The 144,179-nt window shown below is 41.7% G+C and overlaps 5 protein-coding genes across 12 annotated transcripts; 3 read left to right on the top strand and 2 right to left on the bottom strand.

The window, feature by feature from the left end:
* The first annotated feature begins 27,292 nt into the window (after positions 1-27,292).
* Positions 27,293-34,081, top strand: LOC112560668. The gene is made up of 4 exons (XM_025232677.1): positions 27,293-28,840; positions 30,671-30,872; positions 31,626-31,844; positions 32,295-34,081. The coding sequence occupies exons 1-4, from the start codon at positions 28,014-28,016 to the stop codon at positions 33,039-33,041; spliced, it is 1,995 nt and encodes a 664-aa protein (XP_025088462.1). The 5' UTR covers positions 27,293-28,013; the 3' UTR covers positions 33,042-34,081.
* A 936-nt stretch (positions 34,082-35,017) lies between these two features.
* On the bottom strand, positions 35,018-92,953 carry LOC112560667 (cytoplasmic dynein 2 heavy chain 1-like). 5 transcript variants are annotated; one of them, XM_025232671.1, is made up of 78 exons: positions 92,829-92,953; positions 92,089-92,355; positions 90,802-90,948; positions 90,174-90,333; positions 88,651-88,769; positions 88,412-88,553; positions 87,382-87,614; positions 86,925-87,173; positions 86,509-86,582; positions 86,143-86,299; positions 85,827-86,002; positions 85,327-85,522; positions 84,741-84,849; positions 84,371-84,519; positions 84,158-84,256; positions 83,807-83,946; positions 82,299-82,527; positions 81,713-81,840; positions 81,194-81,437; positions 80,507-80,656; positions 80,019-80,221; positions 79,384-79,539; positions 78,765-78,876; positions 78,388-78,558; positions 78,057-78,215; positions 77,374-77,597; positions 76,780-76,912; positions 76,302-76,532; positions 75,988-76,107; positions 75,410-75,684; positions 74,412-74,551; positions 73,928-74,229; positions 73,134-73,357; positions 72,680-72,789; positions 70,672-70,886; positions 70,116-70,292; positions 69,697-69,784; positions 69,156-69,363; positions 68,393-68,522; positions 67,917-68,072; positions 67,524-67,622; positions 67,209-67,235; positions 62,967-63,127; positions 62,010-62,256; positions 61,431-61,582; positions 60,991-61,135; positions 60,280-60,550; positions 59,327-59,476; positions 58,813-59,045; positions 58,230-58,452; positions 57,880-58,022; positions 56,955-57,194; positions 56,676-56,813; positions 56,064-56,338; positions 55,722-55,845; positions 55,041-55,162; positions 52,997-53,210; positions 52,420-52,671; positions 50,339-50,359; positions 48,846-48,944; positions 46,262-46,385; positions 45,704-45,867; positions 45,215-45,334; positions 44,181-44,459; positions 43,689-43,844; positions 42,534-42,638; positions 41,921-42,125; positions 41,385-41,545; positions 40,391-40,516; positions 40,092-40,202; positions 39,647-39,802; positions 39,391-39,469; positions 39,046-39,239; positions 38,231-38,452; positions 37,410-37,625; positions 37,032-37,231; positions 36,680-36,878; positions 35,018-35,985 (listed from the first exon to the last, which is right to left on the bottom strand). In XM_025232671.1, exons 2-78 carry the CDS (start codon positions 92,281-92,283, stop codon positions 35,827-35,829), a joined length of 12,942 nt encoding a protein of 4,313 aa, XP_025088456.1. In that variant the 5' UTR covers positions 92,284-92,355; positions 92,829-92,953; the 3' UTR covers positions 35,018-35,826. The 5 variants fall into 5 exon arrangements, with proteins under 5 accessions (XP_025088456.1, XP_025088457.1, XP_025088458.1 ...); XM_025232672.1 differs by lacking the exon at positions 67,209-67,235 and adding an exon at positions 63,801-63,821; XM_025232673.1 differs by lacking the exon at positions 50,339-50,359.
* Positions 92,954-93,017: 64 nt separating this feature from the next.
* On the top strand, positions 93,018-108,291 carry LOC112560671 (DCN1-like protein 5). 2 transcript variants are annotated; one of them, XM_025232682.1, is made up of 10 exons: positions 93,018-93,127; positions 95,350-95,437; positions 95,738-95,886; positions 96,118-96,185; positions 96,423-96,496; positions 97,791-97,882; positions 100,928-101,036; positions 101,146-101,256; positions 101,460-101,565; positions 102,198-108,291. In XM_025232682.1, exons 3-10 carry the CDS (start codon positions 95,816-95,818, stop codon positions 102,257-102,259), a joined length of 693 nt encoding a protein of 230 aa, XP_025088467.1. In that variant the 5' UTR covers positions 93,018-93,127; positions 95,350-95,437; positions 95,738-95,815; the 3' UTR covers positions 102,260-108,291. The 2 variants fall into 2 exon arrangements, with proteins under 2 accessions (XP_025088467.1, XP_025088468.1); XM_025232683.1 differs by having other exon boundaries at positions 93,023-93,127; positions 95,353-95,437.
* LOC112560670 (protein FRG1-like) lies at positions 106,758-114,759 on the bottom strand. Of its 3 annotated transcripts, none has more exons than XM_025232680.1 (9): positions 114,593-114,759; positions 113,898-113,995; positions 112,985-113,110; positions 112,324-112,493; positions 111,892-111,996; positions 111,078-111,169; positions 109,902-110,012; positions 109,042-109,116; positions 106,758-107,328 (listed from the first exon to the last, which is right to left on the bottom strand). In XM_025232680.1, exons 1-8 carry the CDS (start codon positions 114,655-114,657, stop codon positions 109,080-109,082), a joined length of 804 nt encoding a protein of 267 aa, XP_025088465.1. In that variant the 5' UTR covers positions 114,658-114,759; the 3' UTR covers positions 106,758-107,328; positions 109,042-109,079. The 3 variants fall into 3 exon arrangements, with proteins under 3 accessions (XP_025088465.1, XP_025088466.1, XP_025088464.1); XM_025232681.1 differs by having other exon boundaries at positions 106,758-106,889; XM_025232679.1 differs by lacking the exon at positions 106,758-107,328 and having other exon boundaries at positions 108,584-109,116; positions 114,593-114,758.
* Positions 114,760-120,482: 5,723 nt separating this feature from the next.
* LOC112560669 (BTB/POZ domain-containing protein 17-like) lies at positions 120,483-127,861 on the top strand. Its single transcript, XM_025232678.1, is given in 4 exon segments — positions 120,483-120,954; positions 122,607-123,045; positions 123,048-123,361; positions 123,937-127,861. Coding segments are annotated over 4 exon segments (1,377 nt in total). The 5' UTR covers positions 120,483-120,846; the 3' UTR covers positions 124,453-127,861.
* Positions 127,862-144,179: the final 16,318 nt, after the last annotated feature.

Raw genomic sequence — 144,179 nt, 5'->3', positions numbered from 1 at the left:
AAGCTGGCAAGTGATGAATGTAACAGTCAGTGACAAATGACAAAACAATCAGTGTGATTGAGTCTTGCAGTCAGTGACAATGACTGTCCGTCAAAGGGGTGGTGAATGGCGGTGAATGGTGTCACTCACTCACTCACTCACTCACTCACTTTTATTATTTGTCACTGTCAGATTTGAACACACCACCTTTCAGTCTTCAGACCTCGTCTCTAACCACCAGGCTATTCAGCCGTTACCACTAACGTGTCTAAATTTCGTGAAGAAAGTCAAGTTCGCCGTTTACAACAATGAACAATCCGCTGAACCGAGACGCACACGCCCAGAACCGGTGACGTCATCGACAACGAGGCTGCTGTTAACGAAGATGACTAGTGCACGACGGACCACAAACACCTGCTACTGTACCCCTAGGTACCTCCAACTGCCAGGAACACACACGTCATACCTCAATGGAGTGAACAAGATCGGAGTGACAGCGGCAACAACTACCCGATCCTCTCCCTCCAGACATCATTGTACGCGTGGTCAGAGTTGTTCTGCCCAGTCAATGGAGGACATCGAAAACGGACAACAGTACCTACAAAGAACACCAACAAGAATAGTGACAAGATGGCCGGCCTCCACAGTTCATGACAATTGCTATCCCATAATGTCGAGGGACTTTGTGTGGACGGCAAGACACAAGCAAGACAAGGGAGAGAATAAGTTCCACTGACCCCCCAGTGACTACGCGACACGAGGTGTCCGTGCTAACGGTCACCAGGACACAGCACGGGACTCACCCGTGAAAAATATTTCACATCTTCAACTGCGACATCGACGGTTTGCTCGTGAAAACACACGATCCTGGCTTTGTACAGCATTAACGTGTTTGTTATTGTGTCTTACAGACAATTTTGCTTGACGTCAGCAGTACAATGCAATGTTCTCTGACTTCCAACGATCCTTCAGTCCTGCTTCTACACTTAATCGCAAGGAAGAGCTGCCGGCCGATATCCTTGTCTTTAGCTAAAAATGTATTTTTATAAGTTTTTTGCATAGACTGCAGTGTATCTATTCGGTTGACAATTTGATTTTATTGCAATTGACAAACCGAGTTTAACGAGACAAGTTCTGGACTTAAACCACAGATTGAAATGCAGGGGCGGAGACAGACCAGGAGGAGATCGATCCTCGCCCAGAACTGGATCCGCTGGGGTGGTAATGGTTGCGGCACTAGGAGGACAAAGAAACTAAAAAGATAAGTGGGTTTGTGTGTGTGTGTCTGCTTCCACCATTTTGTAAGTCTATGATCATGTTGAAAGCACAGTAATACATCTGGACTTACAGGCCTACCACAGAGACGTTAATATTCGAATACCACTTCTACCTACCGCATGCGTTCTCATGCAACCTACTATTTTACCCTACGCAATATGGTTATTTTTGTAACCATCATTTCTCATCTCCATCTCTTCCAGAAGCACATTTGCCCGAGTTTCCCATCGACCATCTCACCGGAAACATAGGAGAGATGAAAGCTGAGTTTGTACGTGGGCCAGTGACAAAATCACTGTCCATGTTGACCCAGCTTTCATGCTCGTTGACCAACGGTGACCTCGCCACCAGTTCTGTCCATTTTTTCACGTTCCCTCAAAGCCCATGGGAGTTTAATCAACACCAGCGCTGTCCACACTTTCCATGTTCCGCCTCCCTGTATTCTTTCCTCTTCTTCTGTCTTCTCTTCTCCACTTTCCTTATTGTTTGGGGCATCGTGGTGTTGATTCCCTCTCCGATTTAATAACAAATGAATATCAGATTGGTTGGCCTCTTCGAAAGTGAGACGTTTGCGATTTGTTTGTGGCCGTCGAACCTTTTGCAGTCAGATGTTCTCGAAATGTGTTGTAAAGGAGACATGCAGGACATATAAGTCACAGGGCAGAGACATTCATTTTCGTCCTTTTCAGTTCGGAAAATATAGAATTACCTGCAGCTGATATATAATTGCATCAAGCCTTATGAAACTGATATAAAGCCTTGTGGTATACTCATAGCAGCTCTCACTTCCACTTCGCTTGGCCCAGTGACAAGAAAAAGCTCTTCTAGGAGCCTAGAGCCAGTAAACCAGCTCCAGTTAGCCACTCAATGTATCATCATCGTTATTTATAAGCTAGCAGTGTCATAATCGCACTTACCGGAAATTCGGCCGGCTGGTCATGAAGCCTTTGTTGAAGCGAGACATTCGATGAGATAAATCTGAGAAGAAGGGGAATGCCAGGGTCAAGAACTGGGGAAAAAAAACAACTTGGGGGGGTTTTCCCGTCAGACAATGTTTCAAAGTACAGCACCCTTTTCTTTCTTTATGCAACCCAGTAGGTGAGACAAACACAATGTTTAGCTTAGTCTCGGGATTTTTTCTAACCGAGTATAATTTGACGGCGCCATCGTTAGGACAAACAAGGAAAAGGACTTTCTTTGAAGTTATAAGTTGTCGGTAGCCGTGAGATCAGATCCCTGTCCCAACACAAAAAGCCCTTTTTTTTTTTTTTTTTTATACTTTCTTTTCCGTACTCCCACCCGGCTAGCCTCTTGGTGACAAATTTGGGTAATGATCAGTAATGCAGTCGCGTAGGAAGATGTTCGGCGTTGTGGGGCAACTCCCTGCTGACAGTGAACGGCGTTCGCACTCGCACGGTGATGACCGTTCTCCTCTCTACGTTCCCCTACTTTCCTTTCAGTTCTTTGCTCTTTGTGAGGAATTACGTCTCAAATATTGGGGGGGCAAAAGGATATTTCCTGCCCCCTCCCTGTATTTTTCCTTGGGGGGGGGGGCCTGCCCCCGCTGACCCCCTGGTTCCTACGCCACTGCTGACCCAGGACTGAACACGATGTCACAAGACAGTAAGACCACACTAGACACAACTGTAGACATGAGGCTGAAAGGCTGCAAGATGTCAAGGTATGTAGATTATATCTTCCAGATAAGCAAGCTCTTCTCCCTACATCTTCACGCTGTTTACACGTTAGAGGGAGGAAAAGTAGCGGTGGTGGGGGGGATGTCAAAGGTCACTTTCCAGGCTCCTTGATGACGAAAGCTCAGCCATCAAGCTGGTCTCAGGGGTCAAAACTTTCTTCACAAACCTCGCGCTCTCTCATGCACGTGTCCGGCATCTCGCATGCTCACACTCATGCTCATAGATTCACATCTCGTCAGCAGCATCGCCCTCTGGTGTCAGCAGCAGATAACTCTTGCTGGGCACGGCGATGTGCTGACGTTGGTAATCAGCCCGCACGTTACATTGGTCTGCACTTAGCACGTGACAGCACGTGACGGCACGTGACAGCCAAACACATTTACGTGATGGCGTTAGAAATGTTCCCCGCACGTACGGCGGACTTTTTGTCTTCATATCGCTGAGACTCGAACCTGTCTTAGGCTTTTAGATGTGTTGTGATGGAGAGTAGTGAGGCGATGAGATGCTCAGTGATGACGTATGTGGCGGCCATTAGCCTGCTGACATGTTGTGAGAGGATGCTTAGCACACTCGTTATAAGTCACCTAGCAACGTGAAGAGATCGCGAAAGAAGCAAAAATGTTCACGAGGTTGGGTGAGATTCAAATACATTAGAGACAGCATCGTCGTCCTGGGATGTGAGTGCCTTGGGATGACTGGCCACAAATAGTAGTGTTCTGATGGAAGAGGCGACCTGATCTTGTCATGAGACCGATGAACAGCAGCAGGAACAAAGTGGTTGACCTCCTGACCCTGAATATTAAATGGGTAAAATGTGGTGTTTGAAAGAAGTGGGGAGGGGGTATTGGTGTTTTACGCCGAGTCAGCAGCTGAGACTACATGACAACAAGTCAGTCAGTCCTGTAAACACATGCCACATGCAAAGAAAGAACACCGTGCCCAACACGAGAGCTGAACCCAGGACAACCAGCCTTCACCGTGTTGATCACAGATGCCAGCCGTTGCACCACCAGACCCCTACCCTCCTCTAGTGGAGGTGTTGGTCGCCAAAATGAAAATTTCAAAGTGATGAGACAGGACAGGCGTCCTCATGTTAGGACATTAAAATCTGTCAACTTCTGCTCTAGCAACTCACCATCCTCAGGCTACTCACCACTACCTGACAAAGGTGCAGAGCTCTCATTACATTTCAGTTCTGTTCACAAGATTCTTCATTATTTCTCCTGCTGCTGTACTTCCAGCTGGGGTAGGTGTGTTTGAACCAACTTTGACCTTTAGTTAAGGCGATAATAACGATAGTAATAAATAATAATAACAAGGTTTTGTCGTTGTTTGTTACAAGCATTATACCGTGGTCTAATTACAGAACACAATTATTTGTTTGTCGCAATGGAATTGAAAAGTATTGATGATTGTCACAGTTCAATACCATTGCCGTTCACCAGGTACCCGTCTTCGTCTCGCGATATCAGTGTTCAGCGAAAATGGTGAGCAGGTCTGTCGTCATCGACAGCCACCGACATCAGTGTTGTCGTTGAGGAGGTCCTTCATGCAACTGTCAAGGAACCTCATCTGTAGGAGGACATGTCTCCACTCCGTCTCTTTATTTCAGGCAGCAGCGGGGTCCGCACGTGTCTTGAAGTCCAGCCCCAAGTCTCCCACACTCGTCAGTGATGATGAAAAGTAAGTCGATCGTCTGACTTGTGGATATCCTCACTGTCACTTCAAGTTCCATTGGAAGCCCCCTCCCCTGAACAAAGTTTCACGTTGCTTAGTAACCCTTCCTTGGAGGTCACAAGGCATCTGACGGCTGCCACTGCCCGCGATGATGTCGTTTGGCTCGCTAACCTCATCGATTTTCACTTGCGATCAGTTTTATTGGGGAAAGAGAGAGCGGGGAATGAAGGTTACCGACAGACAGCAGCTAAGTGACAGGTTGGAAGAAGAGCCCACGCTTGACTGGACTGTAGTTTCCGGCTGTACCACGTGATCAATGCAGATGTCGCTCCATTCCGTCTGCTGAGGCACAGCTCATGACCACTGGGGTCAGACCCCGGATTCGTGTGAGGTCTGGGATAGAGAGCAGGGGTCAGCACTAACCTGCGGGTACTTGAGTCTGACTGGTGATGCCACACACACTGCTCACCACTTCACCAGCGCCCTCTGGTGTGTCTCCGCCTCCCGTGCAATCCTATTAGAACGCCATCCGCGCCAGGGGCACGATACCCTATCAGCAGGAGCATGTGGCGCGATTAACTCCCTTGACCTCAGACCTCGCCCGGTGGTCTTGATTCCTCCATCAAGGCAGGGGCCTGGACTCCACCCGTTGTCTAGGCGACGGCAGCTACAGTGGAAACGCACGTAACCAGCTGAAACTGGGTGTGTGACGTGACTACTAAACTACAGTCTCTGTCTCGCGCTATACCCGGCTAGTACACTAGTGTACACTCTAGTGTACGGCTTGTACACATACTCTGACGTCTTGACGTAGCTAGTAAAGACACTCTCGGTGAGTGTGACGTCTCACGTGACTACTGAAGACTATGAGTGTGACGTCTCACGTGACTACTACAACACTCTACGTTTCTGCTGTTGCTTTACCCGGCTACTGACGGAGCTGCCATGTTTCCTGCTGCCAGTAAAGATGCTGACACTGACCCTGACTACGCAGGTCCCTCCGGTCTTTGTGACGTTCTTCCTGCAGGTGACGTGATGCGTGAAGCTACACTCATCAGTCGGTTCTGGTTGGCACGTGCAGTTATTTGAAAACGTATGAGAAACGTTTGTGTACAGTAACGGTCACAAGACACTGACCGATGCACCATTCCGGCTGTTGCTGTTCAGATGGCGCTGTTTGTACAAGACGCTGCTTGTGACTGACTTCTGCACACACACATCCCTGTACCCGTTACAACGTACGTCACCGCCCGCTTCACAGCCCACACGGGAACCAACCAGTCACCACTGCCCACATCACAGCCCACACGTCACGGGAAGCAACATACAGGTTACACTACTCACTGCACTCACAAGTAGATGGCAGCACCGTCGCTAGTGTTGAAGAGACAAAGACAGGAGCTACAGGAAGTCACTCAAGCTCTTCGTGTTCTACACGTTGATGTCTTGCGCTGCTGTATGTGTATCTTGCCCACAGATCTGAGGGCCAGCGAGCTCAAACAAATCAGTGGTGACGTGTGCCCCTTGTGTTCGTAACCCATGTGAGCGAGGAGGAGGGCGTCAGGTTGATGTGTTGGTCCGCTGGCATCCTGTCCAGGCTGCTGGGCCTGACTGTGCCCACGTGACGTCTACAAAACACAGATGGCGAGAAGATACAACCTCCTCGCACGCAAACGAGAAACGATTTCAACTTCTCCTAAATAGAAACCGTCCGAGATAACCAGAGGACAGTTATCAGATGCTTCAGTCAATATCGTGTGACAGTTGCAGATAAAGTTAGTTGTAGATGACTTGACATTTGTCTCTACAAACTGTAGCAACCTTTGGTCTCCTCTGACAACCTTGAACTACAACTTTATCTATCATTTATTTTCCCTTGGTAATTGTCCACCGGAGAAAATGGTCCTGTGGCCACAGGTTGAACAAGTGGTCCAGGTTCCTGACAATGTCTACAGTCTGCGGGGGATAACTCGCGGTGCCATCTGAGGAGAGATAACAACTGGCAGCAGCTAAGTTCCTCCAGTCACAAGGCTGCGTGTAGACAGGTTCACAAACGCACAGTTTAGGGTGTTGGGTACACAGTCAGAAAGAAGTCCTCTCGACTATCAGGCTGAGTGGGAAACTCTCTCTGTTTGTCTGTGTTGACCATCTGTTCCGGTTTTGTCATCATCCATCTACAATTTTCAATTTGAATGGACTGGCAAGATCGACTTTTTCGTTGCCTAACGATCTCCATGTCCTGCCACTTCGTGGTACATATATATATATCGAGAGAGAGAGAGGGACAGCTTTTCCTGTCGTTAATCTCATCCTCCACTCCTCTCACACTATGCACAATCTTTTTCGGCCACACTACATTTGGTCAGCTGTGGGGTTATTTTCTCTTTCTGATTTATATTATACATCGGCGTGGCGGCCCCTGGGATTTGGCGGCCCTGTGCAGGTGCACAGTTTGCACGTGACTAAGGCGGCCCCTGGGGCCAGTAGTCCATCAACACCATCACACTCCTCGTCACACTTGCCTAACTTGTGATGATGTGCTTATCACGTGTCTAACCTGACGTGTTACATGTAATATTCTGTGTCAACAGACTGGTATCCGGTGTCAGCAGCACAGTGTGTGGCGGTGAGATTTCACAAACAAGTCAATACAAACAAGTCAATACAAACAAGTCAATACAAACAAGTCAATACAAACAACTCCCAGCAGAAACGCGCTCCCTGACATCGCGGCCTGAAATCTCAGAGCGGGCTAATAAGATTCCCTCCCCCCTTCTCCTCCTCCTTCTCCTCCTAATGTGTTTCCAGCTGTGAGTCACGAGGGCGGCCTACACGGGGGGACTCCGCTCACTGCCCCGAGGTTTAAACGCTTGCCTCCAAGACGCGCGCACCGCCCCCTGTAGGTCTGAACACGGGTGGACGTCACACATGTTGACAGTTAGCAACCAGTGCTCGTCCTTCTACTTTCCCTCCACGTGATTGCAGGTCCGAGGTGCAAATGAGGTGTTTGTATGCAGGCGTTGAGTGCGCTGGCTGGTGGGGGAGGGGGTCCATTGTTAGGGAGGTGCCAGTGAGCTCTTCCTTTGTGAAACCAATTTTACCCAGTCACGCACGCACCTCACCTGTGCGCACGGCCTCGAGACGCAGCGAAGTGTTAGGATATGAATAAAACATCAGGCACGAGGGCAGACGTGGGTAGATACTCGGGTGGATTGAGGGTAAGGAGCAAAATGAAAAGCTTGTGCGGCGGTTTGATGATGACGGCTGTGGTGATGGCGTAGTTAGCTGGCTCACCTTGTCTTGTCGCCATTGTGTTCTGTCATCGTGATCAGATGTCTACATTGGTGGTGTGCAGTCTGGGCCAGGGTGGCTGTTCTGTGGCTGTCACTGCAGCTGACTGTATCCCAGTGGGGCTCACACGAAGCTTCCTTTCGTCTCAATATTGCCACGAACTGGAATAATAAAACATTAGAAAATACTATTAACGAATATTACAACCAAGTAGATAAAAATAAATGTGTGATTTTATATACGTGTGTGTTAGAGAGAGAGAGCGTGTTGCTGACGTCGTTGTGCAGGTCCTGCAGTGGGTCAGGCCAGCACTTTCGTCGCTGCAATCATCGAGGTTTCAATGTGAATATCTTTGTCTTCAAGCCGCCGGTGAGAGGAAGGGTCACCTGTAGCCTAGTGGGCGTCTGGGCCAACAGAGCTGGTGGTCTGGACATACAAACTGACCAGTCAAACTCTGGTCATGTCGGGTGTGTACCTAAGGCACCACTCACTGCGGACAGACAGAAAGAGGGAGGATGACTGGGACTGTCACAACTGCTCACCTCAGACAGCTACCTTCGTCATCGCGTGTTCTAGAAAGCTTGTTGTGTCACTTGTTCATGTAATAGTGGAATTTGTAAAGTAAATATTTCCCTGATGGGAATATTAATTTTTTCTTCTTTCGTTTTCTGCTTCTTTGTCTGCAGAATTGTGTTCTTACTGTGCTTTCACGTGCATGTGGCAGCTCGTGACGTGAGCACTGTGCGTGGTGACGTGTACACAGCTGGGCCTCCTGCGAAAGGCGCGTGACACTCGCAAACCTCAAAAGCCAGTAACCTGATAGACAGAAGATCTGCTACTGTCTGCAGTTTGATGGAATACGCAGAGCGAAACAATGAAACACGATCTTGGAGGTGAGTAATGACTTTGTCTATCAATAGCAACACGGGGTCAGCAGGTCAGCGCCTCACTTTGGACAGCAACAGTTTGTTGTCAGGACGACACGAACGACAGAGAGAGAACAGGGTGTTCACAGATGCTGCTCGGAAAAGGCTTATTCGTGACAAGTGCCCGTGCGTTCACAGACGGCAGGTCTGAACGTGACGTTGTTCACACGTGACGTGTACACGGACATTGTCAGCTGCTCCCCCCGTCACAGACCCTGACCCTCACGTCGTCTGCAAAACATGCGCACCAGTTTATTTGTGACAGTAAAAGCAACACACACAGATTGAATGTTTGTAAATGGCGACAAAGGAATATCCTCAGATGCTAGATTAGTTTGCTTAAGGTCACTTCAAGGCTCCTCCGGGGCTGTTGCCAGAAAACCCAGCAGGGAAGCGGGGGCAAGTGGTTGTCCCGAGGGTTAATCAGGGGCAAATGTGTCTTCGTAGCTGTTAAGCGGTGTTTAGACTTTGCCACCCTGTCCCTCCCTCCTCCCCCTGATACAATTCTGTTGTAAATAACAACAAAACCTGCGATGGGGTTGTGTTGATGATGAGAAGTCGTTACTGCACGTGACACCCTGCACTGGGGTCAAGGCCCTGTCGGCGACGATCCATCACCTCCATTCAGCCCGCCAGGCCTCTTCACACCGTTTTTGAGGGAGTTAATGATGTCTGTCCCTGGGTCTTGAACTCACAACAATCGGCCTCCGTGCTGCTGCTGCTGCTGCACAATGAAAACGTAACTGCGACGCCTTGGAGTTACCGCCCTTGTGACATCAGCAGCCTGATTGGCGGCTGGCGGCTGACCTTTGAGGAGTGTGTTCAGACTTGATCACCTGTCACTTTCCACCAACAGGCTCCAAGCAATTAAAAAAAATTGATTAGACTCCATTTCTAAGGAGTGATTGAGATACAATTTTTAAGAATTCATGCGACGCCAAATTGTAAGAATTGATTTCACTCCACTTTCACGGATTAACTGCGAGCCGGGCTTGAAGCCTGATTTCTCCCGCAATTCCACCAATCGATGTATGCCACAGGAAACCTCATACATGATGGATGCCCGCACTGCAAATTGGGGGAGAGGCCAGGAGTAAAAAAAGGCAGTTTGATAGTTGAAAAAGTTAATCCTGCTCACAGAATGCCCCCTGCGACCCCGCCATCACCGGGAGACAGAGGCCTGTAGTCCAGTGATTGATTCACAGACTTTATGACACTTGCAAGTCACGGTCTGTGACACATCTCATGTCTGTTATGACACATTTCGCTCTCTTCATCTGTTATGACACATCTGGGTGTCGGTTGTGACACTCAAGCTGCGACACAAAACAGTGGAGTAGGACGCTGCTGGACTTTATCAGGCTACTACATTGATAAACCCTTGTATCAATCTGTTGTCAGACAATGATCATTATGATAATAAATATGCAACACAATTATTATACGTATTACACACAACACAACACAACACGACGAGCCCCCGTAGATGACGATGATGAAGAAGAGATGTGTAGGTGAATCGAATCAAAGAGGAACAAGGTCAGAGGAATGTCACTGAGAGTCACAAAGAAGATGGCGGAATAAGACCGTTGTTTTCCCGCTCACTTGGCTATTTTTAGAGCGACTGCATTTCTCTTATATATGACGTCATTTTCTGCTTCAAGTGACGTGGAACAATTGACGCACGCATGACGTCAGACCTTTGTCACAGGTTTCATCACAGACGTACTGGATATTAGTTCGTGCTTTTATCTCTGTTCCCTGATGATGATGACATTGACCGATGACAGACACGTGACTGACAGCAGACGACAAATGACTGTGACTGACACAAGACAGACATTACTGACGTCAGACAACAGTGTGATGCCCAACAACAACGCCTGGCTGGCTGACCTGCCGTGCGGACGGTCGTGTCATCAGCTGCTGTTTGTCCATCGTTGCTGGCATTGATGGAGATGGCGCCTTGACTCGTGCAGCCACCGCCACTGCACGTGACCAGCCTCCCATGGTGTTCACTGAGCGTTGCGACCTCCCGGTGTCTCGTGTCAACCGACTCTACCACTTCCTCCACCCCCCTAGTGTGACTGCCACCACCCCGAGTGGAACTCTACCTCCCATCCTGCCTGATGTTATAGCCGTTGGCTTTGTGCACCTGACGGTTGACAAACTTATTCTCCACACGCAGGCCGATGGTTCACACGCAGGAGGTGTCCACGGCATTCAGGGTAATTATGATTAACGTGTTTTAGAAATTAATGAAGTCCTGATAATTGTGACCCGTGGCTGGTCCCGTTGCGAAATATTATGAAGCCTAATGGGCTTTGGATCATTAACAACTGTAACGACCTCTGACTCATTAAAAACGGCGTTAGAGGGATTGTTATTGTTTACACAGGGAGGCTTGTCCTCATCACTGCAGTTCAGTGAGGATCTCGGAAAGTTGATGTTAATAGTTGACCAGTCAATAGTTCATGTCATAACGAGTCGTTAACAACAAATGTGTAAACAGCAGCCCGAGTCATGTCACTGGCAATGAAATGTCCTCTTGTGGAAAACCCGAGCAGACAAGTTGATCATCTTCGTGTCCAAGCCAGAATATTGCACGCAATCTCTACAAACCTTGCTCCTGTAGGTGGCTCATCGTGACTAGTGGTGGGCCTGAGTAAAGGGGAGACAATCTCTGCTGGTTTTATGTGGCAACCGCACATGCCTCATAGCCACGTCTACCGAGAATTCCTAAATGCTGTTATTCCAGAATGGTCAAGACCCTGATGTCATACAAGAGCCAACGAGCCGTCAGGAACCACAACTCCCCTTCCCCTCTCGCTGCCAGACGAGGTTGTCCATGACGACAGTGAGGATGAGTCGGTTGAGAAGCATCATCTCTCCTTGTCACTGTGAGGGTTGGCTCCCTGATGGGTAGCGAGAAATCCTGTTGCCGCCCCAATCCATCTTCCAGAGGTCGGACCACCGCACACGCCGACCACCCCGAGTACAACAGCGCAGCTGACGTCCACCCGCCACGTCTGACGCGCTCTTCGTGCAGGGCAACCGCCGCTAGCTGCGAGAGGCACTGTTCATTAATTGAAGGTGTTGGAAATCTGGCCAATACAGGCTGCCAAGTGCCCGGATCTGATTGGACATGATCGATATGTGGAATGCTTTACGCAATTAAGTCTGCAAATCACTCTCCCCCCCTTACCCCTAAAAGAGGGCGAAATGGGCGAAAATTGCGGGTTGATTTACACCCCGCGCTCACCCTCCCTGGCCTGTAGATGGCGCATCCCTTGCCCTCCTCTAGTCGCCGTCCGTCTTTTTTGTTGTCTGCGTTTCTTTGCTGCACCAAGAGGGAATCCTTATGATGCAAACAAGTTCTTTTCGCGTGATGAATATGCTTTCTGACCCTTTCCCCGTTAACCATCCACAGGTCAAAGGTCAGTACATTACGCTTCCTCGGTGGGAGGGATGAAGCGGTCGCAATATTTGCTGAGGAGAAATTAAATGTTTTCATCGGAGGATTTCCATTTCGAAGAGATTGCCAGCAGATAAATATTTGATTAGCGCACTAAGCTGCCGACAAAGAGGCTGCAAGACAAGGAGGAGAGTTGAGCATCACTGAGCAGAAGTGAGTTAGCAGGCGATGAAGCACTCGACTAACATGGACACCGTGACGCCACCGCAGCTCCATAGAAATGGAGTTAAAATAACAACTTCAATGCCAAGTTTTTCTAAACTTTTCTTCAACTCTTTTGATGTTTGGTCTTTCTAATAATAGAAGTGATTAGTGATTTATTTATTTATTGGAGTACTAGCGCGAGCGTCACACTTGTCGTCTGTAAACATTAGGACAATTATTTTAATCACATGCAGTTCACGAGAAAGCAGAAAAAGCCACCAAGAAAATAATTAACTTTTCCAGTGTATGAACTTCGTCATTTTAAAGTAAAATCTCGCTAGTGAACCCCGCCATGACTGACAATGATGTCTGCTGTGTGTGGGGGACAATGATGACACCATGGTGTCCAACACATCTAGATGTTCCAGTTGTTTACACTAAAGACAAGAAGGTAAGGCAGTATCTCCGCAGTTTTGCCGATCTTCAACAAGCGAGTAGTTTTAGTTTAAAAGCGTGGTGTGACTCACACAAGACGACCCGTGCATGAAAAAATATAATGTTGTTGTTTAAATATTGCTTGTCATAAACTTCCTTGAAGCTGGACATTATTTTTACGTTCAAAGAATACTTTATTTCTGTGTTTTTGTCTGCGCAATTTATTCTCATAATCGACGATGCGAAGAGAATTTTCAAAAAAATAAAAAAAAGTGAGAGTAGGGCTGGAAGCAGTTGACAAACACCTTCTGCCTCTCACAGCCACATAACATTCTCTCTGCCATGTACCCTCCTGCCACCCGCCACATACACACTACATCCACACACACAGACTAGCAGTCCACCCAACGCTTCAACGCCTTGACTAGTCCAGGATAGCGGCCTGTCTACTCGGGTACATGTACAGCCCCGTCCTTCGTCATCGCCAGTAAGTACAGCGACTACATCCAGCAAGTTCAGGGTACAGTGAGTACACCCAGCAGGTACAGCAAGTACAGTGAGTACACCCAGCAGGTTGGCACCAATGTGTACTGTAAGTAAGGTCCCCTCAGTCAGGACACCCGTGTAGCGACAGGGGACATGTCTGTGACAGCAGAGAACAAGTCGGGTGTGATACAGCAGTCAATACTCGCAGACAAGTTGCCGGCGATCAAAAGACACATTATCCTGGCAGCCAATGTAAGGAACTTGTACAAAATGAAACACACCCACACACTCGTGCACGCACGCACTCACAGAAGCACACACACACACACAGAAAAGAATGTAAAGTTTATTTTTAGAAACAATTTCTGTACTTGAAGTATCTATCTGCAGTCTGCGCGTTCGTGTGTGTGTGTGTAAAGGATGGGTATGTGTACTGATGTATGCGTGTACGTGTTTGATTGTATATGTGTTTGTGTCTGTGGAGAGGGGGTAGGGTAGGGGTCTAACTCTTATCGCCTCCATTATCTGTGTCCCTGCAGTCAGCAGACAGCGAAGTCGTTTCGTGTCTCAAGCGCCAGCCGCAGGTCTCACCACCTCCCGTCAGCTCCCGCTCACTTTTCTCCATTTTGTGGCACCACTAGGAATTGACACAAAAACAAAACAAAGAAACAAACAAAACATAAAGAATCCTTCCTCTTGTGCGCTATGCAAACGAAAATCGCTTAAAAAGTGGCTACATACCCGAGGAGAGAGGAGATAACTGTAACGATTTTGTAATAACTTGCCGTCAGACAGGCAATATCGCTGACGCCGCCCTCGATGGGGTTGGTGGCTTGGGGGAGGGTGGAAGGCAGGGGAGAGGGGTGGACTACATTTCATTCATTTCCCATGTTTGCGGTGAAGTGGATCTGTGATCAAGACAGTCAAGTTGCGGGCAATGCGCAGGTCGGGTGCCGGCTGATAACAGGGTGCCAGACAGGAAGAAAGGGGCGATAAATACCCGTTTTGTTTGGGGAAGTCGCCTAAATTCTGACTGGCGAATGCCGCGAAAAGCTGGCTTTGAGATAACAAGCTCTTGTGTCAAGAGGCCATCAGGTGCACCCATCTACATGCACCCGGAACGCGACATCATTACTGGCGCTCGCGCGCACTCCACTCACTGACTCAACTCTACTCACCGGATTCCTCACCTCACTGGCACCGTGACTTAAGGCAGTTCACACAGGCGACAAAATATTAAATCAGCTGTTTCTCTGATATTGCTGCTGATAATTCTTTATTTACGTGTTTGGCGAGGGCGTGTTAAACGACAGAGAAATCGAAATAAATTCTATTGTGGGGGGAAACAGGACCCTGCCTCTTCAGCTCCTCCACACGCCAAACCGCGCCGACAGCCATGTTGTTACCTTACCACAGGACACTCTCCCCCCCACACACACACCACACACCCACCTACCCCTCACCCCACACCCCAAACAAGCCTCCCTCTTGCTACAACTCTGCTTTCTCAAAGCGCTGCAGACAAAGTGAGGATGACTAGCACTTGTCTGACTGCTTAAATGGAAAGAAAATTGAATCTTGGGGCTCAAGGAATGTCTTGCAGAAAAACGGCTGGCAACTGGTGGAGGACACGGGGGATTGCCATGATGCCTTGCCAAACACTTAGCTTTTAAAGTGCGCGTGTGTCCGTGCGCGCGCCTACCCGCACATTTCACATTCCCCTCCTCCATCGCTAGCATCCTCTGTGTACCCTCCCTCAGTGTGTGAGCATCTTTCATCGAGTCTCCAGTGAACCTCAGCGGGCGAGGAGAGAAAGGCAAGCAGTAGTCACTCATGCAGACTGTAAAGCTTGAGTCTACCCGCTGCAGGCGAGGTCGGAGGGTACATTAAAGACACATAAAGAGCTCTGTAAAATTAGGCCAGGCTTTTAAAAGGTTATAAAGACTCAGAGCTCTTCCGTGGTTGAAATCGATCCCCGGCACTAGAAACACCGGCGACAAGCAGAGACTCCAAGACCCTGACACGTGACACGAGGTCATGGCACTGAGGCACACAGACTGGCATCCTCTGTCTCGTGATGCCAACAGGTGAGCAGAAGTAACTGTATTTACTTCAGTTACAGATGGATTGTTGTTCTTCTTCTTATTATTATTGCTGCTGCTATGGTAACGCTGACAATATTTTCAGAAAAAACAGCAACAGACAATGTGTTTACCTGCAGTCGTTGGCAGACCGACACCTGTCACAGGTGGATGGAATGAAGGCAGAGAGGACAACAAAAAAATGTTGCGATATTCCTGGCCTGTCAGCAGCATACCCGGGGTGTATCTTGTCTTGTCCACCCGTCTTATCGCTCGCGACTGGGGGGACAAACTCAAACACCACACAACTCGAGACGAATCTGTTTCCGATAAGTTTAATTGGTCCCTGGTTACACACGCCCTCAATGTCGTCTTGATTGTTGTTCACGGAGAGACTGCACTGGCAAACACGAGGCCGTGACTGGGTGTCGACCTGCTGGGGGAACACCCCATTAATGTCTCGCAAAATGACCTTTCACCTCAGGACCAGTCTCCTCGCAGCTGTCGTCCGGCAATTTATTCTGAGAGAATTGCGGGGCGAGTCGCCCCCTCACAGGACGTGAACACTTTCTACTTTCTTTCCTTTTTGTCCCCCACCTTTTTATTTTATAGCGCGGCGCTAGTGTCTACACCACCGCCACCACCACCACTACCATCACCACCACCACCACACCACCACCACCACCACCACCACATGATAACGACTAAGGGAGGCAATTAGTCTCAGACTTTGCCCGCAGTGCTCAGGGGAGGCAAACAGAAGGTGTGTAGTCGTGGTGTGTAGTCGTGGTGTGTAGTTACCAAGGATGCACCTCGCACACAGTCATGGCTTCTGTCCCCCATCCACCCTTCACCGATAAACTAATTTTCTCAAGCACAAGTTTATCCCGTAGAAGAAGTCCAGCTACAAATCTGTTATCTGAGTTTCGGAAAATAATTTCAGCGTAAAGACGATTTAGTAGACACTCGGGTAGATATCACCGGCGCTGGTAATAACTTGTCTTAGAGCTCGAGCAATATTTTAATCATTTTCTTTATGCATCGATCTCACTTAATTATTTGCTTAATTATGGCTGACGTCATCGACTTAGGGCTGTCAGTGAAATTAAATCAGGTTTTGGCCATGGGATGGTCATTTAAAAACTGCCTGTCACTTTAAACACTAGACATATAGCGACTAGCTGCTACACCGGTGATTAACAGCCAGTTGACCCATGACCTCACTGTAACTCTATAATGATCTCTATAACTAGTGTCACAGGACACCAGGAGACGTGGCGGCCACGTGAACACCACTGACCCTCAGGCCCAAGTCCTCTTCATTCATCAAGTTTGTCATTTGTCGGTTTGAAACATTTTTATTACATGGAGCACATCCTTCCCTTGCGCTCCCTTGGGTGAACCTTGACCTGTGAACCGTGACAGTAAGGTCAAGTGGTGTGACAGCCTCAGGAACTGTACTGTGTCACGGTTTCAAACACCAGTCTACTCAGAGAAGCGAGCTGGTCATCGGAATGAAAGATATATTTTTTAAAAAGCTGGAGAAGGTGAAAAAACAACAAACAATGATAGTAGAAATAAACACTTGCCGCTACACGTGATTGTGATGCTTGTGATGCTTGTTGTGTCGCTGCACGTCTGCCTCTCAGCAGTTCTGACGTGTGATTGTGGAAATGTTGTTTGATGATGAAATTATGATGACGATGAATGCTGTATGACGATGATGATGATGAATGTTGTGTGATGATGAAATGCATGATGATGAAGGACTGCGTAGATAAGAAGTTGAAGAGATATTGTGTAACACCTCACACAGTGTGAACACAATAATCACAGCGGCCTCTAACACGACCAACAGGTCACAACGGACAGCAGAGGGCAGAGGTCACCAGTCCGCCAAAGGGAGGCCATCGTACTGACGTCATCAACCCACTCATTCCCTTCATTTCCCTCAGGAGAGCGTGCAACTGACGTCACAGGTGGACACCCACGTGCACGACAAGTGATGACGGAGGGCAGTAGGGTTGTGTGTGTGGGGGAGAGTATGGGGGCGTAGTTTGCTGCCCCTACCTGCCCTCGTACTGATGCATTGTGGGTTCGCTGGGGGGCACAGGCCAGCGGATGTGACGTGCGGGGGTGGAGGTGGCGTGTCGTGCACGTGCCAACCATCGGTCAAGCAAGATGCGCGTGAGCAAGAAACTCTGGCCTTGACAGTGGAGGCTGCACGTGAGTGAACCAAGAAAGGAAAAAGAAGAAACAGCGTGCTTTACGACATTTTATTTTTAAGAGGAGAGGACGAGGCGTCAAATATGTTTGCTTTCAATGAGAGAAAAATGAGTTGTTGGCAGTAAATTCCATCAGCGCCACCAGGCCACATGTGCAGTGCGCCGCTAGGCGTCAACATATAAACATAAATTTTAAAAAATCGAGCTGATGAAATATAAAACATTTTAGCTGACTCATAAAACATCCAACGAAAGCTCTTCTTCTTCGTTTTTCCCCCTAAACTGCATTTACACCTGGGGCTTATGGTTTAGGGTAAGACACCAAGGACAGGGGTTAGTAGGTAGCCGTGAGCCTGTAGATGACAATATTTGTTGTTATTGACGTGTCCACGAGAAGCTCGTTAGGTGCTTCAGTGGTAGGATCAGCTTGCTGTCCACCACTCTAGACTGGCAGGGGACAGTTTGTGACAGCAGACGGGAGTTTGTTTGTTGAACACCACTCATTGTTAGCAGTTGTGTGAGGGTCAGACTGTACCTCCCTGAGTCCCTGTACATTCATCCTCGGACTTGAGAGCGGGAGGAAAACAAGGGAGGTGCACACTGCCGACATCCCACACAAGCTCACATCCACCCAACGCTTCCTGACATCAAAGATGCGGTGCGTGAACTTTCGCGCCAAATCAGCGGGATGTTGGGGGGCATCCCACTGTCATCGCAGTGCCTCTCGGGCAGATCACGTGGTCTGTGGGGGACCAATTACGCGCGACTCCCGGACACCCGTTAAAAAAGATCCTCCTCTGTGTCTTGCCCTCCTTCTTCAATACCTCGCCTCCTTTGGCGGCGGTTCCAGTCCTCGACAATTTCTCGGCGAACTGTGGCGCCCCCATGCTGGCTGCTGCCGCCTTTCGCAGACGACAATTGAAACAGACACCCTTTCGTGATATTTTTAAGAGGAAACGAACTTGGTGGCAAGAGAGTAATTCAGAGAAAGAAGCCTCCAGCGCTTTTTGAACAAGAAACATTTTTTCAGACAAAAGGTTGAGGGTCGTGAAGGACTGGGCCTGGTGGGCGTGTGTGTGTGAGAGAGAGAGAGGGAGTGTGTGATGGGGTGAGTGTGAAGAGAGAGTGGTGTGTGAGGGTAGGGGGATAAGATATCTCCCTATTTCCGGTGTATACACAAGTAGGAAGTGTGATGTCGCTGCGTACAGAATCGTATCGACTCAGAACTGAGTACTAACTGAGCAAAGTTGTTTGCACCTGACCGCAAGAATTTGTGTATGCGCTCACGACAAGCTTTAGCATAAAGGGTCAACTGGGAGGGGGACTGTGTGTTTTACTCCGAGTCAGCAGCTAAGACTATATCACGACAAGACAGTCAGCCCTGTACACAGATGTCACATGCAGAGAAAGAACAGCGTGCCAGAGACGAGATCTGAACCCGGGACAGCCAACCCTCACTGTGTTGGTGACCTGCGCTCACCGGGCCGCCAGACCGCCAGACCGCCCTGTCACAGGATGAGAAAATTACGGTTGGACAAATCGCAACCAAGAGATAGGACTCTGGGTAACATCAGCTGCATCACAGGTCAGGATGGTGTCACCAGTGCAGTTGTTGTGTACCCTGGTGTCTCACACAAACAGCCCCGCACCTGATGTCAGTGACCTCACTAGCCAGCAGCAGCCCCGCAGTCCCAGTGTTGCTGTCCCCACACAGGCTCGTCACAAGGAAGGTAAAGACATCGGCACAACAAGCACATCACCAAATCTTGCCCTCGTGACCTCTTGTCTGTGAGATGCGCGAGCAGCAAGATTTACACAAGGCAAGACGGCTTCTTGCTTTAAAAACCAAAGACGGAATGCAAAGGTTAAAAAGGGAGAGAACTAACAATGGAGGCACTGCAGGGGGGGGGGACTGGGAGGGAGGGGGCGTCCTAATTGCCATCGTGGCCAGGGTTTGCTCCCTTCAGCGTCGGTCCCAAACTCCCGACCCCGGCTTTTACGTGAGGGCCACGTAGGAGGCATTGCGTCAGATTCACGGAGTGCAGATGAATGTGAACTCACGGTGTTGGCGAAATCGATCGTCACAAACTCGCGGCGCTCGCACACCTCGCGTCAAAATTAATGGAGGCAATTTTACGCTAATGTAACCAGTTCGCGGTCGTTTCCGCTGTGGAGAGATGCTCACCGGAAGTGATGCGCAGTCACGCACACGCGCTGTTTATCATTATAGAGAGGTCGGAGGGTGAGCTCGCGGAACAAGCACTTCCATTTGTACATCGTCGAGCTCGGGCTCAGGGGCGCGACCAGCAATCTGACGCAACAACACACACACGCATCTCCCATAATAGTCAAGACAACGGTCCCGACTGCTGCAATCACAAGCGGGGGGATGAGGATGGGGACGGGAGGCCTCCAATGTCTTGTCAGGTCGGCGCCGTAGTTTGGCCAAAGCTATTGTAAGGAAACTCAATGAGTGTAATCAGTTTATCAGCGCCGCTTGCTGCTCAATGCCATTAGACATCAGCCATTAGTCTCAGCCATTACACATCCATTCCATTCATTCATCCCCTGACGGGTGTGGAGAGAGTAACAGAGTGGTTGAGACACAGCCATGGTCATCCAGTGACTAGTCGCCACCCGGCAGTGACAACCAGTGACATCACTTGTACAAGAGAACCACACAACTGACGGCAAAGGCAGGAATATTTAGACAGCAATTGAGGTCCAGCACTGACCTGCTGCTCCTCCTGTGGTTGTTGTTGTTGTACTTTTAGCTGATGTTGTTCTTCTGGAAGTTGTAGCTGGTGTTGCTGTTTTCTGGTGATGTTCTTGTGTTTTGGTTGTTCTTCTTGTGTTTGTATTTGCTGCTGCTTGTTTCCTTAGTTGTAGTGGATGTTATTGTTCTTCTTGTGGTTGTAGTGGTCGTTGTTCTTCCTGTAGTTGCTGCGTTGATGTCGTTGGTGTTCTTGTTCTTCTCTTCATGCCACCTTTTCCTCAAAAAGCACACCCCAGCTCCTCCTATCCCAGCTGTGTGGATGTGTCGGTGTCAGGGAGACTTAGGACCTCGAGTCACAGGCTGTCAGCTGTACGGCGTGTATCATCCCAGACCTGGGTATCGATCACCAACAACAGTACCATTGTTTACTGCAGGCACTGAGACCCTCATTGATCTCAGAAAACCCTCTCCCCCGACAAGCACCACCACAACCACCCACCACCATCACATTCAGCATATAAATAAAAGACTAGTCGATCGATGTTGTAAGAAGTCGTAGAGAAAATATTTCATCGTTCTTACTCAACGACCTCCGGTCTCTTGCCTCCTGTCTCCTCCGAAAATCGGTTTTACTGACGTCACAGGAAATTAGTGTTGCAGGGGAGGAAACAAAGTAGCTGTTCCCCATTGTCTTCCGATCAAACTTGTGCACCACGTGACCACGTCTTAGTGAACCCAACACAAAGGTCAGGGTGCCACACACCACTTCACATCCAAACTCTGTAACAGACTCTTCCTCCTGCCGGAGGGATGTAGTCGCTAGTCGTTTTTAGGTTACAACCGCCTAGCGGACACCAAACCCTCGTTTAACTCTCACTTGATTAGGTTGAGAATAATTATGACGAAATCGTTGCAACCCCATGAGTGCAAGCAAAATAAAAATCAGCTCAGCAGGGAGCGAGGAAGAGGAGAAGAGAAAGAACACGCGTGATGGGAGGTGAGGGATAGAGATGAAGAAGAGATCAGTTGCTAGAACTTTCTTTTCTCCCTAAAGCCTCAGCTGCTGGCACGGCGTAAAACACCAACCCCCCCCACGGCCCACCACCACCACCTCCCAGCAGCAGTGGGCGAGTCATGTCCTGCGCGCTGACAACTCGACCCTCACACGATCTCTGGCTCTCACACCGGGTCGACCCCGCGCCTCCAATGTTTTGTCTGCCGTCAAGGCCGGGTGGATGTCTTGACAATAATTTGTAGAGTGAGACACCGTAGCAACAAAAACCCGATGAAATTGTCGACTACACACCATCTGCCACACTCTAGTTGGCTTTCTGTGTGAGAGAGAGAAAGAGAGAGAGGTATACACGTGCCCGCGAAGCAGTGGTCTGTGTGTGACCAGACGATAGGTCAGAACTGACAAGGGTTTCTTCTCTCACTTCACGATCCCTGCTGTGCACCCAGGGTGTGTCAACACATAAAATTCCATGCACCGAGAGAAAAGCAATTCTGCGATTTCTGCGATAACACTGAGCGCAGCTTGGAGAAGTCATTGTGCAAAGGTCAGAGTTCAGCCACATTCTTGAGTCACGAAGAAAAGAGTTCAGCCAGATTTTCAAACTGACCTCCAAGAGGGTGAACCAAAAGTGGAACCAAGACACCAAGAAATATATTTACAAAGCGTTTTATATCTTGGTGTAAATTTCTAACTACATGTACTATACAGTATTTCTGTGTCTGTGAGTGTATTTCTAAATACTGTAGAGTTTTGTATCTGTGTACTTCTAAATATTATACTATGTTTACAAGTACTATCTAGTTTTTGTCTCTGTGTGTATTTCTAAAGTCTATATAGAGTTTATGTTTCTCTGTGTGTATTTCTAACGACCATGTAGAGTTTTTATGTGTAGTTTGGGTGTGAAAGCTGTAGGAATACTTGGAGAAATTGTAAAGAGTGGAAAGACTTTTGTGTGGCCTTGAAATATGCATGGTGACCTGCCATCATAATAATCTGTCGCGCATCCTCATGCAAGCAGGCACAGTGCGTCTGTCTTATCATGTGTGTGTGTTCTCGTGCACGGGGCCACCGTTGCCGCCGCGGTTGTTGGGGAGGTCAGCGCCGCCAGAAATCCTCGCTGATGTCACGCGCCAGCACCTGAGTCCCACATTCTTCAAGTGTAGTTGTGCCTTGCCCATGTACCTCCCAGCGGGCGACGAACCGCCCCAATGCACCCCTTGGGCTTTCTGATAGCTGTGACATGTGCGCATCATTTCATCGCCACGAGGCTCGGCGTCTGTTCAGTTGGTTTCCGCGCGTCGTTTATCTGTGGCTGACGTTTCCACAGCCCTGCGCCCTCCACCCCTTCTCCACCCCATCTCCACCAACCCTCGCGAGACCGCCAGCCCGCCGAGAGAAGAGAGGAGAGGGGAAAGGGTAGTGGAGGAGTGGGAGAGGGAGAGGGATAGGGGAGGGAGTCAGGGAAGTTTCAGCAAAAGCGTTTTTACGTCATCACTTGCTTCTAACGACTTTCCGCACCTCCCTTATCGGAGAGCGGTGTTGGGAGGAATCGCGGCAAGACATGGTGCATCCGTTCCACAAAATTTGCCTCCAGAACGAAGGCGCCATCTGGCGGAGACTTGGGGGCGAGATGGTGAGGCGGCAGAGGTGGTAGACCAGTCAGATGCACATCAAGTTGTTTGACGGGGCGGAAAAACAGATTTTAAGTCAAGGGAGGCAAGTGTGAGAAGATACGATTCTAACGTACAGCGGCTGGTGTAGCCATTGGAGTTGCGAGGATCTGTGTGCGACATTAAGGTTGCAATAAAATGGCAAGACAACTCATCTAAACAAGGTACTTACCTCCCTTGTGTGCTGAGCTTGCCTTGAACAAGGGCGACAACTGGTGTGTGTGTATGTGTGTTGGGCAAAATACCACTGCAATCACACACACACCACAGTATGCACGCATTCACACACTGCACATACAACCTGCAGCAGCACTGTTAACCTGTATACAATTTTAACCCTCGCGACAGGTGAGGTTCACTGTACACACGTCTTCGTCTGACGATAAGAGTGTAACAATCAACAACAAAATACTGCAAGAAATGAGAGTGAGGAGAGACAGCCTCCTACTACCCCAGCACACACCGCCCCCTATCACCTTCTCATTCACACACACACACAGACGTGGGGGGGGGGAACAGGACAGAGAGGTCCAGAAGGAGGACAAAGTACCTGATGTCATAATAATAATAAATGCAAAACTTGGAAAGCGCATAATCACACTCCTAAGGAGCAAGCTCTTAGCGCTTAAGAACAACAACGAAACATGGACAACATACGAGGGACAGGAGCACAAACAAATAATATATGAACTATAAAAGAATAAACAACAGCACTAACGAAGAATAAACTCAAATACAGAAAACACAAAGAGGACCCAAATAACAAGAACAAGAACTGAGAGTAACCTGATATTACAAAAGGGTGTGACAAAGGACTAGCAGTATGTTGTTAGGAGTCATGTTTACTCCTATGTGTGTTCAGTGCACGTGTAAAGGATTCAATAGTGGGGTAGGTGGCGGGTACGGGCAGGGAGCGAGTTCCATTGTTTCGCTGCACAAGAACTAAACATCCTGAGGCCATATGTTGTCGTGGTACATGGTGTCGTGTCCAGCAGTGGAAACCTCAACCTCGACTGAGTTCTGTTGGCGAACGGTTTTGCGTGTCAGTGCCATTTCCTTTCACGAGTCTGTGTGCGGCCCGCCATCGCCAGGTCCAGACGGTCAAATACATTTTGTCAGCCGCTCTCCGCTGTCTCGGGCTGTTACACCAAACATCCTCCCTCCTCACCTCCTCACCTCGTCTTTGATTCTATACTACAAGCTCCCACTCCCTCTCCGTATCTCGGTTTATATCCGACAAACACTTAGCGCAGGACACGGTTTACTGACCGCGAGTCCGAGACATGTACACTAGTAAACCTGACCAACACCCTAACCCACTGTCAAGGTATACATATGTAATGAACTATGGGAGAAAATTATGTAAATGTCTGGTGATTAATTTTTACAAGTTTGATGAGAAGCAATAGATAAAGGTATTGTGGTGAAATATTAAGGATATCTTGTGCAGAAAGATCACGTGAACATGGGAAGCTGTACCACGGCTGCAGGGTTATGATGACGGCGAACCTCTTTGCTACCTTGAAGTGTGGCTCTAACAGAGAATAACGGCCGTGTTTTCCTTCCTGAGAGATCTTCAAAGTATCGTCTGCTCCAGCTGTACGGTGATGGAAACACCAGCTCCTGACCGTGTCTCTAGCGCTCACACAATGTCACACCTCACTGACAGAACCGTCGGCACTACAGGCCGGCAAACAGAAGGTTGGAAAAGAAAAGCCTCTTGGTAATACCGGTGAGGAAGTGAGGTCTTGTGTCTCTCCCCTCACCTCACCCCCACCGCCCGTGGAGTAATGTTTGTTGATTGCGGGGTTCACCCCACCTCTTCAGCAGGCTGTGTTGGAGGGGGATGAGGTGGAGGACGGCAGGGAGGAGGGTTCGTGCGCTCGAGCGCTCCACTCCGGTAGATGGTCCATCGCGAAGCTTGCTGGGGATGCTAACGAAAAAAGTCCGCTTGTCCTTCCAACAGTCTGGTTTCTGGTGTACAAGGAGTGGGAAAGAGGTGGTCTGGTTACATATGTAGCATGACAATTGCTGTGACTGTGGCAATGCCGAAAATGTAACTTTAGCGTTGATAATGATTGAACCTTCGTGGTGGCACTATCAATTATTGTAGCTTTGTGGTAGTACTAACACCCACAGCAACATGAACTGTGACTCGCTAAGTCGTCACGTAGAACCAACGTAGCGTGTCCACTCACTCAGGTGAACTATTGTAGTGACCTGAACATTTCATGCGATGCTCTGCCACCATCACTAGTCCCTGCAGTACCCGGACCAAGCTAAAACCAATTCAGTCCGACCTGAGTGTTAATCATCTTCAGCTTTTAAGTCCAAGCTTCCTGTCTTGTGTTAGCTTTAAGCCACACGCAGAAAATGTTGCACCACTGTTCTGCTGTGCAGATTATTATGGTTACGCTCGTGGTTTTTTCTTTCTTTGTTTTCTTTTAAAATATTAGACTCTGAGAAAAAAGTCTCGCATTTTTCCCCAGATGATTACACCGCTGTTGAGGAGAAAACGACTCACTTCAGAGCAAATATTTCTACTTTGTTGGCCTATCTCCGCATCTCTCATTTGACTTCTGGTGTCTCCGGCCTCAGCCTGCTGGAGGGCTGCCCGTCGCTCAGTCTGCTCACCTTCCCAATTTACTTTTTTTTCAGAGAAAGGGTTAACGTAAACTTGCAAATAGTTTCTTGCAAGAAGGTTATTAGAAGCAACAAGCTCCGCGGAATGTGAATCTCAGCAGAACCCTACGGCAGGCAACTGCTGAATGTACAAAGCTCGGCGCATGCGTCAGGGTGCAGCAGCACACAGCAAAGCTCACAAAGACTGCGCAAGGCATAGCTCGCATTACACTCAGCATAGCCCAGCAAGAGACTAGTGGGAATTCCGTTTTTTTAAAATACAGTTGAAAGCTAAGTGTTAATGTTAGTTTACCAACTGGAACAGTAAATTAGCTTAAGAAAGCAAAGGCCCAGCCCAGTCAAGCTCGAATTGTGAAGGCACGTGACAACGAACTGTTTACAACAGATGGCTGCATTCGTCTCCGCCAACCTTTAAACTCAACGGAAGTAATCTTCGTTGTTTTCCACTTGTTTTTGTGTCAGGGGAAGCTACAATGCACGGCCCTGCCGTCACGTTTTGCAAAACCGAGAGGGTTGAGGTTCTGGGTGGTCACCCCTCCCACCTTCCCCAGGCATCTGCCTTTTGTTGGTATTATCTTCCTCGTGAGAGCCGCAGGCTGGTGCCAACTCATGTGCCTAGTGCCAGGCATGTGGCTGTGCTGAGCGCAACTCAGTTGTAGGAACAGGAGCCACAGAAATGGAGAAGAGAGGAGGGTGGAGGCAGTCCCTGGGGCGGATGGCTGAGTGTGGTATAACATTAGCCGGCGTGCACCGACAAAAGCAAAAGTTAAAACAATCTTTCTGAAGCATGTGACGCGTTGATGCCTTGCTAAGAACCGACTTTGTGACGAATTCTTAGTTTCAGTGTGGATACAGTCTGCGTTTTAAGTACCCATTATTATTATGATACAGTTAAATGTGAAATAAAACAAAAACACACAATCCTCTCACACCTACACATGGATTTATAGTCAACCTGCTCGACACCCGTACCCTGAGCCACAGGAACAAAAACTATAGGGTAAAGGACCTTTCTTGAAACTGCCTGCGTCTAGCACCTCCCGGCAAACAGCGTTTGTCTAGAAACGTTGAGTTGATGTGCCGTCCAGCGTCGCCCGCTATCCAAGGGAAACGACTGTGACAAAACGTGATTATATTCTTGCGTATGGCTTATGCCCCTTGTACAAGAGACGGTGGTGCAAACATCACTGGGTGATATGTGTCTGAGACTGACAGATGCAGTTGATTAACATAGTAACTAGGCTCCTAACTAATCTCTATGCCTCGGGCCCCGCAGAGGCTGAGAATGGGCGTGGCTGAATACTTCTTACAAAGAAGGCAAACTGCTTTTTAACGAACTAGTATTATCGGTGATTGTAACATTTCGTATACGAGATATTCTCTTTGTGGTATCTTCATGCTTTGAATCACACACACACACTGTTTGAGAGTTATTCGCTCTGTGTGTGAGAAACAGAGAGACGCACAGACCAGGTCAGCGATTCTATTCTCATATTTCACTATCTCCAAAGGGATCAGCACAGAGCATGCTTGAACTTACTGTTGACCCTGGCGACAAGGACCATGTCAGAACGTAACTCTCGTCGTCCAGTGAAAGTTTACTCGGGGATGTAAACTAACCAGAATTTGATCAGTATCAGCTTCGGCAGGAGCAGGGACTCAAATAAACTCGCGAGACACAACGTTTACAGCAGGACAGACTATTTCTGGACTTTCAGCAGTGGAGATCGTTTGCAACGGATGGCGAGTATATATGGCTTGGTCATATGACCCCATCCCCTCACTCCAGCCATACACGTTCACTCAGGCTGGTTGAGCCGATTTCGTTGTACCCATGAATTATTTATGCTTTGAATGACAAGTACTCGCAGGTGTTAGCATTTCGGATCAGGCACATGCTAAATGTAAATGTGTTGTGAACATTTTACTTGAAGAGTAAAACTACATGGGGATTTTTGTGACAAATTTCAAAAGAAAATATATTTTGGTGCTGCTTTTGTGAAACAATTCCACAGGTTTCCTTTCTGCTGTCGTGGTTTTATGGGATCAAGTAATCGCATTTCTTCTATTTATAGAAACAAAACCAGAAATCAACGGGTGTAAAGTTGTTTTCAAATTTGTATTTTGATTGTTGAATAAAGCATGCACATTCCAAGTTTCCATAGTGCTGTGTCAATGTGACAGAACCCTTATTCCAGTGAAATGTGTAGTACTCTGATGATACCAATGCTGATGAAGGTGCAGTCAGAAGACTTGAGAAAAGGAAACAGATCCCATGGAAGTAAAAGTTTGTAACAAACAAACTAAAATGAGCATATCATCTGGTCAGATGAGGAATGCTAATGATCATGTAGTTGAGTCTGGTCACATTATTGAAGAGTATGACTATTCTGATGGTTGTCATGGAGATAAACATGAGGCTTCTTTTTCAACAGTTTTTAGTAGTCCTGTTAACAGTCCAGTTGCTTCTAAAAATGCAATCACTGCAGATGTAGAGCAAAGTGAGATTGCAATGGAAGGTATCTTGCAAGTTCCATCTCAAAATGAAAATAAAGGGAATAAACATTTGGACCAGACAAATGAATTGCCTAATGAAATTAATACGACAGCTGATAAAGATCAACTTTGTGATGAGCAGTCCGGTGCAGACAAAAGCAGTCCAGACATAATGACAGACAGAAATGAAGCTGCTAAGGGTGATGAACTTGCTAATGATCATCTTCGTACTGATTTGGCAAATGCTAATGATGAAGGTTCTCACAATGTCCTAGGAAACAGTTTAGATGAAAATAATGATGTTGACACTTTGTTATTACAAGAAGTCACAAGTAATTCATACTCTGCCAAAGAGCTCTTTGATGCCAATGATAACTCAACTTCCCAGGTCTTTATTACGGCCAGTCACATTACAGATGATACCAGCAGTGTTTTTGATGTAAAGGCTGCCACATCTGCATGTGGTAGTGTCAAAGAAGTGAAGGATGGCGTTGGCATGTTTAACGCAGACAAAAGGCTGCAAAAGCAACAGAGAGTGCATATGTCAGCAGGCGCCAGTAGGTTACAAAAGGAGCAGGCACCAGAAACAAGAAATGTGAATTCCAGGTAAAACTATATTTAAGTCTCCTAACATTACTCCTAACATTAACATACAGTCCACACAATGCTCCTCATTTTTCACACCTTTCCCTGCTCGTCTTCCTTTTGCAAAATAACGATACTCTCAGTCCTTGTTACTTGGATCCTCATTACGGTTTTGATATTTGTCTCTTATTTGTCATCAGGGCTGTTGTTCATCATTCTATCTTTCATGTATGTTGTTTGCTTGTTCTTCTGTCCTTCATATGTTGTCCATGTCTTATTCTTGTTCTTATATGCTCCTTAGGAGTGTGAGTATGCGCTTTTACAAACTTTGCATTTATTATTATAAGGATCAAAATCAGTGTAGTCAGGCAACAAAAAGATAGTAGAACCATATTTCATTTAGTTACATGACTGTGTAAGCACGAACTATACACGTCCGTGGAGTTTGTTCCATGAAAAATTACATGATTGTGTGAGCGTGTTCCATGCAAACTACATCATCATTAGTTAAAACAGCTGTGAGCTTTTATTAATTTAGAGTAAGTATGGATAAAAGCATTCCATAGATTGTGTACTATTTAACTGCAATAAATTAAAGTAACGGCAGAGGCAGGGAATGAATGACTGATAAGAAATGTTGAAAATATATTTGGTATGAAGATCTGCTCAAGCAAGAATGAAAATGCTTACAATATTTTGAAAATTTATGTCCACTTTGATCTTCATAGCAGTAGATATAATTTTTATACTCAGACTTTAAAGGAAAGTTTTTGTTACCCACTGTTGCAAGTTTTCTATACAAAGCTGGCGCCTATAAATTGTTTTCATGCAGCAGCAAAACCAACAAAATTCTGTAATGTAAGAGCATGACTAGTTTTTTTTTAAAAATGTGATGTGAGGGAAAATACAAAGGTAGGTACACTTTGAAGCAATAAGCACCTTACATGAATGAAGAGACTGAATGTTCTCCATGAATGTGTAGAAATCGTAAGGCTACAAATTCAACAGATACATATAAAATAAAGTTATAGAGATGTGTTGTATATCCACTCTTTAACAGACCTGTTGATCCTGCCATCCTGGTAGTCATAGACAGCATGGAATGTTACCATGTGAACGGATTACATTGAGAGACATTGGTTGAGGGGGGCATGGAAACAGATATTGTTAGAATGGAAGGGTCAGAGAGCAGGAGTTTAGGAGTTTGAGGGCAACACTGCGGGACCAGAGGTCACAAGTTTGTTTGGAGCAGGGTACTGGATAACCTTGGAAGGAATGGATTTCAAAGGCATTATGTGGCATTGCCAAGGGAGAGAGGGTGTCCCTTGTAATCAGCCAGTGTGCAAAGTCCTGTGAAAGTTTTATTGAGGATCTCAAGAGCAGTGCGTGGTGAAATCTGTCACAGAGCCAACATTTTCTGCAGTGTAGACCTGCTAATTGGTGGAGTTACATAGCAGAACACAAGAGGACTTTTCATGCATGAAATAGAATATATCTGGAAATACTGAAGGTTTGAAGAACATTATCTTTCTAATGCCATATTTTGCTAACAAATGTGAGTTGCCAACAAGGAAAGTGATTCTCACCTTAGCACATTGTACTCATGGTAGTTAATTCTTATAGTTCTCAAGAATTAGCGATGCAGACCCCAGTTACAACTGATGACATAATATACATGATGTAGACAAATTCAACATAGACATAACTACCGACTCAAAACCTGTATCTCATTTGCAAAATTGTTCAATAAAATGTAGAAGAATCATTAACAAGAATGTTTCATACTTTGCCACCTGTATACATTTGCAATGTCTTTCAAGTAGGATGAAATACCTCCCCATAATTTTACAGAAACACCTCTCACACTGAGCAAGAGTCTCTGTCAGAGACAGTATTTCAGCAAGCCATGAACCTTATGTGCAGTCGTTGTGTCAGTGCCCCAAAAGGCTGGGATGGCAGTTTGATTAACATGGCCCAGGTGCCTTATGGGCCACAGGTACCTCAGTACTTTTTTGTCAACCAGCACCTACCTATGCCTACGCCTCCACTGAAGGTAAGCCTTGATTCTGTGTGCTCCTTTCTGTAATAAAGATCTATTCAGTCTACTCCTATTTTGTAAACATAAGAGCAGTTTCACTGGAACAAAGATAATCACAGGACAACACTATAGTGGAGGAAAATTACTTCCTAGCCAAACCATTGCAGGTGTTTTGGTACGTCTGCAAAATATGATCTGGTATCCACTCCAACACTCTTTGCAAGCTTTTACACAGAAATCTTTCACATGCTGTAAGATCTCAGAGGGATTTGGTCCTTGCCTTGTGCTATGTTTTCCCTTCTTGATCCATTGATTTCAGAGGATGACTATTTCACTTGAGGTTACAAACACCATATTCATATTGGCAACTGAAAATAACTCATGTCTATTCTCATGTTAACAATTGCATCACTATGTTTTTACCGAAGGCAGGTTTAACAAATTGCCTGTGTAGTCTGTTTTATTTTGATCACTTTTACAATGTACACGTTTGTCGCACAGTTTATAGAGAGAATCAGCACATAATTTTGGGTAAAAGTAATTTCTCTCACATACATATCATACTTATCAGTCGACATGCATTGTTTAGAAATGTTCAAAATATGAACATTAACCATAAATTAATGAAAACTTTTTACACTTAGTTGTGCTCTATTGGTTTTTTAAAATTAGTAAAGTATTTTTAAAGTCATCTTATGAAGTCTTTTGCACAGCAGTATTGAAATCTGTCAACAATGATTGTAGTGCAATATGGTGCATAAACAACAGGTCTGGAGTGGTTACAATGGAAACATCTACTTTGAGCCCATGACTATCAAAAGAGTTGTGACTGCTGGATCCTGTGGACATGACACTGAGGTTGAGAATAAGTCTAGAGGATTTGCTTTGCAGCGCCATGCCACTCACAGATCATCAGAAAGGAGACACCAAACTGCAGACTCTAATGCCCTAAGACCCTTGAGCTGGGTCAAAGAAAAGAAGAGTGGGGTAGGTTTTACCATTGTTCATTACAACTTTATCATCATCGTCAGTTCCCCACCCTGAATGCACAATATTACCACTGTCACCAAAATTTGTGATCTTCTGTTATTTCCTGGGATGTGCTGAATAAGAGACCTGTCCTTACAACTTATGGCTAAAGTTATTCCTTACATCGCGGGCATTAAGGTAATTACAATTTACGGCCATTAGAATCATTCCTTAGCACTTATGGCCATTAGAATGGCAGCGTATTTTGAGCTATCAAAAAAAAAGCTTCTAAAATATTTCTGATTTAAACTTAAAGCTGCTATCCATTTCAATCAGTACAAAGTCTTCATAACTTTGAAGCCAGTAATTAATTAGACATAATTAGACAAATTCCCTTCCAGGGCCACACTCATCTCCCTTTTAGGAGTATGTCTACCAGAAAACATTGAGTTTCAGTCTTCATTTCAGAAATCACGAAACACTCAAGCAGCAAGCGGTCCAAGAAAGAATTCAGCAAAAGGTATTCCCACTGGAGCTGCAGGTCATCACTCTGTTGTGCTGGACAAGCTGGTTGTAATGAACCCCAACAACACCTTCATGCAGGAGGAGCTAAACTTGATTGAGTCCCAGAAATCCACAGGCAGCCTAGCCATATACCTTCATCAGAAAGCCTCTACTGGTGATGACAGCAGCAATAAGGGCGGAGGTGGTGGTAGCAAAGCTGCTCGTAAAGCGATGAAGTCAGCAAATTTTGACAGAATATGCAAAGGTTCTGTTGCTGTCCAGCTTCGTAGGAAGAACAGCATTGACATGATGGAAAGTGGCGAAGCAAAGAGAAGAAGTGATGGAAACGAAAAACTTGAGTTAAGCAGTGTGCCATTGCAACGAAGATTGATGATTGTGGGAGATCGGTTCTCTCCGCCTTCAGCCATGTCTCCCTTGCTGCGCACACAAACACAGTTTTCACTGAGCAGTAACCGTTTGACCATGAATTCTCCTGATCCCTACAGTGTCTTTGAGCACCTTCCCCATCTGGAGCAAGTGCGCATGAGCCTCCGCCACATGGACAGTCATGGTGAGGATTTCTATGCATCTCGATTGAACACTCCATACAGTGCTCACCGGAGACTCACTGCTGTGGATGATCTGAAACCCTTCATAAAATATAGCCCTGATGTGAAGGCCAGGTATAACAAGCAGCTTAGGTATTTTTAAGACAGGATTAAGACAGTTGATACACTAACTAGTATGAGTATCAATAGGTTCATTGCAGACTTATGGAGAAGCCACTCTTTCAAAACTAAAGGCATTGCTTAAAACAAATACAATACTTACATGAAGCATCATTGAAACAGACATTTTAGCCAGGTGTGTTTATGATCCTTTCGTCAAGTGTATTTGAGATCTTTACTGCTTGAGGTTAAGATGACTATCTATCAGGCATGTAATGTTATATTTATCACCAGATGTGTTTGAGACCTTTCACTAGATGTGTTTAAATCGATCAAGATGGGTCACCAGCGCGAAGATGAGCATTAACAATAAGCATGCATAACCTGACTTCCCGAATAAGTGACCTTTCACCTGGAATGGTTAATATGACCTTTCACTAAATGTGTTAATGGACTGGTTGTGGTTAGGTCTTGTAAAAAGTTAAAAATTCTATGTAAACTTCCAGGAATATTTTCCATGGCTGGTCAAAACTGAATCAATTTTCTACATTTTCTTAAAAAGCACACAAACTACCACAGCCAATGCTTTTTAAAGTTAGCATTCATCTAGCTATTTATATGCACAGAAAAAAATTACTGTGAACTAAATGAATTTCAATTAATTTTGATAATATGATCTTTTATTATTTAGCTTAGTAAGCTAGTACTTTTTGTTATTGGCTATGACAGAATGCTGTGTAGTATGTGACATGACTTTTAATGGAATAATTTAACTGTGCAAAATAACAGTATAACTGAAAATAAGCCATTTTTAAGTAATAATATATTGAAGTAGCATTCTATTGCCTGAAAACCTTAAATTCTACTGATATTTCATCATTTACTTGCATAGTATGAACATCAGTTAAAATGCAGGTCTTGGATAAATGAATTTATTTGCCTTTTCTTTTCAGTTTTCAGTAATTCTGCCTGTTTTATTCACAATTTTGAAGATCATAACAAGTGCTAAAATTTTAAGACCAACTGTTTTATGAGTAGCTTGTGCTGTGGTATTAGCAAAGATGCTTAAAAGCTGAATATGTATATGGTGTGAGGTTTAAATATTTTTCAAGGTTTCCATAAAGGTTTTCTAAAGTATAGATTTTAAGAATAATAAATGCTAAATTCGTAAAGCGCATATTCACACTCCTAAGGAGTATGCTCTTAACACCTAAGCACAAGAACGAGACATAGACAGAACATGAGGGACAGGAAAACAAATGACACATGAAACTAAGAAAGAATAAAGAACAGTACTAATGATGAATAAAAACAAGTACAGAAAATGCAAAGAGGAACCAAATAACAAGAACTGAGAGTATCGTGGTAAAAACAAGCAGGGAAGGGTATGACACAAAGGACTAGCATTATGGGAATGGGTGTTAGGAGTAATGTTTAAGGAAGATGTGAGTTTTCAGATCATGTTTTCCCAAGCATATGGCTGGTACCAAAATTGCTTCCCAAATGTGACACAAGCTACATGCCTCATTTTGCACAAACATTTCCATGGGATCAAGTACTGACACACCAACATTTCTGTTGATTTTAGCTTCAGACTAAGCCAAAGACTGAAGCAATTTTTTTTATTATGTGGTATTCAAAATCTAAAACTTTTATTTTATTGTTTGTGGCATTCAACTTCTAAAACTAATATTTTATTATATTGATGCTTAAAAGACAGACACTTGTTAAAGCATCCTTCAACAGTACAGGAAAATAGTGACAACTATTTTCATTGACACAACAGAGAAATACAATTTTTAGCATGACAACACAGAACCTCATTCCTGATCTCTGTGGGCACTGGTCAGATGGGTGAATGAGAAAGTGTGAGCAAAGAAACTGTGCGAGTTAATAGATGGATTATTGATATACACATAAAACTGAAAGTATGTCTGCTCTATACACACAAATCTTTAAATTGCTTTGTTTCCATGTTTATGGTAAAACAAAACACAATAAAAAAAATAAAGGACCAGGTGGTGTTGCAAATGCAAATGTTTATTAACAAAAGTAAAACATGCTTGGCACAAGGTATTTAAGAAAGGACGGATTTTTATAATGCTCAGAACAACAGAGCCTGTCTTTTTACATTTCCCATGAAATGCACAAAATCACTGCAAGGCAAAAGGTTTTCCCTCTTGCACAAATAATCACACAGTGTGAAGTATTTGGCTTTTATGTAGCACAAATAAAATCTGTAAAGTTTCTTATCTTTTTACATGTGTTTGAACAGACTAGGCTAGCTATGAAATATATTACTCTTATTTTAACAAGGAAAACTTTGTGCTGTTGCTAAATTAAATGATATGTAAAGTAATGTGAGCAATGTAACAGCAATGTGCAATACGTTAACTTTGTAACAAAATTGCATTTTAGGCAACATCTGCATCCTGCAAGCAATTAGGTGAAAAACCAAGACAAGTGAATGTTTAATTGCATCTGATATGGTCTTTGTTAAATGGCTGCAAAAGAATATACATAAAAGACTGCAGGTAATAAAGGCAAATTGCTCCTGACTTGGCTGAAGAGCAGAAAACAGTAACTATGAACAAACTGTTCAAGTGTATCAGACACGTTTCTGAAATGCACAGTCCACATTTTTTTCTGCCTTCTTACAACTCCCTTAGATCATTTTTAACTAGTCAGCCCGATTCCAGATAAATTAAGTAATCAGATCCAATATATACACTGAGATCAGACAACCTCTTAAGTGTTTATAGCACTTATAGGAGTTCTCCCTAAGATGCCAGAAGCTTGATTGCAAGAGTCCAGATGAAGATGCTTGGTCACTGGTTCTTCAAGAATAGTGCTGCACCACATTGCAGCCATTGGTTGATGTTTCCACCACAAGGAACATCCAGTCGTGTGACAATGCGGTCTCGAGTAATGTCATAATAGATTGGCAAAGAGATAGTTTCTCCAGTGAGGTGTGAATCTGCAGATTCCTGTTAGAACATTACATATTATTCTGTGAATGTTAGAAAGAATTCTAAAAGTAAGAACTTAAGACTTTAAACTGAGAGGTAAATTAATGTCATCTGCACAGCATAGGTTGTAAATTGTCCTTCCACTGAGGGAAATGGAAATGTGATGGCCATGGAGGGTTTCAAGCATGATAATCTCTAAGATGCTATCAGCACATGTGACACAAGGCACCTCTGACACATGCCTACTGTCATTTGAAAGAAAGCTCCCATTTGGTTATCCAGCAGCAGTGTTCAATGAGCTATTATAATATAAAACACTTCAAAGACTTGGATGAGACCTTCAATGTCGGATTTTCACATAATATGCTATAACCCCTCATGTCAGACTTTGAAAAGTCTTTCTTAAAGTATATGAAGTTGTAATGGAGGTCTCGCTGATGCTTCTCTATCAGGATGTGGCAACTGAAGTTGCTAATAGTTCCTCAGCAGTGGTTCTGATGTGATTCTATATATCACTTCCAACATGACTGAGTAAGAGCAAGAAAACAGTAAAGTTGTCTGCTGCTCATAACAATGCATAACAATAAAGTGCAGTGCACAGATTAACATACTCTGCTCTAATGTTTGGCTTACGAATTCAATCATCACACAGGCATTCTTACCCTTAGCACCAATGCCACTCAACAGGAAGGTATATCTTAGACATTCTTACCTTGGGCACCCAAGCCACTAAACACGGAGGTATTGCAGAAACACTTGGTGAGTCTCTCTGGTTCTCAAAGAGCTGGGTGCCATCAAAGCTGCAACCCTCCAGCTGCAGTCCCCCCAGTTTGATGGGCAGTTTGGCACCAGAAAGGCCTCCTCGCCAGCTGCTAACAAACTTCAGGTTGTCCATGGAACACCGTAGCTCTCTGGAGAACACAATAACTGCTTTCTATAAAATACTTGTTTCTCAAAATTGTTTGTATTCTTTATGATTCTCTATGAGCACAATTTGAGCTTTCGAGTGTCTGAAAATATTCACATTGAAATCATAAACAGATTATTTCCAAAGAAAACATTACCTGGCTGTCTGCTGTCGAAGGGCATTGAGGAAGGTATCTGGACGGAAGAGTTCTGACAGGTCTAAGGTATCACGAAGGAGTGTCCCATTCTCTGCTTGGTCAACCCATTTCTGAATGGCAGTGGCTCGAGCAACAAGTCCCTTCAGGTACTGAACTGGGTCCTCCGGACCATCCCATTGGCTCAGCCAGTTTAGTGGTGTCTATGCAGCAAAAGTTGACAATTTAATGATGTACTGATGATAGTTTCTTTCCTTCATTCATACAATAACTTCTTAGCCATTCATTTTTTCCATTCCTTCAAGGTTTTTTGACTAATCCAGTATATTTTGCAAGAAATGTGGGTAACTGAATTTTTAAAAAGGGGAGGACATGTCTCACTTCCTGATTCAGGAGGGCAGCAGCAAGGTTCTGCACTTCTGACGTCAGAAGCTGAGTGCCCCTGATGACCTTGGAGAGGGCGGCCAATGAAGCATGGACACTCTGCACTAGCTTGATGCCACTGTATCGTTCCAGGTGCAAGAAGGACAGAATAGGTGAGCTATGGCCAGCCCGCTCGCTGGGAATGGCTATCTTTGTCTGAATCAGTTGCAGGCCCTGCAAGATCAGGCTCACAGCTATAGACAGGGAAGTAAACACCATGACAGTTCAGGTGGCACTGATGCTTAAAACATGCAGTTCTTAAACTTCACCTGAAGGTTTTCAAGTCACATTCAAGGTATAAGAATCTATGCATGTGTATCTGGATACACCTGAACCATGCTAGATATTCAACAGTCTGAAAGCCATGCTATGATGGAAAGCAAAAGGGAAGCAGATAGTGTAAAAAGTAGAAAAAAACATGTACAAAAACCAAGAGCTGGCTGCTGTTCTTACCAAGCTGCTGGCATATAATCCATCATATACAGATGTTTACTCATATCATGTATGCGGGTTTGAAGTAACCAATAAACCTAATTACATCATAAACAGATTTTCAGACTGATGTCATATGTACAATAATCACACAAACTACTTTATAGGTCTTACATTTCACTAGGCAATAACTGATCATGAAGAAGACATAAATTTGGAAACCAATAAGCAATAATATTGACAACACAGTTAAAATTGGGCCATCAACTTAAAGTTTAATTCATCTCTCACAAAACTTTTGTTGTGAATACATGTGTGAAAGAAATGCAAGGATACAAAGGCTTTACTTGGTTGAGTTTTTTCCACAGGTTAAGGATGGGCCCCAGCTGATTGGCCCACACTTCTTTGTCAAAGCGACTGGCCTTGGCATCCCCTCGCTGTAAGATGCGCAGCTGTGAGATAACCTGCAAGCTGATGATGCGCTGGGCTGAGCGCTCAATATTCTCAGGCAGCCCAAAGTAGGAAGGGTGATCACTCTCTGGTAGGCTGCTGATTACCTCTTGGTAGTCCTACAAACCACACCATAATGATATGCCATAATACCATCATGACGATGATTCACAATATTATTATGACGTCACAATACTAGTATGATGAGTAGTAACCCTGCAATACCATTTGTTCCCACAAACATAGAGGAGTTAAAGAGGTCTAACTGACAAATCCTGCCTCAAGACCTTTAATGGTTCTTATCCTTAACATGACTAAAGAGTTCATTCTTAGAAACAAGATATGCTGAAAAAAGACATCCTATTTCTAAAACTCTCTTGCTATCTGTGAATTTTTTTCACTATATTTTTAAACTGTGTTTACCTTCAAAATAGAAATGCAACATGCAACAGTATTTTTCTGTGTGACCATTGCTGAATTAGCTGACATATTAAAGTACCTTTTTGCACTTCCTATGTGCCTGACCATTGTGATCTTGTTCCAAACTTATGTCTCCAAGAGAACACAGACTTTCACACAAAGATTTATGCAAAGACTTAATGGGAAGTGCGGCCCTATGATCCTCAAAGGAGCAACAAGGAATAAACTAAGCTAATGGGAAGTAGGCACATGCATACATTAACTGCACATGAAGACCACAACATTCACACACCCGTCTGTTGGTAGAGACTGGAACATGCAGTGGTCCAAGGCGTTTGTTCTTATTCTGAGGACTCAGGACACTGGAATCAAAAAACTGCTTCAGGTAGGACACTAGAACCTGCATGTCAAAGGGGTTGTCCACTCGACCACCGTAGATGGCAAACTCAAACAGACCATGGACAAAGTTCCACTGCACATCTTGTCCTGCAGTCAAACATTGCAGACAAATTGAACCCACAAATAGTCACATGCTATGCAAGTGAACAATGTCTAATGTAAACAAAAAATGTAGTCATTAGCGAGTTTCTAAAGTGATTATAATGAAGTTTTGCACACATCTTACACTCCTTTTTACCTGAAGCACACAGCCTGTCAATGATATCAGCACCAGCTCTGAGGTCAGACAGTGAGAACTCATAAAACTTGGTCCAACCCTGAGAACATTTAAAAATATGGGTTGGTTCACCATGATTCACTAAACAAAAAAAAACAAACAATGCACTTCCAACAAAAGTATGATTATTTGTGAGGCTTAATGTACCAAAGGTACCAGAACCACACATAAGAGGAGTTCCACTCAAGAAAGCCAGGAGGGTGGGTGAGTGACCAACCTGTGGAATGTATACTCGTCGCTCCTGTACCACAGCATGAAACCAGGCCAGAGCAAACAGAGCCTGGGACCTGACTGTGTTTCCCCCACGTGCAACGTACTCTGGGCTCCAGCCTTCATAGGTACGTAACAGGTTCTGCTTCACTCCTGGAGGAGACTGTCACAGAACGTCAAAGCTGGACTAGTCAGCAGATACAATGTGTTTACTGTCAATCTGACTTCATCAAAACTTTGATCACCCACATCACCAACAAAAACTGAAAATTTTGCTTTACTGTAATCTGTGCTGAATGTATACTAAAAACTGTGGCTGCAATAAGTACCCACAAAGAGAAGTATATGCAAGTTCCTCTCATGTAACTTTAAACATACTCAAAATCATAAAGTTTATGCTGGCTTGTCTGGCAAGACAATTTGTCCGACAATGAAAACTTTTTGAGACTCACCTCATACGTGATCTTCAGGCTAGATTGCAGCAGGATGGTTGGAAACTTGGGGTGAACCTCAGCTGTCATCCACAGTCGGAAATCTTTATGTGGCTTCATGCTGTTAATCTCCTGCAATAGCAGGTAAACATTACCACACCACTCCTACATACACAGTATCCCAATACACTAAAAACATGGGTTAATAAAAAGCACAGACCTCCATGGAGCATCACAAGCTGTCAGTTTACATGTACCACATCACTTCCACCACCTGGTCCCCATTAATACTATTTTCCCTCTATGCCCTGCTTGCCCACCTTTTCAAGCGCTGGCAGCCAGGCCGTGACCAGGTGCAGGTTCTTCAGACACAGCCAGTCTCCGTTATTTGCACACTCACGTACAAGCTGCATGGCAATTTCTGCCTGGCCTTGACCCATGGCAACCTGCAAAGAATCAGAAATATTGGTGATTTCACTGCTTGTGTGTGCCTAAGTTCTAAGACAGTGAGAAACTACACCAACGATGCCAAAGACCACAGGATTCTCCCCAGTAAATTGTCCACCATCTTCCATGCCGTTATGAAATTTCTACTAGATAAGCAGAAGTAATAAAACCCCATGATTTGTCTTCAGGCTAAGTAAAGAAATACGGGCCCATATGATTCGCTTCCTGGGTTAGTGAAGTAACAAAAGGCCTACGATTTGTCTCCAAGCTAAGTAGACGTAGATTATACAGGATGTTCTTCATCCAGATGAAGAAGACCATTCAAAAGCATAGACCAAATCTTTTTTCTTTCACCCTTCTTGACCTTCCAGAAGAAATTCTGGAGCACAATGTTCACAGCTTTTTTTTTTTTTTTAATCACCACCTAAACTCTCTTATTCTTGTATATGCCAGCATCACATTCTTCCATAGGAGTTCTATAATCTACCACGACAAAAATTCTATCAATATACAAAAGATTCTCCTAGTCTTCAACACCAAAGGCAGTTAGTTATTCTACTGCACTAAAGTTTTGTACCACTGACATTAGGTTAAGGGCCATATGCTTCATCTTCCCAGGTGAGAAGATATCAGTAATGCCAGTCACAAATGACTGTTGAAAAAACGTTAACACAGTCAATCAACAGTACTTGCAAACACCTCTCAAAATGAATGAACAATTCACTTTTCCTGTTAATAAAACTGCTTACTCATCAAAACTCAAATAAAGTATTTAAATATATATTAGAATAAGCTATTTCACACACAACACAGCACCAAAAATGGGACATTGCTTAAGGTGATGTAAGCATGGAAATAAATTGTGACCTGATGATAACGTTCAAGGCCAACGATTTCACTAGCCAAGTCTTGCAGCTCCTGTGATGGGTCAGCCCCTGGGGAGATCACCACCAGGACAGGTTCTGTGGCTAGTGTCTCATGATACAGTGTCTTCAGACTGATGCTAGGTGGAGACAGCTCCTTCATGCCTACAGAACATAATATTTCTATTTTAAAAATTGTATTTCAACATTAATGTTACACTGTGTCACATCAAATTACAAATAACTATATTTATATTTTATGGCAAAGGGAACAAAATAGATATATAAAGTCAAATCACTTCATGAATTTAGTTAAATCACAAGAAGATTGGGCTTAATACTTCTAAAACAAATGTACACATTATTGATCTACCTTATGTCTTAATGTATGCCCAATTTAATCATTTTGGAATGTGAATTGAATAAAAACAAATCACTAAGCAGGCAACACAATTAGCTTACATTGAGGACAACACAGTGACATTTAAGTGTTAAGATAATGGTTCCCACATGTTTCAATGGCAAATCAGCAAGACTCACCTAAAGCTTTGCATGCAAACAGGGCCATTGCACTCTGAAGTCTATCTGGGCGTGTTGCCTGCACTGTCAACACTTGCTGAAACAACGTGCAGTGTTTGCTGATGGATGAGGGGAACTCCTCCTCACAATGACTGCTGCGGGCAAAGTTAGACCACAAAGTGGTGTCCTCCAAGCTGAGCTGCTGGTACAACCTGGGAAGATTGGCCTGGTGACCACAGCAAAGCAATAATATTGATTTTTGTTTTTTCCTCCGCTGTATGGAAGTTCAATACTGAATGAGAGAGTGTACATGGTAGGACAACCAACAGTGTAAGAGCAAATTAATGTGATGTTAAAAATGAAAAACAACAAACATCTGGTACATGTATGGTCTAAAGTAGAGAGAGAAATATAGAAGATGTTTTCTTGAGAAGTAAGAAAACACTGGCACTTGACAGGAAAAGACATGTGATTCTAATAGGACAGATAGAATAAGTTTCTACAGTTTATATGCTTACATATCCACTTACATTCAGCTAGGTAAATTTATGTCCACCTACATTCATGTCTACCTACCTTTAGGGTATCAACTCTCATGTCAACCCACACTCAATGAATACTCATGTCAACCTACCTTTAGCGCAGCAACAGTCGACGCTCTTTCCTCATCCACCCATGAGGGAGCATGGTGATCTCCTTTGACATCTGCCACCAACATTCCTGTGAATGCTTCCCACTCCTGCCACAGTGGATCAAAGTCACATCATGAGATTGACATTATCCCACACGTTATGAGATTGACATTATCATACATCATGAGACTGATATTATCACATGAGTCAAGAAACCCACCCTACCAGAGGTGATATTTGTCACATCATGAGATTCATATCACACAAGTCGTACAGTCATACATGCTGTAAGTTTCACATATAAAAAAAGGCAGTAAGTTTCGTTGAGAGAAAGAACACATAAGTGAGAGTGGTGAGGTTATGACAAGGAAAATAACACTCATCATATGAAATGTAAAAAAAACCCTATTGATCACAATTGTCATTCCAACTATCAAGCTTGAAGACCACATTCATCACTAGACAGACACATGTTCCCTTCAGCATGCACCAAAGAGACACATCATGCTTTAATTACTGTGCACAAAAAAAAAATCACTTTTCATCAGGCATTAGAAAGATAAATTACACCTTTTCATGCACCTAAGAGATAAGCCCAACTTTACTGAGCACCATACAAGCTGCACTTAAGTGTGCACTGCAGACAAGTCACTCTGTATCATGCACCATAGAGACAGGTTACATTTAATCACACACCAGGAAAAACATGAGACGTTTATCATACATCAGAGGTCTTGTTATCATGCACTAGACAGACAGAACAATCATGCACCAGGGAAGGTGAGATTTTGTCATGACCAGAGGTCTCACACTTTATCTCATTCACTGCATACAAGATGCATCACAGATCGCCCTGCTTGTGCTGGGCATGGTACACATCAGACGTCTATTTTGACACTTTTCCATCACATTTTCAGTTTACCTAACGCTAATCATATCAGCCATATTTTCTGCATTGCACCAGTGAATTAGGTAACAATATTCACTAAATACAGAATATTGTTATTCACATAGCAGCCACAATAACTTATGTTGATAATAACATCTTAGTCCCTTTCATTATGCCAGTCACACAAACTATAAACATTTCATTAATGAATTGGACAATCTTCTCAGTGACAACAGCATTGCAAGAAAATATTCCATTTAGTACTCACATTATCTTGGAAAAGCTCTGGTTTAGTCCCATGAGCCATGTGCACTGCGAACATAAGGCGATCAACCTTGAACAGCGACCGGCATACATACTCATATACCAGTCGCTGCAGTTGTTGACTCAGGCTGCGGATGCGGATTTCTGTACCACTGCCATCCTGCGAGATTAAACAGAAGGCTCAAAATATTGTGATCACTGCATGTAAGTTAGTAGTTCAAACAATATGACTCACTGAATTTCATAAAAGGCTTGAGAAAATGAAAAAAAATGCAGAGTAATGTTACTTTTCTCAGGAATATTGCTCTATTATTTACAATATCAAATACTACTTATGATCAGTTATAGCAACACAGAAGATAAGATCTTTAATGGATGTTCATCACAAACAATCATTTGAATCATGGCCTTCTTAATAATAACATTCCTTTGCCAAGGTCTTAGGTTTGTAAAAAAGTCACTAACAAACCCCCTTCCCCTGAAAGTATTGACTGACATGTTCAGTATGAAGAGAGCGTTGAAAGAGGCGCAAGAAAGCAGCAAGACTGAAGCGGTACATGTTGTTAATTTTTGCCAAGTCGCTGATGACAAAGTAAAGGCAGCTGCCACTGGCTGCCAAGGGCAGGTAACTGTTGCGCTCTGCATCAAGTGAAGCCTGTAGGCGGACTGATTCTTCCAGACTGTCACTAATGGTGATGCTGGATGCTTTGGTTTTGTTGAGAGAGTCCAAGAGCTCTTTGTTCTCAAGGATGTTACCTTTGGCACTGGCCAGTTCCTGACATCACACACACACACTCCTTAGTGAACATGAACAGCACAAACCCCTGAGTGAACATGATGAACAATATATATATATCACATGAGTGAACATAAACATTATACACATATCTCACTCACACACCTGAGTGAACATGAACAGTATATACAAAGGTGAACAGTATTTAAGCTTAAGCAGTGCTATTTCTCTGTAAGATAAAATTTCAATTGGCAGCTTTAGACCTACAGAAAACATGCATATCCACATTAGAATCACAAGGATATATTAATAAGATTATGATACCAGACCAAGTCCAACTGGTTAGCAGCACTGTTTCACAAGCAGGAGGTAACAGAAGTGAGAAAGTGGGTGGTGGATACAACCCAGCAGTGCCAGTATCCATGACATAATCCCTCCCAACCCACCAATCCATCCACCTTCCCCATACTCCCACAGAAGGTGTAAAAGTAGAGTAGGTATGGTTCTCTGAGTCTCAGACAACCAGCAGACTTCAGTCATGGCTATTAGAGAGCCAAGAGAAGTCCATATATATGTATTGTACAGTCTTAGAGCCTCAGAAAATTTGTTTTGTGGAAACAGGCAAACAGTTCCTTCAACAAAGTTCATGCCTTACACCTAGACTGGGGTCTGTCTCAATGAGTATGAGCACCTGCCATGTGATTGGTTATCCCTGCAAACATGTTAATGCATACATCATTTGTGGGTGTGATCACATTTTGTGAATGAATGCATGACTTGTGTGTGTGTAAGACCTCAAGTAAAGACTCCTCAAGCTTGGCCAGCTGGATCTTGAGATCCTCCTCCTGTTTCAGTAGGTCTGTCTTGCGGACCTCCAGCTCTGGCTTTTCATTCTGAATGGTCAGTGCTAGCAGCTGCAACACAGAGACCACCACAGGCCATATAATATGATTGGAAGCATCACATGCAGTCTTCTCAAACAAGACTAATGGTATCTTTATCACCATGAAAACACACCAAAAATCAAGGCAGACACACAGTATCATTATCACCATGAAAACACGCCTAAAATCAAACAAGACGGACAGGATCATTATCAGCAGGAAAACACACCAAAAATCGAATTGTAACCTGACTGGTTATTTACATGCCTGCCTGGGGTGTACAACAAAGTGACTGTTACACACAGATCACAATTTGGTACTCAGTTTACTTGGCTATGTTTTTCCAATGAAACATTTACAAGTTTGAATAAACTAAAAGCAATATCTTAATCAACAAACTTGTCCTGTTAGTCCAGCCCTGGTTGTAGTGAAGTTGACCTCAGTGATGATTGATGCAGCATCTGGAGGTATCTCAGGGTTGGGGTTGCGTGTTGCCATAAACAGCTTGAAGTCTTCGTTGTAGTCAATAACCTTTTCTCCAATCTGAACCACATAACGAGGACCTGAAGATATCCATTAGTCAAAGAGTAATATAATAATAATAAATAATAATAAAGTTGATTTGTATAGTCACCCTGCCATCAAAGGCAGGCTCAAAGTGCTTTACCAAAAAAATAATAATAACCTGACAGCAAAGCTACAGGCACAGGCATAGATGGCACAATCATTATTGTCTCTCAGGATGAAGAACAAGAAATGACTTTATAGAAATATTATTACTCTGGTGGTGTAATTTAGTTTTATTTAATCTTTTACACAGAAGTGCTTGTGACAAACCCCACACTACATACAAGCTAGTTTTGTCATAGTAAGATCCTGTTGAAAGACAGATGGGTGCTGGTCATTGAAACAAGTGTAAAAGCAGGCAAAGAACAGAGGCAGGAATGTACACTCTACCTTGTGCTGTCAGGTCGCCACGCAGTAGTGGAAACAAGACGGGCTCTATGCGGTCGATCTCTTGTATGATAAGCGTTTTGCCAAACCTGACTGCCAGTTCTAAAGCTGTGCTGAAGTTGCTGTCCTGGTGTCAAAGTCAGTCATTTGAATAATAAAATCCTATATACTCATGGAATATACTTAACTATATCCTCATGACCACAAAATGTACTCATCTATCCTCATACCTACAAAATGTACTTATCATCTACCCACATGCCCATGGAATGTTCTTACTTATTCCCAGGCCTACAGAACCTACCTTTCTACCCTCATGCCTACAAAATAAAATTTATCTATCCCATGCCCATGGAATGAACCTATCTGCCAACATTCCCATAACATGCCTATGTAATGTACTTTATCCTCATGCCATAAGACACCTTCACAGCCTTTCTCCACTAACCTCCAACAAATTTTTAATGAACTGCTTAATGAGGGTGTTTTTCCAGATAAATGGACTGAATCAATAATGATTACTTTGTTCAAGAAAGGTGATAGGAATATCCTTAGTCCTAACAACTATAGAGGTATTTCCCTTTGTGATGTTACAAGTAAGGCACGAGGTCTTAATTTAACAGCAGACTGCAGGAGTGGATGGATGAAAAGCATGTTGTTGGAGAATATCAAGCTGGTTTTAGGAAAGGGTATTCAACTGTTGACCATGTTTACCTTGCTGGGTTTGATTCAGAAAGTTTGCTTTAAATCGTAAACTACATGTGGCATTTATAGACTTTGGAAAAGTATAACTCAATAAATAGAAACTTATTGAGACACATTCTGTTAAAAAATTGGAGTTACAGGCAAGTTATTCAGATCCATCAAAGCCATGTATAATAATGTAAAAGTAAGAATTAGGTGTGAAGCACTGTTAGTTAATTATATAAATTGTACTTAGCAAGTACAATTAGCAAGGAGATGTATGTAGTCCTGTATTATTTTCTCTTTTAATCAATCAATAAATTGGCAATTAATATAATTCAGAATGGAAAATATGGAGCCTACTTTTCTATAGATTACTTAAAACTGTTTATTTTACTATTTGTGAATGTTGTCTTGATAGCTGAAACAGTGATTGGTTTGCAAAATCAGCTAAATAATTTAAGTATAGAATCTTCTACCTTGGACTTAAGTGTAAATTTAGATAAAAGTAATATTGGTGTCTTTTGTAAGGGTGAGTTTTAGGGGCAAGAGAATGCTGGATCTACAATAGTGTTGTAATTCCTGCTGTTAATGTTTGTAAATATCTAGGATTGTTGTTTTCTAATAAGCTCAGTTTTACAGCTGCATGTCAGGACTTGGCAAATGGAGGACAAAATAATTTATTTCTAATAATGAAAACTCTTCGATCCTATAATAACAAGAGTTCAGAAATATTTTTGAAACTTTTCGATGCTCAAGTTCAGCCATGTTACAATATGTGCCAAACTATGGGGATTAGACAGGCATCTCAAATGCTGCAAATAAGTGCACCTTTTCACCTTAAGCCATTTCTTGAGGTTAGATGGGTGAACTCCAAATGATCTAGTTTATGGCGAATCATGTAGATACCTAATTACAATTTAGTGAATAGATGTATTCATTACTGGCTGAAACTTGTTAGAATGAACGATGATAGGTTACCCCAAAAGGTTTACAGAATGCGGTTTTATTTATATGCAAAGGGTAAAACAAAGTGGGTATCCAATATTAGAACAAATTTATTTTCTCTCAGGTTTGGCTTTGCATGGTTAAATCAGTGGGTACAAAATGTAAGTTTATTTATTGGCAAGTTAAAAGAAAGATCCCATTTGGAAAAGAACAGAACAGAGCAAGGCAAAGGACATAGGAGCCACCTGGGCCCAACTGAAGGGGCTGCCCAAAACTGGGTCTGCTGGCAAGGTGTTGCAGCCCTATGCTCCTCAAAGGAGCAACAAGGAATAAACTAAAAGAAAGGCAAGATTTGTGTAGATGGCAGGAATGGGAAGATCAAATTAATAGTACTGAGAGGTTTTCTTTTTTACTCTACATATGGGATCTCAGGCACTGTTAAAAAATATTTGAGTATGATTTGGTGACAGTTCTGGCTAAATTCAGAGTAGGTGTGTCCAATATTGCAGTTCATTATTTTTGATATAGAAGATTGACATACTACACAGGACCTGCTGTGTCCATTACTTAAAATACATGAAGATGAAGTTCACTTTGTTCTCTGTCATAAAGCCTTATAGCATTTCAGAGTAAAATTTATACAAATAAAATGGTATTAAAAAAAAACCCAAACAAATTTAAAATAAGCTTGTTATTGGCCTCAAAAAATGAAAAAGTTGTTAAAAATTCGACATTATATTTTTTTGTTTTGTTTTTCAATTTAGAAAGTCTACAGAAAAACATTAATGTACTTAACTTTTGACGGCACTGTTTGTAATTCTAACTTTCGTATCTATGTATTAATGAATTTATTATAGTATTATCACTGTTGCTTGCTTCAATGGCCCTTAAAAAACTACTTCTTCCACTAACCTATGCAACATGCACATTCACAGGCTGAGCAACATGTACATACCTGTTGGTTAATAACCTCAAGCCTGTGCTCCTTCAAATGCGTTTTCAGCCACTCTGTTGCTCGTGATGAGGGATCAACCAGAAAAGGCCTTAAGGAGCTCTAAAGAAAATATTTTTCTATATTTTGCATCAACACAAAACTAGAGAGCATTAGCACTTAATCTTTTAATTAAATCAACAGAAAAGAAAGCTATCATACACAAGCATGTATGCATGAACACACACACACACAACACTACACTTCAAGAAAAAGAACCAATCGTACCTGTGACCAAATATACAACTATGCATATATAGAAACAAAAATAAAAAGAACACTTAAATTTTAAGGGACTTTTGAAACTTTGAAGCAAACACTTGTGAGGAAAGTGTGATAGTGTTGTTGTCCTTCCAAAGACAATGCATAGATGGCAGAAAAAGTGACAGGCATATAAATAACCAATCAGGTTAGAACAAGAAAGGTCTTTAAGGCTGACAAAACTATTTTCTCTCTCTCAGATTTTAACACTTAAGTTTGATATCATTTAAATCAGTGATGCCCAATCTTTTTCGGCCTGCGGGCCATATCCATTTCGGACAGCCGTGTCGCGGGCCATATCCATTTCGGACAACCGTGTCGCGGGCCACTTCACGCAAAAATACAAAAAAAAAAAAAAAAATAGAGCAGATACCATTTCTTATTAGAGTTGTACTTACCATTAATTATGTACTAATTAGTGGATATTTGAAGTTGTTTTCCCGAAACCAACTTCTGAATCTGAATCGAAATGTTCGTCATCACGCCCCTACTAAATACTTCTTCTTCCTTTTTTTCGTTTTTTAGGTCTTCTTTTATTACTAACATGCCGATTTCCTGCACTGTGGGCAGAAGTTTCGCGGGACGGATATGGCCCGCGGGCCGTAGGTTGTGCATCCCTGATTTAAATCATGCCAAAATCACACTTTTCATCAGCCATAGAGTAAAAGAAAGGTAAAGCACCTCTAATGACCAGTGCACAGAACACAATGACAGTTACATTTGTAGAGTGCCTTTCCTAGCGTGGAGGTGAGCTCAATGCACTGTGTACAAAAGACTTCAAATGAACCAAGAGTTAACCTCGCTGTAAAGAAACACTGGTGTCAAGATGACACCACGGCAAACAAACGGGAAGTGTATGATTGAAGCATTAGTGTTGTGTTACTCAATTCAGAAGCTGCATGACTTAAAATTGTGCATCCCCTCCTCATCTTATAACCCTGCATGAGGTAAGATTACTTGTTGCTGTTGTATTCAGTCCATAGTGATGGCCATCCTAACAAACATTAACAATCTAGCCTCTTCAACATGAGAATCATCTTGAAACACCAAATGCATCCCAAAAGGTGGAGTTTGGAAGACAGAGAACACACAAATAAGCAAAGAAAGCATTTTCTTATGTGCTTGCATTTAAGCTGCAGAATCAGTGTGTGGGTTCAGACAAAAGCTGCACTCAAAAGCATAAGGTGGTCTCTTACCCCAACTGGAATGCTATTGATCTAAATGTCAACAAAAGCAAAGATCAGATAACATCTCTCGTTCTGTACAGAGTTAACGTGATAGTTTGGTGAAAATGTAAATGATAAATGCACTGCTTTATTGGTCTTTTTAAAATCAATCACAAATAGATACAGAAGGGGATCTACATCACTGTACAACTCCTCCCCCACCCCCAAAAAAAGAACACAAAACTTTTATTTGCTAATCATTAGCATACACCGACACCATCATTACAGCAAAAATTATCATTACAGTCACTAATTAAAGACTTTTGTATCTGTTTTAATTATAAATGGTTACAACAATGCAGCTTGAAGCCATTAAGAAGAATAAGTATTTTTCTTAATCTCTTTTGCATTATAAATTATCATTGACCCCAATGCAATGGATTTTTCTTAATGTCAGGACTTAGTTTATTACAAGATTGTCAACATATACCACATTTCAATATATAGTACAAAGCAAAAAAAAACCTGTCTATCATCAATTAGGTACAGAAAGAGATCAAAACTGTAAGATCACTGGATCACTGTCACAAAAGGTGGTAGGAATAGAACTGTGGTGTGGGCGCCACATCCCTCCCCTCTTAAGGTGAGCAGATGTGCAGTCAAATGGACTCGCTCAGGGAAGGTCACATAGTCACCTAGCCATTGTCCTTAGGAAGAAGGGACGGCCGGTGGCTTCTCGTGGAAGGAAAGGGGTGTAGCGTTGGAGAAAACCCCTGCCAGGACCATGATGGCCGGACACGGGTCAGGTCAAGGGCAGGGAGAAACCTAGAAGACTGTGTCTTGCGCTAGCGGTGATGCATGATTGATTGATTGTAGTCGTGACAATGAGTGTGTTTGTGAGTGACTGACCAATTGGGTGCATGTGTGGCCCAAGCCAGCCTTTTAATATTGTGTTGAAGCTGAAATCGGGGCTTCGCCACTGAACTCTTGAAGTGTACACATCGGGGCGAGAGAAAAACTTTGCAACTCAAGTCTTTGTTACAAAGAGTCATGTCAGCTATTTCCAGTCCATCCTTTTACTAGAGATGGGACGTGGCATAGGGACTGGACAAGAGGTGTGCAGCCTGCTCTTAAAACAGAGCATCAAGGACAGTGACCTCTATCCCTGCAAAACCTCAATCGATTCCTGGCAGCACAGCAGGATACATTACTCGGGTCACAGAGCCCGGCACTGATACATATGGTAATGACAGGCTGGCTTGGGACAGAAAAGGAGTGCACACTGGTGAAGGGGACGGTACATGTGAGCGCTTGTCCCAGTTCCATGCACAGCACATTTTGTATCTCTGGGGGAAGTTCCAGACAAGGGAGACCAATAGTCAGTAGACCACCGTTTCTTCTGTGTCGCGGTGCAAGGGAGAGCCTCCTAAGACAACAAAGATCAACGGTCAATAGACCACCATCTCTTCTGCATTGCCTCAGGAGGGCCCTCAGTGTAGCAAAGACAATCATACGAGGTAATCAAGGACAACTGTGTGCCACACCACCAATGAGAATTCCATCCCACATGGCAAAGACAATTTGGTTGAGCTAAGTGGTGTGTGAATGTGCCAGGTTTAGAGCGAGTGAATGTGTATGTGAATGAGTGTATGTAGGACGTTTGCATAGTTAAAGATAGGTTTTATGACTCACTAGATACCTGGATTAGTAGTAAGTGGGTAGGTCAATGGAACACCCTAGATAACTAGACAAGATAGGGATTTTGTTTACTTGCAGGTTCATCATTTTCTCTGTGCAAGCTTTTAGCATTTTCTATACTTAATAAGTACTTTGTTTTCACTAAATTGCATTGTGTTGTTTATTGGGGAGTGTGCTGGGGGCTTGAGTCGTTAATAGTGTTCATTACCAATTCAGTAGAAGTGCATTGCGCACAAGATTATGTCAGTGTGGATGAGTAGTCGAGGTGCAGTCAAGGCCTAACTAGGGGTCTCCGTCCATCACACGTACCTAGACCCCATAGGATTGCAACAATCACTACATGAAGTGTCTACTGAAGGAAAAGAGAGACAATACAAACATTTATTTTTAGTTGCAACATCATAATCTTTTACCTGTAAAATGACCATAGCATTTTCCATGGAAAGCTCATCAGAGGGCAAACCCTCAGCTTTCCACATAAGCTGCTCGCTCTCAGTGCTCAGGAACCGCCGCAAGTCAAACTGACTCACACCCACGATCTCCATCCAGGCCTTGATGCGCTCACGCCGTAGATCTTCTGGTGCTGAGGCCAGATAGGTGATGAAGGCAGAAGCAAGCAGTGCACGCCTAGGCAACTCTTGTAATTCTTGTGAGAATTCCCCCATCTTTGAAAGAGAGAAAGAGAGAGAAGTATGTGACTTGGGTGATGCACAGCTACAACATGGACAGCCTTTCAGGAACTCACCTGTTGCATGGACAGACAAAAACATGTTCCTTTGCATCACAGTGTTCTGGGCCCATTCAGTCCCTTTTATCCTTGCACAGCACAAACACCACAGCTACCTGTCCTTTAAAACTTAAACTGTAAAGTAAAGATGTGGACAAGCAAATTCTCTTAATCATGGTACAAAAATCATTTTCATTTCTGCATCAGAAACTTGACTTTAGAAACTGCATGCTTACTGAAAATATGGCCATCAATACACTCACCTGCATGTTCCAGCGATGATGCTCTCCATCAAGTTTTGACACCAGAGTTTCTGCTGCATGGATGGTTTCGTTTTCTTTGTCCAGCTTAATCTTGAGCTCTGCTGCTTCCTTTGTCAGGTTCTCAAAGCGAGAACGCAGCATGGACACTTTGCGATCCACCTCTCCCAGGGCTTGACTCAGGCGAGCCATGCGTGACTCTGCATGCTCCAGATTCCTTGATATCACAAAGACAGTCCAAGTCAAGTTTATTTATCTCCCTTTGTAATCCAAGCATAATAAATAATAATAATGAGGATTTATACAGCGCTTTTCCAAAGATTTGCTCAGAGTATTCACATATAATTCACTTCCACAACATACAACTGCTCAAACACAAAGTAAATTACGGACATATGTTATGCACGCTCTGGGTTAGGACAGGGTCACAGTGAAGTTAACCAGAATTTACTCAAGTTTTTACTGAGTCTATTTGGTTGAGTCTTAATGTCTTTCTAATACCAGTAACTGAGACAGTCTAGAGATGTATGTTGTATGGCGTGGATTTTTAATATACCATTTTTGGTGGTACAATTTCTTTCGTTGAGTACTTACCAGATGATGACTATAGGGAGATCACCCTCTAGCTACCTCAAATTTATCTGTCCAAACTGTGCAACACAGTAGAAAAGTTGGCCAACAAGTAAGATCTTGATCTGATCCAGATCCCAGAGGTCCAAATGTTTAAATGTATCCAAAAGCATAGCTTGATAACCTTTTATGGTAATAGGCGCGAGAGATCTCTCATTAAAAAGCCGCAGGAAAAAATTCCCCACCTCTGATGGAAATCCTCATCAAGGGTCGGTCCCTTGCTTTTTCTCCAGCTCTAAAAAACCCTCCACTTACTTTAATGAACTTCTAAAGTGGAGGGTCTTCTTGCGGCTTCAATGAGCGGCACTGCTTCACCAGAGAATCCTTGACATTGAATGGCATCCCTGACAAGACTCAGACATGAAGGTTGTGCCTCTCTGGCGCAAAGTGAACAACCTGTATGAGGTTGCTTAAAGAGAGTCCGTATGGGTGGTAGTTTCTGTGGAACTGCCGGAGACAACACTGCTAACTCCAAGATCAACAGCTGAGAGGTGCCACTAGAATAATTTCTACCTTGTTGTCATTAATTGCTGACAACACTGGGTGACTGCTGGTGGGTATGCATAGGTGTTGGAAGCAGATGTGCCCCCCAGACTGATTGGCTAGCATCCGTGGACAGTGAAAACTCCAGGGAAGGCTCCTTGAGAGGGACGACCCTGGCTAATAACCTGCTCTCTATCTATGCTCTTAGGTGAAACTTCACCCACTATCTTTTGTCTCTGTCAGGAAAAATCTCTCAAAAATCTCTCCAAGAGAGAGACTGACCACTCCTCTCCTGACCAGGCACCAATGGTGTCTGACCCTCCCTGAGCCGGCTTGCTGCGGAACGTGGGGAGGGTGTGTGTGTAATAAGGGCTTGTGATATAGTCAGCTTATGTTTCTCTAACAAGCAAGATTTAATGAAACCCGGCATTCTATTCTGTCTCAGTTCACCATGAACCACCTGCAACCACTTGTCCTCTGACCATACTTGGCAGAGCCGGGTGAAAACTGGAGTAGAATGCTCACTGACTTGTTTGAGTGGGGGTTGAGCTTTGTTCAGCCCTACTGTGCTGCACGGTTTGGACAGCTGGATTTGAGGTAGAGGGTGATCTCCATACAGTCATGTCATCTGGTACAGTACGAAGAAGAGTGTTGTAGTGAGGATGTCCTTAAGCCAATATATTGTTCCAAGGAATGACTTCTAGCTGACATTGCATTATGATTGAGTTGAAATGTTAAAAATTGTTTGTTTCTTGGTTTGTTTGGTTGTTTATCTAATGCATTTATGGTGGCTCTTATGTCACAGAAACTTGTCTCTATGCACTGAGTTTGTGCTAATACAAATATAGTTTATGCAAGGATTGTGTTTGAACTCAACTATGCTTGTTTTCATGCTCTTAGTTCTGCACAAAACAGACCTAAAAAAATCACATACTTGCGAAGTTCATTTTGTTCTTTTTCCAGGGGTTCAATTTTCTCAATGACGTATGAATATTTGATGTTGGCTGTGACCCATTCAGCCAGTGGCTCTGCTACCTGTGATGCTCGCCTGGCATTCTGTAATAGAGACCTTAATTGGCAATCTCTTATCGTTATGGAATACAAGTTTCTTTTCGACGATGAGCATTCTGACACATTTAGGACCTCCAAATACTAATTTTGTCTGCCCACTATATTAATTGACTTAATGTGATAAGTTTTTGCTTATGTGATATTCTGAAATGAATGATTCAAGTAAATAACATTTGTATTTCAAACAAGAATTGTTTAGCCTATGACGTAAAAAAAAAAGCCTGACATATTTTTGTTGTCCTCTACACGAACTGATTATGTGGTCAAAACAGCACTTGGTATCAGTTCATGGACATCTTCCATGCACTTTTTTAAAAACTTCATTTACCAAGCAGGCATAGCTACTCAATATAAGCAACAATTCTGTTGCCAAAAACAGCAGTTTGTATCAATTTATACACATTTCGGCCGCTTTTTTAACTTTTTAAATCAACTAGGTGTGTATGGATGCTAATTTTAAGCAACAATTTTTAAGGGACATCAAAAGCATGAGCTGCAAAAGAAGTTTGGGCTCTGTCGGAAGCTTTAATACAATGCTACATACTTTTGAATCAAAGGAATCCTTGTTCTTAAGTAGCAGCTCTTCAACACTCTTTCTGATTTCTGGGGTTATGTTTCTGGCATCAAACGTCTGGATGTCTTCCTTCACTCCTCGCTTGGAGAGAAAACTATAAAACAATAAAATTATACCTATATAAATATACCTGTGAACAACAGCCCAGATGTCCTTAATTCAAGCTATGGCAATTCACAATCACAAATCCCTTACACACAACCGTAAAATGTGTCCATTAACATATCTGATGCTCAGCAAGGATCATACAATATCTTAAATCACAATCTAACTCCTACATTCAGCTTTCTGCACCTCTCATACCATTCTCACCTCTTCATGCTGACCCAAGAGGTATCGAAGATGCCCATTAGTCGCAGCACACCTTCCAGGATATCACGAATGATGTCTGGTGGAGCTCGTAGGGCTCGGATCTCCGAAATGGACTCAGGCTTGATGCTCCCAACAGCACGTCGAGCCTCCTGCACAAGAGGCTCCACTGCTGCCATTTCCTGGTCAATGGCCTTTTTACGCTTCTCCAGAGCCTTGTTTTCTTCTGCTGCACTCTTCTTCAGTTCTTCCATTTCAATCTTCTGGTCACTGGCATCCTGTCAAAAGAACCAGAATGTTTCAGTCATTATCATGAAGCTCAGGAATGTTTAAAGCATCAGTGCTTGTAAAATAAACTTGAAGAGAAGAATGTTGACTGGAGGACTAATCATGTTAACAGAAGGCAGGGACTGACCGGCGTGTATCTGCCTGCTGAAAGAGATTTCCCTCAATTATGTTAACAGGAGACAAGGACCTTTCTCCTGACAGTGATCAATGTTGACTAGAAGATAGATCATGTTAACAGGAAGCAAGGACTGACCAGAACATACCTGCATGCAGATGGTGATATCCCTCAATAATGTTCATAGAAGGCAAAGATTGACCAGGACATACCTGCATACTGACAGTGATCTCCCTCAGTGCTGCATCAGCTTCTGCTTGCTTTTCCGCTAGCAGCTGACTCTGTTCATTGGCCTTGCGCTTCAGCTCATCTACAAGCTGTTTGGCATCATTTAGCTTGGACACACCAGCCTGGGACAAAAGCAGATAGTATTGTTCAACTGGAAAAAAAAAGCTTATGACAAAGATTTCACTGAGTTCTTTGCAGCAATGTCCCAGAGTTCTAAATTAAATACATTATACATTATGTCTTGACAACAGGGTCACAGGTACCTGCAAATGTTTCTGTTTTGCTTCTAGATTGAGTTTCTTGGTGCTGTAGACTTTCTCATATGTGCGCAGAAAAGTGAGATAGCGCAGTGGTGTGGCACTGGTAGATCCCATAGATTCATGGACATGCAGGAAGCTCTTGAGTAATTCCTCTCCACCAGACAGCTTGCGCTTCTTTTGCTGGGACTCCCCTATTGACCCCCCCTCCACTTTGGGAGGCCGTGTCAACAGCATTCTAGGAACCTGAATACAATAAACTATGTAAATTTGGAACTCTGGAACTACCATATTAGAAAGCAAAGTTATTTGACACCTCAGATTTGTTGCTGAAAATGGCACATACTTCCAAACAAAAGGAAGAAATGCCAATAAAGAGAATAAACATCGTCTTCTATTGCTGTCACCATAACAACAACATGCAGTGACAGGATTGTTAGTTATGGTACAGCGAAACAATGGAACTCTCTCCTTTCCATATCTGCCATCTACCCACTATTGAGTCCTTTAAATGTGCACTGAAAACCCACCTCTTCCTTAAACATTACTCCTAACAATGCTTGTCCTTGTTCACACCCATCCCCCATTGTATGCTTATTACTACTTCCCTGCTTGTCTTCCTTTTGCAAAATTATTATTCTCTCAGTACTTATTACTTGGATCCTCTTTACGTCTTTATATTTGTCTTTCATTTGTCATCAGTGCTGTTGTTTATCCTTCCATCATTAATATGTTGTTTGCTTGTTTTTCTGTCCCTCGTATGTTGCCCATGTCTTGTTCTTGTTCTTAAGTTCTAAGAGCATGCTCTTTAGGAGTGTGATTATGCGCTGTAAAAATTTTGCATTTATTATTATTAATCCAAATAAAGACCACAAAGCATTCACAACAAAGCCATGTATACAAGAGCTATACTGCTGAACAGTACACTTACATGGACCATGCTCTCTTGACTCCAGCCGTCCATCCACTGGACACAGCACTGTTTGTACAGAGCAGGGTTTGATTCGCAGTTGAGAATGAAGTTTACATTTGTGTAATCCATGATTAACGCAATGTGCAGATTAGATCGAACACCTGTTGGCAAGAAAAAGGCCAAAATTAAAAAACTCATTTCTACAGCACATTAATATTTGACAGCATTAGAATTTAATCAAGAGTAAGTTCAGTCAATTTATGCTATGCATTTAATTAACAAGTTGCTGAATCAGTGTTAACTTTTGTTATTTTAATACGATTTAAAACAAACAAAAATGAAAGACCTCAAAGCACTGAGGCACTTACGTGATGCAAAGAAGTTAATGAGAGTGCCCCGAAAACCCACTTCTGATGCCATGTCTCTAAGGGGAGACAAGAGTGGCTCTAGTTCCTCAGGGCTGTACAAGCCAGGGACCTCACCAGCAGAGAGAAGGCTGTTGATGAGCTCCAAAAACTGCAACTCCACAAACTGATGATCTTCCAGCAGCAGAACAACCTGCTGGCCCTCAAGGCCTGCTATCTGCATCACCTGCTCAGTGCAGTAAAATGAGAGATCCCAGATAGAAGACACTTTGTTTATTGGTGACACTCACAATTCATGATAAGAACTGGCATACCATATACAGTCTGGCATGTTTTACTGTACTCTTCCACCTGCATCTTTTTTCCCCCCACACACATAATATTCAATTTCTGCCACATATTACAGATAAGACTTGAATCCAAACAAAATGCTTTTTGTTTGGCACACTGAAACTCTCAACACTACCATAACAGGGATACTGACTTATGTTTTAAGTATTGGAGGCATTTCATGAATATATCTTTCAATAAAATTTTATATGACCCTCCTTTTGATATCAAATAAAAAAAACGTTATTTTCTGTACCTGCTTGAGATCACTCCTGAACTGCTTGTCACCATAGCTACGAGAGATTTTCGGAGTAAAAAGCTGCATCTGGTGCATGTGTGCAACAACTGTGACTGCCGTGCGGCGACCCACCCCACTCTGACCAGCCAGCAGCAAAGATCCACCTGGGGAGGTTAAGACACGATCCACACAGGCCACATTGTCCAGTACTTCTTTGAAGACCAAGATGTCAAGTTCCCGGTTCTCCCTGCCTGAAGACATAGCATAATGGCTTGCTAAGCAAGACAAGCAATGAACAAAGGAGAAAAAAAAGGGAACAAGAAGACAAGCGGTAAATATATAAAATAAAGAGATAAAGAGTGATATACACCTGAATGCATAGTACAAGCAGCACATTGGTGAATGCTCTCACATGCTGGCACAAATACAGATGAACAAGCTGGAAAAGGGTCACATATACTTGGCCCAGATACACAGTACAGACTAAGAGCATGCTGATGAACATGCAATAAGGGAAGAGACACACACATACTGTAGAGTTTGATGCCTCTCTCAATGACTGACTGAAGATCACTTGGAGATAGCTTGCCCAGTGGTTTGCCAAAGGGAGGTAAAGGTGCACCTGCACCTGATGCCGGAGCACCTGTATCCGTTCGTGCTCCCCATGTCACAAAGTATGTCTCTGAAAGTAATCAATCAATTCATGAGCTAGTCAGGATTTCAAAAATATTTGAACCTGCCACTTACTACAAGAGCATTGAAATGTGTCTGCACATCATATTTTTTTTTGGCAGGTGACCATGTGGCCATAAACATTAACAAATATAGTACAAACTGCAATACAGTGTTCCCTCGCTACTTCGCGGTTCATCTATCGCGGATTCACTACTTCGCGCTGGGAATTATCGTTCTACAAAATACCATAGATACTTCAACAGGAAAATGACGAAAAATGTAGCTATATTTCAGGGCTTCTGATAAGGCTAAATTCTTTGGGGTCCCAGGGACCCCTTCGTCAGATTTTCAAGGGGTCCCTGTTCTTCGCCCAAATTTGAAGGGGACCCCATTGACGAAAATTGAAGGGGTACTCCGAACTTTTAATGCGTACTGTACGCAATTTTTTGCGTAAGCAGAAGCCCTGATATTTGTATTTCTATTAAAATACCATGGTTATTTTGTAGATAGAAAGAAATAATTGTGTATGAGAAATCCATTGCTATGCGTAAGCGACGAGCCATGATTGTTATCTCCCATCTCGCAGCCAGTAAATAGTTCTGATAATATTCTGCACGTTAGTTTATAAAATGGCATCAAATTTAGTACAAAACTATGATTGTAACTGATTTAGTATCAGAAAGCTTCCAATAGTCAGAGATGTGCATTTAAATAAACAGTTCTAGCTCATTAGTTCTTAGCATAGTTAAAATAAAATCAATAACAACAGAGAAATAAATCTAATGATTGAAATGATTAAAGTTAACGAACTGTCTATATTTTCAAAGATGTTGGCCGACCAGTCACTGCGTATGACAGACATAAGCAAGTTGTCAAACTTGCTCTGGTTGTCAGCTCCCACGATTCGATCACGAAATAACCTGCGAGCCTCATAAGCCCAGATCTCAAGAAGGTGGTCATTAGTGTTCTCCTTTGAGCCTGCATTCAGATCATATCGCAAGAGGCTGACCACCCAACGAGTCAGGTCACGAGGAGTAAACAAGTAGTGGCTGTAGTCATCCACTGTAAAACGTACCCTTAACTGGCAGGACAGGAAAAAAAAATCTTGTATTTCTAAGCCAGTAGCAGGACAGAAAAGAGGTATGTTTACTTACAAGTCAACAACTGCAAAAGCTACATAATTAAAATAGTGTGCAAAATATTTAATCCATTTATTAATTTATAAAGGTGACATTAAATGATATTTTAACATGTAAAGATTAAAGTACTCAAAGGAAAACCACGAGACAAAATTGCAAAATCAAACTATAAATGTGTTTTCAGAGATAACCCATTAACAACGACAAAAGCCTATTGTCATAGGCTACGCTAACTGTTCCTTTCTCACCCCTATTATATCTGCCTCTCCTCTCCCACCATCTTTTGTAAAATGCATTGAGCTCATCTCCATGTTGGGGAATATAAATATTATTATTATTTCTGTCTCATTATAAAATGTCACATAGTCACATAAACACAAACCTGTTCATACAGTTGCACCATGGAGCCAGCTAGAGCATGAATCTTGGACTTGGATCCCCAGACTGGGTGTTGAGCCAGCTGTCGGTGTAGGATGGGTTTGAGGTATGCAGCATAGATAGACTGTAGCTGCTCAAGTCCAGGGTATCTGAAAAACCAAACAGTGCAAGTCTTGGGAACTTTATTTTCAACAATGAGCCTCCTAAAGACACACTGGCCAAATAACCATTAGCTTCACAGAGAAGCCACTGTATCATTTGCCTAAAATTTCAAGCATATGATAAATTAACATTACTTTGAATCACTTTCAAATTGTTAAACATCGATAAAGTCACAGGCAAACTTTAACAAACAAAAATAGCATTTTCCATTTTCTTGTAAGATAGTTCAAAATAGCAAAAGAGAAACATAAGTAATCCTCCTCCTCCTGAAGAAAATCTTACCCAACATTACAGATCCTGACAACAGATGTGAAGCGGGAAGTGAGTTTGTGCCGTCCCAGGCTGGTGCCAGCGTTCATGCTGGCCACTATTTGAACTCCTTCTAGTCCCACCCATTCCAGGTTAGAGTCATAGAATCCATTATATGTCACGACCTACAGCGGAAAGAGCATATAAGGGCAACAACAGCTAAAGTTATGCCAGTAGTTAAAATTCTGACATTACTGTAGTTAGCAAGACATCCAGGCATCATTCAATACTGGCTCTGTAAACATGCTGCTCTGAAACAACGTTTATCCTAAATTCTGACCATTGTCATATCCAGCTCTGCATTACTTGTTATATATCTGCTGACCATTTGCATAACCAACTCTATCCAAGCATGACCCTGAACAAAGTTCCTTATTATCAATATGGGGACCATTCACTAATGAAGGTCTACCTTACTTGTTACTGGCTGACCATTCTCAAATCCAATTCTGTTATGTATTATCTCTGATTATCATTCTTGCATCCAGCTCTATCCAAGCAAGGCCCAATTTCCTAACTTGTTATTTATGTGCCTGTTAGCAACTTGTGTACCTGCTGAAGGAAGGCAATGAGCTGACATGTGCCCCACTTGTCTGGCTTGGGCAAGTTGATGTCCTTGAGATACAGGATGAGGCGCTCTGAGTCCTTGGGGCGGTAGACACGGCCAGTGTTGGTGTTGAGCACCATGCAGGTCTGGCCCAGCTTCTGCAGCACATGAGATGGGCCAGTCTGGGCGCTGCAGTGCACCATAGCCACTTGAGTGGAGCGCAAGTTTTGAAAGCTGTGGTGCAACAGCAGGCTGTGCAACAAACACATATTAGGTCACAGCCAGATGTCACAGACAAAGCCTCTTCTAACAACAGTGTCTAATAAGCCCCTTCTTAAACATGTGCAAGTCAAGGTTCAAAGGAAAGAAAAACAGAAAAATGAGCTAAAGCAAAGCAATGATACTATAAAAGTGGTGATTAGATGACTGGTGGATGTCATAAAGCAAAACAATGCTGCTATAAAAGTGTATACTGGATGATTAATGCTACAGCAAAGTAATGATATAAAAGTGGTGACTGATGGATCAAGAAGCTGTCCTAGTCTAGGATATCTAGTCCCCTGACACATTAATGTAGCAACACAGTCACACAAGTGTAGCACATATACACACAATCAATTCACAAATCATAAATAAACCCCATTTACATATAAAAAATCTATGTTAGAAGTAAACCGCATCTTCTTGTAACAGAACTAAAGTGAATCACACCTACATGAAACAAATTTTGATCATACAAGTGCACCTATAAAGTGCAGTCAAATAAACCAACCCGCTCTTCCCCCTTTGTCCCCCCTCAAAAATAAAAAACCAAAACAAAACAGAATTGATGACATGGAAGATATAAGATGCCATTGTATAGAAACCACAAATTTTAAATATAAACAAGAGGCTTCAACAATTTTATTCATAAATTTTCTGGCCAGGAAATGTCCTCAACACTAAAATGAAGAATTGCTGACCCCTTGCCACAGCCTTCTGGTCCCACGATGATGAAAGGCTGTTTGTTGTCGGGGTCAAGCCAGGGCATGAAGTAGTCCAGGCTGCGCTGAACATCACTGGTGCGCACCACAGGTAGAGAGGACAGTGAGCTAAACTGCTCCACTGTCACACTCTCAGCATTCTGAAGAAAAGCACCAGCCCATAGGCAGAGTTACTTTCTTCATGACAAATACAATATGGACTAAATCTATCAATAGTCTTTACATATTTATATATAACATAAATGCCTCTTAAAGCTTTATTAACAGTGCAGAAAATTGTGCTTGTTTCTTTCTGTTTCTGACTACTCTAAAAAAGAAATGTGGATGTGCTCCTTCTTTCCATTTGTAAAAAAAATGAAAAGATAATGAAAACTATTATTGATAACATATGTAGAATGTAAACATGTATTCAATATAATTTTATCTAAATGACAATATCAGTATTAAGAGAATCATGCTACATAAGAATATAACCAATTCAGAAACAAAAAGATAGAAAAGAACTTGATCACTCATAAAAGTAGATGCATGCAGAGATACATGCAGGAAGTTAATGGCTTTCTCTATTAATATTGTATCTTAGTGCTAAACATGTAGCACCAAACACATCTAAGAGCACCCCATATGGCCTTCTCTACCAATACTGTATCTCAATGCTGAACATGTTGCACCAAACACCTAAAACACCCCATATGGCATACACCTTGCAAACAATGCATTTTCTTGCCATTCTAAGGCAGGAAGCGAGTTTTTCAGGCAGAAGCTATGTGATATATACATTTGGCCTAGTTACAGAAAAACTTATAAGCATACCCCTTGAACATAGGCAAAAATCTGTAATATTTAAAAAAAATTTAAATAAATATAGGATAATTGAAACTGATAACATTCCTTAAGAATGCAGTCTTAAAACATCAAACACAAAAATGAAAGTTTCTTTGTAAATTCTCTTTCCAGGCCACTCAACTATTAAGAGCTTAGGGGCAATGACTGCTCTTTAACCAAATAAATTACTGCCCATGGTCAGTCAGCCATTGTATTCGGGTGCATCTGCCTGTGACTTTTATAAAAGGCTCTGTTAAAAGAGCTCAGCAGTCTTTTTGTCATTGAAAGCTGGGAAGGATATTCATGTTGGGTTGTGTGGCAAAGAAAGAGAATTTATAAGGGAATATTTTCTTCATTAATTTTACCAGATGACCCGACTGTTAGGAGAATAATTATCAAATAACTATGAGGGGGTGGGATCTGCAAAAAACAACAAACAAAAAATAATCACATGCTAACGTCTCTCAAATAGCATACCGCTGTAATTTACAAAGTGGTTGAAATAAAGCCGATCAGATGCAAAACAGGTGGACAGATTATGTTGGTAGAATGCATCAAAGGTTGATTCTGAGCACCACCTGACAGTTTTGTCAAAAGCCGCATCATGCAAAGCCATGATTATAAGGAAGGCAAGGCTAGCAGCCAAAGACTACATTTCATGGGCTCTTACTAAGCTAACCAATGTGATGCACAAGGTGACAGCTGTCCCTACATATCGTTATTGACAGACCAGAAGAACAATGTCTGTAGAGAAATACAATGAAGGTCTGTCCAAAAAGGGAGGAACAGTTGAGACTGGCCATCCCATAAAGCATGTGACCTGTGCACGTGAGTCCTCAAAGTCTTCAGTGGGTCTCGCAGATGCACTGCATGGGCCACTATGTGTGGAAGAAGATGCACAATCAAGTAGGAGTTCACTTAAGGCTGCCAATTTTTACTAGAAAGGATGAGTCAGCAAGCCAGTGAATCCAGGTAAGTAAGAAAAAGAAACAAGATACAGGCTGATACCTGGAGAGGTTGGCCAAGAGGTTCAAAAGATCCTGAGTCAATCACACATCTCAGCCTAAGATGTCTGACAGTTGATGACAGCATGGTCTCGTGACCCTCAATTGTGATGAGAGAATAAAAGCCTGGTATCAACATAGACACATAGACATCACTCCTTGATGACACTTTTGTGCAGCAGAGCCATAATCTCTTGCTTCAGAGCCTATGCCCTTATGCTAAAAGGTGTTTCCATCCAAAAGGGAAATTGGTTGTAAGGTGGGTGCTCAGGTTTCTTATTTGGCTCCAGCAGCACACTTCTCACTGACCACATGCTGGAGCTGGTAGTGGCTGGTAAAATGAAGGAAAGGCCCTCCTGGACCATGATGAGTACTCAAGGCTCTACTGCTTCAACAAACAACCAAAAATAAAGCAGTCTTAGCCAACTAGCCAGGACAGTGACATCCCTTCGCCTAACTGGCTGGAGGGTGACTACTCTCCCTCACTTTCACATTGATCTGCATGAAGTTTTGTGTCTAATGTTCATCACTTCATCTGTTACAATATTTGCTACATTCCTGTGTGGGTTTCTGTGTCTGCGCCACTTTTCATCTTTTCCTGCGCCATTTTATTTCTACTGTCATATCTGCACCATCTTGCCATTGCTTAGACTTTAGATCTACACATCGGCAGTGTCGACTTCAAACTTTGATTACCTTCCTGCAGCTGCTTCAGAAAGATTTGATGTTAAGCTTTTCATGCAGTACAGGCAAGTCTGCAATAACTGATATCAGGTATCTCTAGGAAGTTCAGCTTACAATGACCGTTAGTGTGTTGCTCTCACAGGTGTTATGTTGATGGAGCGATATTTCTATCTGCAAAAGTTGGGCCACTGCACCGAAAATTATGAGATGAGCTTCCATACAGATGTCATAATAACTTTCAGATATTTTTGGATGCAGAACTTTATTGACTCAGCAAAGATTCCGTGTAAAGGCAAGGCTGCATTCACCATATCTGTGTCTAACCTTCCATTGTCTTCCTTTTATCATCACTGGTCAGCACAGAGAGTGTAACCTATTTCAGTCATAATGCTGCGCATTACAAGTGCACAAATTAAATTAAGTCATAGCAGGACAAGGACTAGAGAGACAAAAAATTCCACAATCATCTGGCAAAAAAAAAATTCATGCAGATGTAAGCTGGCACCGCAGTCTATCGTGAAGAAAGTTTCTTCAGTACCTTCTTCATAATCAGTCTTCATACTCTCAGAATGGACCTTGGCATAACCCCTAAAGGACAAAGAAAAGGGACTGAGAATGGAAGAAGGCTGAAGACAACTTGCAGGCAGCAGGTAGGCTGGGAGGGCAGGAGAGAGGGACTGAGGAGAGACCCCAATAACATGTCCATTGGATTAAGGCCGATGTTGCGGTGGGAGTTTTTTAAAATGATTTCTCCCGTGCAAGGGAAGGTAGGAGTACATGTGCTGACTTATACCAGCGGTCAGTTTTCCCTAATTGCTACCCTGGCCACAAGGCAGGGTGGAGATCACAGGCAATAAACCGAGCAATAAAACGTCCTTCTCAGCCGAGTACTTGGTGTTGGCGTTTACAAAGCTGAAGTGAAACAGTTTGCACAGATAGACAGTACATGTAAGCACAGACTACAATTATGCTGAATATTGATATCCCCGCTTATGGGGAAAGAAAGATAAGAGATATAGAGAAAGACAAAAAAGCAATAAAAATAAAGTTTGACAATTCAGTTGTTTTTATGTTTGTGTCATTTGCGCTGTTCATTCTTCTCTCCTTTATATATTCTAGTTTTGTTTGTGGAGAATACACTCAGTCCTAACCCTGACAATATGTTCATAAAAAAGACCAGATGTGTTGCATGCTAATGCTCAGAAGAAACAAAAAAGGAAAACTTGTCTGCTGACACCAAGCTCCCATGCAGCAAGCACACTCCCATCTATGGCTGGTCAGATATCATGGCCACATAAAGACATAAAATCCAGAAGCATCAATGCATGCAAAGTAAGTGTGAAAGCAAGCAAAGGACTTGCCTTTACAACAATTTGTATGAAATTCCTCTACAGTCTTTTGTCCCCCACCTTCCCCCTCCAAACAAAAAGACCACGATGACAGTAAAGCATGCACATAGTACAGATGCCAAACCAAACAAAAGGACTGCAGTTATTTTTACAGAGCTTTTTATAGCTGTTTAGGGTCTAGGGCAGATGCACCTGGGTACAGTGAAGTCCCTGGCGGTCAGGGTTGCTAACACTAACTAACCAGGGACAGTAATTTGTTTGATTAAAGAGCAGCTGCAGCCCCCTAAGCTCCTAACTGTTAGGTCATCTGGTAAAGTTTATGAAGAAATTGTCATTTCAACCAATATTCTGGCAGCTACCTCTTTCCCAACAAAATATCTGCGAACCTAAATTAAAAAAACAAATAGGACAGGATTTGAATTACTTCACCTATATCTGTCAAAGATTTTATCAGTCTCGCATTCTCTTTCTAAAGTCCTCAGCTTTAAGCAATACTATTATGGATAAATAGAAAGTGCATTGACAAATACCTTCCCAGCATCCAACAAATATACCAACTGAAAAAGAGTTGGCCTGTGTAATGTGCTTTATTGTGTAATCCTCTGTACTTTTCCCCATCCTTATACTCTATATTTTTTACATCTGTATATTTTGCTAATTTGTTATGGCATTACCTCCATGGTGTATGTCATCAGACGACCCAGAGTGTCATCATAATATGTATCTAATGGTCTTCGGTTATCTGGTGGCGATTCTCCAATCCACGAAAACACCTCAAATATAAAGGGCATACATTTAAACAATTTCAAATAAAATTACCAATGGATGGGTGTTTTTAATGTGACTGCAAAAATTCTAAGCTACAACAAAACTGAGAAGCAATTACATAACAAATATTTCTACATCTTATATTGCATCTCCAGAGGATAAAATCTGGGCTGAGACAATCTGGGGTAGGACTAGAGAAATTGGCAAGTCTGGTCAACAGCTCCTTGACAATTTCAAAAGGGCTCGAAAACAAAATCTTCAGCAAGGTCATATCAAATAATAATAATGAGTGCATTCACCTCTTTAGCAAAGATTTCCCTGGATGCTTCGTTGAGGTTGCCACCTAAGCCATGAATAAGAGAGACAGCAAAGTGGGCTTTGGACTGCACATTATGTAGGTGAGACAAGCCATTTAAGACCATCCCGACCATGCTGGTCTCCACCACTGTATCATTCTGTTACAAATCATGTAGCATGCATGCACACACACACACATACACACAACCATGCATTCCACACACAAAAAATTTTGAACTAATCACATTGACTGTAAAGCTGAATCAATATCCTTGATTTTTTTAAAAATCTATGTGTAATTGTAGACCACTCATACACACGCGCGGGTGCATATATGCGTATATCCTTGAATGACAGAAAGGCAGAGATCGGCTGATTAGCTAACCTTATTTTGGCTCTTATTGGTTAGTAACTGTTTGATCAACAAGATACAGAAACACGTCCTCAAAGGTCTGACCACCATATCAGCTGTTTGTACCTGTTTCAGGACCCAAGTGAGAGCTTTGTAAAAGCAGTCCTCTATCCAGCCACTCAGCCTCTGCTGCTGCTGTTCTGGTAGTCTGCTGATCCAGGACTGTATCAGAGCCTTGACATCTACATCTTCATCACTGTCCAAGCAACAACACTAACATTAGACTTAACATTACATATGTGTGTGACAGAGACAGAGACACTAACAGTGGACTTAATATTACACACGTGTGTGTGAGGGGGGAGAGAGAGAGATGTCGATGCCTTACGTTACTAACTGTTGCAAAAACTGCCTGACACATGTTATCATGGCATTTGCTGGCACTTTCTTGTTACTGTTTATGTAAGAACAAGACATGTCTAATGACTATCGTGAATCACACAAGGACCTCGGTCCAAGTATTTTAGGGAACCCATCCATTAGTAGCTGAATTTAACATGAGTAACACGAATAAAGTAAAATACAGAGAAAGTTGATTTTGTGTTTAAACTACATTTTTTTGTGTGAAACAGAGGAACAAAACACACTGTATTTGAAAAAAAAACCCAACTGTTGAGAGGGTGTTATCTGAACAGAGATTAGATGATATTGAAGAATCTGTGGCCTGCAGACTCTCAATTGAACAATGAAAAATTTTATTCAAGTCAAAAAAGCCACTGGTTGAAAATTAATGGGCAAGAATTGATCTATTATGACAGCATTCTTTTTACCTAACAGTCCTATACATCCACAATATCTGTGGCATGAAAGAACAAAATTCATCACTAACCTGAGAAAAATCATCCCCATTCTTGAAATGGTGGCTGGAGAAGCACAGCTTAGATCATGAGTTTCAAAAAGAAAGTTGACATTGGGGCCAAACTGAATTCGCTCCCCTGAGGGCATTGTAAGCAGCCTGTTGTCATCCAGCACAGAGTTGAGTGATTCAATCCATTCTGGGTCAATGTCGCCATCACATACAATCCATGACTGCACATCTGTGATATGGACAGACATCAAGAAATCCATATGATGATCCTTTGTCATCAAATGATGCAGACATTAAGACAGAAATAACATCATCCATATTTACAAATTATGACAAAAATTAAATCAGGTGAAGACTTCTGAAGCTGGCATCGGGAAGACACACTAACCTATCATCATCTTGTTGATGTGACATCAGGAAGACAGACCAACATCAATAATCCTCATGAGCTATAATTTTTTGTTGTAAGTTGTGGGGTGGGGTGTGGGGCAGGGGTGCAGAATAAAGCTTGGGTATAGACCTACATGAAGCAGCAATGGACAGAGTAGATCATGCAACTCACCTATGGGTTCTCTGACTACTTGGCGAGCACTGTATGTGAGGACACCATCAGTCCACTCACGCGTGTCCATGTCTATATGACCCAGCAGCTGTGACACAAACATTTTCTTTAAAAATATTTTTCTGATGATGCACATTCATGCAGAAATCAGTACACATCAATTTTTAAAGATGGGACTATGACTCACAAACTTTGGGAAGTACAGAAATAGGGAGATGTTGAAAAAGAACATACAAGGCAACAACAGATAAACTAACCAAAAATGATCATACAACAGAAGAACAAATCAATGAGAAAACTTTATAAAAGTGAACCTATGAATGAAGGTATTATCCTGTGAATTTTGAATGACCAACAAAAAAATAAAAGTAAACCTATGAATGTAGGAGTTGTCCTAGCAATGTTGAATGGCTACTTACTTGAGTGCGAGGCATGGCCTTGGGGTTCATGACATACTGTTTAACCTGCCGTCCAGCTTTTATCATGGCCTGCCGCAGGACTCGCCATAATATGGTTTTCCCAGAGCCACTCGGCCCCACCACAACCACTCCCATCCGCTGTCGCAGCTGCTCGTACAGTTCCAAGGCCTTACGCACCTGGTATGTAAAGATTGTTTCTTTGCTTACCAGCATTATGATCTACTGATGTAAAAAATATGGTCACACACTTTGAATGCAGATCTCAATATTGTATTTGATTGCCACCAAGCTCCCTGTTTACTGAGTATGAAATATTCACACTACCCAAGTTTCTTTGTTTTTTTGGGATCTCGTTCTGCAGACACATCTTATATCCATATAGACACATCCATATATATTCGACTGCCAACATGTACAACACCCTTTACATTAGGCTTATTTCTAGACATATTTATCAAGATTTCTGTATTTATTTACATAGATATACTGTGTATGTAAATTGCAATAAGTATTAACTTCTTTTCAGTTACAAACATCAAGAAATGGTACCACCTACTTGATTCTGATTAACAATAAGGTTTGACTCAACACAGATGGACCTAATGGCTTCTGCAAGAGTCTCATATTCAATGTCCTTGAACTCTATGCCTGGAAATACATCCTTCACTAGCCCATCAAAGCGAGTGCTGTCAGAAAAGGTCAACTTGGACAATGTGTTGATGCGCAAGGCTTGCACCACCAACTTCGCCTCATGGTTGCTATCAATCTTGCCTGCATTAGAAAAAAGTGACAATAAGCAACTGCAGATCATTACAAATACCATATGCACAACACATTATACCTAGAATATGGAAAGAAGCATATATACGTAATTGTCATGTGTTGGTATGTTAATAGGTAGAATGTCCAGTGCATGACTGGGATGTTGGATGGGCCAAAACAAATATGGCCAAGCGAATGTTTGCCTGCAATAAATGGTTCTAAGTTCATGGTACTATCGTCCGAATGGACTGAATGTCCCACATGGTGGTTGTATTTATGATTACTTCCGACAGCATGTGTAAGAAGACCTTTTTGCTGCTGGAGAGATCTATGCCAGACCATAAGGTGGCTGAGAAGGATTTGCCAGGCGATTTCCTGCCTTGAGCTCTGCTGGCAGTGATTTCTGGTAGAAGTAGCAAGAACATCTAACCTGCAGTGTGACATAGTGTTATTTGATGTCCACAGTCTGTATGAGAGGCTGGGTGGAATCCAAGCTGGCAGATGCTGGTGCCCATTCCACGAATGTTAGAATGTGGGCATATCACAAGCTGTGTAAGGGAGAAGGAAATTATTGTCCCTTTAGCTTAGGCCGATAACTATTCTGAACATTATGCAGGTGCAAATGGTGTAAGTATGAATTTCCATTCAGAAGGTAGCAGGCGACATATGGTCAGCTGGATGGCATAGCTGTGAAAGAGGCTCTGAAGGAGGAGAAAAGGAGTACAAAACAGGGAACATGGAAATAATAGTCAGATTGTGAAAGAATTTTATAATGCATTTATTATGTTTTCTGTAGGCTTCTAATTCTTGCTGTTCTTTTTCTTGTTCCTGTCATCGCTGTTGTTGTTGCTTGCTTTGGCTGATTTATCATCCCTCTGACCCAAAATGCTTGGCTTTGCTAGAGGATTCTGCATATTCCACACTTTCCTGTGCATGTGCTATTTCGTCATTGTTCGGTGGAGGAACGACACTGGTGACTACTTGAGATTGAAGAGAAGTGTGGCAAACTCTGCTCTTGCATGACTATGAAACAAGACACTGTCAGAGGATGAGGCTGAGTGTCATTTTTTGCACATTTTTGATAAGAATATCAGTCAGGCCTTTCTAATATTGTATAGTTTGTACATGCTGATCTGTGACATGTGATCTAGGCAGTGACTGGTTGGTTAGCAGGTAGGGGCTGAGAGTAAGGGGGCGAAACAGGGTCAAGTTAGGGGAAGCATGTTGGGTTTGCAGCAGATGTTTTCTGTATTCACACTGGTGTCTGTTTAAGTGTGGTATCACATCTCTGTACTGTCCTTGTGTGTGTGTGAGAGAGAAAGTTTTTTTTTTTAGTGTTCACTTGTGTCAAATAAACTTTTGTTTGTATTGTCCACCTGTGTGAGGATCGACTGGCATTGCTGCTTGCCATAGGTAAATGAGTGATTGTTGAATGTGTTGTGTGTGAACGTTCTTGGGAGTGGGGATTGAAAGCAGTGGTAACGACATTAAGTGGTGCTGAACAGGTTTTGCTTGTCCATTCCTTCACATTTTGTAGGTCAGATTTTCCTCTCTCTACTTGGTGTTAATCGTCAAGGTTTTTAGACTAGCTTACACCACTTCACTGTTGTAAGAATGAGTTTCTAGTGTCCTACGAGTGTGGTAACTGTGTTCCATACAAATTCATTGGTTTTATGTTTCCTGTATGAGATCCAAAGTCTCCTCAAGCATCCAGACATTGCAGTTTCAAGATTCAGGATTTTCAGTCCTAGCAATCCTGTTAAGCCCTATGTCAACAGTTGTCCTAAATGCCCATGTTTTACCTCCATTAGAACTTTTTTTGGAATTCTGAAGCAAGTTTCCACAGCCTCTGAGAACTGTCTTGAGTGCACGAAGACCCCAGTCATAGTGCTGTTGAGGAGTCAGCAGTTCCCTAGAAAAGAAAACAGGAAAAATGTCCCCACACACAATCTTAACTCAGTATTGACACAGTGGAGTGGCAATTTTAGTGGAGTCTAAGTATCTACTACTGATCAGCAACTGGGCTTGCAGTTAGTTTGAAAATGTTCTACTCAAGAGCTATCTACTGTTTTATGGAAGAAATAATGCGTTCAAAAGCAAAATAAATTTGACTTTTATTCTTGAAAAAAAAACCACATTTAAAAATACTTCTCTAAAAATGATCATCCTGTTTCTTATATTTTTATTTTTTTTCATATATAAGTTTTATCTTTTGTCAATATTACAATATCATAAGAGAGTAATGTGCAACATTACCTGGATAGATTGAAAATGGCCACCAGCTTGCGCCCCAGACTCTTTGCATGTTTGAAGCCCTCTGAGAAGAGAATGACCTCAGCAATGAGGTCATTGTCAGGTTTAGACATAGCCACAGGGCGGAAGAGCTGCTTCAGATTGTCTGGCAGCTTCTGACGTCCTCCATAACCTTTACCTGCTGGGTTCATAGTGATGAATATGCCAGAGTTGTGGTCAATGTTTACCTGAAACAAGGGTGTGAAGTAAACTTGGCATACTTTAGCACTTGTAAAAGGTATTAGGAGTGCGAGCATGCACCTTACAAATTTTGCATTTATTATTATTAAACAGGTGCTTGAGCAAGTATAATGTAAAGGCACAAACAGGATGGATGGGTGACAAGCAACATGTCTGACAGGAAAGCAGCAGTAATATAAATGTGGGGACTTACAGCATGTTTTGGAAACAATAATCAGATTAGACCAAGAACAGAAAGGGGTGTCCATTCTTACAGAAATACAGCCAAAATACAATTTTGAGAGTAAATTCTTTCTCCGAGACTTACCAAATGACATGATCTTAGGAGGGAAAGGGCTCCACTAGTTCTTTAACTATAGAAAAGTTGTCTCCCTGACAGTGAGCTAGCACATGCCTGGTGTGTCAAGCATTCCACTAGTCAGGTGAGCAATAGCTGATACACTAGTATTTTCGACCAACACTCCATCCAAACAAGGGGGAGGTTGGAAGGATATCAATGTCATGTCATCTAGTAAGTCTCAAAGAAAGAGTCTCAAATTGAGAGTACAAGTCTTTACTGTTTTGCTTTGCATTTCAATGGAGGGGACCCTGTTTTTGATGGCATCCTGAATGACTTGAATCTGCATTGACACTGCTGACAGTACTGCTTCTTCAAGACGATTGAATTCATCAAAACAGCCCCAAGCTCCACATTTGATCAACCCGATGAAAATGCGTTCCATGGACCTGACATCAATGCCCTCATCACAGTTGAACACAAGCACCTGACGGCCAAAAAGACCACCCAGGGCCTTGACTGATTCAGTCTTGCCTGTTCCAGCTGGACCATAGGGATTTCCTCCCAAGCCCATGTGCATTCCTGCACCATAAAATTACCATCTGTGAGAACATGACAATCATCATTTCAAACAACTTTATTATGAGTAATTAACATGAGTGAGTGTACTTCTGAGGAGTGTTTACAATAAATATACTCAGTGTCCTGTCCTAGCTCTCGACATATTATTCCTTATTTTCTGGTTTTTGCAGCCTGAGACATACCCTGGGTAAGTGTCAGATAACACTTGTCAGTGAGTGGGGTGTGCACCAACTTCTGGGCATTGCCTTGGTACTCATATGTATAATCAAATTCTGCATCCACCATGCGCATTCGGCAAAGTCCATCTTTATCGAGGTAATACCTGTCAACACAAAGTAAGTGTGACACCTTCAGCAGTCATTTTGGAACAGTATTATGTCTCTTAACATAGAAGCAAGAAAACGTTGACGTGAAGATCTGAATTCTTCTTCTTTGGAAAACAAATGATGATATAAGGGCACCATTCAAGACAGTTGTTACTTTTTCACCATTTTAGAACCTATTTCATAAATTTAAGTTGTTCTCCATCACTGTGTGACATTTATCCAATTCTACATGGTGTATGATCATAAGAATTTCCAGCGTGCAGGACTAGGTGTTCCAGCAATCATACATTTTATGTAAGTCTGTGTCCATGGAAATGCAATTGCATATACCTAATTTCTGATGGACCTAAAAAAAAAAAACTGCTTCATAATGGACTGAAGAAAGAAGCGTTTATTTTTTTAATCTTTAATTATAATTTTGGTTTGTCCTCATGTCACATTTAGTTTATTTTTTTAATCATTTTGTTTAGAAAATGCAAGAAAATCATGTGTATTTGTGTGTCAACATGAGGGTCAGAGTCACACAGCCAATAGATTAACATGCTAAAACACTTTTGAAGAAGCCATGGCAATTTAAGCCTGCTAAACACTGAAGCCCCACCAGTGTTCACGAGGCAACTTAAGACAGCCAATGCTAGTCTAAAGGAGTAGTGGGGCGGACAATTTAGTTTGAATGACTGGGTAAAGCTGAGCACATACATTGCCACACCTTCATAGGGTAAACATATCCAGCTTCAAGCCTGGCGTCTGTGTTCTTGGATCTTGTTCTATGCATGGTGATGTTTGAGCTTTATCATGTCCAAAAACTAAATTGTCTACCCCACGAGTCCTTGAAGCACTGCCACACTCTTGACCTGAGTTGTTTCTGCCACTGCCACTGTGTAGTGGCACGAATGTTAGCTTCCATTAGCTGCTGCACCACATCCATGCTGTGGATGGTGTCTAGAATCAGGGCTTTCAACTTAAGTTCAAGTACAACAGCCTCTACTTCAGTTGCTCCTCCCAGGTCAACATTGGTGTAAAAATCCAGCTGACCCTCCACCTCACTGAACAGCTCACGCAGTCTTCCTTTCTTGATGGCCTCCTCACAGTTCTCAGAAAATCGGATTCCCTCTGCCAGGCACAAGATCTGAATGAGAACAGCAAACAAGTTCACAAGTCGCTTGCAATAAAAACCAGTTGAAGAAAAAGCTCCAGGTTTGAGTAAAACCATTTTGTGATTAAAAGCATTTTTCTATAGTTACCTGAGGGTTTCCCCTTCCCCTTCACCTGCTTGTCATGGCATCTCAAGCTCACCAAATGAAGGATTTTACCTCCTCACTTTAATAGAAGGAGTTTGATGACAAGTACAGCCATCAAAAACTTACCAAATGAAGGGTTTTGGCCTCTTCTCTTTAATGAAAGGAGTTTGATGACAAGTACAGCCATTTACCTGGGATGGGTAGCGGTTAGGATCAAGTCCTCCACGGCTTGACTTTGCATCTTTCAAACAATCTTTAAGCAGCTCTCGTAGAGTGACTTTCATTTCCTCAGCCAGCTTGCCTAGCCACACCTGAGGACAGAGAACTTCTACAGCATCATCCATATTGGGATAAACAAATAGCACTAGGTATGAAAACTCATTATGCGGAAAAAGGCAACTTAACTGAGAAGTACAAAGTCAGAACATCAGTAGCAAAAGATATAAATTTCTCTATATCAAAAGTTTGTTCTTTATGGAAATGTGACTATCCAGAGAGCACTCACCTCTACCTCCTGCACAATTTTGACTTTGTGCTTTAGTAACACCACCTCCCCATCTAGAGACTTCATGGCCATAATGTGCTGGTTGTCGCCATCAAACTCCACACTGTGGATGCCTGCAAACAGCTTCTTGAGGTGGGACTGGATGACAGTGGGATTGGTAGACTGTCCCAAAATCTCCAGCAGGTCATCATCACCAATAAAGTAGAACCGTGGAAACAAGGATCTTTTTTCCTGTTTATGGTAATTTCCTTCAATTAATATCAATAACAAATGGTTGATACACAAGACAAACATCACCCATGTATAAGAAAGTTATTTAAGATAACATTTAGGATTTCTATTTTTGAAAAGTAGTTTGGGATAACTTTTCAATACTAAGCAGCTTAGCAGCACTGGAAATGATCCTAAAGTTAGTTTATCTTCTGGAATATTTCCATTCTTTTTAGTTAACAAACTTTGTTTCCTTTCCCAGTTATACCTCCAAGAACTCATTGAGAGACTTCTGGCAGCGACCCAGCTGGTCCAGCATAGTGTTTAGGAGGACACGCAGTCCAGTCTGGGTGGCCAGCGACAGCACTCTGTTGTCACGGTTTACATCTTTCATGATGGTCCTAATATAAACAGCCAAAATTTAAAAATTAAGAAGACAATACCATAGTAAGCCATGAAATGTATGAATAACCACAGCTGTAAGATGACAATGTTAGTAAGCCACAAAGTATATGAACAACTAAAGCTGTAAGATGACAATAGGCTAGTAAGTCACATGTATGAACAACCAAAGCCATTAGATGACAAAATACTAGTAAGCCACAGAATTCTTACTGCTTGCTTCTTCCCACTGCCAGCACTGGATCAACTCTACTGGCTGCGCTGATGGTATTAACCTAAAGTTATAGTGTCCCTAGTAAGCCAGTCACTGCTGATGCTATTGTGGGATTTGTTTCATCTCTATGGAATCAGGCTGTATATTTGCTGTCTGGCAATCCCTGGTGGGTAAATAAATTGGGTAAATAAATTGTGCTGTTATTAGGTTCAGCACCAGAATAGTAAGTGTCATACAGTCACAAACCTAAAATCATCATCCACACGCTTGAAGCGTCCCTGCTCTTTAGGCAGAGCACCACGGCCAAAGATCGGTTCAAGGTACACCCATTTGCGCTGGATCTGGTTGAGGTTGTGAAGATATTCATCCAAATCAGCTAGGCGCTGCTCCCATACAGATGCCTTGTCTTCAAAACTCCTGTAGTATGGGGAGTCCTTCAGAGACTGCAGTAAGCTCTGATTGTCACCAACCTAAACAATGAAAAACACCTCTTATGTTGTTTTTCTTTTTTGTTTTCAGAAGGGTGTATTCTATTGATTTGCTTAAAGACCACCATAAGAGCTAAAAGCATATTCATGCTCTGACATTAAGAATTTCAGCTGCGTAAGCACCAGCAATAATGTTGATGTTCCAAAGCATTTTTCTAGTGAACTAAAGGGGACCACTTGCTCAGATTTTGAATTAAACCCAGTCCATTGAAAAATGGGTATTTAAAAGCATCAACTTTTCTGTTATCTCTAATTTCAGTCTTTGTTCTTTTCCCATGTCTGGATCACCGATGTTTAGGGTACAGCAGCCTCTAATGACAGGACAGAATGTTTTCAAATTATTTCAAACCAAAAGCTCAATACAGTGCTCATTTTAAAAATGCTTTATAATTTAGAGTGAGAAAAGAAGAGCTATGAACTGTTATATCTTAGATGACATACCTGGTTAACCAAATCTTTCCAGTCTTTGATGATGTTCAGCTTCTTCTTGTGGCTGTCTTCATATTCAGTAAGGGAGAACATTGCTCCTGCTCCCCACAATTCTAGCTCCCTTATGGCCTCACGAATGGTCACCTCCCCTTGAGCCCTTTGGTTCAACTCCTGCCACCATTAGTATGTAAACCATTCTAGAAGCAATCAGTGAATTTTATTTGTATCTTACATTTTATTACATCAATTTGTTCATGTTTATTCAGCATTTTCTCACATTGTAAGCGCTTTAGACAAATTAACTCTTCATGACCCAATGAGGTGTTCAGCTTCCACATATCACCTTTAGTGTCTCAGCATTCTTTATGATGAGCTCACTGGAAGCCAAGATGTTTCCAAATGTAAGTTTTTCCAGTGTGGTACCACGGGGCATCTGCAGCAGTCGGAATAGCTCCATCCAATGATCCTGTGACAGAGGCTCCCCTCGGACCCATTTCAGGACTGGCAGGATATTCTGTTTGCAAATCAAAATGTTTCCAGAAATTCTGATACTATGTAACAATGTCCTCTTCAAAATGTCTGAGTACTGCACTTAAAAAATACAAAGTGTGTATATCAATTAAGAAACTCTGCAAAGTTATCTAACAAGCTCTAAGAAGTCAGGAAAAGCACAAAATAAATAAATTAATAAAACAAATTTCACAGAATAACTTAACAGACCTTGTAAGTGTCGATATCCCTCTGAAGTCTCACAGTCATAGTGGTTGTTGCTCGAGTTTTCAACTTTTCATACCAGCCACCCAAGAACTCTTCAAACAGGTAGGTCTTAGATCTGTAATAAATGCAGTTTGTTTCATGGAGTGTTTTGTGATCCTTTGCAGAATACCCTCATTTCTGACTTTAACCCATCAGATACACATACCTAAAATGAGGTACACCCACCTTCTCCTGAAAAGAGATTGCTGTGTTTATGCAACTGCTTTCTGTTTATCTCAATCTTTCAGATAATTTCAACAATATTCAGTATACTTGGGAACTGCCAGTATAAGAAAATTACTAAATTACAATTATTCTTATTACTGTGGAAATATGTTCATATTTACTAAATTACAATTATTATTACAGTTGTGAAGGGGGTCAAAATGCAATAAAGTGTAAGTTGTGTGTGATCTGGATCAATGATCAGCGATTAATATATAGCAACCCTCCTATACTTTAACCCCTTTGAAATTATCTCCTTTTCCAGAAGAGCTCATTTAAATCAAACATTAAGAAACTTAACTTTCACTCCTCATGCCCATGCTCTATTAAATGGCAATGAAGCATAATTATTCCCCACCTAAATGAGATCCAGTCTTCTTTTGCCATGTCCTGAAGCCCTCCATTGAACTCCTCATACAGCGACCACATGCCTTCATACTGCTCTATGTCCAGCTTCAGCTCCTCAACAGCCACAAAGTCTGGTTCTTTCAGCTCAAAGTGCTGACAGTCGGATCTGAACAGGATTCCAAAAGCTTGATGCCACCATGATGCAGATCTAGCATGACTGCTTGACATGTTGCTGCCATTGGTTTTCTCTAAACTAAGCAGTCCTGTCTGACTTACATTTTTATTTTATCAAAAAACATGGCTCACTTTGTGCTGGCACCAACATACAATTTTATTTCCATCGTAGCATTTTCTTTTATAAACATTATCTCTCTATATATATCATGACTGTGATTGCACCAGTTACCATGAGGTATAAGTAGTACCAGCATAATGTGTTCTCAAGAATTACCAGTGAACTAAGTATACTCTTTGTACCTTACAGATATGAAAAGTGCATTTGACTGTTTCACATCATCTTCTAAATATTCTAACTAGCAATAGCTCATAAAAAATTGTTAGTGTTGAGGGCAACTAATGGCTGAAAAAAAAATCTTTTGGAGAAAACCAAACAGCACACGTACAGTGGCTGAGTGACCAACTCACATCAGTGTAGCACGAGTCTTTTCCAGTTCTGCAAACTCCAGTCGCTTATCTCTGATGACAGAGACAGCCTTGTCACAGGTCTCCTTGTCAGCATCCAATGTGGCATTCCCTGGTTTGAGTTGATGCCATCTAGCTGCAAACTTCTCTACATCTTGCTGAAAGGCTGCTACACGGGCTTGGACATTGTTCTTCATCACCTCCACCTACCAAAACATTTGCTATAAAAATATCTGATACTGTCTCTAAAGAGGCTTAAACTGAACTGGGCAGTTATCACACTATCTGTATATCTTTATTGTCATCAAAAAAGCACACTGATAAAAGTGAAGTCTGTTGATATGCGCATCCTCTTAACTAAAAAAGTAATGTACTCTGTTCATATACATCCCATCTTGACTAAATATTGACTGTGATCTGTTTATACACACAGCCTCCAGAGAAAACACCAGTAAGCCATCTTCATCCTTGAACTCCCATGATAAGCTCACCTGTTCTTTGACCATCAACTGGTGGCTTTCCATCATGAGCTCAAATTTGTCCCAGCGGCCTTGAAGCTGGCTCAGGGAGTCCACGCCACCTCCTGCTACTGACCGCAAAAGCTTGTTTTTGGCTTCAGCCTTCTCAAATAAGGGTTTCACCTGAGCAAAAAGTCAAAATTACTCAACCTTTGTGAATCTAGGATAGATAAAAAATTATAAAATTCAGTCAAAATTCAAAATCATCAGCTCTATGGAGATATGCCATTATGGTAAGATTTGTTTGTTTGTTTGTATGTTTCTTACTGGAAAGTGAGAATTCTGCAAAAGCAGAGAATTCTGTAACTTGTTAACTGATATGTAACTTTTAACATTCATGCTGTCATGTTTTGATGATCAGTGTTCATATCATAACCCCTAAGTTGCAATACAGTGCTATAGAACATTCATCATCACCATCCATCATCATCACAATCAATTAATCAATCACAAACTCTCATCAGCATTTTAAATCTGTGATCTGCATCACAAGTCAAAGTAGGCTCACCAAGCATTGTGGCTATTTCTTCATTGCAATAAGGTTTGCTCATGCTTATTTTTCAAGTCACAGAATCATAAAGGGGCACCTTTAGTTTACTGATCTGTTGAAGTTTTGACCACCAGTCCCAAAGTGCTAGTGTCATGTCTGTTTGACCTCACCTCACGTCTCTTTGTGGCATACTCCACGTGTTGGGCGTTAGCCTGGCCAATCTCTTCCACTGTCTGTGGTCGCTGTGACAGTGTCTCTGTGGCCACAGTGATAAAGCTGTCGATGGAAGCAACATCAGCACTAATAGATTTGCGCAGTGAGCTGAGCAACGCATCAAACAGACGTTGGATGTGATCATCAATAGCAGCTTTGACCGGCATCAGGTTCACAATGATGCAGTCCACCTTTGCTTCACTGAAGCATACAGTTGTAGAATAAAATAACTAAAGATGGTGCACAAAAGTTCTTGTGAAAGCTTAAAAATAAGGCTATATTATAGCATTATAAAGTAGTGCTATAAAGCAGTATAATATTCTTTTGTAAATGTAATAAATATATAACCTTTTCAGAAATGTTAGCAATAGAAATATTTTAAAATAACATTTGTCATTTTGACATGGAACATGAGCCAACAGACTTAAACAATTTGCAAACTTCTTCTCAAATGGCTGTCAGAAATTCTGACTTACCTTGGTAATTTTTCAACATCCCGTCCTCGAGCTTTGAGAGCTCGGAAGTTGCGTTCCCAGTCAGCTAGATTAACAAGATGCTCTGCGACAAACTGCTCCAGATCCAAGGCTCCCAGCACCACCCAGTCCTAGCAACCACAGATGAATTGTCAGTTGTGTAGGTTTATGGGTGCATAATGTTCTAGGTGTGTTTTAAGAATAGTCTAAATAAAAGATTTGTGTGTTTTTATATTTTCTATGATGCACCATCTGCCTTAGGCTTATCTTGTAACTAGCACATATTCTGTCTTTATTTTTGTAACTTTTGTAACTGAGCACATTTCCTGAGTTAAAACTTACCACCAAGATTAAAATAAAGTTCCTCACTTGTCAAGCTCTTTTAGATGACTTTCAACAAGTGTCACTATCTTCTACAAAATCATGTGCAGCTTTAGCAATGTTTTGTCAAATTCTGTAGCAACGGTGATTTATAAGATTTTGATGTGATGGGGAGAGTTATTTTAACTAACATGATAACCATTATAAATTTAAAGATGCTGAGTAATCGGCGAAGGCAGCTAAATATGGCTTCATCTCAATGGCATACCCTAAACTGATCCACGACAGCTGCCAGGCGTTTAAACAGCACAGCACCCTTCCTGTAACAAGTTACAAAGCCTTCTGCATTGCGATCAATCATGGCTGGAAAGATAGGGTTCTCTACACCTTCCCCAACACCTCTGAAGTGACTGGGAATACTTATGAATTTCTTCATCTCTCGGAAGTACTTGGCCTTGATCTCTTCAAATGGTGGCTTGAACTGCAGCTTTTGTTGTCTGAAGAACACAGAAAAACATTTTAACAATAGTTTTTACAAATGGACAGCCCCAGGGATGTTTAGAGATATTCTCTAATAAACTGATAACTCTTTCCCCATCACCCTCACACACATACAAAGTGTAAGAACCTGCACATAATCAGGAACATTTTGTGAACTATACATGCAAACAAAGGATAATCACAAGTTCTGGATATCTTCAATTTCTAAAAGTGGCAATTTTACAAAATCATAAAATTACTACAAAATGAAAATAAGCGTATGTTACCACTTCACCCTGATCCGATATATAGCACTTGCAAAGCCTTAACCCATCAATATTATCCGCTTGTGCATGCTCTCTCTTACACATATGCACAAACATATGAAGCGTATAAATTAATATAATTAAGGAAATCATAATGAATAAAAAATACATACAAAAAATAAAGACAGATAAAGTAGAAGGTTCATCAACAGGAACTGGGTCATTATAGATGATTTCCAAGCATTTGCTTTAACCTCACTTAAATATTTCAAAGACCTAACCTTAAAATAAATGTTCATTGTTCATTTTAAAAAAAATTTAGAGTAAATTCTCTTTCTTTGAGACTTGCCAGATGACATGACCATAGTAGAAAATGGGTTACACTAGATCTTTAGCCATCAAAAGTTGTCTCGTTGACAGTGAGCTAGCATGTTACCTAGCATGCAGGGCACTTTACTGGTCAGGTGAGCAATAGCCCTCTGACAGTATCCCTGTGGAAGCAGAGAGAGGTTTCAGCCATGTAAAAATAGGGTCATCCAAGTAGGCAGAGGCATGGTTGTAGCTACAACTGGTCGAATCACATTGCGGAGTTCATAAGCTGAGGGAAGGTCCATAACATGACAGACAGCCCAAGAATAGGTTAAAGGCATCAACAGCATGAAGCTCCCTTCGCTCTGAATCTGCATAAACAGCCTAGCAAGTCATCGAATTTTGCTTGAATACACATTGTCCATATAGAAGATAAAGGTGAATTATGCTACTGGAAGCAGGTGAAAGTCCAGTACACATGTTGCTTTCGAACAAAAGTCCTGGCTGAATGTCTCTGTAGCTGTACAAGGATGAAGTTGAACATAAGCCACCAATACCAAAGGGTTGTTGATCATCTGACTAGTGGAGCACCCTGCATGCCAGGCATCATCTAGTTCACTGACAGGGAGACAACTTTTGACACTTAAAGAGCTAGTGTAACCCTTTTTCTCCTATGGTCATGTCATTGGTACATTTGGTATGCTGTTTTTATCTTGCCAACCTGTAGGTAAGTTCCACCCTGATCTCAGGCAGATTTTCATTAAGAGCCTCTAGGCCCATCTGGTACTGATGCTCCAATGCTTTGTAAAGTTGTCGGTCCCAGTGAGCTCGCCACGGCTTCATGTTGTCACTAGCAAAGCCCTTTTTAAATACACCAAATATAGTACTGACACCTGTAGTAGATGTTTCAAAAGACAATAATAAAGAACATGGAGTCAAAAAATCAGAATAAAGAGGTCCTCACTACCAAAAAAAAAGGGGCTCTGTTTATTTACAGCAGTTTGTAAGCTAATATGCGTTATTCGTTATGTACTGATTGTTTAGATTTTTAAAGATTGTCTTTAGTGATTACCTGTTCTACTAGGCTGGCCATAAGGTGACGAATGTCCATCAGCCCATCCTTCCAACGTTGCTGCTGTCTTAAAAGATCTATGGCCATTAACTGCTGCACCTGTAAGTGAGAGTAAATTTTAGATGCATATGAAGACATATTTCCCTACCAAAACTATCATCACATCACAAAAGAAAACAACAAAAAAAACAACAAAGAAACACAAAAACACACCTTCTCTGACACGATGTAGTGGGATTTCCTCAGCTTCCTGTTTTCTGTTGTCAGTTGGTCAGCTGCAGCCTGCAGTTTCCTTATGTATGCCTCAAGTTGTTCAGGGTTATCCCAGGTAACCTGCACATCATCTGCCTTGCTCTTCACTCCTGGTTATCAGAACCACATAACAATTTTTTTAGGTCTCAGGTTGTTCCTGTTCCAAATAAACTGCTTACTGTAAGCAGATATTTTTGAAGGTCTCCTTATCCCTCAGTTCTTAATTATAAGTAACACACAATGACAGAGTTTTCCTCCCTTTCTCTTGAGAAACTTCAGTTATTCTTTGTCCCCCTGCCACATGTATTCTTTATCTGCTGTAAACTCCCACCTGACTTGGGATTCTTCACAAGTCTTTCGAAGGCCAGTGCAGACTCCAGCATCATTGCCTGCTGGCTGGGAATCATCTGCTGATCAATAGTGTTGTAGAAGTGAGCCACCTGTTCATGTAAATAACCAAGCAAATCATCAGAATTTTGTACACACCTGTCTACAATATGATATACTAGAATAAAGTGCCACATCAAGGTTACTACTGTCTAGAAATTGCCATGTCTGCCAATCTTGTACCAATAATAATAATAATGAACATTTATAGACCACTTTTCCAAAATAATCTGCTAGAGCACTTCACAAATAAGAGGAACTACAGACCAATCCTTAATAAGCTTACATTCTAACATCCATACACACCTATACATTATGCAAGCACATAGTCTAGTGAAGTCATTGACATTGAAAAATGTATGTCTTCAATTCGGACTTAAAGGTGGTCAAAGAATCAGCAGCATAAAGGCTGAAAAGTGTTCCAAACTGATGGACTTGATAGGAAAAAGACCTGTGTCCATGCCTTTGTCTTAGTGATTCAATCATACTACACTACACACACTACTCCCTATTATAGGAGCTACAACCACCTGTTTGAGAATGACACCATGGCGGTAGAATTTCTGTGCAGTAGCAGCAACAGTCTGAATCTTGGAAGGAATGCTAAACCCCAAAGATCCTAGCTGCCGAACTTCCCGGAGCAGAGTGACCAGTCGTTCACTGTAATTCACTTTCATCTTCCCATCTTTGTGATTCAGCTCCATGAGACGACCATGTGTCTCTAAACTAAACACCAAAACATTATATCAATGTTGTGTCATCAACACAGGCCACAAGTTACATATGTAGGTGGATAAATGCATGCATATAAAAAAGGAAAGGAGTGTATTCATAAAAGACACTCAAAGAACTTAATATTTGTAGGTGGATATAAACATGTACAGAAAAAAGAGAGACTATTTAGTATTTATACAAAATTTGCAAGGAAATGAATGGATTTATGCTACACATGATTGAAACTAAAGCTGTGCACCACTTTAAATGATGCCATTGTTCTTGATCTTGTTAAGCTTATTAAGACAAGATTTACCTGAGTGGTTGCTTTGGGTCATCTATCAAAGCCTGCATTTCCCGTGACCACTCATCAAACTGTTCTCGCCGCCAGTTTTGCAGCTCTTCTTTTAGTTCTCTTGTGTCTTTGCCAAATTTCTCAAACCCATTCAGATCGCCCAAAAGAGTTTCTGCAGTCATCAAAGTCTCATCAATCTGCCATAAATTAAAAGAAAATTATCTTAACTATGGCTTATAAACTCCTAAATATATGTATAAAATTGAAAACTGAATGATAACATGATGGCATCACCACAGATAAACAGAAGTTCAACAAACCAAACACACACACATACTTTTGCTTCGAGCTGCCGAACATAAACAATGTTGTTGACAACATCAGGCAGATTCTTTCCCTTGGGTACACCCTTGCCACCTCTATGTCCTGTGCGGATGGAAAAGTCCTCACTAATTTGTCGTACGTGCACCATAAGCTGACCCAGTAGTGTTTCTCTGGCAAACAATCAAGAGAATAAAATACTTAATGCCAATATTGAGTGCAGCCTTTAAGAACATAAATACAGTACTTCTTATCATTCACACAATATCATTACTAACATGCATTTATGTGCTCAGCAAAAAAAGAAAATCCACTATAAATGAAGACTGTACTTGCTTTTATGCATCTTAGCATAGAATGACTTCACAATTTGGATTCTTACCTTTCGGATACCATCAGTTTCCTGATTGCAGGCCTCTTAATAAGCTCTTTGAATCTCTGAAACTCTCTCAGTAACTGTTGACATGTCCAGATAAGTCAGTGTTATCTTTGTCTCCACAATAGCATGATTACCTTTAGTCACTTACTGCTACGATAAATTTATGAATACAAAATATTTTATATTATATAAATACACATGAAAGCTGTATTACCATCTGTCATTTACCGGGATGGAATAGCTTGTCATTATAAGAAAATAAATCACCAAGAACCATGCATTACACATCTCCCTCAAGATAGTAGTGACATGAAAGATAACAAGAAAATGACAGGGCACCTGTGCACACAGCTACATCTAATTCAACACTGCACATGCCACGTCTTACTGCAATGTTGATGGTTGAGAGCTATGCATACTTGCTGTGGGTTTCCATCCAAGACCTGAAACTGGGTGCGCAGTTTGCCAGCAACCTTTTGCTGGGCAGGCTCCATGGCACGCTCATACTGTGCGACAGCAGCAGCCCACAGAGGCTGTGTATAGGGATTGTACTGCACTGGGTTCAGCCCCAGGAATGGGTTAAAGGCGTCAACAGCATGAAGCTCCCTTCGCTCTGAATCTGTCAGCAGATGGAGCACTTGCTCATGGAAGGTACGCAGGGACAGAATCTAAAAGCAGAAAAGAAGCAAGAAAGATTTACTGTCTTTGCTGTAAAATGGAATGTACAAACATGTTTATATCTATAATGTTTATAGTTATCTATGCCAGCAAGTATAGACTGCTATAATCTAAACCTGCTATAAAAATTAAATGACAGACTTCAACTTTCAGTAACAAATGTGGACAAATACATGCTAGGCATATAATGCTGCTTACTTCTTCAAGTCTTTCAGACAGTTTTTTCAGTGTCTCAGGAGAAAATTTCTCTCCCTTCCATGGATGATGCGTCAGTCTCTTCCAGAACTGGACTGTGAGAGTCTCACATGCTATTGTCCAACGATCGCAGATAGTGATTCCCATTCTCAGAGCTTCTCGCACACTGCTAAACTGACCCTGCCAAAGGTCTTCATTAGACAGCTTTCGCTGAACATACCTTCCAAAGGACCCCGCTGCAAAATTAAAGAAGGTCAATGCTTTGCCCCACAAAAGATAATGGTGCAGTTTGACTGCTCACTTATTGAATGTTTCATTCTCTATACATAACATGACCACATGCTTCGGGAGTGAAAGCGGGACACGTGCCAATTATGGTGTCATCACTGACAAAGAGTGCCAGAAAAAGCGAAAAGCATGAGGTGCGTTGGGGATGGGGGGAAGATTTCCTCTGTAAGGCAGAGACAAGAAGACACTAGGAGACAAATTTGAAATTATCAATCAAACAGCGACAGGCAAAAGCCAAAACCAAAGGCACAGGTGTAAATCACTGTACAGTAATCAGAATTTTAATACAACCTGGACATTGATCAACTTTTTAGATGAAAGTGGGACAATGGGCATCCTACAGGGACATTTTATGAGCAGACAGGACACGCGGTCAAAGGCAGGACTGTCCCACCTAAATCCTGTATTGTGTACACTTTAATGTTATTTTGTTGGTACATAGTCTGACATTTGACTTCTCTCAATAATGGCTTTCATACTTCATCACACACTATAGTGCAGCAAGGTTTTTAGTTTTGAGATATAAATCGTGTTGGAACATAATAGCCTTACCATTAAAGGCAAAAAATAACAGCTAAAAATATAATATAAAACAAAAAGGATTACAAGCAAAAAAAAAAAAAGTTATCCTTCAAAACAGCCAACAATAAAACACCTTAAATTAAGTACTCTGTAAAAATACTCTGTCAATAAATATTTATCAGAAACTCTTTGAAAAAGTTGTAGATGAACATCTCATACTGACCAATAACATCTAAGAGATGCCTCATTCTAGCTTCAGCAAAAGGGGGATCACTCTGCTTCCACACATCATCCAGTGTGTCCTGGGTTATCTCCACCAATTCTATCACATCAGACAATGCCAAGGAATCCAGGCCACCAAAATCCTAGGAAGTCAAACACATTGCTCATCACTCAGCTGCAGTCCTTAGCTGTGAGAAAGTATAAACTATCACCACATACTTTCTACTTTTTTTTTTTTACCTTTGAAATGGGTTTAAACAGCTCCACATAGTTCTCTGCTGCTTCTCTCAACTCTGACTGTACACCTGACCTGGACAATTCCGCCCAGTACTGAAATTCATCCATGGGTGTCAGGATACCTGAGAGCATACCAGGAACTTTATGATTTTCAACTGAGCTGCAGTCAATGCAAGCCTACCATTAACAACAATAAACAATAACCTGGTATAAACAATCAAGAAGTTCAAGAATTCAATTCAAGAAGTTAAAGAATTCCTCTACAGCAGCACAATCTCCTGATATTCAGTTTCTGAAGTAAAGTCCCTTTAATCTTCATTAGGGACATTTCCAATAACTCTAACATCATGATCCTTCTTTTATAATAATAAAGTGAATGTGACAAAAAAGTCAGGATATTTTATTTCTTGGATTTAGTATTAACACACAGAGAATGCTATTTAGGCAGACTGTACACAACCTGTAGCTCATCTCAGTATGCTGTATACATAAGCTTTATGCAATGTTTTAATTATTTTCTTCTTCCTATTCACCCCCAGTGGAGCATATGGCCGCATTTAATTGTTTTACATAAAAGCAATGTGTGCAAAAGGTTTCAGGAAAGACATGGCTGTTTTTTATGACATGTTCATTAAAGGCGAGGTCATAAAAAGAGTAGACAGTTGCAAATATTTAGGCATAACTATCGATGATAAGCTTATCTGTAAAGCACATGTTGATATCATTATCGAGAAAATGTGCAGCCACCTTTACTGTTTGAAAAAACTTAGATCTTTTAATGTGCACCCATAACTCCTGCAACTATTCTTCACTTCTGTAATACGCAGCACCATGACTTTTGGCCTAGTGTGCTGGGGTGGAAACAGGAGAGGGACAAGATGAACAAAAGCATTAAAAAAGCAGGAGGGTTGATTGGGAGGAGTAAGAATGACAGAGACATTATATACCAAGCTTTTGTACAACAGACTGCAATTTTAGTCAACGATTCTCATCCACTCTGACAGGAATTTAACAATAGACGCATAGACAGAAGTGTTAGGTTTAGAGTTTCATAAGCCAGAACTGCATGCTATCTGTACTCTTTTTATTCTGGCAGCAATCTGCTTATACAACCAAATCATGAAGGTTTTCATACAACTGGCTTCCATTCCTAGAGCAACCAGTCTTTCTTGTCTTTTTTTTTAATATTTTTTTTTATATATATCCTGGTGCAAAGACCTCATCAAAGTGGTCTGCACAATCAAATTAAGACTAGAAATATCCCAATGACAGAGAGAAAATACAGTTTCCAAGGCTCAAGTGACTAACACCCCACCCCCTCACAGGAGCACCACACCAAGACACAGGAGCAACACCATCTCACAGGATCAACACACCATCTCACAGGTGTACCTTATATGGAAGAACATTAATGGCACATTGACCTCACAGCATTCTGCAGACCCTCCACCAATGAAAATAAATTCTTAAAGTATTGATCATTATCAACCCTCAATGGATAAAAATATGTACAAAGCATCACTCACCTCCTAGTCTGTCATCATCCCCTACTCTGCCACGAAAGGAAGGGTCTTGCTTTCGAAGAGTGCTGCCCAGGCCAACCTCCAGCTCATTTAGAAGACCCTGCAGTTTGGGGTCAATGACCTTACTCCACTTTGTATCCTCCAGCAGCAGTGGGGCATAAACCTATAAATATTATATTTCAATGAATGACTGTGATTTGATGACAAAGTTGCCATATTTTGCTTGTCTTCATTGTACCCAGTTCTGCATAGTATACTGAACCATCTGCTTCCCAGCATGGTAAATGATAGGTCAACATTAGCACAGACCCTGGAGGCATTTATTAATACTTGCTTTGTGTAGTGACAGATAGAGATGATCAAATCAAAAGAAAGATTTTAAGAGTTTCTTATAATCTATCAATGATGTTCTACGCTGTTTTTTTACCCTGCTTCATGCTTTTTAAACTGACATGTTTGCTGAAGAATCTTCTTTATTATGCAATTTATGAAATGGTAGTTCACAGAGTGGTACTATAATGAACGGAACAAAGTACATATGCATTTTAACAGTAAGGACTTCATAGAGAACTTTACAATGTCTTGCTTTTCATTTGAAAAATGGCCAACAGAGTAGTTGTATGAAACCCACCTTCTGCAGAGCATGGTAGAGTGTGCTGAGAGGAGAGTCTATCATTGACGAAACAATGATGTTGGAATGTGTGTTATCAGGGGTGATCACATCTGGCTTGATTTTGAAGAATACAATTACTCTCTCCTTGCTGTCCCCTTGGTCAATCTACAGCACAACAGTTTTTGCTTTTTGTTTAACCAGAAGAACCCAAGTTATAATATAGGTGTAGTAGTACAGTAGTACCCCATTGTTTGATTTCTTGTTTCAAGGGTTTTTGTGATACCCCTACCTTACTATTCGAAAACAATAGTTACTACAGTAACAAATGGAACCCTGAAAATTCAATCTGAGAAATCAAATATAATGCTTAGTAATTGTTTTAGGTTGCACATCTGTGATAAAAATCCCACCACCCATCAGGTTCCACCTTACCTTCTATCTAAGCCATTACCTTTCTTCCTGTTATTTAGTAACCTAAACTTTTAGTCCATGCAGGGGTTGACCAGCAGGCAATTGCCTGTTATAGCACTGACATAGATATATGAAGTATTTATTTGGTAAAGGATGACTGAAATATTTATAAACAACATAGGATTTTTTTCTACAAGAATAATTTAACAGGATTCCTGCTATTCAAATGTTTACCATCAGATGTGGATCCTACTAACAGGGTATCTATTTGGTTCCTCTTTGTGTTTTCTGTATTTGATTTTATTCTTCATTAGTACTGTTGTTTATTCTTTTATAATTCATATGTTATTTGTTTTTCTGTCCCACATATGCTATGTTTCATTCTTGTTCTTAGGCGCTAAGAGCATGCTCCTTAGGAGTGTGAGTAAGCGCTTTACAAATTTTGCATTACTATTATTATACTGTAAATTAGTGTACAGAGAACTGGGAGTTTTATTTCAACCTAGCAGCTATAAGTGTATCATAGTAAATACGCCAGCCTTCTAAACTGGTGAAAAATACAAAGAATTGAGTGTCTGAAATGTGATCTTAATCCAAGATAGCTGATCTTCACTGTATTGGTGATGTGCTTAACTGATGCACCACTGAACCATCAACATACATAAACCTTATCTAGACATGCTTAGGTTTTACTATGTTGCCTTTTGTTTGTGTGTTATGCAATCAATTATTCATGTTCTACCCCCAAAACTTCTGGGGCCTCTAGGTTTTCTTCATGTATCAATGGTCAGCATACTATTTGACACCAAAGCTAATAGATCAGTGGGTGTATAAGTTCTGATTGATTAAAAGTAAACAATGTTTTCTAACTTATTAAAAAATACACTTTCTTACTTGATTTTGTAAATCAATCTTCCTTCCACCTCTCTGGTCAATCTTGCCAGCAAGAACTGAAATGTTTCCATCATCTAGGAACCCATTGAGGGGCTGTGCATTAAACAAGTTTGTAATGGCTGTGTCATTGATGGGCACAGCAAAATAGTTTGCCACTGTTACAAGAATAAAATCTTTTCTAGAATCTCCAGGCATGGTGAAAACATTGATGAACCTTCACTATTTTTCAATTCTTCTTTGAGCAGATCTCATATATATACATAGTACCTGCAAAGTACCAAAAAACAACAACAACAAAAAAATTAATTTACTACAATGATAAATGTAAGATCAACCTGCCTTTTAATAATTATAAATAGCCATGAAAACTAGATCACACAAATGAGTGAATTCAGATCTTATAAGCTGAACGACATAAGTAAACGAAAATCTTTCATAATCTTGTACGTAATGAAAACCATGAGCTCCAATAGCTGTGAGATGCGTTGAGTGAATAGATAGTTAAGGGTGAAAATACCCACTGAAAAATGTATTGAAAATATGTGCAAAAACTATGATATGCGCAGTCATAAGATCCCACTAATCAGCCACTGAACCATTTGGTTATTGGCGGTAGCGTCTGTGACAACCCAGACATTAAGGGAAGATAAACAAAAGGAGATTTTTTTTATTCAGAAGAAGAAAGTATATGTTGATTAACCAGATTCATGTGATATAACATTATTTTTAAAAATGCAAACCCTTCGTTAAAGTCATGCAGTCTATTCCAATGCACCGTTCAGCATTAGGCATTAGCAGCATCGATGAATTTCCAAGATCCAACGCTTAGGAATGCTGCTACAACAAATTGCAGACGACGTTTTTCATTGGCTTGCTTGGGTTTATCCAATGGAAAGCTACATTTCATTTTTAGTGAATTTCCTGTTGCGCATGTCAAAAATTGATTTCCTGCGGCTGCACGTTTCCTGCTGAGTTTTTAATTGAAAGTCAGCTCTGAAAGAAAGTAATCTTTCCTAATGCTGCAAGCACCAGGCGCCAGGTAAATCGCATAAATGAATCCTGTCCTTAAATGTTGTTAACTAGAAAATGTGTTGAGCATTTGCCTAAGACTTCGGAGATGAATTTCTCACGTCATTCATGATACTGGAGCCCAACTGCCTGACAAAAACTTTGTTTATGTTTCATCCATGACTGATGGATAGGATATGTTTGTGGTCATTCCGTGCCGTGCTGTACATGGCTATTTGAGTTTATTGGCCTCTGTCATCGCGAATGAGATTTCCTCCCGAATGCCTTTAAGCTGATGCTGACAAGTGTCTTGGAAGCGAATATCTGTAAAAGCATCGTTGACTGAACATCGTCTGCACTTCACATTGTCATTTATTAATAAAAGTAAAAAGTAGCATAGTTTGCAGTTTTTTGTGTGATTGGAAGAGCTTCACGCAGATAAATTATGTGTTCGATATACATACACATAACCAGAATAAAAAGTGCATGTCAAGGCTGTGAAGTGCAAGTCAGAAACGAGGATAATACGTTAATAATACATCGGAACAAATTTGCATTATTGGGGCCATTACAAGGGGGCTTTGCCGAGGTAGTACTTAAATTGTATGTCATTCATTTTTATAGTTCTGTCCAGTAACTTCCACCAGGCTTCAAAGCTTACCTTCACATTGTTTGAATGGGCTCACAAAAAATTTCCTGAAAAGGATTAGCAAAGATGCTTTGTATTGTATGGCAAATTTGTTCCATAGCATTGGTATTTGCTCAGAATAGGAAAGTTGAAAGTCTTTATGTCTGTATGTTGTTAATCTCACATAAAAGCAGTGTGCAAGTTCATCTTTAAAAATTTTACATTTATTATTATTATCTGCCATTTCCAGCCACTAATGTTGTCTTCAGTAGGTGAATTATGTACCATGCTGTACACCTTCTATGAGCTACACTCCCTGCCAGTTTGATCTTACATTGATTATAAGATCAATATGCCGAGGTCTCCATAATCTTATCTCAGCATTTCTGTCTGAGCCATTGATGTGATACTACTTGTCAGTCTCTTCAATCTGGTTGTGTGATTTCTGTACCTTCTATTAAACCATTTGCCATTCTCTGCTCCTTTCTCTTCTGTGTCTGGGTTCAAAGCATGTTCAGCATCAAAACCCACTTCTTTATTAAATGCCTTTATTAAGAAAACTTTTTCACTCACTCCTAAATTCCTAATCCTTCCTTATTCACTTCATTCACTCATACTTACCATGTTTTCATTTATTTGCTGCTGCTTGTCTTTCTCTCTTGTCAACTGTCAGTTCATTTGTAGTTGTCTTTAATGCACAGTGCATTAAGCCCACCTCCATACTACAAAGTCAGTTATTATAACTACAAGATCACCAAAAGTTTAATAAATTGTAACTTTAGTAATATGTCAATAAGTAATGTATATTACATTTATGTGAAGTAAATAGATGCATTTGGGTGATTTTTTTTTTAACATGCATATCTGAAAGTCCTTACCATGCTTAATATGTCCAGGGCATGTAACTTAATAATAAATATCTTAATATTAATTATTTACTTGCTTATATGATATCATGTAACTCATTACCTGCAGCTTCTCTTGTGGGCCCTGCTTCTTGTGTCTTGGGTGAACACCCAGCCTCACTCTAGCTGGGTGGCTAAGCTAGTTACCCCTTTCCCTTATCCTATTCCTTTTTCCCTCTCACCAGCCCTTTCATCTATATTTCTTTTTGCAACCAACCATCTTGTCACACTATAGTTTTACCTTCCTATCTTCTGTCTCCACTGTTTTTTTTTTCCTGCTCCTTTTTGCCATCATGCCTTCCTTTTGGTGTAGCTCATTTCTCTTTGGCCTCCTTTAGGTCCCCTTTGTTTGCCGTGCACAGCAACCTGTGTGGGGGAGGATGGGATCTTGGAGGTCTCTAGTAGGTTGCAACCCGTTGTGTTTACATGCTTCTTTAGCCCGGACTTCTAGATAGAAGGTTGGTGTGATCCACACCAATCAACTGGCTGGTGGTGTATTCCCTAGCTTTGCCTTGCTGTGGCCAGGGTCAATCTGGTCTTCATACTCGGAAGACCAGGGTTATGTCGCCATGATATAGTCTTAGTTGATGGCATGACGTAAAACACAAACAACCAACCAACCATTACCTGCAGCTGAATAGGTATTGCTGCAGACATCAGTAAATAATGCTGTAACATTTTTTATCAGTGACCATTTACCTATTTTGTGACTGTGTGCAGTAGTTGCTGGTCCTGGAGGCTGTAGGAACTCAGTCTGGCGCAGAAGGAGGCAGCTGTGAATGGCCTAAATTCAGTGTTTCATTCACTGGTGAACTATTTATTTACTTGCCTGGTAGAGATTTTATAATATGACATACACATTCTTTTTATTATGAGAGAAATGTCATTGGGTATCACAAGAAAGTTATAAAAAAATGCAATAAGAGGTATTTGTATTTTTAATATTTCCTTGTCATCTTTCTCCATCAACTATGATACTGTGATGGTTTTGTCACATAAGATCATGGAAAAGAAAACTTAATTATTTATGCTTCAGAGGTGGCATTCTGTTGTCTTGCTTTGATTCTAGATTGTCAAATTGCCTGTCATGTTAGATTTTTTTTTTCAGAATTTAGGTGAACCTTTTTTAAACCAGTTAACTAAACCTACCTTTGGTAGCCAGTCCAGACACTACTATATCAACAGCATGCCAGGACGTAGGCGGAGACGTTCTCCTGAAAAGGAAGGAGGCAAAATTAAGAAGCCCAAAACTGTTTGGTTAGCATGTTTGTTTAATTGATATGCATCTATTGCTATATTAATGAGTAAATAATATAGATTTTAGGTTTTATTTAGTACACATGTCAAGATTAGTGTTGAATATGCCTAATATTAAATGCAGTTTTGTGATGTATCCATGTGTGTATATTTAAACTTTTGCCTTGGATAATTGTGGACTGTTATTTAGTTGAATGAATTGTTGAACATTTTAAACATCTGTTTCAACAGTGCTAAAAAAGATTTAAATACACCATTCAGTTCTAAGGCATGTGCTGCCTGGTTCCGAGAATACACAAGTAAGTGCAGGCATTTTAAATAATCTTGTTTGTGGGGAGGGAGGGAGGGAGGTCATATTTTTTCTTAAATCTGACACACATTGCATCTCCTTTTCTTTCACTTTATGTATCTTTTGCCATCACCTCATCAATCTTTTAATGCCTTTATTTGTAGAAATAAGATAATTAACATTTTGGTTTCACATTGTGTTTCTTTTTAGTGGGATCTCTGATAATGAAGTATAACTTATTTTTCAGTCACAGATGAAAATGTGATTTGTCCAGATGGCATGGAAAAGTTCTGTGAAGACATAGGAGTAGAACCTGAGAATGTAAGTGTGTGTATGTTAGTTTGAAGCCTACAGTTTCCATTGTAAAATGTTCTTATTGATATCCCAGACTGTTGCACATCAGGGAAGTCCTTTTAGCTCTGAGTAAAGATTAATGATAATTCTAAGATCTGTCTCTATGGAGGTATATTTTTATGGGAATAGAATGCTTAACAATACCAGCAATCTAACAACTCCCATATTCTTCAATATGGTTGTTGTGTCTGTGTGTGATTTATGCATACATTCCTTGACAAGCAGTTATGATGGGCCATTGGTATAGGTTGTCAGCAGGTAAAAGTGTCATTCTATGTACTTTGTTGTGGCACAGTGACTGCTCAGTGGTTGTCAACAGTGAAAATATTCTGTGATTGGCTAAAACATCTGTTCACCTGTAGGATGGTCCGGTGGTGTATCGGTTAGCGCCTGTCACCAATACAGTGAAGGTTGGCTGTCCTGGGCCAGCTTTCATCTTGAGCATGCTGTTCTTTCTCTGCATGTGGCATCTGTTTACAGGATTGGCTGCTTACGATGATATAGCCTTAGTTGCTGGCTCGGTGTAAAGAACCAATCCCCGCTCCTCCTGTTCATCTGTAGCCAGTTCAGTTGTGCCTGTGACAAGCAGGGATATCTGGGCATGCTTGTCCTATTGGGTATAGTCTGCACAGTATGGGAGCTTGAGCTAGGCATGTGTTCTCTTGCACACATGGTAAATGAATTGACTCTGATTGAAAGTGCAGTGTGAATGTGTAGAAGAAAAATCAAACATTTGATGTGAATCTTTATTCAAAAGTTTTTCAAAAAAGCAAAAAAATAAGGAGCAAAATAGAATATAAAAAGTGAAATAATATGAAAAAAACAAAAATTGCACACTCATATTGTGAATTGAGCTAGCTTTGATAAGTAAAACCATAAAAATGTCTACTAATCCACCCAGACAACTGTTAACATAGGCATCCATTAATTGTTTACCATGCAAGCGACTCTCTAAGAAGTGCTCTGAATGGTTAGCGCCTGTCACCAATACAGTAAAGGTTGGCTGTCCTGCATTCAGTTCTCATCTTGGGCATGCTGTTCTTTCTCTGCATTTAGCATCTGTTGACAGGGTTGGCTGCCTTGCCATAATATAGCCTTAGTTGCTGGCTTGGCGTAAAACACCAATTCTTCCTCCTAATTAAACTCATGCATGGCTGCACATGTATCCACAGACGCTTTTCAGTTGAACAGGCATTTCCTGTTACCTGTGCTGGTCATAATGCCCACAGTCATTATTCCTTGTCTCTGTGCTTTCTTGCAGGTCATAATGTTATCCCTGGCGTGGAAGCTGGGGGCAAAGAGCATGGGCTTCTTCAAGATGGACGAGTGGATGCAAGGCATGACGGAATTACAGTGAGTCTCACTTTCATTTTTGGTTTGTTTTGTTTTTTTCGCCTACCTTCCACCCTTGGCATTGTGCTAGTATTCTGAGGGATGAGTTTTATGACTGAAATTACCATAAAATCATTCTGTCTAAAGTAAGCCCACATGATACTTTCATGTGACAGTAAAAGGATGTCCCCCTACCCCGCTGGGCTGTCTGGTGGCACAACGGTTAGCGCCTGTCACCGACACAGTAAAGGTTAGCTCGTCTCGGGCACACTGTTCTTTCTCTGCATGTGGCATCTGTTTACAGGACTGGCTGCCTTGTCGTAATATCGCCTTAGTTGCTGGCTCAGCGTAAAACACACAGTTCCCCACCTTTCCCCCTACCCCACTGACGCTATCACCCTGTATACATCTTGGGCAACCTTGTGCATGAAACCCTATACAGCCACTACAATTCCATTACTATCAGTGGAAGGCCAAATTGCAACCTGCATTTTGTAGATAACATAGACCTGTTAGCAGGCAATAACAACTGCAATATCTTACCAACAGACTGACAGCTCAAACACATACCAGCACTGATAAGAGCAAGGTCATGGTCACTGGCAATGGCAAAACAGAGATCTACAGGAGTAGGTATAGTTTGAAGAGGTTAAGCAGCTTCAAGTTTTTGGGAGCCACCCTTTACCAGGACAGCAGTGCCATGACAGATATCTGCATCAGGATTGCAATATCGACTATGGCTAAGCTGGACAGGGTCTGGTGCAGCCTTAACATCGGGTTTAATACAAAGTACAGTCTGTACAAGTCTCGCATGGTACTGATCCTACTTTATGGATGTGAAGTGCATACTCCAGGCATTCAATAACAAGTGCCTGAGGAGGCAGCTTTGCATTTCATACAGAAAATACAAAACTAATGACTGTGCAAAGCATGGTTGACACACTCATAGGACACCAGGAAACTCTACTTGCAAGAGTCATGCAACATAAGCTGGTCTGGTTTGGTTTGCCCTTGTGACCTGGCACAGCACCTTGTCAAAGACTCTCCTTCAAGATACCTTGAAGAGTGGTCTAGGCCAGTGATTCTGCAGACCACGCGCATAAGTCAGGTGGTCCGCAGCTGACAGTCATCATATGTCAGCAGAGTGATGTTTAAATCACCAGATGTGCTAATTAGTCCAGTATTGATCTCACATGAGTTTTAATTTTATCAATGTTCAGCTGCTCATCCGCATAAAATGCTCACTTACCAACTAAGTCTTTATGTCACATCATTGTGTCATTTAACCGCATCATCTGTTACTTATTTTTATTTGTTATGTGTACTTTGCGAAGTATGTAATTTTTTGTCAACTTATTACTATACTACTGTCACAAAAGTACATTTAGTTTTGAATTGTAATAAAACAAATGAAGCAATTTAAATTTGAAATTCATGGTACAGAGTGATTTTAGGCCTTGGTGGTCGCCGTATTCTTTTACTGTAGTAAAGTGGTCCATGGTCCGAAATACATTGAGAGCCACTGATCTAGGCAGTGGCCAGAGAAATATATTGCTTGCGAACATTAAAGACTGGAGTGGATGTCCTGTGCAGGACATGCTCATCATCTTGTGCCAGACTTTCCTCTGTGGTTCAGCACTAGTCCTCAAACCAGTTCTTGTTGTTGTCCATTCCCTTCCTCCTTCAAGGCTGCCTTGTTTGCTCATTCTCCTAGGTCATCCTTTGGTTTTAGATGTCTAAGAGATTATTTGTAAGCTAGAGTTTCTTCTTCTGCCTCCCTACAACCTCTTTGACTACTGAAAGTAGTACCATTATGTTTCCAGCATGGGTGTATCTATATCACAGTCTACCATGTTCAAGGTTGCAAATATGCCTCTAACTCCAGTCTTGGAGATCTCTGCAATTTTTGGGTCTTGCAATTTGTCCAAATTCCCAGTGAATTTGATGGTTGGTCACATAGTATTCATGCTCGTTTGGAAGAGGTTATGGAGCTGCTCGTGTTGGCACCTAGATATAGGCTTCCTTTAGCCTTGTTGATGCAGGATTTGAAATGCCTTAGCAACAGAGTAAAGTCAGTTTGGTCATAGACCAAGTCATCTGGAGAGTGCCAAGTTGCCTTCCTAGTTTCCTTGTGGGAATGGAGGGTATTGGCCAAGTAAGGTGTGGTGGTTTCTCTGTGTAAACTCTAGGAGTTGTAGGCCCCTTCCTGAAACGGGTGTACAGCTGAGGACAGATCTGACCACTTCTTTACTTATGAGAATGCCCACATCATTCTCTTGAGTAGCTCCCTCACCACTGCACCAGAACCTGTGTTTTTTGTCAATTAGTTTCTCTCCAAAGTCTGGCAGTCTGACCTCTGCCAGTCCCACAATCTTCCATCAATATCGTTCTAACTCATGAATTCTTTCACCTTGCTCAGTGGTGTAATACATGGATATTTCTCCTACCCGTGACAGCCCTTTTTCTCAGCTTCATTGGTGGTTTGACTCCAGTAGCACACTTTTTGCTGTCCCCTTCCTGGAACTGGGCAGTGGGGCATGAAGTTGTTAATTCAGGTCTTTACTGATGTGACATAATATTTAGTTTCCACTATCTGTGGCCATCTCCTCTCCAAGTGAGATCGCAGTCAAGATCCTTCACAAAAAAGGGCAACCTAGTGATCAAAACAGAAATGTGTCACAAGGCAACAAATTAAAAAAAGTATCTTATACTGTCAGCAAGTTGTGCATATTCGTAGTAAATGCTGAGAAGTTTGAAATTAATATGTTTGTTTTTCTTCCTGATGTAAGCCCACATTAAAATTAGTAACTAGTAGATCTGATACAACATGCCATCTTAGGTATGTGCAGGATGTCATGACAGTGTGACCAACAAATGTGCAGATCTATATGCTGCATACCAGGTGAAGAATAATGTACAAGCCCAGTTCCAAGTCCAGAGGTCCCTGTCTAACCCAGTCTGTGGACTAATTTTTCATTTTTCATGATTTCTATTTTTCTACATTAGTTTCAATATTGTTACCATAGTTCTTTTAAAAGTTTTCTTTGTCACATTGACTATTTGCAGGTGTGACAGTGTACCCAAATTACAAGCCAAGTTTGACTCTTTGCGTTCATTGTTGAATGACCCTGTGACCTTCAAGAGTATCTACAGGTTTGCTTTCGACTTTGCACGGGTTAGTACTGCATGAGTAAGATGCCTCATCTTGTTTATTTATTTGAAGAAAATTTAAAAGAAACATAAAATGATATGTTCAATCTTTATAGGTTTGTTTATAATGTCAGGAACCTAATCAGCGAAGCCTGGAGGTGGACACTGCCAAACAGATGCTTGCATTGTTGTTAGGGGGCAACTGGAGTTTGTACGCAAGTTTCCATCAGTTTCTAGAGTTACATGTGAGTGTCATCAATATTTTTATCTTGTATATTGTGGAAATAAGATGCATTAGGACGTATATGTATTTTGTATATTGTGTATAACTACACAAAATTCATGTTATTGACAACAGCGACAAAGTGAAAGAAAAATAAAACTATAAACATGAATAGTCATAAGGCTTTTAACATACAGGTGCTGGACTTTTTGTCTACTTTAACAGCAAAATGGTAAATACCGAGTGATCAACAAGGACCAGTGGTGCAACATACTAGAGTTTAGTCGATTTATCTCCCCAGATCTTTCCAACTATGATGAGGATGGTGCATGTGAGTTTTTAACTGTTTGAAAGCTCATTCTAGTAAATCAATAAAATCTGTTCTGATTGGATGGTCATAATAAACAGAGATTGGAATGTAGTTTCAATTGTGTAACAGTTGGAGGAAATGAGTTTAAAATATTGCATGCTGTTAAAGTTGTTGCTTCTTTTAATTAAATCATCCCTAATACACTTCAGTGTTCCCATGAAAAGTTGTAAATTTTGTTGCATTATTGTAGTCAGTATTACCATGAAAACATTGAAATTATGTTGCATTATGATAGCATTCTCCACAAAGAGAGTATAAACCATTTACTTCTTCTTGTTTGATAAATACAGGTTTGACATTATGCGGCAAATATAAGTGGAAGTAATAATAATAAACATATATGTAGTGATATTTTTGTACTTGAATATATGTAAAAGTGTGTCTAAATATATGCTTTACATGAGTACACATAAATTGCAAAGAGATTGTCTAGCATTTTCTCACATGACCCATTTGTAAATGTTTTGTGTTTTTACTGTATCAAGCTTTAATTTCATAAAGTTGATAAATTACAGTGTTATTCGTCCTGCATGAAAACTAGCACTGACAGCTTTATAACAAGGCATGACACAACACTGCTGTCCTTTCATCAGGGCCAGTGATGCTGGATGAATTTGTGGAATGGTTCAGAGAGCAACAGACCAAAACCAGCTGAGAAGGCTGTTGTGTGCTGTGAGCTGTGTCCAGTCCTGATGAATGCAAGAATACAATATTTTTTCATGTACTATTTTGGGGCACCTTCCCTTTGTCCTTCAGGCTGCGACATCTTTGTACTGCTATGAACAGATAATTTTTGAAGAAGAATAAGTCAGAATGAGTGCTTATAAACATTTACTGCTAGGAGCAGAATACCAGAGAAAATGGTGCTTACCCACTTCTGGAAGTATTAGAGTAAGGAAGTTTTAAAAAAAAGTTGGCTGCTTTACTAGTTAACTCCAAGTGATCGCATTTATTTGAGAGAAATGCTGCACTTCAAGATCAAAATCAACCAGATTATTCTTTAACTGTAGAAGATTAGTAGTGATAACATGTTTTACCCTTGTTCAGGTTTTTGTTTCGTGTTTCGTTCTGGTCAGTCCATGTCTTTTATGATCTGTTTAAGCTTATCAGATGCTGGTCAGTCGATGATGCACTGTAATTGCCTCTGGGATGGTACAGTTTAGAACTGTGACTGAGAAACTGTGTGTGCCTCAAACTGAATTTGTCCCTGTTGTGTGAACACCAGTGCACATAAAATCCAAAGACCTTCCATGTTATTGTACAGCTTGCTTTACTGTGTTGCCAGTCATAATGTAGCCGTTGTGGAGCGAGCACCTGTTGCACTCTCAGCATGCTGAATTGTCAGGGACTACTGGCAGAGAAGGAATCAGCAGAATTGTCAGGGACTTCTTGGAACATAAACTAACAATAGTGTGAGGTCAGAGGCCTCTCTTAGGGTGAGGCAGGTATGTGTTACAAGCTTGTCTGATATGTTCCTTGTGTCCTTGCTGTAGCATGACATAACTGTTCAATAAATGTTGAGCAGTGCATGATACAATCCTTTTTGAGAACAGTGTGTAATGCACTGAGAAGTTGCACAATGAAGAGGGTTGGTTGAAATTCTTATGTAGGATAAAGAGATCAGACTGGGTTTTTTCCTCCCAGGATAGACATGCAGGAACATAATTCTCTGACAAAATGAGCTGTATTTTTAAACTCTGTAGTTTATTTTACTTGCATTGTCAAACTTTGTAGATTATTTTGCTTGTATTTTCAAAGTGAAACGTGCCATGCTCCACCATGAACATGCTGAAGCACAAATTCATGCTTAGATTACAGATGGTGCCTTATGTGAGGCATAGTCTCTTCCCTGACACCTGTAACAACAGTATCAGCTGTGCACTTGCATAAATGAATGGGATAAGAAGTATATATATATACAAATATATATAAAACAACTTTATCAAGTTTACCCCTCTATTAATTACAGTGCTCTTTTTTGTCCTTCATTTTTACTTTACTGGAGCACATTTTGTGAGAAATGCCATTTTTAAATCTTGTCATATAGGACATTTTCTTAAGCTACAAATGTTGGCTCAGCATACATGTGTGTTCAAGTGAGCTATGGACTGGTTGTGGCAGTTTCACTCATTTGCAGCACAGTAGCTGTACTCAGTATCTTCTGTTATTCACTGTGTTATTGCTTTGTCATGGTTTCGTCTTACGTTGATCCCATCATTGTCATGTCTCATGGTATTTCCTACCCAAAACCTACTAAACGTGAAAGAAAAACATTTGTCTTCCACTGACTTTCAAAGATGGCATTTGAAAAAAGATCTCTTTTGGCCCAACCCCACACTAAGACAGTGGGGGAGGAGGATTATATTTCTTTTGTTTCCTGAAGATGATTGGTGGGTGCTATGGCAGAAGGTATTTGCTTCAAGTGCTCATGCTTATCAGATGTGAATCAAGTTTGGATGTCAATGCATGTCATTCTTGCCTTCTTCCTGCCAGATCAGAGTGAGTGTCTTGTGCATGCTACGCAACAAGCATTCTGTTCTTCTTTGCCAAATGACTTGTCTGTCCCACACAGGCCAGTACCCTGATGATGTCAGCTTATTGCTTGTATATCGTGAAGGGTGAACTTTTGGTGATGAATTTTGTAAATAAGAGAGGGAACGTTTGTGTACAATCTGTCGTGAAGGCCAGAACATTCAATTAAGTGTGTGAATGTGTTCTCATACATGCATTTTAGACTGCTTTCAGGTGAAGCTTATCTTCGAGATGAAGCAACAAAGTATGCGTGCGTGTTATACAAGGAAACTGTAACCCTGGTAAATAGCCAAACCACATAACGAAATTACATTAGTCAGAAAATGATGGGTTGTGGGTACACGGAGACAAGGACCGTCTGAAATAGCAGTGGTGGTGATGACTGAAAGATTGAGTTGCTGAGAAGAGCCAGGGATCAATTTCTGGAAAGGAGTGATAGGTGAGAGAAGTGCAGTGTAGAAGTTTTTTTTAAAGATATTTAGTTTTTGAGATATTCAGACGTTTAAAATATTAGAACTATATCAAACCTTTTATTTGTCCAGAGATTATGTATGCAAAGAAAGATTGTGCATTTAAAAAAATATTTCAGTGGATGCTTAGGTTTTTTTTAAAGCAACAGTTGAAAACATTGCTGTGGGAAGGAGCCAGGGTGAGATTTGCATAGGAAATATGCTGCATGTACCACTATATGGTACACCCATACAGTTCAACATCTACAGGTTACTACAAATTTTGAGTGGCTGTGAAGTCACAGGACCTGCCAGTATTGCACACTCTTTGTTACAGCAATGGCAGATTCAGATTTAGTTTGCATTAAAACCTACTTCACTTTCAGAGGTGAGCAGGGGAAATCAGAGGACAGGAACATTTTGTACATTAACCTCAAACGTAATGTTTAAATATGGACAGTTTTATGAAGGGAACATTAATCTGAGTAACTTGAACCATTCAAATGTGGTTAGAGTTGATCTGATTGTTTAGACTGTAGAAACAGCTGATAACAACTTGTCATCATGATTGTGTCATAAAGGATCATCAGATGTGAGGAATAATGTTATCTTTGAGGGTTTTTTGCTGTTTTTAGAAACTGGGTGCCATCTCTTTACAGCTATTTTCTGTGGGTTAGGGGTGTAAAAGATTTAATATTTGTTCTGTACTGCATAGGAAACAAAAATAAAACTGTTGTTTTGTGCCCGGCTTATTACAGGTTTATGAAAGTCTGATCTTAGCCAAGAGCACTTGAAGTTTGAAGGAAACCATAAGTTGAAAAATGTCCTGAAGTTGAGTAATTTGTATGGAGCATCAGGGAAAATCAATCTGTAAAAATATTAACTTGTATGTGAATGAAGCTAATTTTAGTTGTTTTTAAAAATGTTTCAAGTTGATAAACGAAAACATTTCTACATGAACTATTTTGTTTATAAGGTTATCACACTTGACTCTTTCCCATCATACATCTTTCTGGGACCTCCCTGTTCCCAACAGATTTCCTAAAAATGGGACAACCTTCATTAAGGCCAGCTTACTTTTTAGTATCAGATGCTTACTCTAATTCACTGTCTTGTCAATTATTTTCTTACTCGTACCCCTGGAGAATGGATTCCAGATATAAAAAAATTCTATTGCGCAGTCAGGTTAAGTAAGTTGCTGTGCACTGAACTGTTTGCCATTAAACCTTTTATTAAAGATTAAAAAGTAGCTGCACATGGTTTCTGTATAATGCACTACAGGGTGGGATATGAGTGCCATTCAAGCATGCAGTGGAAGTAAGAAGATAGCATTTATTTATTAAAACGTTTTAGATGTCAGTTTTTATGTCAAATGTCAGCCAACAGTTTGGTTTTCGGCAATGTAAAGGTTGGGATTGTAGTCCCTGTTTTTTCACCTACATGTGGGTTTATGTGAATATCCTGAGGGTCACGGTTATCAGTTTTGTGATTAGCAGAATAGTGTAGAGACTGAAGCAAGTACATCGAGGCTAATTTCTTTGCAAACAGGCATGTGATTAGTGTGACCTTTCAATTTCATGCAAAAATTTGCTTAAGGTTGCCAGTCTAAAGCAGGTTTTGCTGGCTGGTTCATACCAGACAGAAAAAAACTTTCTATTCTGCATGAAAAGTTGAGTTATGGGTTGTACTGATACTGGACAGGAAAGACAATAACGTGTTTAAATGTTTTCCCTTATGAAGATTTGCATCTACCTCTTTTGTCAACATGCTGCCTGCATATAGGTGATAAAGGTGAGGTTGTGGCTTGTGTGAAGACAATGGCATAAAATTCCTTGTGTGAAATAAAGTGATAGAGACAACAGCGGAAAAGTCCTTGTGATTGAACTAAACACTTTAGGAAACATAATCCGGATGTGATAGAGTGCTGAGTAAGCAGAATGAGTGGATGTGTACAAGAGAAATGGACTACAGACAAGAAGGAATATATGGAAGTGCTTGCTACTGTGTTTGTCCATCCATGCATGAGGTGGGAGAGTTTTGTACAGTTGCTAACTATAGCAAAGTGATATTTTGGAATCAAAGCCAGAAAATCTATGTATCTCCAGTCAAATCAAACATTCTTCTCATTACTGTGATGTTTCTGCTATCAATGTCATCCAAAGACCATGCGGATTTTTCGTATGACAGTTTAATGTGTATTTGAGGTGCAGATTTGTTTTAGAACACATTTACTGTACCAGCATGTGGACCTGGTAACACGCTGTCCTGAGAATGCATCCTTCATTCCTCAGTGTTCATATTTTCCTGCCACAGTATGAACACTCCTGTTTATTGACAACATTGCCCTTACTTAGGATTTCTGCATATTTTAACGCTACATCTTTGTAATTGCTTTTTTAAAAAAGCTGCAGGTTGTTGAATTGGCCCTTTGAATATAAAGGTTTTGTATACATGGTTAAATATCTGGAGGACCATTGCCAGACCATAGAGCATAGAGGAGGTAATGGCATCAGATAAGCAAAAAGGCCTACCAACTACTCAACAGCATCATAAAGACAAATTGCAATAAGACTTCAGGAATGGAAGACATCAGTGGCAATGTACAGAAAGCACTGGTGTACCAGACCAATGGACTGTATACTAAAATACTGGGTAGTGGATGAGAGAGCAGGACCTGCTCAAGGTGAGCTGAGTGGCAAGCCTTTTCAGCTGCTGTTTGTGTCCAGTTGTTATTCCTTAAGACCTGCACCAATGGACCAGCATAAACTGGTTGTTAATTGGTAACAGTCAAAGGATGTACATGTATTAAATATTTGCTAACAGTTTTGACTTCTAATGAAGAAGTGTAGCCACAGCATTCACTATTGTGCTTTTACACCTATGAAAGCATAAAAAAAACAACTTTCCTTTTGCTATTGGCTTATTTTGGCAGATGGTGTAATTTCATAATGCAGGTCTGTTGGGCTGGAAGTGGTGGAAACAACTGTAATGTGCAACTGTTACACAGCTAGAAACTGTTAGTGAGCCACATATTTTGCCAATGAGTTTGTAGCCAACTTCACAAATGAGCACATTCCATACTAAAGTACAATGCTACCATTATTAAACAATATTTGGGATATTTTTTTTAAGGGGGTCAGGGTTTGAAGAAATTAGAAATTATGCTAGTTTCCTTATCCCATTATCGTTGTGGACTGGTCCTAACTGCATATTGTGTTCTGTGCTTCAGTTTCGGCTTCAAAAGTATTGGCAGGGCAGTTTGCATCGTTTTCTCTTATAGACTCATAAGTATTTGCATCAGTATTTTTCTTTTACAAACAGCTGACTGCCTTGGATGATGTCAATGCTTCCAGGTTTCCAGATGGGCACATCTCAACCAAATGCACAAAAGACTTAGTGATGTATAATCTTTTGTCTGGTGTTCACTAATCATTGTTTTTCTAACTTAAACTGACTTGACTGTCACTTATGATTTTACCCAAATTTCAATGTATAAATATATTCCCACAAGAATTTAAATGATGCCTGTTCTGATTACTGAAGAAACATGCCTGTAGGTGATGTATGGAACTTTGAGTTTTGCATTTTCCCTGCTTCCCTACTGACACAAGTACTGCATGTTTACCTGTGGCTGTATGTGAAGTCTGTTTATAGGGTAAAATAAGACTGATTAAAAAAAAACTAAATAAACATTTTATACAAAAAATTGTAGTTTCTGAGCCAGCCTTGAGTGAAAGAGGAGAGGAGCAGCAGAATGGATAATTCAAATTATTTGGGGCAATTGATGGTGTAGTGGTGAAAAGCCACCTAACCAGTATCTTGATAAAATGAGGTGCTATAGATTTAGATCTTGGTCTTTCATACTCTTCTCTGGATGTGACATCTGTTTATAGGGTTGTTAGCAATCTTCCTTAGGTACTCTTCCACTGTGAATGCTATTTGCTGGTTTGATTCCTTCTGAATATATGGTCTTCCACTTTAACAAAAGTTCATCTATGTGAATATAAAGCACCCTGAGCCTGCTTTTGAAAGCAGGGTAAAGCACTGTATAAATATATTTTCAAAAAACATCTAAATTGGCAGCACCATTCTCGTCATCAAGTCTAATAACATGGAACAGTTATTTTCAAGTTCTTTGCTAACAGAGTGTGAAAGATCTCTCCCATATAAACTTTAATCCCGTGGTTTTCTACTTTTGGTCTTATGCCAACAAAGTACTTGGTTTTACTAGCTGACCATTTTTGTTGTAAAGTGAAGAAAAATAAGCTACTAACGTACTCAATGCTTTTACAATGACACGGAATATGCTCAAGATGTTCTACATTTTGATAATATAAAATGTGACTTCTTAACGCAGACATTATTTTATTATCCCGTTATCTCATATTTTGCCACTTTAACTCAAAAACGACGACGGCACCAAAAAATCAATATTTTCCCCCTATAGGCGTCCCACCTTAAAAAAATGATCCTCCAAGGTGATCATTTTGTTAACTATTTACAGTATCTGTCTGACTTCATTTTTTCTCGCCTGAAACAAAGCAAAAATAATGTCTTCAGTGTTCCAAACAGCAAAATTAGACAACATTAATTTAAAACAAAGAGCAGGCTCTAGTGAAGTTATATGAACGTTAAATGTCTTTTGGATGTAACTTTTTTTTCCTAGTGACTGGGCAAATCTCGGTGCAAGATACTGTTTCCCCAAATCTAGGTGAATACCCTGCTTTCACACTTTAGAAACATGCCTAAAAATATCAGGCATTATCGGGAGATACTTCTATATAGATTCACTGAACATAATGGTCTCAAGTCTTGTATGTTACGAGGCATTGCTAATGTCAGCATATCCACATACAATCCTTATTTCTGAGTTTTTGAACTATGTGTATGGTGATGCTTGTAGGGATCCGTCTCAATGATGAAATGGGGTATTGGTTTATCCTGTTATTTTCTCCACCTTTCCGCGTTCCTTCATGTTCTTGGCAATGTTCACTGTGGATGTGTGTTTGTATGTTTGCCTGATTGTGATGTCTTCCTGTCATATGGCATCAATACCTAAGGCCCTTTTATCTTGTAAAGCACATTAAGCTTCCTTCGTGTGGAGAAATGTGCTACAGAAATCCAATTCTTATTAGTAGCACAAGAAGCTACCAGAAAGGCAAGAAAAATGTCTGCATGCAAGAGATGTTTGTAGGTATCTGTCTCAGAACAGAAGAACAGAAGGGAGTATTCACCTAGATTTGGAAAAATAGTACATCGCACCCTACTACACCTTTCAGTCTTCGAAGTGGTGCAAGAAAAGTCTCAAGCACTTACCGATCCAGCAACTTCTCATGAAGAGACCCTTCCTTCTTTGCTTTTTTCAGTTCAGATGCATCTTCTTTGCTGATACGAATTCTTCTGTCTTGGAAACTCTGAAATTTCTTCCTGTTGAATAAAATGGGACAGTTAAATCTGACTGCATCTGCAAGCTCTCCATGACAGTGAATAAAATTTTATCTTTTCCTTCAGGTCTACAAATAATAACTTTTCATGCATTAAATTGCAGCACTTCTTGTGCTGACAATTGAGCAACAATAAAACTGATGTTCTTGCTATAGCCTCTGCAAATAAGCTGAAATGCGTGCCAGCCTCTACTACTTTTACTTTCTCTGGTGTGATCTTTCCTAAACTGCCATCAACACATAACTTTCACTAAAATCTCACATCAATGCAGTTTGTAAGTGAAGCTTCCTTTAGTTATGCAAGATCAGACATCCAACCATACACATCCGTTTCTTCCACCAAAAAGCTTGTCTGCTTTTATGATGTACAGGTAGAATTACTGCAACTCTCTACTTGTTGATCTCCCTAACTGCCTATTAGTCAAACTCTAAAGGGCTCAGAATAATACCACATGTCTTCTTTAGGCGAAAAAACACCATACTAACCCATCCTCCCTGACTTTTATTGGCTGCCAGTCTGAGCTTGCATTGATTACAAAATGGCCACACTGTGCTATCATTGATTATAAGATCGCCACACTGCTACCGTTGTCGATACAGCCTTCACCCAGCATACCTGCTTGAGATACCAATGCCTTACTAGTCAGTCTTTTTGGTAAGCTTATGTTGCCCTATTCTTCTAAGCTATGAATCGGATGGGAGAAATTCAGAAGATGCTCTAGCTGTTTGGAATTCTCTGCACCTTTTTTATTTGAACTGTCACATCTAACCTCTAAACCCATTTCTTTAAGAAATATCTTGCATAATTAAATGCACTATTCTGCTCAATCCTCAGTTCTTTATCTCCATTCATGCACTTTGCTCATGTTTACTATCATGTCAAATGCTGATGCTTTTTGTATGTTGGTTCATTTGTAGTCTTTTGCAGGCTGTGAATTGAGCTTGCATCCTCTCAAGAAATAAACGTTATAAGTTCGTTTATTACTACTCTTTCCTCATCAAAACAGATTTTTTTTTTTAAGAAACTCTGAAAATAAATAATACCCACACATAATTTAATTCTGCATCCTTTAGTGTCCCACGCTCTTCCTTAGGCACATCTTCCAGTGGGTCTCCTTCTCTTGCAGCACACGATCGCAGCTGAAATAGTCAAAAGATTACAGAAGGCTAAATACTTCTGTATAAAGAACAACATAAATAAACTCTATCAAAATATTTAATTCTCTCTGAGGAGAAGCAAAATCAGATAAGAAATTGCTCAGCTTTATCTTTAGATTAGGGAAAATAACATCAACCATGATACTGTATGGTGTATACTTTTCAAACTATACTGCTTCATTAATCTGAAGCTCAGTTCTGTAACTTAATGGCTAAGAAATTAAAGTTTAATACACAGGTACAGACTATTCCCTTACTTCACAAACATATTTCCCAGAAAACAGGGACTTGTCAACAATGCATGCAAACCTGGGACAGTCCCCAGTTTCCAATATCTCCGGTTTCAAAAAGTCAAATTTCTATTAAAATAACTTTTTCTTTGCCCTTAGAAGCACCTGGGCAGTCTTTGGTTTGTGTAATGATTATTTTGCCAAAAAAAACTTCCAAAAAAGAAAAAAAATTAGTGTACATCTCTGGTTCACTCTTTTCCAGCATATGACACTTAAAATCTTACCCCACCACACCTGATCCAACCTAACCATTTGAAGAATATAAACACACACACACTCATGCTATGTCAATATGATATGGTAAATAACTGCATCCACAGCTGCAAAATAATTCCCTAGAAAGAATTTAAGATATGATTGTTAAGGCCATGCCTGATAACAGCACAATTTCTGTAATACATGCTGTAATTATACCTTTATCATCTCCTTCGGCCCTGCTTTAGATGACTGGCAAACAATATCCCCATCACTGTCATAGGACACAAAACAGTTGTTGCAGCCACTTAGTGCCATCTTGCCCTGTAGAATCCAACAAACCTTATGTCACAAACCTGCAGTCTGTTTTGTAGCATCTAACAAATCTCCTTATGTAACAAACCTGCAGCTTGTCCTCAAACACCTGCTCTAGTCCATCCCAAACTAGACACTTTTAGAAATTGTCTAATATAACCACACATGGTATCCACTCCCTCCCCTACCTTAAGTTGTCCAAAATTCTCATTGAAATGCAAAAAAAAAGGAAAAAGAATTCTATTCTTTATCTAGTTGCCTTGTCTTTGGAGAGTGTTGAAAAAAAAGTAAAGAGACAATAAAGAAGGCACATGGAGTTAAAAACTAAATACAAACATCTTGAAAAACTGGTTCAAACTGCTCCCTGACGCCAATCGCTTCTGATCGCCCAACCACTCTGCGATCAAGGTCAACACTGAGGTATTTCCCATATCCTGATTTAAAGGCAACTTTAGTATCGCCCAGTTTCACAGCTGTGAAGATCTCTGATGGATCAGGACCTTCCGCTGAAACAAGTGGCATCAGTGTTATCATCTGTAGATAATATATGCATATGTTTTTTCAAATTGGGAAGAAAGGTTTGAATCCACTGTATGAAGAAGAAAGCAAATAATACCTACTTCTGTCAACTTGCATGCTGATACCACTAACGGTCTTCACTAGCATTTTTTATAAAACATCTTTTTTTCATCTATGTGGTATGTTTAGTAAACATTCCATAGTTTAGTGACTGTAGGAGTTGAGAACTATGTAATTCACAATGTTAAGGCACAGCATGTAGAAGATATTTTTCCTTTCGCCATGTTTTACCTTCACTGAGGTTCTCTGTGCTAAACACAGTGCTATATATAGCTTGGTTAAAAAGCCCTACATATAACATTTACAAGGAATTTTCAAATTCCCAAATGGACGGAACACACAACAAAAGACAATTCTTATGTCACAGTGATAGTGTAGGTGAAAAACAGTTTTATCATCTCTTTCTCTTTTAACCAACCTTCAGGATGAGGAGGTCCAACAATAAGAAGGCCATTATCAAGTGAGCCAATGTACATTTGATCACCTACTTCCACAGCAATATTTCCAGTAATGTCGTCAAAAGATTTCACTTCCCACCAGCCACCTTTTTAAAGAAAAAAATATAGTTAACAGGCAAAAATGCTTTAAAAAGAACTAAAAAAAAAAGCACAGCATAAACTTCTAATTTTTAAATTACAAAATAGGCAAATTTTAATCAGTAATAAAGAAAAGCTTAAAGATAAATATTTTATACAATGTTTTCCCACTTTAAAGTAGGCCCAATATGCTGTTCAGAAATAAAAGTATAATAAAATACAAATATACACTCAAAATGAACATAACAAACAGACTAAAATACATCAACAAGCAAAGACACAACATCCAAAAGAACTTGTAATCAAGGCAAGATGGAGAAAAGTTAGTTCGAAAACTGTTTAAAGTTGAGTTTTGAATGAATTTCTAGAAGCAACCTAAGACCAGATATGATCTTTTTTCCTGTTGTCCTTTTCTCTTATCTGAGTGAGCGTAAAAGTGCACTGTATTTTATTCGTATTGATGTAAACCCATAGATTTACATTAATTCTTTTAGATTAATTTGTCAATGTCTTACTTGTTGCTCTGTAAACACAAGCCTGTGATTGGAATACACATGCATCATGATATCAGTAAATGGTGTGCAGTTATCAAAACACATTATTAAAAACAATGCAGTAGGTAATACAATTATGCACGCTGCTGGTTGCAGCAAAAAGGAAAACATAAAAGACCAAAGAGAATTTTTTTTTCTGGAGATACATTCACATTGTCTAATTTGTTTTCAACTGTACAATTGCCATAAGAAAATGGAAAAATTGCTTAAAGAAGGTAACGAGGCAATGTGTACTATGTACCATGATTATTGGTGTCTTCTCTGTCAAATATTGCTGTAGTTGATTCAGATGAACTGGCATCCTCGTGCTTTCTTTTTTTGCCCTTAGATTTCTTGGGTCTGCAGTTACAGTTTAAACAATGAAAAATACAATGCATAATATGTGACATGAAAAGCACCAAAAGTGTTAACTGCAAGTCAATTACAAGCAATAAAATGAATGCAGGTGGTAAAAAGTGTAATTTTTACCTTGATTCGTTCATTCGTGTGTCTGTGATCACTGAACGAATTGTGAAATGTTAGTGTCATTGTTAAGCTAGCGAACAAACGCAAAAGTGCATATGACATAACAAAATGGAAACTATGTTAACAGCATCTGCTCTGGGGAAAATCACAACTTAATGTCGAAAATATAACTACTTTTTAAATGCTTTCTTTAATTTTGAAAACGTGTGCTTGTTCTTCATTTTTCAGCCAGCAAAATTTCTGAAAATCGCAGATGTTTTTGAATTTAAAAATTGTACGTAGATTTAATAATAATTCTATTTTCATATTCCCCAAGCCTTACAAAAACAGAAGCGAAACGTTTTATAACATTATACCATTCAACAATAGTCTTAAAACGACATACAGTCGACCCGTAACACCGCCTGTCTCACAATTATGATCAAAGATTTGTTTTTAAAGCAGCTTCGTAAATCCGAAAACGTTACCAACTTTTTGTCTTTCTTTCCTTTAAAAGTAAGTTTTCCCCTCTTGCCAAGTGTATATGAATCTGCCATAACCGTGTTAAGTTTCTATATACACCCCAGTTCAAAACTTGGCGATGTTGAGCTTCACAGACTTAGAGTTGAGCTTCGTCACGTGATGTTGTTGACAGTGCTCTCCCTTGTGATCACTTCCGGGGCGCGAGCACTACGACCCCTGACGTCACTGACTGCGCTGTGCGACCAGAGCACGGCGTACCCGTACCCGTAAACACAAAGTTACCATGTTACCGCCTTCTTTCGTGCGTATCAAAACAAAAGCATATGACTGTTGCCGTTACAGAGAATGGGTTTATCTTAAAGTTTGAAACAGAGGAGACCTGCCAACGCATGCCAGGTGTTGTATATATTTATGTACGTGTTACTCTCGCATGCTTGTGTTATTATTTACAATGTTTTGGTCATTGGGCGCATCACATTCGTCATTGGTATGTTTATTTCATATTTACACACATTTATATTTGTAAGCTAAAGAGAATCAGTAAAACAATATTAGCAGACTCTCTGTTCCTGTCAGTTCTTATAAAGTTGGCATTTGAAATCATTGTTTATCTCAATTCAATTGTTTATGCCAACTCTACATCATTTAATCCAAACAATGGTAAATAGAGCCGTTTGGTAGAGCAGTTGTTCCTTCTGCAGTGTCTGCCATTAGTTAACAGCTATCTCTTTGCTCATTAGGTATGTTCTGTTTATGCACTCTTTAAATTCAAAGGAGCACCACAAGGAAACTGTCACCCCTTCCATTTTCCAGACAGCACTTATGCCATTTTCTTAAAGCTAAATTCTATAGTTTTACTTGTGATCAAATAAATGTTTTCTTCATATTTTGTTTTTACATAAATCAGATTGGAATTGTTATTTTACCCCTTACAGAAAAAAAAGCAATCCTCATGGCTCAAATATAACATTTTATTTTGTGTAAATAAGTGCCATTCATGAAGAGTTTGTGTACAAGGCCTCCCCCACCCTCCAAAAAAAGATAAACAAACTTGGATGTTATACTATCACAGTCATCAGCCTTTTTAGACACCCTGTAATCTACTCACCTCTGTTGAAGGACTTTTTTTTTTAAATGTAACCTTCTGTGTCACTTCACCAGTAGTTCATTTGTCATAAATCACATGAATAGCAGGGAAGCCATGTTTCATCACCATGCCTCAGTGTGTATGTGTATATATATATATGTGCATGTAAAAAAGAGAGATACACAAGGAGATATTTTTTCAAGCTGCTTTCACCAGTTTTTAGGTTTCATGATGTTGGACACAAAAAATAATATCTTAAAATACTACTCGTTACACTGGTCAACAAATGTTTACAAAAGTCATGTTACTGAAATAAAATTCAGTCATTTTTATGTGCTTAGCACAAATAGAACAATCAAAATGCAAAATTTGCTCTGTTTGTTTTTGTAATCTGCAATAATTATTGTATACATTATGAAATGCATGCTAATAGTAGTTGACCTCAGGTAATACCTGTAAAAAAATCAAGTCATAGCTGCCTGTCTCTTGTACAACTGCTTGGGAGCAAGCATCCACCTGTAGTCAGTCAGTATGGTAGTGGGCAATTTTCCCTGGTATCTTTTTTTCCATTTTTTCCGATATCTTGATGAAAATGTTGGCCATCACTAACCATACAACAGTTGTCAGGAAAGAAATCCAGATGGGAATGAAGAGAGTGGATCTTCAGAAGCATATTGCAGCCAAGTTCCTGATACTGCCTCAGCATGTCTTCTTCTATGTTTCTTGTAGTTTTCTGCCTCACCATTTCCAAGAAAGTTTGTAGAAACTAGGCAAAACAGCATTCAATGCTTGTTTCACATCAACCTGCAAGCAAGTTGTTGTACATGTCATCTTTGTAGAGCTCTAGAATCTAAGGACCCACAAAAACTCCTCCCTCTTTAATTTTTGCATCACTGAATAGCGGGGATTTTTTATGTAGGTATGAGAAAGCTGGCGAAGTCTGGTCCATGGCTGAAGTTCTTCATCGAAGCTAGTTTGATGCGAAGGGATGGTATAGCAGGATTTTGTAAGCTTCTATCAGAGCTGGGTGCTGGATATTCTTCTCTCCAACTTGCTACATTTTGTCTACAAGTCCATTCCTTCCGCAAGTAGTGCAGTTTCCTTGCTTGGCAATCCCACTCACATAAGAAACACACATATCTTGTATATCCCTTCTTCAGTCCCATTAAAACGGCAACTATCTTCAACTCATCGCAGAGGTGCCAGCTGTACCTGTTACACTCAATGGAATTCAGTAGCTGCTTTAAGTTATTGTATGTCTCTTTCACATGGACAGCACGCGCTACTGAAATAGATGGAAGACGGTTTCCATTGTGCACAGCCCTGAGATACTAGAACAGCCCTCAACACTAGAACAAAATACCAGATTACCTTCCTTTCTGAGGAAAAGCTCCAACTGCTGATATGAAGTAATTGTGATATCTTCTAGAAGATTCCATTGTTGGAGTGGTGAACCTCACAATTCTGCCTTGTTCTTGGATTAGTCAAAATCACGAACCATGTCATTTAATTCTTCCTGTCTTATTCTGTGTTGGGGCTGATGATGCACCACAGTGAAAATCTGGATCACTGCATGCTGACTGACCAGGAGAAGAACAGGTCGGCTCACTCTTGTCCTCATCAGCTGAATCAAAAAAATATTCTGCTGGAAGTTCTGGAATTGGAAGTCCCTCACTACATGGAGCTGGTCTCAATGCAGACGAAATGTTGGGGTAGACCATTCTCAACTACTTTTGCTTTGTTATCCCGCTGGAACGAGGAGGAACCAAGCAGAAGTAACACTCATTTGTGGTTGCTTGGTTCTCTCCACATCATGGGGACTGCAAACAGTTTTGATTGTCTTTTGCCATTCAACCACTGTGAAAGCTGTGTTGCACATGTAGCACAACATATATGTGGGGCCTAAGGCTTGCTTTTGTTGCCAATCTTGTGTCCCAAGAAAAGATGATATGCATATTATACATGAAAATAATTGCAGTGCAGTACATTTTGTACTGTTGTGTGCAGAAAGCCAAGAAAATGTGCATAGTCAAGCTTGGTGGCAGCAATGCAGTCTCTTTTTTTTTAAATGTATGTCTGGTAACAGGTTTAAAGGACTTGTAAGATGCAATTTGTTTCCTGATGACTGGTGCTGTTTCCCTGCATTTGGGTGAATATTTCGCTCCCGGTTCTGTTTTGAGATACACTCCTGCACAGATTAACACAGACATTTACAATGGAAGAGCTAGAATCATGTTAAGTACAACATCTGTGTACAAACAGAATTTTGAGCTCTTTTTGGACATGGGGATGTTTGTAGGCAAGTGCAGGAGCTTTTTAGATTTTACAAAACTATATCTTGCACACAGCATGACCTAATCGTAAGAATAAAAAGGTACACCCCTTTAATGACTGCTGCCGTTTGTCCTCATTTAAAACATTTTTGTGGGGATCGAGAACTCTCTCATTCCATATTCCTGAAGGCTAAGTGAGTCACCTGCTTGGAATGTTGCTTTTTTTTTATAATTCCTTCAACAGTTCCGAGACTTTTTATACGTGATTGCCAAAACTGCTAAAAATAATATGTAAGCGAGTTGACAGACGGGTCGGAAAGCAGCCAGAACGTAGCCTTAGAAGTACTTATTGACCTTACGAGAAACGAAATCGTTACAAACGACAGCTCTTTTGTGAACACCACAGCGCAACGGGTATGTGAACGCCAGCATTTCTGTCATGTTCTAGACAGGGGGTCCGCCGACACAAACCAGTGGTTAGTTTCTTTCTGGCTTTCTGGAACAAGAGACATAAAAGACCGAGGGAGAGGGTATTCGAGAAGGTCCTTGCGGCACGTTTAGGTAGTTTTTTTTTTTTAAAGTACGCCTGTGCGATATGACTTTAAAAATGGTTAGAAATACTTTCTGTGCTCAGAAGTATTGAAAGTTGAAGGCAGCCACCCAGACCTTGTGGTGGCTGGCGATTGGGCGTCAGGCCGTCAGGCGTCAGGTACTTGGCTGACGGTAGCAGCGCCGTGTGGCGCGTTGTACCCGCTGCAGCAGGTGTCCCCCAGGTGTCCCCCAGTCCGGCGACACGGCAGCGCTGGTCGGCCCCGATGTGGGTGTCTCACCATCAGGACCCGCTGTCCACCCACAGGACCGTCCATCCGTATGTGAAGCGTCAGGTGACGGCATTCCCAGGGGCCAGGTAAGGGAATAAAATATAAAAAAGCTAGATTTTAGGGTAGGAGGCAACTCTAATCAGCTGTGCTTTGTGCACCCAGGTTATTCGTTCCAGCCTTGACTTTCTTTGCATTCCACCCTTTTTTCTTTCTTTCTTTCATTGTCAAAGTCGGGCTTTGAATGATATTAAAATTGGCAGAGGCTGGTACATTCCTCACTAATCCCTCCCACCTCCTTATATACATGTTGGTGGTATTTTATGCTTCTACTGCGTGTCATCCGGGAGCAGGTCTTGAATAATAAACTGCAGACCTGTGGCCTGCATCTTGAAATGACAAAACACTTTCACGAAAACGAGAGCTTTTACTGTGTGAGGGCAGGCAGTAAAATGATCGCCTTGCTCGCCCAGCCACATTGGGAAGTAGAGTTGTAGCCATATGATGCTCGGAAGTGCTTCACGTGCTTTAACTTTTTACAGAGAAAAAAAAAATTTTTTTTTTCCTCTGATTAGTTTTAAACTACAATTTATGAAAGCTACAAGTTGTCTACTTTTTGTCCTGCAGTCGGCATTAAAATAACATGTATTTAAGCATACAGCCAGCTGCACTGGTACCTTTGTTACAAATTTGTAAAGTTCGGGTGGTTTGAGACTAGATTGGGCCAGCGCCGGGTATTCTGGCTGAGCTGTCATGACTAAGTAAGTAAATACAGGGCGGGTTAAAAACTCTCGGGTGTTAGTATTGCTGGGGGAGAGACACGAGCGAGAACATCACGTGACGGATGCCGCTCTGTCTGTGTGATGTGAAGGCTGTTTATACATTGTGTGCCCGACATGCACACCAGGAGGATGGTTGACCAGCGCTTGTGAAAGTGATATACTGTATTATTATATTTATTTGACCTTGTACACTTTGTTACCTTTTTTTCTGTTCACCTGCCATTTTCTCACGTACATGTATTGCTATTTTGATTTATTGAACGAATAACAGGAAACATGAAATTGATAACTGGAATGCGGGGTGTAAATGATTAATGATATGGATGGACGCGAGTGAATCTCACGATACATTAAGGTGCCAGTGGGGTCCACAGAATGTACTAACAATGTTATGTAAAGACATCGGTGCCAGCGATGACTCGCGTTATCTCGTTATCGGCGCGATGGGTGGACGTGCAGACTTGGCTGACAGGACGACAGCGGGCACTACTGACAGAAAGTTGTCCCGTGGTGACAGCTTCATGGCTTGCAGTTTTATTGCAGCATGGGAACTGCTTGGACCTTGCTTCATTTTACTAGCCTTTGATAAACGTTTTTAAATACAACATTTCTAATATAATTCTGTCATAATTTATTTCCAAAAATAGTTTTTATGTAGCAAAACGCTTAGCGAAAATGGCACTACAACTGTTGAGAAGTAGGCAGATTCTCCAGAATGTAACATGCATTCAGAAGGAATAGGAGAGGATGACTTCTTTGTTTCCATCCTATTTATCCAAATCTTCAAACCTCTTTGTGTAAATAATCGGGCTACTTTCTCAAGAGCAGAGAATTGTTTTCAAAACAACGGACAGATTTGATTTTTTTAAAAAAATCATTTGGCTTCTATGTATATCGTTGAATTGCTGATTTTGTTCTTTGGGGAAGAATAGTGCCAAGGAAGACCAAAGGTGCGGACACACGAGAAACTCGAAGCAGGATTTTGTCCGGAACAGCCCACTTTTTTCTGTTTTCCGTTTGACACACTACAAACTTTCCTCAAGCTGTTTGGCAAACCTGTTTGGCTTTTGTTTGTGGTTTTAGAACCGTTTGTGTCGGGTTTCAGTCTTTCAACGTGGCTCTCATGGCCGCTCGCCAACTTGACTGAACATCAAACCACTTACTTAAGTTATTACACTATCAATTGATCATGAATAAGGGTCCCGTGAACATACTCCAGACTCCCTTTGTTTCTCTTTTTGTTTGTGTTGTCATTTGCATGTAGTCAGTTGAAGGTCCACGGCATTAAAAGCCTCAGCGCGTGATGGTGAGTCACAGGTACGACTGCCATTTGATGAGGCCATTCTCACGAGGATCGGTCAAACGTGGCCTTCACATCATCGCCATTCTTCACACACAGCAGTGCACCTCGGTGAGCAAAGAAAAAAAAAAACATTTTAATGGCGACACGCACACGGCAAGGCTCATAACGGACGCAGGCACCTTTCCCACGTCTGCAGTATAAATGCAGTCTTCACAAAGAAATTATCCCTAGCGGTCCAGTAAACATTTAGAATCTGTGCCAATGTTTCACGTGTTCCAGGTAAGGCTGCCTGCATGGTTACCTGGGCGGTTGTTTAGTTCAGGTAGACTTAACGCTTTGATTGACTGTAGGAGCATGTAGGGTTTTGGTTCACATTTTTAAAAAAAGAAAACTTTGGGATATAAAGGTTTTCATTCTATCAACACAACCAGAAAGTCTGACAGGCGTGGTCTCAGGCAAGCCACATCTGTAGTTCATTTTTCGGATATCCGCTTACTGTAAGTCTTAAGTCGTATGTGTAGGGGTGGGGCAGTACTTGCAGGTGTTTGACAGGAAAAGAAAAATGCATGTGGACAGGTAGATCTGTGATATGCTTATGCAGTTTTTTTAGCAAAGAAGAAACTGATTTGTACATCTGTGACAGACATCGGTTATTTGATTTGTTTGCTAGTTTGTTGATTATTAATAATTTGTTGTAAGGCACAAGGACTGTTTGTGTGCTAGTACACCTCTTCCATTTGAGTCATTATAGTAAATCGAAAAATAATCTTGCAGGGAAGAGGAAGGGTGTTCTTTTGTAGAGCATTGTGATGTAGTCAGTATATATGTTATGTAATTGATGTTCAAAGTAGACTTTTATGGTGCTGGTTTTCACTAAACTGCCATTATACATTTTTAAAAGTAGAAAATTGTTATTTATAATCTCTGTTGGTTTTACAGAATAGTAAAAATATTGATCATTATTGTTAATGTACAATTTTTTTCTCACTTGCCAGTCTACATTTGATACTTTAGGAATACCTGTGAAACATTAGCTCATATGTTCAGTATGGTATTTGTGGGTGTATTATCATGTATGCAAAGTACATAATATAGAGGAAAAAGTGTGTACATTTTGTTGTTTCTGTTTGTTTTGTATTTTCTCAGAGGGAGGAGGTGTTTCTTGTGTTAGATTTATTTGTGTCACAAAATACTTATTTTGTGTGGCAAGGTATCTTTCTTTGCAGTCACTTGTTGTTAGATGTCATGATATTTGTTTGTTTTAGGATGTAGATAAAAGCAAGAGAAGCTTTTAATTTAATATTAGGTATTCTTTTCAATTTTGCTTTAATCATTTGCTGATTAAGGGCTTCTTAAATTGCAAAGTCATTTGTGTTGACAATTGTTGAAAATAGTACGAGATCAGTTCTAGCTACAACTTTGATTAAAACAGATAGTTTGCAGTCTCTCCATTCTTCTCCCCTTTCCCCCCATGAGACAGTTAATGGGCAGTTTGGTTCATTATAAAGTCATATTCATATTCATATTTAATCTCTTACATAATCTTCCCTCTTGTGTGCTGGCGTGTCATCATACCTGTAATTGCCCTTGCGGATTAATAAAGTCGTATTGTATTGTATATTCATGGGTAAATTATTCCATCTGTTGTTATGTTGTATGTGGTATTTTAGTGTTTCAGAGAATGTTGTTATGTTGTGCTTGATATGCTCAATGTTCCAGAGAATGTTCTTATGTTTTGTGTGGTTTGTTAAATGTTTCAGAGAATGGACAGTGATCATGCAGAACATTCCTCTCTGTCTTTGAATTATTCATCAGAACCTCGTACATTAAGAGATGAGAACAACTTCATCCAAAATGTTTCACAGTTCTTCAACCAGGAGGATATCAGTGACCTGGTACTCAAGGTTGGCTCCAAGAAGTTCTTTGCCCATAAATTTGTCCTTGCAAAATCCAGTGAGGTCTTCCGCACCATGCTTTATGACAAGCGTTGGCAGCAGGCTGGTCTCCCAGAAGTAGACCTGGAAGAGTCCGAGGAGTGCCAACAACACTTTGAACCTTTTCTAAAGTTTCTGTACACGGCTGAAATAAACATCTGCGTGGAGTCAGCTGTGGGCATTCTGTGCCTAGCTGACAAATACAGCGTCATGTCACTAAAAGCTCTGTGCACGCAGTACATGGTGGAGAACACTCAGTCCCCAAAGTGCGCAATGCTTTGAACTGGTATTCCTGGGCCAAAGCCCTGCACATGGGAGAGCTCATTGACTCCTGCACCAAAACCATCTCCTGGAACATGGAGCAGCTGATTGTATTGCCTGAGTGGCTGAACATGGACATTGACTTTCTCAGTGACATCCTCAGTGACCCCCACTTGGTCATTTCCAATGAGTACACCTTGTACCATGCTCTGGAGAGGTGGTTGCTTCATGAGAGCCATCTGCTTGACATGGAGACCAATGCCAAGAAGTTGTTGCCTTTGATCCGTTTTCCTCAGATGATGGTGCATCAGTTGTATAAGGTTTGTTTTTTTTGATGATGCTTTTAAGAAGCAGTCACCCCTGCCTTGCATGTACAGCTGCCTTACAGCTCAAGGCAAAATTGTTCTTGACATTGTCACATTAAAATACATGGCAGACATGCTTAGATAGTCACATCATGAATGAGATTTTATGAAGCATGCACTATGTAATTTAAAATGAGTGTTCACTTCATAAATCTGATTTTTGAGACAAAAATTTACCACTGCACTAATGTACAAGTCCACCTCTTATTATGAGTATATACAGTGGTATAGAATATCACGTAGTGTAACCTTGAGTTAAAGAATATTTTGTTTAAAACATTAGGAATGCTTGCAGTTATAGTTATCATATGAATCATTGAATCATTAATTATGAATCATTTGGTCACTGCAAAATTATGTGAATTAACTATGCATACTAGCGTCTGTTTGACACTAGACTTCCCTCCGTATATACTGGTGTGTGTTTGATGTTCTGTTTCCTGCTGAATATATTGTCAGCATGTCAATGTTGTATTTTTCTGCTTTGTATACTGTCATATGTTGATGTTTCTGTTTATTGCTTGTTTAAGGTGGAGACAGGAGTTCTTGCTACACATGAAGGGTCTAAGGATCTGATTCACAAATTTATCAACTTGGCATATCGCTTTCGTTCCCTCTGCCCATCACAGGCTGATCTAGACATATCATTTAATAGTGATTTCTACCACCCACGCAACTACAAAGACTTAACAGTTGATAATGTTCGCATGCAGAATACTCTACGCTTTGGCATTCAGGTTGATGTGCGCACTTATGTGGGTCCAGTTCCATGTGCACAGCGGGAGGGGGAGTGGAAGATAACATACCGCAAGTCAAATGATTGCTGGACACTACATGTGTATTGTCATGAGTCAGCACTGGTCAATGGGGAGGCACGCATCCAAGCTGCACTTGTCATATCGGATGATGAAGAGAGAGTACTGCAAGTTGAGACCTCAGATGTGACTGTCTGTAGTCGTAGCAACCATCTGACAATGGTCACCAACATGCCATGTAGCAATGAGGCCAAGCTGATGACCGTGCTGATTAAACCTTTACCCAACTAACATTCTTACCTCAAAATATCAGCTACTCTATGTACTTGTACAAAGTCCATCTGAGAGAGAATTCTAGCTTCCATATGCTTATGTATGAGAGAGTGCAACATAGAGAGTTTGTACTTGTATAGTGCACAGATGTGCAAGTAAACAAAATGTGTTTTTTTCACAGGGAGTAAGTCTTCAGAAGAGGTATTGTGATTCTTTAGCAAAGAAAAAACTGCAGAATACAATTGTCATAACGTGTTTTAAAATCTTTAATTTTCTAGGTGTTTTTTTTCTTAATCTTGTCAGCCCATTGGTGGTTTGAAAAGCATGTAAAAGGCACTGCTGCATCACATATTTTGCTGCTTTCTGTGTATATATAAGGTAAATGGGTCACTTGGAATGTTTGTAACTTCCATTTGCTACATTTTTTTTTTAAAGAGTATGATATTTTATTCTTAAACCTTTTGATGACAGGAATTATTTATTAAGGAATTATTGATTATTTCTGCTAGAAATGTGTTTATTCTTGTATAATTCAAGAAATTCTAGCACTGTTCATTTTTATATTTAAGACTTGTGTTACAATCTAAGCAATTTAAGCACTGTTTAGTTTTGTGCATAAAACTTCATTTAAATCCAAGAAATTCTAACACTTATTTTCAGGGTTAAGGTGAAGACTGGTGAAGACATTCACATTTGAGATTTTGCATTAACAAGAGCTTACATCGGCCTAGTGCCCTAGTTCTTCAAAACCAGGTGCATGTTGGGTAAGGTATTAAAAAGAAATCAGGGGCAGAAGGTCACACGTTTCACAGCAAGTCATTTGCTTTGATCCATGCACTAGCTTTGTTGTGAAAACAATTCAGGTTCTTGCTTTGAGTCATTTACTTAACAAGTTCAGCATATGTGCTGTTTATTTCAAATGTGTTATTTGAGTAACAGCTGAATTCTTGAACATTATTGAATCTGTACTTGAAACACACCCCTATCCCTCATCACAGTATGGAAGGGCAATCTTGATGCCAAACTCTTTACAGTTCAGAATTTTATGAGTAAACATGGTTTTTGGACTTTCCACGTTCAACTGAATGACAGAGATAGGATTGCTGAATTATCATACACATGCAGCCTGTTCTAGCATCCTGAATGACTTTTAACTTCAAATGACAAAAAAGCAATTATTGGATGTTTTGTAAGGCATGGCTGGAGAAGGCAGTGTAAGAGTGATGGAACAGAAGAGGTTATTGTACAATCTATATCCCTGTTGATCCTATTGTGCATGTAACTGGGAAAAAACATAAATCTCTCCAATCAGAGATGTGAACCTCAAGTATTGTCAATTTCCATTTTTCCTTTTTTCTTTGACATTTATTTAAAGATGTACACTGTTGGGACCAGAACTAGACTAGGGGCATTCTTTGTCATGATGGATGAATATTAGCACTAGGATATGCACTTTTTAGCTGCTACTCACACTGGCACTTCACATTTGTTGGTGCCCCTGTCTGCTGCAGCTCTTAATTTTGTGCCTGCTCGAGCACTTGCTAGTATCAAAAAGTTAGTGTACACTAGCAGTGAAATCTTTTCTTGTCTGCACCATCATTTGTGCAGCTTTTGCTAAACATCGACTTGTCAAGCAGTAGCAGTTTGTTTGTTTGTATTGGCAGCTGCAGCTGTTACTAAATTGTTTTGTTAATAATTCTTCACTTGCATCAGTATCTTGGCATTTTCTGTCTGCCCTTTTGCAGATGACAAAAGTAGTGTTAAATGTATTTTTTGTGAATTAACTGTCTTTCAGTGGTTTTTAGTGTTGACTCAGTAACCATATGTGCTTATATATTCACTGCATATATCCTGAATTACTGTTCTTATGGATGTGCTACAAATTGTTCTGCACTCTCAAAAAAAGATCCCAGTCATCATTACAGTCATCATCATCATCCCACACATTTCATATTGTCAGATTTTCAGCACACTTTATTCATATGCGTTTTTGCTTGGGGACAAGGTGGTGGTGACTATTTTGCTGGACAGATTTGCTAGTTTATGTCATTGTAGTGTTTTTTAAAATTATTATTATTTTTTCCCCAGCAGTTTCAGAACATGTATTTTACCTACATGTGTGGGCTGCAACATTGGTCTGTGCTTTGGTTTTGTAATGTTTTTGCAAGCTTAATGGAATTTTATTTTCTTAGAATTCAGCATGCACAGATTGGTGAATTGTTTTTAAATGACTTCACTCCAGTCACTTGACCCAGCTAGACGCTAAGGGGACTGGAGGAAACGCACAGAATGGCAGGGTTTTCCATTGTGACTTTGTTAAGCAGAGGCCAGTAGGTCTAGAATATGGCAGTCGTGTCACATCAAACGACATAGGAAGATCCTCAGCTTTTGGGGGGCAAACTTCATGCTAAAAGTGAACGTTCTTCCCTCCTCAGTATCTTTAAGGGGGTGACTGCCCCCTTGCAGCCTTTTCAACCCCCTCCCCCATCATATAGCAAAGTACACCATGCCATTTACCTCTGGCCTATACTGTCGCAAGTGTGGGCACTTTATAAATACTTTTATTATTTTATGGCGGTCATGTCATGGGTTACTATGGTGAGGTACACCAAGCCCATTCAGAAAATTATTTCTCAGTCGTGCAATTTTCTTTTGATCTTAATTTATTTGCACAGTCAACAAGGCTGCTAGGGCTTTGCCTTTGTGCTTGATGCTGTAGAACAATCAGGAGAAGCTTTTGCTATCGAAGGATTTTATTTGTGTTTTGCCTTCTTGAGAATGGCCAAAGAGATTTCCATCAATCCTACATTTCTTCTAGATATTATTGTTGTATATTGATGAGTAATATTTGCAAATTGTCTATTTTTGATGAGTAGTGCGTGCATTTTACATAGGGAACAACCATCACGTCAGCCTAGAAAATTTCATGAAGGAAACATGGTGCTTATGCAGCTGCCTTGTGGTGTTTTGGTAAACTGTCAGGTGGCACTCACAATTGCACCAACCTAATTCCTGATCGCAACACTTTCTCCAAGATTTTTTTGGAGGTATTGTCAAGATAGTCGTCATTTGCTGTTCAGTTGTTTTTATTAAATATTTTCTGTGCTAAATGTCCTTAGCTTGACATTCCAGTCACTTACACAAGTTTTCTTGTACTCAGAATGTGCAATCACCACAGTATAAATTTATGGTATGGTTTTTTTTCAGGCACCTCAATTTATATTTCAAGATCTACTCAAAAACAAACAAAAAAAAAAACTATATGTGGTTTGTTCTAAATTGAGAAAATTGCTTAATTTCTTTTTTATTTATTTTTTTTTTTCAGTTCATTTGTTTGATTTCATTGCTTATGCAAGAAAAATGTGTGTAAAAATGAGACTTTAGAGTTTGTGGTTGTGCGAGACGTACATGAGAGTAGCATCACAAACAAGTGTTCTGGAATATAATTGAACGTGTGAAATGAGAAATGCACTACCTTCACAACTCAGACAACTGCAGCACTTAGCTTGGCAAGCTGGCTGCTCCTATTTCACAAGCTTGAGCAGATACAGGAAAGTTCCACGTCTCGGTGACTAGATTTTTCGATGCAAGGGAGACAAACATATTACAGAACTGCATTCACTAGCATGAGTAGCTTATTACCTCCCTTGCCCTGTCGTCTTTCCTCAACTCTTTGGTGTGACCGGCGTACGTTGAGTTTGGTCGTGATGTGACCAACCGACACAGTGTACGGTCTTACTATATAGTAACCTGTATTTTAGCTACGGCCTTGGTGGGATAACAACAGCTGTAGTAATTTATTCTGTTGCTAGGCATTAATTTAGTGCTGCGTTATGTGTCTTGTGAGTTGTGACAAACATTGTGAAAGTGCCGTCGATGGTTGTGTTGAGATTAATGAAAGCTATGACAAGGAAATTTCTTACACGAGAGCGAACCAAAAGTAATTAATAGTTTATTATCCGCTATTACTGTGTACATATGAGTTTTATGAAAGAAGAGCAGCTTAGCTAAAATATTCGCGTACATACTCGCATATTGATTAACTCACGCCTGAATCAACCATCAAGCGTTTGTGTGCGCGTGTTCGTAGAAAAGCTGTATTTTTTTTTTAGAGTGAAGACAAGATGGAGACAGTCGTAGGCGCTGTTGAAGCTGACGGGCAGAAGCAGGAGACGGCAGCAAACTCGTTATAAAACTCGTTCGTGCTACTCGCCGCTCGTGCCGCAGTTCCTCTGGTGATGGAGAGGTAAAGACTTCCTCGCTGGCACCGCGCCATTGTCACGGACCGTCGGCACAGATGAGGCAATTGATTGCTGAATTCCGTGTCCACTTACAGTAGGGGGCGCTGCCGTGCAAGTCTTGCAATGCAAGAGGAAATAAGTCACTTAGTGCTTCTCGGTGCAGACAGGGTGCCTTTGGTTCCGCTTCCACCCTTTATGACCTCCACCCCACGAGTCTCCACTGTTGTAGCAAGCAGGTGAGACCAGGGAGTACAGGAGGTCGGCTTGCTATCAAAGAACCTAAATTAAACTAATTTCACACTGGTTATGGGCATTCCGAGGTTACAGCACTAATCCGGTCTTACACTATTCATCACTTCTGGTATTAAAACACTATTTCGGTATTACGCTATTCTGATATTACAGCACTTCTGATATCACTCTATTCAGCACTATTCTGGTAACTACACTACTCAGCACTATTCTGATATTACAGCACCATTATGGTATTACAGCACTATTCTGTACTACACTACTCAGCACTATTCTGGTATTACAGCACTCCGCGCATGAGATGCCGGATTTGCTCGATGTGTCTAGAAAGATGCGAAATAAGGAGGAAATAAAGAACTGAAGTATTCATAAATCATTTGGAGGTAAAATGGGCCACGGAACTATCTCTTAGAAAATACATTATTGAGAGTGTGTGTTCACCGATTCTGCACAAGAAAAAATGGGGCGTGAAAGTGTAAGTGTCCCTCACCCTGATCACTCCCACACTTTTCTCTTTTTTGGCCCCCTCCCCACCCCACCCACTGCTCTGTGTGAAGTGTTTTACATGCAAGTCGTGTGGTGCACAGGTACACAAGTCGAGACCATTTCGTCTTTCACAGTTTTCTCAACGAGAGCAAAAAAACATTGAACATCGCCCTCTCCCTCCCCCAACATACCAGAATAAGAAAAAGTAAGTAGCAAAAGTATTTTAATACTTAAAATTGAAGTTGTAAAGCGCACTTCCCTGTGTGGAAAGGGTGGAGGGGGAGAGAACTGGTGTTTCACGCCGAGCCAGCAACTATAAGGCTACATACATCATGGCACCCACCCTGTACCCTTGTGTGTAAGCTCAATGCCACCGACTCGGGTGGTAAGGCGACAGAAGGTGGGTCCGGTAAAGGATGGAGCAAGGCGTGAAGATGACAGGAGCACAGTGTTTACATCTTGTAATCCTTGTGAACTCCGACTGACAGTCAGCGAAACTAAAAACATTTGACAAATCTGTTTTCGTGTGAATGCTGTTATCTGTCCATGCTTCGTTACACACCAGTCGATACATCTCATGGAAGACAAGTCTCCCACAAAATTGAAACTTGCCTGAATGCTCTCTCCCCCTCTCTTTCACACACACATAAGATAGAGGAGGAGCAGCAGCCTGCTGAAGCCACAGACAGAACCGCGAAGACGTGGCACTCCCTGTGATGTCAGTGTCAGTCAGTGTCAGTGCAGGAAAGAGGACATCAGCAAGACAAACTTTTGTAGAAAAGGTTCCAATCAAATGGTTTTAACCACTCATCACATTTAATTTAATTTACTCTAAGCATAGAATAAGATAGGAGATCACCTGAATACACAAAGAAACATAAGTACTCCCACCCTCACGGTTTCCTTCAAAGCACTTAAAGAACAGTTTTACAGAAGTGGGGTGGGGTGGGGTGGAGGGTACTGGGACTGATGTCTTTGTAATGATGTGCTACTAGCTACAGGGGTTAACAGGATGCTGCTGACTACTCAGACTGGCAGTTATACCTCGGTGTGATATCAAGGATTGTGGTGGAGGACATCACCGTTTGAAACCTTTGTGTGTCGCCTGCAGTTGATCTACATAGAATACCAATAACTTTCAGAATATAATAAAATAGTTAACATTTATGAAATAAGCATAGTAATAAATTAAAGTATTTCAACTTCAATTAAACAATCTACTGATAAAAAACATAAAGAAAAAGCAATAGAATAGTAAATAACTCACTAATAAAATAAATTAAAAGTTTTTGTTTGACACCTCACCACCTCACCACCCCTTTCCCATCAAATAATTTGTGGGAACGAAGCCCAGCATCACGAGGCCTGTGGTGGGCTGCTTGCTGCCTCATCAGTAAAACACGACATTTATTTCTGCTGCACGTGTTGCGTGCCGCTGCTTACACTTGTCGCCAACAAGGTGTGACCTGGGATACAGTCGCCGCCAACCTCCAGACCACACTTCCTCCTCGCTCCACTTGCTCCTCCACAAAACAACTGATTGTCCGACCAGCCTGGACATCGCAGGTTTGTAAGGCGACGCCAGGGGCAAAACATCCGGAGAGAAAAATGCACAGTTGAGGTGGAGGAGCTAGTCAAACAGAAATTGTCGATGATGTCGCCGGACGGTGTGGCGATCGCTGAACCGAGCGAAAAACAAGGACCGATGCAGAAATCAGCGGGTGGAACGAAACGTGTACATTGTCTCTTTAATGCGTTAAAACGATTAGTGCTGGTCCCTGGTGATTGCCACTCCGGCCAACTCATCTCTACCCTGTTACCTTCCTCACCTTCGCCCCCCCCCCCCAAAAAAAAAAATAAATCTGTAATGTGGTATCGATCACAGTTCGAAATGAAAGCAGATGCTCTGGCTATTATGAAAATGAACTATCACCGGTCTCCAGTTTGTAGGCCGCCATCTCGAATACTTGTACTGAATGGCTGAAGAAGGCGCTGATCTCACAAAACATCGCTGTAACAAAATCACTGGAAGCAAGAAGAATGAAGAGGGAATGGAACTCATGAAGAATCAAGTGTTAGCCACTTCTGCAAGGCATGCTCTTGAAAGCTTGTCCATCGTTTACACAAGTTGTTAATGAGCCAATCAGGCCGCCCTCAATTATTCTCCGCTAACAGCGAAAGCGGATACAGTCACACCAACGGTTGTTTTTCTGTGATTGTGGCTGTGTTAGCGATTACGATGTCTGGCAATTACTGGCATTGTGTGGTATCAGCTGTCCTCTCAACACAGCAAGTGGACTGACTCCTGACACGCTTGGTCGGTCGGTGCCATCAGTCTCCACTCAGTTTCCTGACAGAGTGGCAGCAGCTGACCGATGTTGCTATGGGAAATGAGGAGGCACGGTTGGAATCAAATTACGAGTTCAACACTCCAGACCCCAACATGGTCAACCATTCATATTTCAATGGGATCAAAGAGACCAGTGAATATATAATAAATAAGTTGTTACTTTGTCTTCCCTTTCACTAGTGAACTGAACTCAACCAACCCAGCGAATCCAGCACACAGTGGACAGTTGTTGTCGCTGTTGTCTTTGAAATCATTTGTCATGGGGTTCACCTGCACTGATTTTGAAAGAAACAGTCGTGGGTTGCGGGTGTGCGAGCTTTGATTTTGAAGTTGTGAAGTGTTGGGGTGCGTGGATCAGTGCATTGCTGGGGTGCACCTGCACTCACGTGATGATGGGAAGGGGGAGCAGGCGCGAGGTTTGCGTAGCAGCTGAGGGCGACTTCTGTCGGGGTTATTAAACAAGCTCTCATCGCATGATGTGTGATCCTCAACATAAATCATTTACACGCTCTAACTCTCATTTCTTGCAGCTTCTCTCCATTCTTGCTCTCGATTGCCTGCTCGGCAGATTTCCCAAGAGGAGAAATCAATCTAACTTAGCTCCCTTGGCAGGAACTCTCCAGCGCCTAGAAGGACGTGCTTAGAAGGGAGGCGATGGTGGCCATGTTTGCCTCTGTTTTAGATTCAATTTGCATTCTAATCCGAGAGTTTATCTGCCCCTGGACGGCAGTATCGCCCCTTGAGATAGAACGAAGGAGAAAGATGAGTCGGGAATGGCGAGCAGCGAAGGGTCAAGAAAGATGGGAGTCCATCAAAGAGCGAGCACTCTCACTAAGCGACAGCCACTTCCCCGGATGTCAGCGGGTCGACAGTCCTGGACCGAGGGTTCCCGACTTCCGGTTAATGAATGTTAATTCCGGACAAATTTAAAAGAAGTTGTTATTAGACTAAAACAAGAGAGAGCGAAGTTTCGTGGTTCGAACCGTGTCTGGCCTCAAGTGGACGGACTCAGCCAGACATCGTCAATGTTCCGATGACTGAGTTTGTGTCGACAATAGTCTGCAGTGTAGAGCTGACTGTCAAAGGCGCATTCAGTTATTCGTGGATTCGGGCCTTTTGGGCATTCAATTGTTTTAGTATAAAAACTATTGAAGATTCTGGCGTTGAACAACAACAACAACAACAACAACAACAACAACAACAAGATTTATTTGCTTCTATGTCCAGCATCAGCCGACTCAAGGTCCTTAAATAAGAGTACACATATAGCGAGCTCAGCCACCGACTGTTTCTCATGTCACGGATCCATCTGGATGGAGAAGTTTGCCGATGACACCAAGGTGAAAGGTCTCATCGCGAACAACGATCACCAGGACATGGATCCCCTGGTGGCGAGGTGCAGTGACAATCGTCTACAGCCCAGCATGTCCAAGTCCAAGGAGATGATAGCTGACCCGCAAGGAAACAGTCCTGTCCACCGAGAGGTCATTTAGCAGGTGGAGCATTTCAGTTTTCTGGGATCCATCATCTCAGATGATCTCAGCTGGGAAGACAATGCATGTTGATTATCAAGGACCAACAACGACTGCGCCAGCTGAGCAAGTTGGAAGTGAGGAAGGACATGTAGAGGCGAACATGTAGCAGTGTCAGTAGGTGGCTGCGAGTGTGGGTGTGTGGTTAGTCATTAGCCAGTAAGGGGCAGCCAGGAGATGTTCTTCGTGAAATGTCATTTGACAAATACATGAATTCTTCTTTCTTCTTTGTTTTTTTTTCTTCTCTTAATTCTCTGTCTACCTATACATTTTGCCACATTTTTCTACAATGACTAAGTAACTAAATGATTATTTGTCCACACTAATTAAATAGCTGCGTGGCTACTTTTACGCGCTGACTATTTGCCCTCCACTGTTAAATAAACACATGACTACCTGCCCACACTGACCAGATGATGGCAGATGGCAAGATGACTACTTGCACACACTGATGGCTGAGTGCATCTCTGCTGCAACTCTTCAACTTCCGCCCTCACACCCTCCTGACATGTTATTCTCATAAAGCACCTCGGAGGCGAGGTGTTCATTCTGTTTATTTGTCTGCATGGTTTGCTGTTTTTATGTTTTGTCTTGTTTATCATTTGTATGGCTGCTTCATGTAATGAGGTTGGCCAGTGAAGCTCGTATGTCAATATTAGCTCGCCTGAACACCTTGAAGGCAGGGTGAGCAGTTCATTGTGTGCCACCTTTTTACTGGATGACTTTAATCACAAGCTGTGTAGGCAGACTTTGTCAACACTGAGTTATATGGTCGCACAATCATGTGGCGAGTCGCCCAGGGGCATGAGAGGGTAAATCAACCTGACTTTTAATGATGATTTTCACAGTTCATTGTCTTTTAAATTATTTGAATGGCATCACTTGTCATAGACACAGACACTGAAACATTTATTATGTCTATTACTGGTTGTCCTTTGTATGTTATGAATGCCATAATAACATAATTTATCTTGGATACTAGACAGCATCAGTAGGTTACATAATTAACAAAAGTTAATTTTCTGTACAAAAAATAAAAAGTGATTATCATGAAATACCTGGAGATGTATTGCATGTGGAGAAGATGAAGCTGTTTCTGACATTGTCGATGTGTGGCGTGACATTTCTCTCACCTCGGCAAATATCTACTTTTGTACGATTTTGTGTTTCGTTCTCAAGCAACACTCGGTAGAATCAGATGAGTTCAACGCCGAATTTCAAACTTTAATTTCCATCTGACATTTGCCTTTATCCACACTAATACTAGTTTTTGTTTCTAACCAAGTCTACGTGACATTCACACACATCACGTACAACGTTGGACGGACACGTGCAGCCAGCATGCTTGCACCAGTCATCAAGAGCCAGCGCCAGCAGGATGAAGACCACACCCCAGATACCCGGTGACCAGCTCCAGCCTCGACTACAGGTGGCGGGGTGGAGAAGAAAGATACTGGTCCCCATCCACACCTCGGATGTTTCCCTCTGTCTATCCTCTGTCATGCTGTGCATCTGCCACAGATGTCGTTGGCCCCTCCGCTGGGGGGCAGCTGCTACTTCTGGTGCACTGGTCACACGTGGCTGACTCTACCCGAGCCTCTAAAAGCCCGTAACAAGACTTTAATTACTGAAGATTTGCCTGGCTGTGAAGGTGTGGACAATTTTACTCTCGACTTCAATTGTGGGCGGTCTCCATCTACCGACAGCCACCACACGATGCCCTCACTAACTATCCTCCCTGTCGCAGTCTAACAAGCTGTAGCCTCCATTGTCTTCGTCTTGTGAGTTCTAATGGAGGTCAAGTCACAAACGACGACAACCTTCATAATGAGAATGTAGATAATGTTACTTCACCAAGGATCATCTCGGAATGTTAACTGAATAACACTGGAATTTCAGAGAGACTCAAAGAACTTTCCAGGACATCATACTCGTCATGCCTACTAACTAGGTCTCAGGTCTCAGGTGTAAGGTCTCAGGTCTCATGCACTTCAAGTCTCTGGTACTTACTGCTGACACTTTTCTCAACCACTTAAGCCGGGGGTAGCGTGATGTCAACAACAATAACGAGAACCAATCAGAAATCACTAAACATTTCTTAACAAAATTATTGGAGTGTGGGTGTGGTTAAATGTGTAACCGAGGCTGTGAGTTCTTCCCAGACTCAGCCATCAATGTCGTCAGTCGATGTACGGCTAATCAATAGGTTGCAGCCAATAACTTTCTGGGTCGCCATGGTGATGGCCCTGGCTGCTAGGCACGGCACGTGCAGGGAGCGCGACCCTCAACATGGACGAAACCTTGTATTGATCGTTACAACTTTAATCAACAATTTTAATGTTGGCCATAAGTCAGGCGGCACCTCTGACCTTTAAGTCACAGACAATTTCTGTCATTTTTCTTTCTCTCTTTCTGTGTCTGGGCTGGGTTTCCTGCCTCCTCGCGCCATTCTCGCGCCACTCGTGGCGCTGCGGTCTGGAACTGTGGTTAGTGGCTACTGAGACACGTGACAGAATGATGACAGTGGCTGGCACTGTACAGTCCGACATCAACACCGCCACACGGACACTTCAGACGCTGGCAAAGCGTGTGTAGCCGAGGGCTGTCGTAATAAGTGTGATCAAAGCTGAGGTACTTGTCACAAACAATAGCAAGTGGAGGTAAATAAAACAAACAAGACAGTAAATGTAATTTTAAATAAATATTTTGTTAAAATTTGGCGCTTTAAAATTGTTTGTCTCCTCTAAGTTCTGTACACATGCCTTTAAATCTAAGCAAACACTCCCTCCCCGTCTTCTTTTGTAAAGGAGGAGAGGAATGAGAGAATGAGTGAATTTCTGGAGCACGTCACTGGGAAGGACGCGTAGTCTACTTTCACCTGATGTCAACAAACTATCCCATAATAGTCCTTTGTCACACGCTTCCTTTTGTAATATCCTCTTACTCTCAGCTCTTGTTTTTGTTATTGGATTCCTCTTTGTGTTTTCTGTATTTGAGTTTATTCTTCGTTAGTGCTGTTGTTTATTCTTGTATAGTTCAGATGTTATTTGTTTGTTTTCCTGTCCTTCGTATGCTGTCCATGTCTCATTCTTGTTCTTAAGCGCTAATCATCCTCCTTAGGAGTGTGAGTATGAGCTTTACAATATTGCATTCATGATTATTATTATGATGTCACTAAGCGACGAATGCACGCGGCGCACGCACGCTGCAAGTCAGGTCATGACCCCGGCACACAACACGTGCACGTGCCATGCTCACTCAAGTGGAGTTCTCATGCCGAATACTGGAGAACATGTCGAGACATTTGCGCATGGAGGAAACCCGATGACCGCCATACGATAAGCGCAAAGTCGATGTTTGCCATGCGCGACCGGAAACGTGCTTTTTGTTGAGCTGCGTCATCGCCCGTCACGTGCGTCCGTTAGCAACGGAATTCGCCTGCTGACGTCAGTCACCACCACATTGGAGACCAACCGTTGATTACCGTGTTGCTCGGCAGGGTACCTCCCACACACCTCCTGCTTTCTCGCTATCATCTTACCTGTTCCTCCGTCTCTACACCCGTCCACCCCGGTTCGCTAGTCGTTCTGCCGGTGTCAGCAGCACAGAAAGTCTGCCGTCACTACAATGCCAGTAACCGTCAGAGGGAGTGTGGAGGGAGGGATTGGGCTGCCCCAACACCAGCACCAGCATCAACACCAACACCAATCACCAACACAAGCACGTACCACCAACCATCAACACCAGCTCGACAAACATCAACATCCGGGTGACTGCTGTGACTGTGGTTGTTACCATCACATGGTTGCAGACAAGAGGAGGCAACTGCTGGTGAAGCCATCGATTGAGGCCCTTGCACTGATCGCAGTGAGCGCAAGGCCCAGGGACTTCTTGCCACGTGAACTGTTTATTGTTTATTGCTTATTGTTTATTGTTTGTTGCCGAAATCCTGGTAACGCAATACATCTAGTGCTCCAAATGTTGTGTCGGCAGGAGGCTGCTGCCGTCGGCTTCTTTCTTCTTTCTTTCTTTTTATTTTTGCGGGGATGGGGTTGAGTGGTGCTCAAGAGGCGTGCCGGTGGTTTGAACATGTGTCGTTTATTTGAACATTTTTCTGAGATGAAAGAGCACGTGTGATTTGAGTAGACTTGCTGACCGTTACAAGTAATTGTGACTTGTCAACATTATATTAATAAACATCATACAGCTAACGGCACGGTGTGTTTGCAAGTGGGACACAACGACTAACATGATGGCTGTTTGGAGGAAAACAGTCAATGAGCGAGAGAGAGGCGGACACAGAGAAAGACATTATGTTGAGGTCCTTTTAATGGCTATAATCCTGTAAATTATTTAGAGTATGGAGGAGACTGAGGTATATTCAGCTCTGACACCATACAGCAGGGGGAGGTAGCCGAGTAGTCAGTGTGCTGACTAATGGCGCGTCGGTTCGATACCCGCGTAGCGCTGCAAACTCCCCAAGTCGACCCAGGTGGCGAGAGAGGGTACCTGACTCCATAAAGGGGTGGGGATGTAAGGGTAGCGAGGAAGAGGAAATGAGACCACTCTCTCAAACAGTTGACTCTGAGAAAAGTGAGGTCACTCATAGCTCCCCCCAGCGACCTGAAAAAGTTAGGGCAACACTTTAAAAAAAACATACACATCCCCTACCCCCCTAAAGAGTCAGCTGGTAAACAAGTTTATTTGCCCCAAGGCAGTGAACAAGTCTGTAAATACGTGCACCAGGTTTATCTAAATACAAACAAGTCAATAATGATGTGAAGGTGTCTCCAAACATCAGCGCCGAGAACCTGGAGATGCTCGCTCACCCGCTTTGATGTCAGCTGACTGTCAGGCCCCGGGTCGTCTGCTCCAGTCTGTCAAGTGGCTCCGCGCCCAGGCCACAGCTTGTGACACGTCACGTGACCTCCCCTTGTTTGTGGTCCCCTGGGGACGGTGGGACAAAGACGGACACCACAGAACTGTGAAGACATCTGCAGACAGACCCACCCTGACGGACAATAGGGTGCAGAAGCGAATTGTTCTCCAGTGAGGAGATACTCAGTAGCTCGTCGGCTCATCGCTCCTACTGTCCACACACAAAGGATTTAAAAGAATGGCGACAGATGATAGAAGAGCGAGTCGCAGGCATTGAACGGGTGGAGTTGGTGGTGGGTGCAAAACTACCCGGACTTCCAGTCGATTGCTGTCACCATCTCTTCAAGGTGGATGACTCACACTTCTGCAAAACTTGTGCTCTCGCCATCTTCTGGCGTTGTCAATGGACTCCAGTGTAACCATGGACTTCACTGCAGCTGTGACAATCACAATCATTACACCTGCCTTTGATTGTGCCGCCGGCACCGGAAGCGTTAATAGAGAGAGAGTGATGATGTGTTTCATGTCTTTCTTTCCGACTCCCACCTTCAGCAGCCGGTCAAGTGATCATCTTTAATCGTTGGCAGGCCACTGTGAAATCGCCGCAGTCTCACAACACCTGCTGGAATGTTTTGTGGTCATATAGATGTGCGTATATTGTCTTGTAAACATTACAGTAACGCACGCACCGGAAATAACAGCCTGATTGTGATATACAATGCCACAGCACATGCGTCATAGTAGTCGAGCTCTCGGTCGGGTGGACACGCAGGACAAACACAAACATGAATACAAATACACGAACAAACAAGCAACCAAAGTAACTGTGAAACACTCAGACGTGCATAAAGGCGCACACGCAGGAACACATCCAAACCGACAATGAGAGAGAGAAAGAGAAAGAAAGAGAGATAAAGCGAGTTCCGTATCGGGGTGGGTGGAGGCTGACAAAAAGGGAGGCAATTTAATTATCTGCTAAACTGCAAAGAATGAGCAGCCGTCATGACTGGTGACGCAATGGACGTGGCTCCACGTGAGATTGTATTGCACGTCACGCTCGTGCAGAGAGCTCAAATCTCCGCGCCGTGTCGCCGCCTGCTCAAGATGGCGGCCGCTGCCCGCCCCCCGGGACCAGGTCCGCGCTGAAAGTCGATGGCGGACACCTTCCTCATCAGATCCCCTACCCCAGCCCTAACCCTAGAGATGCTGCGAGTTCCAGAAAAATAATCTTTAGTTCGTCCTTAAGACGAAGTACTTTCTTACAAGGAATCGCCACGTCACGTAGTAGGCTGAGTGGCAGGGAGGTGGCTGCTGGCACAGGGATGGGGGCGTCACGGTCGGGACGTAAAGATGACGAGTTTTATCACGTGATCATCACGTAGCAGTCAAGTCACAATCGTCACGTGAGACGTCTGCTAGTAAGGCAAGGTGTGACGTTTATCACGTGCCGATACGGGATTATGACGTAGTGACACGTGTTTATGTGTGACTCATCTACTAATAACACATTCTAATGCACAGCCTCACAATTTACTTCTTCGTTTCCCTGACTGCGGACAAGTGTTGGTTGGTGTGTACGTACACACTCACCACGACACTAACCAACTGACCCCAGGCACTCGACTGACTGAAAGCTGTGTAGACAAGGCGACGATGGGGGGAGGGTTGGTGTTAAACTGTGCGTGAACTGGGAGACAAGCAGAAAGGCTAAGTGTACCCCACGCCTGAGTGGTCAGCACTGACAACAACCTATTAGCATATTTATAGCAACTGCATCAAGCGCTCTGCTGAAAGAAGATTTATTTCTCCTTCCTGTGGGAATAAATCCTTGCCTCGGCCCGGCGGAGTTCCACCCCGTAGCTATAAACACCCCAAATGAAGTATTTCCAAATTTATTATATGTCACCGCTGGGCGAAAACTTAATTGGAGTTGTTTTTCGTGGGGAATGTTTTGCCTAATCGCCACAGCCAAACTTTCGAGCTTCCGATCGACATTCACATTTGCAGTCATCTTAGATAACCTCGGTAGAGGCGAGACGAGAAGCAGGAATGAGTCTCTGGAGAGGTGAGCGCCCGCAGCCCATCACACCGGAAGTGGCCTCCACAAACAACAAACAACACGAGTGTCGCTTGAGCTTGAATAAGTCTTGTGACAGCCATTCAGAGTGTCACCCACTGCAAACACTTCTCACATCATCTCCCTCATCATCATCTCCCTCACCATCATCTCCCTCACCCAGTGAGGCTCGCGGCTTGCTGACTCAGAGACACGTGTTGATGAATATCCCCGGTATTTATTTGAAATATTCTACACACTGAGTTCAGCATAACAAACCTTGCATGTAGCTGAGATCCGACTATTCAAACTATTTATGTGTACATGTGACACACTGGCACAAACACATTTCCGACATCTTGTCGTCTGAAGTCAGCTTTCTTATTTCCAGTATAAAGATGGCAACAGGCGAAGTTTTGTTTTGTTGAGTGTAGTGAACTAACAAGTAGGTAAATACTGAAAGTTGTGGTGTCAAGCTGAGCCTGTAAGTCGTTAAAGCATCCTGACTGTTTGTGACAAGAGCTGGGGAAGAAACTTGTCGTCACACGATGAAGGAAGATTGGTGTGGAAGGCAAGCAGACGAGGAGACAGCACCCACCCCTCTGTCCCACTGTGGATGTCGTGCAAACAATCAAAACCCGACTGTGGTGGGGCTGGGGGATGATGGCGGCCCCTGTCAGACCCTCACACGGCGGTCTGTCACGACAGCGACTACAATGTTGCTGGACAACGGATGGCGCCGGTCATACATTACTTCTGCCCCGGGGGACCATCCTTCAACACAAGGTTTTCTCAGTTTTTTTCTCCTTCCGTCTCTCGGTCATTCGTTTAGAACAACACTCCATTTTCCGTGTTTGCCCATCTCAAGACACACACACATGCAGACACACAGTACACCCAACACACTTGCATCACACACACACACACACACGCACGCACACCGCACGCCAGAATCAGTGTTAACGACAGTTCCGATGAATATGAACATGCGCTGCTGATAATAAAACAAAAAGACTTTAGGAGAAAGCTTTTAGGTAAAGAGATTGTTCTGGTGAATGTATAATTATTTATGAATATAACATGTAAACACTGTTGGTAAAATGTGACATAACACTGCGTGTGTGACACACCATGTGACGCAATGTCATGTGACAGCAGCGATAACATAAGGACCAGCATGTACCCGCCTCTTTAAACACTGGGGGCCAGCATGTGGGTGTGTCCCTGGTGTGGTCAGAGCAGACAAGTGAGCGATTGCAGGACGAACACAAAGCACGCGGCGATGTGTCCGCCGTCAGTGCCGCCAGCCATGCCGCGTAAGGGACGTAACCCGCCAGGAAGGAATTAAAAAAAAAACGTTCATGACGGGAACTGAACAAAGGAAGAAAAAAAATGTACATCATGGGAACTGAACAAAGGAAGAAAAAAAATGTACATCATGGGAACTGAACAAAAGGAGAAAAATGCGCGTCTGGGCGATTATTCGAGGAGCGCCGCTGCAAGACATTTGGCGAGAGTTGCTCGCCCCTCTGTGAGCGAAGTGAACGCTTTGGCCAACGACTTTTGTACCTCCACCACCGGCACCTCAGCCACTCAGCTCCCACGAGAAACACTTCTTGAAGTAATAGCAGGATGTACAAGTTGACCTAGCGGAAGAAATGTGGTTGATATTATTATAATTATGATATTATTACTCGCAAGCTCCACGAAAGGCGATCTGTCGCCACTAATTCATTGTGAAAGACTTGCAAGAGAGCGCGCAGTGGAGTTACCGCCCCCTGTTGACCTTTGCCATGGAAGGAAGGAGCAGGCAAGCCATTACCTGACTGTCCTAATGGGGAAAATCTTATCGGAACTTTGGTGGAAGTCAGTGGAGCACATAATTTGAGCGATACTCTGAGCGCGTGGTGCTATTTTCAACTAATGTTGTTTAAATGGGTTCCGAAGATTTCTCAGACTGATTCATGACTGAATAATTTCATAAAGAGCAGAGCGGCGAATCGCGAACGACAGAGAGAGAGAGAGTGGGGGATTAGTTAATTGGTTAGAGGGAGAGAGATGAGAGAGAAAGAGTGGCTGCGGAGGAATTGTGGGAAGGAGAGAGAGACAGAACGCACAGAGAGGTGGGTTAGAGAGAGAGAGGGAGGAAGAGGATGAACGTGCAGGAGGTAAGATGGAGGTGACTAAACAAATGCAGTCAAGCGTGGCATGTCCTTCTCTCTCTTTATATATATATATATCTTCTTAATTCTTTGACAGAGAATTCTTCTTCTATCCGGAAAGGTCTTACAGTGAACTTCATTTTTTTTCAATCATCTCATACCGGCGTGACAGTTTATTTCCTTTTCATTCACTTTGAAATAATTCTCTGGAAGTACAGCGATAAACGATAACTCTCAACTCTTCTGGGGAGGGACTCGATGAAGTGAATCAACTGCCTAATGTGATTTATATGGTCACGAAGATGTGAGACGGCGGATGCCTTGTACGATGCACAGTGAGTAACAAACGACTCCTCCCTCCTCCTGGTGAGCCTGGCCTCCCCCCCACACAGGGACCGACTGCAGGGCGGCAGTGAGTAGCGCCCATTAGCAGCACCGGAAGTTCCGGACATGCAAATGAGGACGACTTCCACGTTTGTTCCAGACTTTTCAGGACGCTGGTCGGCAGGGAGGCTCCAGACACTTTTCCACATTTTCCCGCAGTTTCGGCGCTTTTTGAAAACCAAGAGATCGGTGTAATTTGCATGAGCCTAGAGCATTAGTGTGGTCCAAGACTGGGGTGGGCGAGGGGCAGACCTAGCGCTGGTGAGACCATGGTGACTGACAGAGGGGGGAGGCAGGGGAGGGGGTCACTGAAAGACTGAGCTTCTGCAGCATGAAGGATGAAGCAACTAAAGCCATCAGATCAGTCAGCAACAGCCCAGCACTAAACAAACATCACACAAGAGGTCACAACAAGTGTCACACAATAAACCAACCTCATTGTCATTGAAGTGCATCACAACCAACGGAAGCTCCGGCTAAATGTCATCAGACAAATCCTGTTGTAGACTGACCCATTCCCAACCCACAGCGACAGTGATGGTGAGCTGCTATCACCTCCTGCTGCTGTAAACATATCAGTAATCAACAACAAAACAAACCTGTCCTACTAGCAACACGCTGGAGACTCCCTGTGGTTTGTGTTTGTGTTCAATAGTGTGTAAGGACCGAGCATCAGTCGGTGCACAACAATCCGCTTGGCAAGGCTGTTGCTGTTGTTGGCAATCTCCTGCGAGCAGTTAGTCTGTAGTCTGCTAATCGCCCTCACAATGAGTGCAGGCAGGAACATGAAATTGTATGTCTAGATGCCCTGGCATCAAGTACTCTGGCGGTCTTTGCTGGACAGAAGCCGGACTGGTTGGCAAAGCTCAATGCCATCTACCAGGCAGCAATTACTCGCCGCTGCTCAAGTCTCTTAAGACGAGCTTGTCCGCCACTCTGTCCATCCACTCTGTCCGTCCATCCCTGACAACCAGAGGTCAGCGTGTACAGGTCAGGGGGTGACCATGGTGCTGTGGACCTTAATGCTCGTCTTCGCTGTAAACGTGAATTACTCTCCATCTTAAGCTGAGATAAGCCGAGGATGGTCATTGGCCAAGACCAACGCCATCAGCCGTCGAACTCGAGCAGGAGGTCGATAGTCGATCTCGATCCATTTTCCAACCGTTGTGTGGGCGGGAGGGACGCGCTCGGGAGGAGAGAGAAGAAATGGACATGGGGTGGCTTTGATGGAACATAACACGTGACCCCAGCATGACCTCGCTGTCCCTGCCAAGGCCCGCCATCCCTCACCTACCGCCCCTCCAGGAGTTGTCGGTGCTGATGGGACAGCCGCCATGATGTCACCGGGGTGGAGGCGGGGGTGGCGGCAGGACGAGGGGAGATAAGGCTTCCTGCTTCTTGCTA

This window comes from Pomacea canaliculata, linkage group LG3 (genome assembly GCF_003073045.1).
Source record: "Pomacea canaliculata isolate SZHN2017 linkage group LG3, ASM307304v1, whole genome shotgun sequence".
Classification (NCBI taxonomy): Eukaryota; Metazoa; Mollusca; class Gastropoda; order Architaenioglossa; family Ampullariidae; genus Pomacea; species Pomacea canaliculata.
The sequence above is the reverse complement of the archived record's forward strand: the minus strand, read 5'-3'. Positions and strand labels throughout refer to the sequence as shown.

Bases quoted from the DNA above. Each gene is read 5' to 3' on its own strand.
- LOC112560670 (XM_025232680.1), bottom strand. From the start codon at position 114,657: ATGGCAGATTCATATACACTTGGCAAGAGGGGAAAACTTACTTTTAAA. The intron at 111,997-112,323 runs GTTTGTATTTAG...TGGATTCTACAG, and splicing joins TTGAACCAGTTTTTCAAGAT to GGCAAGATGGCACTAAGTGG. The intron at 110,013-111,077 runs GTGGGTATTATT...TTTATTCAACAG, and splicing joins GATGCAGAATTAAATTATGT to GAAGAAATTTCAGAGTTTCC.
- LOC112560671 (XM_025232682.1), top strand. From the start codon at position 95,816: ATGCCAGGACGTAGGCGGAGACGTTCTCCTGAAAAGGAAGGAGGCAAA. The intron at 96,497-97,790 runs GTAAGTGTGTGT...GCTTTCTTGCAG, and splicing joins TAGGAGTAGAACCTGAGAAT to GTCATAATGTTATCCCTGGC. The intron at 101,566-102,197 runs GTGAGTTTTTAA...TCCTTTCATCAG, and splicing joins CTATGATGAGGATGGTGCAT to GGCCAGTGATGCTGGATGAA.
- LOC112560667 (XM_025232671.1), bottom strand. From the start codon at position 92,283: ATGCCTGGAGATTCTAGAAAAGATTTTATTCTTGTAACAGTGGCAAAC. The intron at 57,195-57,879 runs GTAAGTGTACTG...TATTGTATTCAG, and splicing joins GTCAAGAGAGCATGGTCCAT to GTTCCTAGAATGCTGTTGAC. The intron at 42,126-42,533 runs GTAGGTTGACAT...TGTGGTCACCAG, and splicing joins CGACTGTTGCTGCGCTAAAG to GCCAATCTTCCCAGGTTGTA.
- LOC112560668 (XM_025232677.1), top strand. From the start codon at position 28,014: ATGGAAGTAAAAGTTTGTAACAAACAAACTAAAATGAGCATATCATCT. The intron at 28,841-30,670 runs GTAAAACTATAT...ATAATTTTACAG, and splicing joins ACAAGAAATGTGAATTCCAG to AAACACCTCTCACACTGAGC. The intron at 31,845-32,294 runs GTAGGTTTTACC...TCTTCATTTCAG, and splicing joins TCAAAGAAAAGAAGAGTGGG to AAATCACGAAACACTCAAGC.